The sequence below is a fragment of the Ranitomeya imitator genome, chromosome 4, assembly GCF_032444005.1.
Source record: "Ranitomeya imitator isolate aRanImi1 chromosome 4, aRanImi1.pri, whole genome shotgun sequence".
NCBI classification, from domain to species: Eukaryota; Metazoa; Chordata; class Amphibia; order Anura; family Dendrobatidae; genus Ranitomeya; species Ranitomeya imitator.
In genome coordinates, this window is record NC_091285.1 from 138,102,113 (window position 1) to 138,246,291 (window position 144,179).

At 46.7% G+C, this 144,179-nt stretch overlaps 2 protein-coding genes across 2 annotated transcripts in view; one reads left to right on the plus strand and one right to left on the minus strand.

Moving 5' to 3' along the window:
- Nucleotides 1-17,028: 17,028 nt before the first annotated feature.
- FAM193B (family with sequence similarity 193 member B) lies at nucleotides 17,029-103,971 on the plus strand. The gene is made up of 10 exons (XM_069763958.1): nucleotides 17,029-17,319; nucleotides 48,127-48,369; nucleotides 59,019-59,262; nucleotides 73,347-73,529; nucleotides 73,613-73,973; nucleotides 74,335-74,530; nucleotides 88,342-88,569; nucleotides 92,578-93,451; nucleotides 94,970-95,045; nucleotides 102,523-103,971. The coding sequence occupies exons 1-10, from the start codon at nucleotides 17,176-17,178 to the stop codon at nucleotides 102,617-102,619; spliced, it is 2,646 nt and encodes an 881-aa protein (XP_069620059.1). The 5' UTR covers nucleotides 17,029-17,175; the 3' UTR covers nucleotides 102,620-103,971.
- Nucleotides 103,972-143,835: 39,864 nt separating this feature from the next.
- The window catches only part of LOC138673979 (uncharacterized), a 4,788-nt gene continuing 4,444 nt past the window's right edge, over nucleotides 143,836-144,179 (minus strand). Inside the window, exon 4 of the mRNA XM_069761979.1 lies at nucleotides 143,836-144,015. Within this exon, the coding sequence (XP_069618080.1) occupies nucleotides 143,936-144,015 (80 nt within the window). The 3' untranslated portion in view covers nucleotides 143,836-143,935. The remainder of the gene's footprint in view (nucleotides 144,016-144,179) is intronic.

The following is a 144,179-nucleotide window of genomic DNA, read 5'->3' on the forward strand; positions in this document are numbered from 1 at the left end:
ATGTTGACATTTTTGAGGCGTCAAATAGGCGCAGGCATGCGGATGAGTGCGTTAAAAAAACGCATTAGTCTATGGGAACGTATGCATGCATTCGATGCGCTTCGGACTGCACATGTCCAGGAACTGATTTAGACACGCCCACTGAGACACACCCTCATGGAAATATCAAACGCATGAGCATAAATCGCGCAAATGCATGTAAAAACGCATGCATACGCTGCGTTTTTTGCCTTCATGCGTAAGCTGATACGGATAAAAAAACGCTGCATAATCATGCGTTTTTGCATGCGTTTGCGGACGATACGCTGTAGCCAGCAAATGTGAACCTAGCCTTAGACCTAATGAGGCTGCTGTAATTATAAAGAGGTTGGCGGCTGCTAAATATAAAATATATATATATATATATATATATATATATATATATATATATATATATTTTTTTTTTTTTACTACAGGCCAAAAGTTTGAACACACCTAATTTAACCCCTTTCTGACATCAGACATACTATCCCGTCGAGGTGGGGTGGGCCCCTATGACCACCGACGGGATAGTACGTCATACGCGATCGGCCGCGCTCACGGGGGGAGTGCGGCCGATCGCGGCCGGGTGTCAGCTGCCTATCGCAGCTGACATCCGGCACTATGTGCCAGGAGCGGTCACGGACTGCTCCCGGCACATTAACCCCCGGCACACCGCGATCAAACATGATCACGATGTGCCAGCGGTATAGGGAAGCTTCCCGCAGGGAGGGGGCTCCCTGCAGGCTTCCCTGAGCCTCCCGCATCAACGCGATGTGATCGCGTTGCTGCGAGGGTCTGTCTACCTCCCTCCCTGCTCCAGACCCGGATCCAAGATGGCCGCGGCATCTGGGTCCTGTAGGGAGGGAGGTGGCTTCACAGAGCCTGCTCAGAGCAGGCACTGTGAAGCCTGCAGTGCTGTAAGTCAGATCAGTGATCTGACAGAGTGCTATGCAAACTGTCAGATCACCGATCTGTGATGTCCCCCCATGGGACAAAGTAAAAAAGTTAAAAAAAATTTTTTTCCAAATGTGTAAAAAAAATATTCCTAAATGAAAAAAAAAATATATATATTATTCCCATAAATACATTTCTTTATCTAAATAAAAAAAAAAACAATAAAAGTACGCATTTAGTATCGCTGCGTCCGTAACGGCCCGACCTATAAAACTGGCCCACTAGTTAACCCCTTCAGTAAACACCGTAAGAAAAAAAAGAGGCAAAAAGCAACGCTGTATTATCATACCGCCGAACAAAAAGTGGAATAACACGCGATCAAAAAGACAGATCTAAACCATGATACCGCTGAAAACGTCATCTTGTCCCGCAAAAAACGAGCCGCCACACAACATCATCAGCAAAAAAATAAGTTATAGTCCTGAGAATAAAGCGATGCAAAAATAATTTATTTTTTCTATAAAATAGTTTTTATCGTATAAAAGCGCCAAAACATAAAAAAAGATATAAATGAGGTGTCGCTGTAATCGTACTGACCCGAAGAATAAAACTGCTTTATCAATTTTACCAAAACGCGGAATGGTATAAATGCCTCCCCCAAAAGAAATTCATGAATAGCTGGTTTTTGGTCATTCTGCCTCACAAAAATCGGAATAAAAAGCGATAAAAAAGTCACGTGCCCGAAAATGTTACCAATAAAAACGTCAACTCGTCCCGCAAAAAACAAGACCTCACATGACTCTGTGGACCAAAATGTGGAAAAATTATAGCTCTCAAAATGTGGTAATGCAAAAAATATTTTTTGCAATAAAAAGCGTCTTTTAGTGTGTGACGGCTGCTAATCCTAAAAATCCGCTAAAAACCCCGCTATAAAAATAAATCAAACCCCCCTTCATCACCCCCTTAGTAAGGGAAAAATTAAAAAAAATTATTTATTTCCATTTTCCCATTAGGGTTAGGGCTACAGTTAGGGTTGGGGCTAAAGTTAGGGTTAGGGTTAGGGTTGGGGCTAAAGTTACGGTTAGGGTTTAGATTACATTTACAGTTGGGAATAGGGTTGGGATTAGGGATAGGGGTGTGGTTAGGGTTACTGTTGGGATTAGGGTTAGTGGTGTGTTTGGATTAGGGTTTCAGTTATAATTGGGGGGTTTCCACTGTTTAGGCACATCAGGGGCTCTCCAAACGCGACATGGCGTCCGATCTCAATTCCAGCCAATTCTGCGTTGAAAAAGTAAAACAGTGCTTCTTCCCTTCCGAGGTGTTTACCCCAAAATATGCAGTATCAGCGTAATCAGGACAAATAGGACAACAACTTTTGGGGTTGAACTTCTCCTCTTACCCCCGGGAAAATACAAAACTGGGGGCTAAAAAATAATTTTGGGGGGGAAAGTTTATTTTTTTTATTTTCACGGTTCTGCGTTACAAACTGTAGTGAAACACTTGAGGGTTCAAAGCTCTCACAACACATCTAGATAAGTTCCTTAGGGGGTCTAGTTTCCAAAATGGTGTCACTTGTGGGGTTTCTACTGTTAAGGTACATTAGGGGCTCTGCAAACGCAATGTGACGCCTGCAGACCATTCCATCTAAGTCTGCATTCTAAATGGAGCTCCTTCCCTTCTGAGCCCTCCCATGCGCCCAAATGGTGGTCCCCCCCCCCACATATGGTGTATCATCGCACTCAGGACAAATTGGGCAACAAATTTTGGGGTCCAATTTCTCCTGTTATCCTCGGGAAAATGCAAAACTGGGGGCTAAAAACAATAATTTTTGTGGGAAATTTTTATTTTTATTTTTACCGCTCTGCATTATAAACTTCTGTGAAGCCCTTGGTGGGTCAAAGCGCTCAAAACACATCTAGATAAGTTCCTTAGGGGGTCTACTTTCCAAAATGGTGTCACTTGTGGGGGGTTTCAATGTTTAGGCACATCAGTGGCTCTCCAAACGCAACATGGCGTCCCATCTCAATTCCTGTCAATTTTGCATTGAAAAGTCAAACGGCGCTCCTTCCCTTCCGAGCTCTCCCATGCGCCCAAACAGTGGTTTACCCCCACATATGGGGTATCGGCGTACTCAGGACAAATTGTACAACAACTTTTGGGGTCCAATTTCTTCTCTTACCCTTGGGAAAATAAAAAATTGGGGTCGAAAAGATATTTTTTGTGAAAAAATGATTTTTTATTTTTACGGTTCTGCATTATAAACTTCTGTGAAGCACTTGGTGGGTCAAAGTGCTCCCCACACCTCTAGATAAGTTCCTTAGGGGGTCTCCTTTCCAAAATGGTGTCACTTGTGGGGGGTTTCAATGTTTAGGCACATCAGTGGCTCTCCAAACGCAACATGGTGTCCCAGCTCGATTCCAGTCAATTTTGCATTGAAAAGTCAAATGGCGCTCCTTCGCTTCCGAGCTCTGTCATGTGCCCAAACAGTGGTTAACCCCACATATGGGGTATCGGTGTACTCAGGACAAATTGTACAACAACGTTTGGCATCCATTTTCTCCTGTTACCCTTGGTAAAATAAAACAAATTGGAGCTGAAGTAAATTTTTTGTGAAAAAAAGTTAAATGTTCATTTTTATTTAAACATTCCAAAAATTCCTGTGAAGCACCAGAAGGGGTTAATAAACTTCTTGAATATGGTTTTGAGCACCTTGAGGGGTGTAGTTTTTAGAATGGTGTCACACTTGGGTATGTTCTATCATATAGACCCCTCAAAATGACTTCAAATGAGATGTGGTCCCTAAAAAAAAAAAAAGGTGTAAAAACGAGAAATTGCTGGTCAACTTTTAAGCCTTATAACTTCCTAACAAAAAAAAATGTTGGTTCCAAAATTGTGCTGATGTAAAGTAGACATGTGGGAAATGTTACTTATTAAGTATTTTGTGTGACATATCTCTGATTTAATTGCATAAAAATTCAAAGTTGAAAAATTGCGACATTTTCATTATTTTCGCCAAATTTCCGTTTTTTTCACAAACGCAGGTACTATCAAAGAATTTTTACCACTATCATGAAGTACAATATGTCACGAGAAAACATTGTCAGAATCACTGGGATCTGTTGAAGTGTTCCAGAGTTATAACCTCATAAAGGGACAGTGGTCAGAATTGTAAAAATTGGCCCGGTCATTAACGTGCAAACCAACCTTGGGGGTAAAGGGGTTAAATATTTTTCTGTATTTTCATGACTGTGAAAATTGTACGTTCACACTGAAGGCATCGAAACTATGAATTAACACATGTGGAATTATATACTTAACAAAAAAGTGTGAAATAACTGAAAATATGTCTTCTAGTCTAGGTTCTTTAAAGTAGCCACCTTTTACTTTGATGACTGCTTTGCACACTCTTGGCATTCTCTTGATGAGCTTCAAGAGGTAGTCACCAGGAATGGTTTTCACTTCACAGGTGTGCCCTATCAGGTTTAATGAGTGGGATTTCTTGCCTTATAAATGGGGTTGGGACCATCAGTTGTGTTGTGCAGAAGTCTGGTGGATACACAGCTGATAGTCCTACTGAATGGACTGTTAACTACTTTTTTTCTTGCCATGATACAAATTCTAAGTAAAGAAAAACGAGTGGCCATCATTACTTTAAGAAATGAAGGTCACTCCGAAAAATTGGGAAAACTTTGAAAGTGTCCCCAAGTGCAGTGGAAAAAAAATCATCAAGCACTACAAATAAACTGGCTGACATGAGGACCGCCGCAGGAAAGTAAGACCAAGAGTCACCTCTGCTTCTGAGGATAAGTTTATCCGAGTCACCAGCCTCAGAAATCGCAAGTTAAAGGGACTCTGTCACCTGAATTTGGAGGGAACAATTTTCAGCCATGGAGGCGGGGTTTTCGGGTGTTTGATTCACCCTTTCCTTACCTGCTGGCTGCATGCTGGCTGCAATATTGGATTGAAGTTCATTCTCTGTCTTCCATAGTAAACGCCTGCTGTTGTGAGTTCTGATTTTGGGCTCCCTCTGGTGGTTACTGATGGTACTGGGTGATTTGTGTTCTGCTGTCTCTGGTGTCCACCTGTTCTATTAGGATTTGGGAGTTTTCTATTTAACTGGCCTTTCTTGTCATTTCCCCGCCGGCTATCAAGGTTATCAGAGTGTTTTGTTACCTCAGCTTCTGGCTTCAGTAATCTTCAGGACAAGCTAAGTTTTTGATTTTCTTGTTTCACGTTTTGCTTTATTTTTGTCTTGTCCAGCTTGCATGTAATTGTTTCTTTGCTGCTGGTTGCTCTAGTGGGCTGTAATTGCTCCTCATGTTCCATGAGTTGGAACATGAGTTCAAGTAATTACAGGATGGTTTTTTGAAGGGTTTTTTGCTGACCGCGCAGTTTATTTTTGTATCCTCTGCTATCTAGTTTTAGCGGGCCTCATTTTGCTAAATCTGTTTTCATACTGTGTATGTGCCTTCCTCTCATTTCACCGTCATTATATGTGGGGGGCTGCTATTTCTGTGGGGTATTTCTCTGGAGGCAAGAGAGGTCTGTGTTTCTTCTTATAGGGGAAGTTAGATCTTCGGCTGGTGCGAGACGTCTAGGATCAACGTAGGCACGTTCCCCGGCTATTGTTATTTGTGTGTTCAGGTTTAGGGTCGCGGTCAGCTCAGGTTCCATCACCCTAGAGCTCGTTGGTGCTTGTCCTTTTGTGATTCCCTGCCATTGGAATCATGACAGCCTGCACAAGGCAATCGCAGGCGTTTACTATGTAGGACAGAGAATGAACTTCAATCCAATATTGCAGCCAGCGGGTAAGGAAAGGGTGAATCAAACACCCGAAAACCCCGCCTCCATAGCTGAAAATTGTTCCCTCCAAATTCAGGTGACAGAGTCCCTTTACTAGCATCTCAGATTAGAGACCAGGTCAATGCCACGCAGAGTTCTAGCAGCAGACACATCTCTACAACAACTGTTAAGAGGAGACTGTGCAGCAGGCCTTCATGGTAAAATAGCTGCAAGGAAACCACTGCTAAGGACAGGCAACAAGCAGAAGAGACTTGTTTGGGCTAAAGAACAAAAGGAATGGACATTAGACCAGTGGAAATCTGTGCTTTGGTCTGATGAGTCCAAATTTGAGATCTTTGGTTCCAACGACCGTGTCTTTGTGCGACGCAGAAAAGGTGAACGGATAGACTCTACATGCCTGGTTCCCACCGTGAAGCATGGAGGGGGAGTTTTGATGGTGTGGGGGTGCTCTGCTGGTGACACTGTTGGGGATTTATTCAAAATTGAAGGCATACTGAACCAGCATGGCTACCGCAGCATCTTGCAGTGGCATGCTATTCCATCCGGTTTGCGTTTAGTTGGACCATCATCTATTTTTCAACAGGACAATGACCCCAAACACACCTCCAGGCTGTGTAAGGGCTATTTGACCAAGAAGGAGAGTAATGCGGTGCTACGCCAGATGACCTGGCCTCCACAGTCACCAGACCTGAACCCAATCGAGATAGTTTGGGGTGAGCTGAACCGCAGAGTGAAGGCAAAAGGGCCAACAAGTGCTAAGCATCTCTGGGAATCCTTCAAGATTGTTGGAAGACCATTCCCGGTGACTACCTCTTGAAGCTCATCAAGAGAATGCCAAGAGTGTGCAAAGCAGTCATCAAAGCAAAAGGTGGCTACTTTGAAGAACCTAGAATATAAGACATATTTTCAGTTTCACACTTTTTTGTTAAGTATATAATTCCATATGTGTTCATGGTTTTGATGCCTTCAATGTGAATGTACAAGTTTCATAGTCATGAAAATACAGAAAAATCTTTAAATGGGGGTGTTTCCAACCTTTTGCTCTGTAGTGTGTGTGTGTGTGTGTATGTGTGTATATATATATATATATATAATTGTCTAAGGGTTTTTCCGTCTGTCTGTCTGTCTGTCTGTCTGTCCTGGAAATCCCGCCTCCCTGATTGGTCGAGGCCTGGCGGCCTCGACCAATCAGCGACGGGCACAGTGACGATGATGTCATAAAGAACGTAGACGTCCCGCCTCTCTGGTCGAGGCCGCTAGGCCTCGACCAATCAGCAACGGGCACAGCGACGATGATGTCATAAAGGTTGCCTCGACCAATCAGCGACGGGCACAGTCTATATACTACGGGGACATGCATATTCTAGAATACCCGATGCGTTAGAATCGGGCCACAATCTAGTGTATGTATGTGTATATATATATATATATATATATATATATATATATATATATATATATATATATATTTGTCTAAGGGTTTTTCAGTCTTTCTGTCTGTCCTGGAAATCCCGCCTCTCTGATTGGTCGAGGCCGCCAGGCCTCGACCAATCAGACGCGGGATTTCTACGTCGGTGCTGTGCCCGTCGCTGATTGGTCGAGGCCTGGCGGCCTCGACCAATCAGAGAGGCGGGATTTCCAGGACAGACAGACAAAGACAGACAGACAGAAAGACGGAAAAACCCTTAGACAATTATATATATAGATATATATATACTAGATTGTGGCCCGATTCTAACGCATCGGGTATTCTAGAATATGCATATCCCCGTAGTATATGGACAATGATGATTCCAGAATTCGCGGCAGACTGTGCCCGTTGCTGATTGGTCGAGGCAACCTTTATGACATCATCGTCGCCATGGCAACCATTATGACATCTACGTCGATACTGTGCCCGTTGCTGATTGGTCGAGGTCTGGCGGCCTCGACCAATCAGACGCGGGATGTCTACGTCCTTTATGACATCATCGTCGCTGAGGCCCGTCGCTGATTGGTCGAGGCCGCCAGGCGCGGGATTTCTACGTCGATGCTGTGCCCGTCGCTGATTGGTCGAGGCCGCCAGGCGCGGGATTTCTACGTCGATGCTGTGCCCGTCGATGATTGGTCGGGGCCTGGCGGCCTCGACCAATCAGAGAGGCGGTATTTCCAGGACAGACAGACAGACGGAAAAACCCTTAGACAATTACCGTATATACTCGAGTTTAAGCCGACCCGAGTATAAGCCGACCCCCCTAATTTTGCCACAAAAAACTGGGAAAACTTATTGACTCGAGTATAAGCCTAGGGTGGAAATGCAGCATTTACCGGTGAATTTCAAAAATAAAAATAGATCATTATTTCCCCATAGCTGTGCCCCATATACAGTGCTCTGCACCGTTCATTGTGCCCCATAGCTGTGCCCCATATACAGTGCTCTGCTCCGTTCATTATTGCCCCATAGCTGTGCCCCATATACAGTGCTCTGCACCGTTCATTGTGCCCCATAGCTGTGCCCCATATACAGTGCTCTGCACCATTCATTATTGCCCCATAGCTGTGCCCCATATACAGTGCTCTGCACCGTTCATTGTGCCCCATAGCTGTGCCCCATATACAGTGCTCTGCACCGTTCATTGTGCCCCATAGCTGTGCCCCATATACAGTGCTCTGCACCGTTCATTGTGCCCCATAGATGCTCTGCCATTGCCAACACATACTCACCTCTCTTGATTGCAGCTCCCAGCGTCCGGTCCCGGCGCCTCCATCTTCCCGGCGTCTCTGCTCTGACTGATCAGGCAGAGGGCGCCGCGCACACTATATGCGTCATCGCGCCCTCTGACCTGAACAGTCAGAGCGCAGACGCCGGGAAGATGGAGCGACGCCCGGCGGCTGGAACGCGGACAGGTGAATATAAAATACTTACCTAGTCCCAGCGATCCTGACGCTCCCTCTGCCTGGTCTTCGGTGCCGCAGCCTCTTTCTCTATCAGCGGTCACCGGCACCGCTGATTAGAGAAATGAATAGGCGACTCCACCCCTATGGGAGGTGGAGCCGCCTATTCATTTTTTTTAATGAGCGGTTTCACGTGACCGCTGAAGAGGGGAAGACGCTGCAGCACAGAAGACCGTGGGACGGCAGGGGGAGCGCAAGGATCGCCAGGACTAGGTAAGTATGCCTCAGCGCCCTCACCTGCCGACCCTGCCACCCACCTTGACTCGAGTATAAGCCGAGAGGGGCACTTTCAGCCCAAAAATTTGGGCTGAAAATCTCGGCTTATACTCGAGTATATACGGTATATATATAGATATATATATCCAAAGCAACAAGAAATGCAAATGCACTCACCAACTGCAGTTGAAGGTGTTCTTTATTTAAACACAAAGCGGTACATCTTCACGGCACGGGGGAGTGAAGGATAACCAGGGAGAGTGCGGCAGACGAGACGACGGCCGTTTCGTGCTAAGCAAGAGCGCTTCTACGGGTCCATGACCGAAAGGGAAGTGACGCCAGGTTAAGTAGGTAAATGAATACGAACTCCACCTGTGTCATCAACCCGTCGGACAAAAAAAGTGCACGGTGTATTAAAAACGATTAAAAACACAAACGCATATTACTGACATGGGAAGGGTGTATACATGTAATCCTACAATCAAAATATAAAATCAGTATACAATATATAATATGCTATTGCTCGGATATTACTCGAAACTATTGCCCGCAAAGTCCATCTGGAACCCGGGAGAAAGAAGGTGGTATCATACACACTCCTACCAGAGTTATATCCAAAATATATATTTTTAAAGGATACAACGGTATAGCAGTACTAAATACTTTCAAAAGAAAACAGAACAATAACAGAAAAAAAGCGAGAAGCATGAACAGCCACGAAACTACAGAAACACCGACATATCGACTCTGTCATTTAAGCCAGCTGGACCGGTGGCTTTCGTTTGTAAGATCCATTTTGCCTCCTGTCTTAACAGTATTTTGTGGACATCCCCACCCTGCACTGGTAAGACTATTTTTTCTATGCCCGCAAAGGTCAAAACCTCTGGGTTACCATCATGACTTTCTTTTACATGATCAATTAATCTCGGAACACCCTTGCCAGAGGTGACCGATTTAAAGTGTTCCCTGAACCGCATATATAGCCTACGAATAGTCTTGCCGATATAAAACCGCCCGCAGGGACAGAAAACTACATATACTACAAACTCCGTCTTGCAGGAGATAAATTGTCGGACCTGATGTGTCACGAGTCCAATATGCAGTGTCTGGCCTAATAGGTGAAATCTACAATACTGACAATGACCGCACCGATGATTGCCTGTCGGGACAGCCCGCTCCAACCAATTAGATCTGTCCTTTGTGACCCGATTCCGTATTAGCATATCTCTAATACGTGTTCCCCGCCTGTTAGAAACTAAAGGACCTCCTTTGCTTTTCCCGACGAGCTCTCTGTCCCTCTCCAAAACATGCCAATGCCTACGAAGGGTAGCTCTAATCTCCTTATCTAAGGGGCTATACCGAAAGCAAAAAGAGAAACGCTGTGGCGTTGTACCCAGCGATTTTCTTCTGGAGCTACAATGTGTAGCTTCTACCCGTTCTACCATAGATTTTAACAGTTCTTCCGGATATCCTCTTTCAAGGAGCCTACCGCAAAGCTCCTCTGACTGTTGTTTAAAGCCCTCCTGGGTGTTGTTTACACGTCGTGTTCTGAGCAACTGGCTATACGGTAAGGACTTTTTAGTGTGGTGGGGGTGGAAGCTATTAAAATGCAAGATGGAATTCACCGCTGAGGGTTTCCGATAGAAGTACAGACCTTCCCTTCCACCACTTCCAACCACACATCCAAGAAATCTAATGTAGGGCCCCCGAATTTATATGTAAAGGACATCCCCATGGCATTACTGCTATTTAGATACTCAACGAATAGCTGGAATTCCATATCGGTGCCGTCCCATACCAGGAACAGGTCATCCACATACCTTAACAGCAACTTGATGTGCTTCAAAAAAATGTTATTAGTGGAGTAAATGTAATCCTCCTCAAAAACAGCCATGTACAAATTAGCGAAAGTACATGCAGCCGGGGTCCCCATGGCAGTCCCCGTAGTCTGCCTATACCAGACATCTAGAAAAGTGAAGGCGTTATGGGTTAAGATGAAATCTAATCCTCCACACACAAAATCAGTATACGCCTGACTCTTATCCGTTGTATTCAAAATCCGTCTTATAGTCTCAACCCCCAAGGTTTGTGGTATATTAGTATACAAACTGACTATGTCGATGGACGCCATGGAGAACCCCGGCTGCCAAACAAAATCCTGAACATGTTTAAGGAAGGAATCCGTGTCCCTGATATAGGATGGCACATTAGTAAGCAAAGGACGTTAATAACCAGTCAATATATTGCGAAAGGGGCTCAGTAAGTGAACCGACCCCCGAAACAATAGGTCTCCCGGGGGGAGCGGTGCTAGATTTATGAATTTTCGGTAGATAGTACCAGTGTGGTCTCATGGGGAAACTAGGGAGCAATCTTTCGGCTTTCCTCTGTGGGATAACGTCATTCTCCACGGCCCTCCTAAGGAAAGTACAAAGCTCTCCTTTAAACCTCTGAGTGGGGTCACCTCGTAGCCTCATATAAACAGAGGTGACCGATAATTGTCGATTATATCTCCCATGTGCCAATATTGATTTTCTCTGTTTGGTGAGCTGTGCTGCTCCTCTTCCCTTTTGTTGTTATATATATATATATATATATATATATATATATACACATACATACACTTAAGCGACAGAATATAACTCCAAGTAAATCAAATTTCTGTGAAATCAAACTGTCCACGTAGGAAGCAACACTGTTCGACAATCAATTTCACATGCTGTTGTGCAAATACACAACAGATGGAAATTATTGGCAATTATCAACACATTCAATAAAGGAGTGGTTCTGCAGGTGGGGGCCACAGACCACATCTCAGTACCAATGCTTTCTGGTTGATGTTTTGGTCACTTTTGAATGTTGGTTGTGCTTTCACACTCGTGGTAGCAACAGACTCTACAACCCACACAAGTGGCTCAGGTAGTGCAGCTCATCCAGGATGGCACATCAATGCGAGCAGACACAGCAAGAAGGTTTGCTGTGTCTGTCAGCGTAGTGTCCAGAGGCTGGAGGTGATATCAGGAGATGTGGAAGGGGCCGTAGGAGGGCAACAACCCAGCAGCAGGACTGCTACCTCAGCCTTTGTGCAAGGAGGTACAGGAGCAGCACTGCCAGAACCCAGCAAAATGACCTCCAGCACGCTACAAATGTGCATGTATGTAAAAAAGCCACTGAGACACCATCACGTGTTTCTCAACGCAAGCAATAAATAGCCAGGTCTTTCACCGGGAAGGAACAACAACGGAAAGGGCAGCATCCAAAAAGGAAAACCACCTATGCCAAAACATGGTATCCATCCACAGACAGCTGTTTCGGGGTATTTGCCCCTCATCAGTGTGGAGTAGGAAACTGGCTATTAAGAGCAGTGCCTAGTAAAAGGACTATAAACATAACGATGAATGACCTCGGGGAGATTTGGGAGCAGTGTTCTGGATCACTGCGTTGAGAAACACATGATGGTGTCTCCGTGGTGTTGGATGTACAAATGTGCATGTGTCTGCACAAACTGTTCGAAACCGACTCCATGAGGATGGTCCGAGCGCCCGACGTCCAGAGATGGGGGTTGTGCTCACAGCCCAACACCGTGCAAGACGCTTAGCATTTGCCACAGAACACCAGGATTAGCAAATTCACCACTGGCGCTTTGTGCTATTCACAGATGAAAGCAGGTTCACACTGAGCACATGTGACAGAGTCTGGAGATGCCGTGGAGAGCGATCTGCTGCCTGCAACATCCTTCAGCATGACCAGTTTGGCAGTGGGTCAGTAATGGTGTGGGGTGGCATTTCTTTGGAGGGCCACACAGCCCTCCATGTGCTCGCCAGAGGTAGCCTGACTGCCATTAGGTACCGAGATGAGATCCTCAGACCCCTTGCGAGACCATATGCTGGTGCGGTTGGCCCTGGGTTCCTCCTAATGCAGGACAATGCAAGATCTCATGTGGCTGGAGGGTGTCAGCAGTTCCTGCAAGATGAAGGCATTGAAGCTATGGACTGGCCCTCCCGTTCCCCATACCTGAATCTGATTGAACACATCTGGGACAAAATGTCTCGTACCATCCACCAACGTCACGTTGCACAACAGACTATCCAGGAGTTGGTGGATGCTTTAGTCCAGGTCTGGGAGGAGATCCCTCAGGAGACCATCCGCCGCCTCATCAGGAGCATGCCCAGGCATTGTAGGGAGGGCATACAGGCACGTGGAGGTCACACACACTACTGAGCATCATTTCCTTGTCTTGAGGCATTTCCACTGAAGTTGGATCAGCCTGTAACTTAATTTTCCACTTTGATTTTGAGCATCATTCCAACTCCAGACCTCCGTGGGATATTAGTTGTGATTTACGTTGATCATTTTTAAGTTTTATTGTTCTCAACACATTCCACTATGTAATGAATAAAGATTTACAACTGGAATATTTCATTCAGTGATATCTTGGATGTGGGATTTTAGTGTTCCCTTTATTTTTTGGAGCAGTGTACATACATACATACATACTCTACTGTTCCAAAGTTTAGGGTCACCCATACAATTTTGTGTTTTCCATGATAATTCATACTTTTATTCATCAAATGAGTCTCCAAATGAATTTATACAGATAGTTGCTACTGCGCAGGCGGTGCCTGTTCCAATGTTATTTTTCCCTAGCTGGATAACATCAAGAAAATGTATTACTGCCACACTAACCATGCGATTATGTTGCAGAGCAGGTGGCATAAGCCCTCACCCGACCCCAAATCATGAAAAATGGAGACGCTACGGGTATCGGAAAATTGCGCAATTTATTTTTTTTTGAAATTTTTTCACTACTTAGATAAAAAAAAGAACCTAGACATGTTTGGTGTCTATGAACTCGTCGTGACCTGGAGAATCATAATGGCAGGTCAGTTTTAGCATTTTGTGAACCTAGCAAAAAAGCCAAACAAAAAACAAGTGTGGAATTGCACTTTTTTGCAATTTCACCGCAATTGGAATTTTTTTCCCATTTTCTAGTAACCCAAGGGTGTCGTTCAAAAGGACAACTTGTCCCGCAAAGAGTAAACCCTCACATGGCCATATTCATGGAAAAAAATAAAAAGTTATGGCTCTGGGAAGAAGGGGAGTGAAAACGCAAAATCGAAAATACAACAGGTTTTTAAGGGGTTAAAGCATCTTGATTTATTCAGTATTGAGTATGAACACCATGCACAAAACTATGCACACTTACACGCTTTGGCTGCTATCAGGTTATTAATGGGTGCCTGGGAATGTTCTGCAATGCTGAATGCACTTCAGCCCGGAAATCATCAAGATCTGCTGCTGGCAGCTGTCTTTGTGATTGCTGACCAATGATTTCCCAGATGTGCTCGATGGGGGACAAGTCTGGAGATGCTACATATCATGGTAGCTAGGTTTGACCAAGCAGCCTGCTCGCAGTAGCACAAGCAACATGCAGGCTGACGTTATCTTGTTGAGAAATGTCTCCTGGGGTACTTGGTGAAATGTCCAAACCAGTGGTTTCACGGATGATCAATTCTGTACTGCAAATGAAAGTAAATATGACATACAGAGCGTCAAACAATGTCTTCACAAACCAACACAAGATGTTTCCATAACATTGGGCTACAGGCCAGAGGTCCAAGCACAGCTGTTCCATGGACCTAACGCCACCCATTCTATTGTGATGGACGGCAATGGAAGCTGAAATCCAGGTTTATCCTAAGCTATGAGTCCCGCTTTTATCTTGGATACAATGACAGCTGAAGATCAGGCTGTAGACCACATGGGCAAGGCCATGAAAGGCCTTCATGAGGGAACGCGAAGGCGTCCCATTAGCTGTTTCTCAACACACCAGCCCCATGTTGCTCATGCTATTGTGCGTAGCTTGTGTAACGTAGTAACATACAAATAAATAAGGCCGCACACTAGCGCCAAAACTTGCAAACATTAAATATGAAAATTGAATTACTGCACTAGAAATATGAAAAATTGAGAAAGTTTAGTGCATAAATTGGCCAATTCATGTGTACCTGGTAGCCACAATAAGGCATTTCTCGTTTACCAGGACCTATCAATGCCATCCTTTCTGAGATTAAAGTCTTCATCTGAATGGGAACCTTATGCGAGTCCTCTTAGACTAAAATCTCTCTGTGCAGGGGTAGTGGTCCTGCTGGGAATAAAAACACCTGGCAGGACCACTACCCCTTCACAGAGAGAGAAATTTTAGTCTAAGAGAGGACTCACATTAGGTTCCCATTCAGATGAAGACTTTATTCTCAGAAAGGATGGGATTGATAGGTCCTGGTAAACGAGAAATACCTTATTGTGGCTACCAGGTACACATGAATTGGCCAATTTATGCGCTAAACTTTCTCAATTTTTCATATTTCTAGCGCAGTAATGCAATTCAATTTTCAGATTTCATGTTCACAAGTTTTGGCGCTACAACGTGTGTTATGATAGGCAATTCAGTATCACAATGGACATGGAGGTCAGAGCACATACAGTGATCTGACAATAACCCAAAATAATAGAACGAGCTCTGAGACGTGGGAACTCTGCAGACCGCAATCCCTGATCCTCTCCAAACACAACTAGAGGCAGCCGTGGATTGCGCCTAACGCTCCCTATGCAACTCGGCACAGCCTGAGAAACTAACTAGCCTGAAGATAGAAAAAACAAGCCTACCTTGCCTCAGAGAAATACCCCAAAGGAAAAGGCAGCCCCCCACATATAATGACTGTGAGTAAGATGAAAAGACAAACGTAGGGATGAAATAGATTCAGCAAAGTGAGGCCCGATATTCTAGACAGAACGAGGATAGGAAAGATAACTTTGCGGTCTACACAAAACCCTAAAGAAAACCACGCAAAGGGGCAAAAAGACCCTCCGTACCGAACTAACGGCACGGAGGTACACCCTTTGCGTCCCAGAGCTTCCAGCAAAACAAAATGGACAAGCTGGACAGAAAAAATAGCAACAAATAGCAAAGAAGCACTTAGCTATGCAGAGCAGCAGGCCACAGGAATGATCCAGAGAAACACAAGTCCAACACTGGAACATTGACAGGAAGCATGAATCAAAGCATTAGGTGGGGTTAAGTAGAGAAGCACCTAAGGACCTCACCAGATCACCTGAGGGAGGAAACTCAGAAGCAGCAGTACCAGTTTCCTCCACAAACGGAAGCTCCCAGAGAGAATCAGCCGAAGTACCACTTGTGACCACAGGAGGGAGCTCTGCCACAGAATTCACAACAAGCGTGCTGCCTTATTTATTTGACTGTATATGACTCTAGGTTCAGCATCTGTTCACTCTTAGTCTATGTTTGGATGTGACGGTCAGTTTTTTTAAAATTTAACATAGTAACATAGTTATTAAGGTTGAAGGAAGACTTTAAGTCCATCTAGTTCAATACATAATCTAACCTAAGGTATAAGCTTGATAACATGCCCTATAGCATCTCGACTCATAGTCCATCTGGGGCATCATGGGTCGGCAATTGCAAAGGCAGCTGCCAGCAGCGGATCTTGATGATTTGCAGAGGTGTATTTAGTGCGGCAGAACGTTCCTCAGACAGAAATGAATAACCTCACTGATAGTGTGCCAAGGTGTATGTGTGCGTACTTCTCTATGTGACAACTACTCCATAATTAATAAATAGCGATGTTTTGTTCTCATTTTTCCATCATTTGCAAATCATTACGATATCACCCATCCTGCGATTGCTGGAATTCCTGCTTTTCCTCCATGGCGAGGAGTATATGTAGATGACATCTCCCCCTATATATAGTTATCTGCACAGGCTGTATATGCCAGCACATGTGTAGCCCTGGCTTCCTCTGGAACCAATGAGTTGACGTCTTTTCCTCCCAGCGTGATGGCGCCTGGACCACCTGATGCCTCACCTGTATGCCTCACCTGCATGCCCTCCTCAGCACCACATGCAGATCCTCACTCCGTCCCGGCTAGCCCTGCCACTGGTGACCCGCCACTCGCTACTTTTATTTCTAGCGCCAGCATGTACCCTAGTGCTCAGACACAAGCGCTGGACTGCCCACAATAAACATGGCGTCGCCTTATCTTTTATTTGCGCCTAGCTGTGAATTTGCCATTAGTAAAAATGGCGGCATTGACATCAGCGTACACGCTAGATGCCAGCTGCGCTGTAACCTTTACCCTGTTGGCAAGGGGCGTGGTAATGTTCCCCAGCAAGCCGCCATATTGCCTGTTGTCCTGTCTAAGGGGTATAGGTCTGGAGCGTTGTCTTTGCAAATTACATTTGGTGTCGGAACGAAGTGTGCGGATCCGGGAGGCCGAGAGACGGAGCAAGCAATGACCAGGAGGCGGAACAAGCAGGGAAGCAGCAAGAGAGAGCGAGCGGTGGGGCAGCAGAGGCCGGGGAAAGGGTCTCCTTCTCCTGATGGACCCGAGACAGATGCCAGAGAAAGCCCCGACGAGATGGGCACAGGGGGGCAGGTAACGTGCCAGCTGCGGCACTGTGTGATAATATCACAACGCATGTAGTGTGGAGGCTCACACCGTCCACTGGGAGATGCTGGTCTGTAGCTGTGCACCCTCCCCTACTATATACTGTGTGTACTGTGCACCCTCCCTTACTATGTACTGTGTGTACTGTGCACCCTCCCTTACTATGTACTGTGTGTACTGTGCACCCTCCCTTACTATATACTGTGTGTACTGTGCACCCTCCCCTACTATATACTGTGTGTACTGTGCACCCTCCCTTACTATATACTGTGTGTACTGTGCACCCTCCCTTACTATATACTGTGTGTACTGTGCACCCTCCCCTACTATGTACTGTGTGTACTGTGCACCCTCCCCTACTATGTACTGTGTGTACTGTGCACCCTCCCCTACTATATACTGTGTGTACTGTGCACCCTCCCTTACTATATACTGTGTGTACTGTGCACCCTCCCTTACTATATACTGTGTGTACTGTGCACCCTCCCCTACTATATACTGTGTGTACTGTGCACCCTCCCTTACTATATACTGTGTGTACTGTGCACCCTCCCTTACTATATACTGTGTGTACTGTGCACCCTCCCTTACTATATACTGTGTGTACTGTGCACCCTCCCCTACTATGTACTGTGTGTACTGTGCACCCTCCCCTACTATATACTGTGTGTACTGTGCACCCTCCCTTACTATATACTGTGTGTACTGTGCACCCTCCCCTACTATATACTGTGTGTACTGTGCACCCTCCCTTACTATATACTGTGTGTACTGTGCACCCTCCCTTACTATATACTGTGTGTACTGTGCACCCTCCCTTACTATATACTGTGTGTACTGTGCACCCTCCCTTACTATATACTGTGTGTACTGTGCACCCTCCCTTACTATATACTGTGTGTACTGTGCACCCTCCCTTACTATATACTGTGTGTACTGTGCACCCTCCCTTACTATATACTGTGTGTACTGTGCACCCTCCCTTACTATATACTGTGTGTACCGTGCACCCTCCCTTACTATATACTGTGTGTACCGTGCACCCTCCCCTACTATATGCTGTGTGTACCGTGCACCCTCCCCTACTATATGCTGTGTGTACCCTCCCCTACTATATGCTGTGTGTACCCTCCGGCACTATATGCTGTGTGTACCCTCCGGCACTATATGCTGTGTGTACCCTCCGGCACTATATGCTGTGTGTACCCTCCGGCACTATATGCTGTGTGTACCCTCCGGCACTATATGCTGTGTGTACCCTCCGGCACTATATGCTGTGTGTACCCTCCGGCACTATATGCTGTGTGTACCCTCCGGCACTATATGCTGTGTGTACCCTCCGGCACTATATGCTGTGTGTACCCTCCGGCACTATATGCTGTGTGTACCCTCCGGCACTATATGCTGTGTGTACCCTCCGGCACTATATGCTGTGTGTACCCTCCGGCACTATATGCTGTGTGTACCCTCCGGCACTATATGCTGTGTGTACCCTCCGGCACTATATGCTGTGTGTACCCTCCGGCACTATATGCTGTGTGTACCCTCCGGCACTATATGCTGTGTGTACCCTCCGGCACTATATGCTGTGTGTACCCTCCGGCACTATATGCTGTGTGTACCCTCCGGCACTATATGCTGTGTGTACCCTCCGGCACTATATGCTGTGTGTACCCTCCGGCACTATATGCTGTGTGTACCCTCCGGCACTATATGCTGTGTGTACCCTCCGGCACTATATGCTGTGTGTACCCTCCGGCACTATATGCTGTGTGTACCCTCCGGCACTATATGCTGTGTGTACCCTCCGGCACTATATGCTGTGTGTACCCTCCGGCACTATATGCTGTGTGTACCCTCCGGCACTATATGCTGTGTGTACCCTCCGGCACTATATGCTGTGTGTACCCTCCGGCACTATATGCTGTGTGTACCCTCCGGCACTATATGCTGTGTGTACCCTCCGGCACTATATGCTGTGTGTACCCTCCGGCACTATATGCTGTGTGTACCCTCCGGCACTATATGCTGTGTGTACCCTCCGGCACTATATGCTGTGTGTACCCTCCGGCACTATATGCTGTGTGTACCCTCCGGCACTATATGCTGTGTGTACCCTCCGGCACTATATGCTGTGTGTACCCTCCGGCACTATATGCTGTGTGTACCCTCCGGCACTATATGCTGTGTGTACCCTCCGGCACTATATGCTGTGTGTACCCTCCGGCACTATATGCTGTGTGTACCCTCCGGCACTATATGCTGTGTGTACCCTCCGGCACTATATGCTGTGTGTACCCTCCGGCACTATATGCTGTGTGTACCCTCCGGCACTATATGCTGTGTGTACCCTCCGGCACTATATGCTGTGTGTACCCTCCGGCACTATATGCTGTGTGTACCCTCCGGCACTATATGCTGTGTGTACCCTCCGGCACTATATGCTGTGTGTACCCTCCGGCACTATATGCTGTGTGTACCCTCCGGCACTATATGCTGTGTGTACCCTCCGGCACTATATGCTGTGTGTACCCTCCGGCACTATATGCTGTGTGTACCCTCCGGCACTATATGCTGTGTGTACCCTCCGGCACTATATGCTGTGTGTACCCTCCGGCACTATATGCTGTGTGTACCCTCCGGCACTATATGCTGTGTGTACCCTCCGGCACTATATGCTGTGTGTACCCTCCGGCACTATATGCTGTGTGTACCCTCCGGCACTATATGCTGTGTGTACCCTCCGGCACTATATGCTGTGTGTACCCTCCGGCACTATATGCTGTGTGTACCCTCCGGCACTATATGCTGTGTGTACCCTCCGGCACTATATGCTGTGTGTACCCTCCGGCACTATATGCTGTGTGTACCCTCCGGCACTATATGCTGTGTGTACCCTCCGGCACTATATGCTGTGTGTACCCTCCGGCACTATATGCTGTGTGTACCCTCCGGCACTATATGCTGTGTGTACCCTCCGGCACTATATGCTGTGTGTACCCTCCGGCACTATATGCTGTGTGTACCCTCCGGCACTATATGCTGTGTGTACCCTCCGGCACTATATGCTGTGTGTACCCTCCGGCACTATATGCTGTGTGTACCCTCCGGCACTATATGCTGTGTGTACCCTCCGGCACTATATGCTGTGTGTACCCTCCGGCACTATATGCTGTGTGTACCCTCCGGCACTATATGCTGTGTGTACCCTCCGGCACTATATGCTGTGTGCACCCTCCGGCACTATATGCTGTGTGCACCCTCCGGCACTATATGCTGTGTGCACCCTCCGGCACTATATGCTGTGTGCACCCTCCGGCACTATATGCTGTGTGCACCCTCCGGCACTATATGCTGTGTGCACCCTCCGGCACTATATGCTGTGTGCACCCTCCGGCACTATATGCTGTGTGCACCCTCCGGCACTATATGCTGTGTGCACCCTCCGGCACTATATGCTGTGTGCACCCTCCGGCACTATATGCTGTGTGCACCCTCCGGCACTATATGCTGTGTGCACCCTCCGGCACTATATGCTGTGTGCACCCTCCGGCACTATATGCTGTGTGCACCCTCCGGCACTATATGCTGTGTGCACCCTCCGGCACTATATGCTGTGTGCACCCTCCGGCACTATATGCTGTGTGCACCCTCCGGCACTATATCTACTATATAATTGTCTAGGGGTCACTTCCGTCTGTCTGCCTGTCCTTCTGTCTGTCACGGTTATTCATTCGCTGATTGGTCTCGGCAGCTGCCTGTCATGGCTGCCGCGACCAATCAGCGACGGGCACAGTTTGGAAGAAAATGGCCGCTCCTTACTCCCCGCAGTCAGTGCCTGTCGCCCGCGTAGTCCCCTCCGGTCACCGCTAAAACAGGGTTAAATGCCGGCGGTAACGGACAGCGTTATGCCGCGGGTAACGCACTCCGTTACCACCGCTATTAACCCTGTGTGTCCCCAACTTTTTACTATTGACGCTGCCTATGCGGCATCAATAGTAAAAAATGTAATGTTAAAAATAATTAAAAAAAAAATAAACCTGCCATAATCACCCTCTGCTGCCGTGGACTACAAGGGGCCTTCGGAAAGGTGAGTATATGGTTTTTTATTTTTTCACCTGTGACAAACCTGACTGGGCAATATACTACGTAGCTGGACAATATATTACGTGACTGGCCAAGATACTACGTGGCTCTGTGCTGTATACTACTTCGCTGTGCAATATACTACGTGGCTCTGTGCTGTATACTACGTCACTGGGCAATATACTACGTCACTGGGCAATATACTACATGTCTGTGCTGTATACTACGTCACTGGGCAATATACTACGTGGCTCTGTGCTGTATACTACTTCGCTGTGCAATATACTACGTGGCTCTGTGCTGTATACTACGTCACTGGGCAATATACTACGTCACTGGGCAATATACTACATGTCTGTGCTGTATACTACGTCACTGGGCAATATACTACGTGGCTCTGTGCTGTATACTACGTGGCTGGGCAATATACTACGTGACTGGCCAATATACTACGTGGCTCTGTGCTGTATACTACGTCGCTGTGCAATATACTACGTGGCTCTGTGCTGTATACTACGTCACTGGGCAATATACTACGTGTCTGTGCTGTATACTACGTCACTGGGCAATATACTACGTTACTGGCAAATATACTACGTGGCTCTGTGCTGTATACTACGTGGCTGGGCAATATACTACGTGGCTCTGTGCTGTATACTACGTCGCTGTGCAATATACTACGTGGCTCTGTGCTGTATACTACGTCACTGGGCAATATACTACGTCACTGGGCAATATACTGCGTCACTGGGCAATATACTGCGTCACTGGGCAATATACTGCGTCACTGGGCAATATACTGCGTCACTGGGCCATATACTGCGTCACTGGGCCATATACTACGTGGCTGGGCCATATACTACGTGGCTGGGCCATATACTACGTGGCTGGGCCATATACTACGTGGCTGGGCCATATACTACGTGGCTGGGCCATATACTACGTGGCTGGGCCATATACTACGTGGCTGGGCCATATACTACGTGGCTGGGCCATATACTACGTGGCTGGGCCATATACTACGTGGCTGGGCCATATACTACGTGGCTGGGCCATATACTACGTGGCTGGGCCATATACTACGTGGACATGCCTATTCTAGAATACCCGATGCATTAGAATCGGGCCACCATCTAGTACTGTTATATCTGTGTAATGCACACCTCCCCTACTATATACTGTAATATCTGTGTAATGCACACCTCCCCTACTATATACTGTAATATCTGTGTAATGCACACCTCCCCTACTATATACTGTTATATCTGTGTAGTGCACACCTCCCCTACTATGTACTGATATATCTGTGTAGTGCACACCTCCCCTACTAAGTACTGATATATCTGTGTAGTGCACACCTCCCCTACTATATACTGATATATCTGTGTAATACACACCTCCTCTACTATATACTGTTATATCTGTGTAGTGCACACCTCCCCTACTATGTACTGTTATATCTGTGTAATACACACCTCCCCTACTATATCTATATATATATAATTGCCTAAGGGTTTTTCCGTCTGTCTGTCTGTCCTGGAAATCCCGCGTCTCTGATTGGTCGAGGCCTGGCGGCCTCGACCAATCAGCAACGGGCACAGTATCGACGTAGATGTCATAATGGTTGCCATGGCGACGATGATGTCCTAAAGGTTGCCTCGACCAATCAGCGACGGGCACAGTCTGCCGCGAATTCTGGAATCATCATTGTCCATATACTACGGGGACATGCATATTCTAGAATACCCGATGCGTTAGAATCGGGCCACAATCTAGTACTGTTATATCTGTGTAGTGCACACCTCCCCTACTATATACTGATATATCTGTGTAATGCACACCTCCCCTACTATATACTGATCTGATATATCTGTGTAATGTACCTCCCTGTCATGATCCCAATGGCAGGGGATCACAAAAGGACAAGCACAAAAACAAAACAAGCTCTAGAGTGATGGAACCTGAGCTGACCGCGATCCTGAACCTAAACACACAACTAGCAGTAGCCGGGGAACGTGCCTACGATGATTCCTAGACGTCTCGCGCCAGCCGAAGGATTAACTTCCCCTATCAGAAGAAACACAGACCTCACTTGCCTCCAGAGAAACACCCCACAGAAATAGCAGCCCCCCACATGTAATAACGGTGAAATGAGAGGAAAGCACATAAGTAGTTATGAAAATAGAATCAGCAAAAATGAGGCCCGCTAAAGCTAGATAGCAGAGGATACAAAAGTGAACTGCGCGGTCAGCGAAAAACCCTTCAAAAAACCATCCTGAAATTACTTGAACTCATGTGCCAACTCATGGAACATGAGGAGTAATTTCAGCCCACTAGAGCAACCAGCAGCAAGGAATCACATAACTGCAAGCTGGACTAAGACAAAAATTAAGCAAAACGTGGAACAGGAAAATCAAAAACTTAGCTTGTCCTGAAGATAACAGATGCAGGGAGCAGAGGTAAAAAGACACGCTGATTACATTGATAGCCGGCGAGGAAATGACAAAAAAGCCAGGTTAAATAGGAAACTCCCATAACCTGATGGAACAGGTGGACACCAGAGACCGCAGAGAACACAAGTCACCCAGTACCATCAGTAACCACCAGAGGGAGCCCAAAAACAGAACCCACAACACCTCCCCTACTATATACTGATATATCTGTGTAATGCACACCTCCCCTACTATATACTGATCTGATATATCTGTGTAATGTACCTCCCCTACTATATACTGATATATCTGTGTAGTGCACACCTCCCCTACTATACTGTTATATCTGTGTAATGCACGCCTCCCCTACTATATACTGATATATCTGTGTAATGCACACCTCCCCTACTATATACTGATCTGATATATCTGTGTAATGTACCTCCCCTACTATATACTGTTATATCTGTGGAATGCACACCTCCCCTACTATATACTGTTATATCTGTGTAATGCACACCTCCCCTACTATATACTGTTATATCTGTGTAATGCATCTCACCACCTGTGCACTTGACCCGCTCCCATCCCACCTCATCCCAAACCTCACCACAGTCTTCATCCCAACCCCAACCCATCTCTTCAACCTATCACTAACAACTGGTGTTTTCTATTCGCCACGACAGCACCCACTAGAGAGAGGGGATCCGCCCCTAGGAACAGGAAACCTACAGAGAGATAAAAGGGGCGGCCCCCCCTCGCTCCTCAGTTGGTTTCCTGTTCCTAGAAGGGAACCCATAGAGAAGCTCTATGGTGCTAAGAAGAGGAAAACCTGCCTGGGCTACCGCCTGTACCGTCTCTGCTGAGCGACAGGGGTCCCAGAGCAGGTAGACCGTGTCGGGGGAATGTTCCTGCGGGCTCCCCCCTCATCTGGTGCGGCTGACAGGAAAGCCTGAAGGTGCCAACGGTCTCCCTGATGGGACACAGTTGGATAAGTGCTGACAATTGCATGGTGCAGTGTGGATACCTGCGGTGGTGCCCTCCTGAGTGGAGCTGAGCGGCGGATGGCGTCCCCGGTCGGAGTCTTCCCTCCTGTCCCTCCAAGGTAAGAGGCGACATGGTGGTGGATGCAGCGCTTTTAGCGGCGTGTTCCGGTATACAGCAGACGCGGGCGCATGCGCAGTAGCGTCGGCGTCCCCGGAAAGAAAGCTTGAACTTCCGGGGTCGCGAGGTCGGAGTACTATTTCCGGGGGAACCGCCATATTGGATTCCCCCATGCGATCCCAGTGTCCTGACGCCAGACTTGTGAGTAGAAAAAAAAAAAAAAGGGGGATGTGTGCAGGAGTGGCTACACTATAAAAGTGAGGATTAGAAGTGCAGTCAGTGTGCATTATGTCGTCCCAAGAGGAGGTCCGTATGCACCCCATGGAAGAGCCACTAGTACCTAGTAGTGAAACCAGAAAAAAGAGCAGTGGACACTCTAAAATAAGTGACTCCACTGACAAATCGGGAAGGAAATCGTCCCGTTCCACATCCCAGACTAAGGCAACCCTGCAGCCGGTAAAATTAATACGCTGGGTGAGTGTATATATAGCTTCACTGAAGCTTATATTGATTCCTTTGCTTATATTATTTCTAGGCAAAGAGGACGAGGAAGAGTAAGCACAAACAATGTGCTATATGTACCGAACCCCTGCCTGACTCCTATCTTAAAAATCTGTGTCAGACATGTATAGATAACACCTTACGGCAGGAGGAATCGGTTAAGATGAATGAGATATGGCTCATAATTCGGGAAGAACTTCAGTCGTTAGGAGGCGGTTCTTCCTCGGTTAATATGCAGAAAAGGAAAAGAAGAGTATCCCCACCTAAAGCTGACACGTCAGCAGAGAGTGGGGAGGTCGACTCAGAGGTCTCTCAGCTGTCCGATTCTTCAGAGGAAGAAGACTTTGTTTGCTTTCCAACAGAAGGCATAAACAACTTAGTTAAATCAGTGAGAAATACGATGGGGGTATCTGAGTCAAAAGAACCCCAAACACCACAGGAAGTCATGTTTGCTGGTCTTTCCCAACGGAAAGGCCACGTGTTTCCAATAAACCAGGCCATAAAAGACCTCGTTAAGAAGGAATGGGGTAAAGGTCAAAAGGGGTTTGTGCCAATATCCTGTAAGAGGCGCTACCCCTTCGATGACAAAGATTTGAGTACCTGGACCAAAATACCGAAGGTTGATGCGGCAGTGCATCTACATCTCGCCGTTTCTCCTTGCCCGTGGAGGATGCAGGTTCCTTATCAGATCCCATGGACCGAAAATCAGATGCGCTCCTTAAAAAATCGTGGGAGGCCTGTGTCACGGCATTCAAGCCGGCAATTTCAGCCACATGTACTAGCAGGTCAATGCTAGTCTGGCTGGAGCAGCTGGAGCAAAATATTAAAAATGGTGTATCCAGGGAAAAGTTACGAGCGTCTATCCCTTTGATCAAGGGTGCGGCTGCCTTTATATCTGATGCCTCTATTGACTCCCTACGACTTGCGGCCAGAACAGCTAATCTCTCCAATACGGCTAGGCGTGCTTTATGGCTAAAAAACTGGAAGGGAGATGCCCAGTCTAGATCCAAATTATGTGCCATACCCTGTCAGGGTGAGTACCTTTTTGGAACAGTCCTTGATGATATACTCACTAAGGCAGGTGAAAGGAAAAAAGGATTTCCTAATCCCTTTATTCCGTCTTACAGAAGGGCGTTCAGGAAGCCACCATTCGGAAAGAGGGGAGGCTTCAGAGATAGATGGAACAATAAGGATTTTAAACAAAAAGGAAACTTGTTTAATAAACGTCCATTCAAGCCAGCCGACAAATTCCATTAACTATATTCCTCCAGTGGGTGGAAGGCTAAAACAGTTTAGGCAACAATGGGAAGAGATAACAATTAATCCATGGGCTATTAAATTAATATCTTCAGGGCTCACATTAGACTTTATTAGAACTCCTCCGGATTCCTTCCTCCTTACCACCTTAAGATCCAGGCCTCAGCAAGAGGCACTTGAAACAGAGGTTAAAACCCTCCTACGCAAACAAGTCCTAATGGATGTCCCATCTTCCCAGATGGGGAGAGGATTTTATTCTCCCTTGTTTCTGATTAGTAAGCCGGATGGCTCTTTCAGAACCATAATTAATTTAAGAAAGCTGAATTCCTTTATAAGACCTAAAACATTCAAGATGGAATCCATTCGTTCAGCTATAAAAAATCTATTTCCAAACTGTTACATGGTAGTATTGGATCTTAAGGATGCTTACTATCATATTCCTATACATCATTTATACCAGCAGTTTCTTCGGGTAGCAGTTTGTATAGAGGGACAAATTCGTCATCTACAATATAAGGCGATGCCCTTCGGATTATCTATGGCCCCAAGGGTTTTTACAAAATTGCTATTGGAAGTAATGTCTTTCTTAAGAGTAAAGGATACTTTAGTCATTCCATATTTAGATGACCTATTGATTGTAGGTAAAGACCCCCTACAGTGTGAGCAGAGGTTACGGGAAGTAGTGTTTTCCTTGCAATCCCTGGGTTGGCTGGTTAATTGGAAAAAATCTAGACTTCAGCCTGTAAAGTGTCAGAAATTCCTTGGACTCCTTCTAGATTCAGCTGACCAGATTTGTAAGCTGCCCGAGGATAAGAAAATCTCCATAGTTGATAAGGTATCCTTAGCAATAAAAAATCGTAGTATGTCACTCAGACAGAGCATGTCATTACTAGGTTCTCTGACATCGTGTATTCCTGCGGTCCAGTGGGCACAGGCTCATACTAGGCTTCTACAAAAATTTATATTGGAGGAAGACATCAAGAATAGAGGCTGTCTGGATAGGACAGTTTATCTAACAACGGAAGTATTACACTCTCTTAAGTGGTGGTTAAATCAGAAAAACCTTTCAAAAGGGGTTCTTTGGGTAATTTCCCCCTCTAGTATAGTGACCACAGATGCTGGGCCTAAAGGCTGGGGGGCACATTTTCAGGATCAGTGGGTTCAGGATCTTTGGTCTAGTTCGGAACTTGATAGTTCTTCGAATGTCAAAGAGTTGAGGGCGATATATTATTCCCTACTTCACTTTCTTCCTCAGCTCAGCGGCTCTCACACAAGAGTGTTCTCCGACAACACCACGGCGGTAGCTTACTTGAACCATCAAGGAGGTACGCGGTCGGACAGACTCAGGGGGCTGGCATCAGACATCATGGAATTAGCAGAAGGTCATCTGCTATCACTGTCAGCAGTGCACATCAGGGGCACAGACAACTTTCGTGCAGATTTTCTGAGCCGTCACACCCTTCATCAAGGGGAATGGATGCTAAACAGAAAAATTTTCAAAATGATAACAGCTCAATGGGGTGTTCCTCAAATAGACTTGTTTGCCACAAGAGCCAACCGACAGGTCAGGGTGTTTGCCTCTCTAAACAGGGAGGACGAGCCGGACATACTCGATGCCCTCCAAGTACCATGGACTTTCGACCTGTCATATGCTTTTCCTCCATGGAATCTACTGCCTTTGGTAATAAGAAAAATAAGGGAAGAAAGAGCAAAAATTCTATTAATAGCCCCGTTCTGGCCCAAAAGGCCATGGTTCTCATGGCTGAGGGCGATGTCAGTGTCGGACCCGTGGATTCTGCCTCAGTCCAAGGACTTGCTCTCTCAGGGTCCGTTCCTTCATCCTCAGGCAAAGGGCATGAATTTAACTGCATGGAGTTTGAAAGGCGGTTACTAAATCTCAGGGGGTTTTCTAGTGGGTTAATAGATACTCTGATGAAAAGCAGAAAACCTTCAACTACCAGGATTTATGTTAGAATTTGGAGAAAATATCTTCAATTTCATACTACACAACTTTCAGCTGAAATTCCTATATTTCCAATATTGGAATTTCTTCAAAAAGGTCTGGAATTAGGTCTTTCCGTAAGCACTCTGAAGGTTCAGGTGTCAGCCTTAGGAGCTCTGTTTAATTATGACGTTGCAGGTAATAGATGGATATCTCGGTTTATATCTGCCTGTGAGAGATCGAGACCAATTAGCATACCTCGGGTTCCTCAGTGGGATCTATCGATAGTCCTAAATGCATTGACACAACCACCTTTTGAGCCTCTCCATGCAGCCTCACTAAAGAATATTTCTTTAAAAACGGTATTATTAGTGGCATTAGTTTCTGCTAGAAGTTAGTGATCTTCATGCATTATCTATAGATCCTCCCTTTTTGGTGGTAACATCAGATAGGATACTTTTAAAAACAGATCCGTGTTATCTCCCTAAGGTGGCCTCTACCTTTCATAGATCCCAAGAGATCTTGCTACCTACCTTTTATGAGAACCACTCAACTCCAGAAGAAGATAGACTTCACACCCTAGATGTAAAAAAGGACTGTCTTAGCCTATTTAGAGAGAAATAGGGACTGGAGGAAGAGTAGGGCTCTCTTTGTGTCTTTCCAGGGTAAAACCAAGGGTGCCAGAGTGACAAAGAACACATTATTTCGCTGGATCAGAGAGGCCATAATCTTGGCGTATAAAGTGGGAGGAAAAGATCCTCCAATGCATGTAGGAGCGCACTCTACAAGAGCCTTGTCGACTTCCTGGGCAGAAAGGACAAATGTACCAATAGACCTTATATGTAAGGCTGCAACTTGGTCTTCACCTAACACCTTCTGTAAGCATTGTAGATTAGATCTATCCTCTGCTTCTGACCTGACCTTCGGTGTATCGGTCCTTGACTCAGTAAACCCACCCAGTCTATAGTCTCTGTAATTCTCTCTAGTGGGTGCTGTCGTGGCGAATAGAAAATACCGGATTACTTACCGGTAATGCTCTTTTATAGAGCCCACGACAGCACCCGTTCACATCCCTCCCTTTTCTGTATATAGTTGCACATGGTGCTTTTTTGGTGAGGTGTAAATATTAGAAAGATGTAGTATGAGGTTGTAAATATGTATATATATGTATATACCTGAACCTGTTAACTAAAACCTGGCGGCGGTTCCTCCTATTCTCTGTAAAACAACTGAGGAGCGAGGGGGGGCCGCCCCTTTTATCTCTCTGTAGGTTTCCTGTTCCTAGGGGCAGATCCCCTCTCTCTAGTGGGTGCTGTCGTGGGCTCTATAAAAGAGCATTACCGGTAAGTAATCCGGTATTTTCCCCTCTAGCTTTAAACATGCCTCCATCACACCTATCCTCAAAAAGCCCTCTCTTGACCCATCCTCTGTATCTAGCTATCGCCCTATATCACTTCTCCCCTATGCCTCCAAACTACTGGAACAACACGTCCATCTTGAACTGTCCTCCCATCTCTCTTCTTGCTCCCTCTTTGACCGCTTACAATCTGGCTTCCGGTCACACCATTCCACCGAAACTGCCCTAACTAAAGTCACCAATGACCTCTTAACCGCCAAGAGCAAGCGACACTACTCTGTCCTCCTCCTCCTGGACCTGTCGGCTGCCTTTGACACAGTGGACCATTCCCTCTTACTACAGATTCTCTCATCCCTTGGCATCGCAGACTTGGCCCTATCCTGGATCTCATCATACCTAACAGACCGGACATTCAGCGTCTCCCACTCACACACCACCTCCTCACCTCGCCCTCTATCGGTCGGAGTCCCACAAGGTTCAGTCCTTGGGCCCTTGCTCTTCTCCATTTACACCTTTGGCCTGGGACAGCTCATAGAATCTCATGGCTTTCAGTATCACCTCTACGCTGACGACACACAGATCTACATCTCTGGACCAGATATCACCTCCCTTCTAACCAGAATCCCTCAATGTCTGTCTGCTATTTCATCCTTCTTCTCCACTAGATTTCTAAAACTTAACATGGACAAAACAGAATTCATCATCTTTCCCCCATCTCACACGACCCCCCCCCCCCCCCCCAACGAACCTATCCATTACAGTAAATGGCTGCCCACTCTCCCCAGTCCCACAAGCTCGCTGCCTCGGGGTAATCCTTGACGCTGATCTCTCCTTCAAACCACTTATCCAAGCCCTTTCCACTTCCTGCCGCTTTCAACTCAAAAATATTTCACGAATCCGTTCATTCCTCAACCATGAATCTGCAAAAACCCTAGTCCATGCCCTCATCATCTCTCGCCTTGACTACTGCAACCTCCTGCTCTGTGGCCTCCCCTCTAACACTCTCGCACCCCTCCAATCTATTCTAAACTCTGCTGCCCGACTAATCCACCTGTCCCTCCGCTATTCCCCGGCCTCTCCCCTCTGTCAATCCCTTCACTGGCTCCCCATTGCCCAGAGACTCCACTACAAAACCCTAACCATGACATACAAAGCCATCCACAACCTGTCTCCTCCATACATCTGCGACCTCGTCTCCCGGTACTTACCTACCCGCAACCTCCGATCCTCACAAGAACTCCTACTCTACTCCCCTCTTATCTCCTCTTCCCACAATCGTATACAAGATTTCTCTCGCGTATCACCCCTACTCTGGAACACTCTACCACAACACATCAGACTCTCGCCTACCATCGAAACCTTCAAAAAGAACCTGAAGACCCACCTCTTCAGACAAGCCTACAACCTGCAGTAACCACCGATCGACCAAACCGCTGCATGACCATCTCTACCCTCACCTACTGTATTCTCACCCATCCCTTGTAGATTGTGAGCCTTCGCGGGCAGGGTCCTCATTCCTCCTGTACCAGTTATGACTTGTATTGTTTAAGATTATTGTACTTGTTTTTATTATGTATACCCCTCCTCACATGTAAAGCGCCATGGAATAAATGGCGCTATAACAATAAATAATAATAATATCTGTGTAATGCACACCTCCCCTACTATATACTAATATATCTGTGTAATGCACACCTCCCCTACTATATACTAATATATCTGTGTAATGCACACCTCCCCTACTATATCTATAATATAACGCTGGGAGCGTCACTCTGTCCGAAGCCTTTATAGACTGCGCAGGCGCAAGCGCCGGCGCAGTCTGGGCCTCGCAGAGTGACGCTCCCGGGAGATCGCGGTATGCGTTCACACTGAACGCACACCGCGATCTCCAACAGAGAAGCAGAGACCGCCAGGAGGGTGAGTATCGGCCATATTCACCTGTCCTGCGTTCCACCGCTGAGCGCCGCCATCTTCCCGGTCTTCGGCCTGTGACCTTCAGTTCAGAGAGCACGATGACGCGCTTAATGCGCGCCGGCGCCGCCCTCTGACTGAACAGTCACAGCCAGGAGACCGGGAAGATGGCAGCGCTCAGCGGTGGAACGCAGGACAGGTGAATATAGTAAGTGCTGGGGGGCCTGAGCTGGCGGCGATACCGGCACCTGACCCCCACAGCGCGCCGGTGTCCCCGCCTACTCAGGCCCCCGGATGGGTGCAGCACATGACAGGATGGGTGCAGCACATGACAGGATGGGGACGCAGGATGGGTGCAGCACATGACTGGATGGGGACGCAGGATGGGTGCAGCACATGACAGGATGGGGGCGCAGGATGGGTGCAGCACATGACAGGATGGGGGCGCAGGATGGGTGCAGCACATGACAGGATGGGGGCGCAGGATGGGTGCAGCACATGACAGGATGGGGGCGCAGGATGGGTGCAGCACATGACAGGATGGGGGCGCAGGATGGGTGCAGCAGGATGGGTGCAGCACATACCAGGATGGGGACGCAGGATGGGTGCAGCACATGACAGGATGGGGGCGCAGGATGGGTGCAGCACATGACAGGATGGGGGCGCAGGATGGGTGCAGCACATGACAGGATGGGGGCGCAGGATGGGTGCAGCACATGACAGGATGGGGGCGCAGGATGGGTGCAGCACATGACAGGATGGGGGCGCAGGATGGGTGCAGCACATGACAGGATGGGGGCGCAGGATGGGTGCAGCACATGACAGGATGGGGGCGCAGGATGGGTGCAGCACATGACAGGATGGGGGCGCAGGATGGGTGCAGCACATGACAGGATGGGGGCGCAGGATGGGTGCAGCACATGACAGGATGGGGGCGCAGGATGGGTGCAGCACATGACAGGATGGGGGCGCAGGATGGGTGCAGCACATGACAGGATGGGGGCGCAGGATGGGTGCAGCACATGACAGGATGGGGGCGCAGGATGGGTGCAGCACATGACAGGATGGGGGCGCAGGATGGGTGCAGCACATGACAGGATGGGGGTGCAGGATGGGTGCAGCACATGACAGGATGGGGGCGCAGGATGGGTGCAGCACATGACAGGATGGGGGCGCAGGATGGGTGCAGCACATGACAGGATGGGGGCGCAGGATGGGTGCAGCACATGACAGGATGGGGGCGCAGGATGGGTGCAGCACATGACAGGATGGGGGCGCAGGATGGGTGCAGCACATGACAGGATGGGGGCGCAGGATGGGTGCAGCACATGACAGGATGGGGGCGCAGGATGGGTGCAGCACATGACAGGATGGGGGCGCAGGATGGGTGCAGCACATGACAGGATGGGGGCGCAGGATGGGTGCAGCACATGACAGGATGGGGGCGCAGGATGGGTGCAGCACATGACAGGATGGGGGCGCAGGATGGGTGCAGCACATGACAGGATGGGGGCGCAGGATGGGTGCAGCACATGACAGGATGGGGGCGCAGGATGGGTGCAGCACATGACAGGATGGGGGCGCAGGATGGGTGCAGCACATGACAGGATGGGGGCGCAGGATGGGTGCAGCACATGACAGGATGGGGGCGCAGGATGGGTGCAGCACATGACAGGATGGGGGCGCAGGATGGGTGCAGCACATGACAGGATGGGGGCGCAGGATGGGTGCAGCACATGACAGGATGGGGGCGCAGGATGGGTGCAGCACATGACAGGATGGGGGCGCAGGATGGGTGCAGCACATGACAGGATGGGGGCGCAGGATGGAGACGCAGGATGGGTGCAGCACATGACAGGATGGGGGCGCAGGATGGGTGCAGCACATGACAGGATGGGGGCGCAGGATGGGTGCAGCACATGACAGGATGGGGACGCAGGATGGAGCAGCACATGACAGGATGGAGACCATATACCAATATAAATGCTCGCCACCCGGGCGTAGAACGGGTTCAATAGCTAGTACTAATATATCTGTGCAATGCACACCTCCCCTACTATATACTAATATATCTGTGTAATGCACTCCTCCCCTACTATATTCTGATATATATATATATATATGTACAGTTATGGCTGAAAGTGTGGGCACCCAAGAAATTGTCCGAGAAAACTATTAGTCACACAGTTTTCGTTATACACGTTTATTTCCTTTGTGTGTATTGGAACAAGACACAAAAAATAGAGGGAAAAAAGGCATATTAAACATAATTTCACCCAAAATTCCCCAAATTAGCCAGACTAAATTAATATTAAGGCTATGTGCACACGTTGCAGATTGTATGCGTTTTTGCAGCGTTTTTTCGCAGTGAAAATGCATGCACGACACAGCCCATTGAATTCAGTGGGATTCCACAATGCTGTGCTAATGCTGCGTGTTTTTCCGCGGCGGAATCACATCTCGGAAAAATACGCAGCATGCTGATTCTGTGTGCGGAATCGCGGCGATTCCGCACATATAGGAATGCATTGATCCGCTTACTTCCGCGGATCATGTGCAGTGGTACCCGGATCTGGAGGAGAAGAGACTCTCCTCCAGTCCCTTGGGAACCATATTTCTGTTAGAAAATAAAATATTGATATACCGTATATACTCGAGTATAAGCCAAGACCCCTAATTTTGCCACAAAAAAATGGGAAAACTTAATGACTCGAGTATAAGCCTAGGGTGGGAAATGTAGCAGCTACTGGTAAATTTCAAAAGTAAAAACAGATGCCAATAAAAGTAAAATTAATTGAGACATCAGTAGGTTAAGTGTTTTTGAATATCCATATTGAATCAGGAGCCCCATATAATGCTCCATACAGTTTATCATGGGCCCCATAAGATGCTCCATAGACACATTTGCCCAATATAATGCTGCACAAATGTTGATTATGGCCCCATAAGATGCTCCATACAGACGCACTTGCCCCATAGAGTGCTACACAAATGTTGAATATGGCCCAATAAGATGCTACATAGATTATGCCCTATATGCTGTTGCTGCGATAAAAAAAAAAAAAATCACTCGCCTCTCATCGCTCAGGCCCCCGGCACTTTCAATATTCACCTCTCCTAGTTCCGGGCGCTGCTCTGTCTTCAGCAGAGGGCGCACACTAACCACGTCATCGCGCCCTCTGACCTGAGCGTCACTGCAGAAGACGCTGAAGATGGAGCGGCACCCGGAACGAGGAGAGGTGAATATCGCGCAGCGCTCCCACTCCCCATTATACTCACCTGCTCCTGGCGCGGTCCCTGGTTCTCCGGCGCCACAGCTTCTTCCTGTACTGAGCGGTCACGGTTACCGCTCATTACAGTAATGAATATGCGGCTCCACCCCTATGGGAGTGGAGTCAGGTCCATAATCATTACTGTACCATATGACCGCTCAGTACAGGAAGAAGCTGCTGCGTCTGGAGAATCAGGGACCGGGCCGGGAACAGGTGAGTATTATTAGACTCCCCTCCCCTGCGGACCCTTGGGTATGACTCGAGTATAAGCCGAGAGGGGGACTTTCAGCCCCAAAAAATGTGCTGAAAATCTCGGCTTATACTCGAGTATATACGGTACTTGCCTTCTGATGACTCCCGGAGTCCTCCCGCCTCTCGACGGTGCACGCAGCCGCTTCCGTTCCCATGGATGCATTGCGTGAAGGACCTGGGATGACGTTTTAGTCAAGTGACCGTGATGTCGCAAAGATCCTTCGCACAATGCATCCTTGGGAACGGAAGCCGCCAGGAGCGCCGCTGAGGAGATCGGGGGCCGTCGGAAGGTGAGAATTTTTTTTTTTTTAACACTCTATCTCTTACTATTGATGTTGCGTTGGCAGCATTAATAGTAAAAAGTTGGTCACACTTGTCAAACACTATGTTTGACAAGTGTGACCCACCTGTCAATCAGTTTTCCAAGAGATGTTACAGATCGCTTGGAAAACGCTAGCATTCTGCAAGCTGATTACGCTGGTAGAACGCTAGTGTTTAGCAGGAAAATGCATGCAAATTCTGCATGCGATATACCTGCGGCAGGGAGTTGCAGAATTGCCGCGGAAATTTCCGTGAAAATTCTGTAACGTGTGCACATAGCCTAAGACCTGCCTGGGTTGAAACATGTTGGTTTCTGTGCCTTTAAAAAAAAAAAAAAAAAATCATGAGTGTATCCAAACTGCCTGACCTTCTATTTTTTTTTTTTTTTTTTTTTTTTGTTACCTGTTTTTATTTTTGAAGAAATAAATGTTTTAAGAAACCTTGGATTTTCTGGGATTGTTTGTCCAAAGAGGCGCTGGATGTTAACTATTTGATGGACTATATTATTGGGACCTTCCCAGTAATGTGGGATGACAACTTTGCTTCAAGCATGTGCTGTTCATTCAGACTCAGCTGTGAGCAATATGAAAATCACACCTGAAACCAGATAAAGGCTATGTGCGATTTTTATGCGTTTTTGCGGCGTTTTTTTCCGCACGGAAATGGGCCAGAAACGCTATGGAATCCTTATGCAAGCTTATTCAATGACAATCCTGAAGTGTTGTGCACATGATCAGTACATTTCCGTGCGTATTTGCAGTGTGTTGTTTTGTTTTTTTTTTTGTTTTTTTTCTGCAGCATGTCAATTCTTTGTGTTTCTGCACCCATTGACTTCAATTGAGTCGGTCGAATCTGCAGTGAAAAGCGGATTTTTTTTTTTTTGCATTTTACCATCTTCCTATGATGTTTCCCAGGCTGTCATCTGGTTCTTATTGGTGGTAACGCAACTGCCGGTAAGACCGTTGGTCAGAGCACTGCGGGATCATGCTGGCAGATGTCAGTTGTGACTGTGACCCGCAGGTGTGGACTGATGAGACTACTGCTCCCATCGGGCTACGTCTGCTGTCACTGATAACAGATATGAAAAAGGTGGTGTTGAATCAAGAAATTACATCACAAAACTTAAAAAAAAAAAAAAAAATTCTTTAGCTCAAAAGCGCATACAAAAAAACATAGCAAAAAACACACCAAAAATGTATTTGTGTGTGTGTGGGGGGGGGGCATCATTTTCCTGCCAAGAGATGCAGAAACCTTGCAGAAATTTCTGAAATCAAATACTCAACATGCACACATAGCAAAAAAGAAGTTTACTCAATCTTTGCACTGTGTGTGCCACACTGATCTTGATGTTCCTTTGTCCACGGTGCACAACATAATCAAGAACTTTAAAACCCATGGCACTGTAGGTAATCATTGTGGAAGGCAGAGAAAAATTGATGAAAGGGTGCAACGCAGGATAGTCTGGGTGGTGGATAGGCAGCCCCAAATTAAGATCCCAAGAAATTCAAGCTTTATTCGGACTCCCATGACAGCACTACGAGAGAGGGGATCCGCCCTTCAGGAACAGGAAACCTACAGATACAAAAGGGCGGCACCTCTCCCCCTGCATCAGTTGGTTTCCTGTTCCTGGAGGGACAGGATCCTACAGATTTCATCTCGTAAGGAGCCCAGGCCGGCCGGTCGAATCTGGTAGCGGGGGGGTCTCCTACCTCGACCGGTGCGGAAAGTCCTGGAGACGCCACGGTGGTCCAGGCTGGACTGCACGTCAGTGGCGTTGGCAGCAGGGAGCAGGGTCCGGAGGATTCCTTGTCTCCGGAAGCCGGCGTTGGTAAGTTTCATTTCCCCCCCCTGAGCAGACGGCGGCAGTGAGGTGCGGTGGTGTGGTTGCGGCGTCGGAAGTGATGGTGAGCAGCAGCCTCAACTTCTGGATAAAGTACGGCAGGAAGCCGTGGGAAAGGATATCAGAAGTGACCAGTTCAGCCGTAAAAGCTCGTCCAGGCAAGGATCTAGAGCTTCGACTGGCAAGGAGCCCCCTCGTGTTCCGGTACCTTTCTCTTTCACGTACACTGGTAAGTGATCTACGTGAATGTTCACTCAGTGACGCGGGCCCCTTATACTTTGTCATTCTAGGGGAAGAGAAGTGCAAAGTCGAAACATAAGGAGTGTGCCCTATGTGAAGTTCCCTTACCAGATTCCTACCCTAAAAAATTGTGTGCCTCCTGTATACAACAGACGGTGAGGTTTACAGGAGTGGAAGGGTTGAGTGACATCAGGCTAGATAGATGGTATCTCCCTTATTGTCCTCCCCTAGGTAGCGGAAGAATCTGCTTCTACGGCTAATCTGCGTGAGATGATCCGTACAGAAGTAAGGGAATCCCTGCGGTCTATGTCCCAGGCGGGAAGTTCAAAACAGAGAGCCTCGGTGATCTCTGATTCGTCAGAGGAAGATAAAGAGGAAGGTTCTTATCGCTCAAATCTCTCTTCCTCGTCATCAGAAGAGGAATCTGGCCGATTCTGTCTGCCTCTGGACCGGGTGGATAAGTTAGTCAAGTCGGTCAGAGGTACGATGGGCCTAGAAGAGCCTAAGACTCAGCTTTCCCGTCAGGAGCTAATGTTCAGCGGCTTGGAACACAAGAAACGCAGATCCTTCCCGGTGATTGATAAGATTCAAGACCTGATTCTCCGGGAATGGAAAAAACCGGAGAAGAAAGGTTCTTTGCCACCGGCTTTAAAGCGCAGGTATCCCTTTGAAGATACGGATGTGGATACCTGGGACAAGGCCCCTAAATTAGATGCGGCGGTGGCGAAGGCATCTAAGAAAGCAGCTTTACCTTTCGAGGACATGGGGTCCCTTAAAGACCCTCTTGACAGGAAGGCGGAGATCTTCCTTAAGGGTACGTGGGAGATGGCAGCCGGATCCTTGAGGCCAGCAGTGGCTGCGACTTGTACAGCCAGATCCCTAATGGTCTGGTTGGAACAGTTGGAATCCCAGCTTAAAGAAGGCGCCTCCAGGAATTCTATTCTAGGTGCGCTTCCAGTGATTCAGGATGCTGCGGCTTTCTTGTCGGACGCGTCGGTGGACTCGGTCAGAATGGCGGCCAGAGCAGCAGGACTCTCCAACGCGGCTCGTAGAGCCTTATGGTTGAAGTGTTGGTCGGGGGATATCCAGTCAAGATCCAAATTATGCGCTATCCCATGTAAAGGGGAATATCTCTTTGGGCCAACCTTGGATGAGCTGCTCGAAAAGGCTGGAGATGATAAGAAGAAATTTCCTAATTTGTCATCAGCTTCTTACCGGCGTCCATTTAACAGAAGGAGATTTGGTCGTGGAAGGAAGCGCGCATCCTCACCCTCTAGAGAAAATTTTAGATGGGAGGATAGACGCAGGAGAGGTACGGGTTACATGTTTCGCCGTTCCTCAAAAGAACGTAAGAAACCAGACCAATGACTAGCAATCCCTGTGGGAGGGAGATTGTCAACCTTCTCTTCCGCTTGGACTAACATCACGAATAGTGTCTGGGTCCGAGGTATTGTATCGGAAGGCCTAAAATTGGAATTTGTTCATTGGCCTCGTGATAAGTTTATGTTAACCCCCTTGCGTTCCTCCACTATTGAGCAGACGGCCTTAGAGTCAGAGGTCATGACTTTATGCCGTAAAAATGTACTGATTGAGGTTCCGGAGTCAGAGAGAGGAAGAGGATTCTACTCTCCTCTTTTTTTGATTCAAAAACCAGACAAGTCGTTCAGGACTATTATCAATCTTAAATCCCTTAATGAATACCTGGTTAATAACACGTTTAAAATGGAGTCAATCAGTTCTGCAATAAAGATGTTGTTTAAACACTGCTTCATGGTAGTTGTGGACTTAAAGGATGCATACTATCATGTTCCTATCCACGAAAACTTCCAGAAGTTTCTACGTGTGGCGGTGTCTATGGGAGGTATTGTTCGCCATTTTCAATTTAGAGCCCTTCCCTTCGGCCTCTCAACGTCTCCCCGGGTATTTACTAAAGTAGTTGCGGAGGTTATGGCGCACTTACGTGAATCCGATATTCTCATTGTTCCTTATCTGGATGATTTCCTAATAGTGGGGAACTCAGTAGACCATTGCCTGGCTCAGGTTAAAACAGCTATATTTAAACTGGAAAATCTGGGCTGGATCATAAATTATGATAAATCCCGATTGCAACCCCTAAAGACCCAGAGGTTCCTAGGGCTGCTGTTAAATTCCGAGTCCCAACAATGCTGTCTTCCGCCTGATAAATTGCTTCATATCCAACAACAGGTGTTAAAAGCAATTAATAAACCATCCATGACCCTTAGACAGGCTATGTCTTTGTTAGGTTCCCTAACTTCCTGTATCCCCGCCGTCCGTTGGGCCCAGTTCCACTCCAGGCCTTTACAGTTTGACGTACTACATTATGATAGGGTCTTACAGGGTTCCTTGCAGGGTCAGATGACAGAGTCCAGGGGTTCTTACATCTCTTAGATGGTGGCTAGAGGAAGACAATCTGTCAGCAGGAGTTCCCTGGGTGACTCAGGTGACTCGGGTAATCACAACAGACGCCAGCCCCACGGGGTGGGGGGCACACATGGGTGACGTGGTAGTCCAGGGTCTATGGGACCCCCAAATGTCAGCCTCTTCCAATCAGAAGGAGTTGATGGCAATTGAATTCTCAATTAAGGAACTCCTCGTGTATCTACAGGGTCACCATGTCAAAATCCTCTCCGACAACCAGGTGGCAGTGGCCTACGTGAATCACCAAGGTGGAACACGCTCCGAGTTCCTGATGGAAATAGCGGACCGCCTGCTCCGGATAGCGGAAGACCATTTTCTATCTTTAACAGCAGTGCATATAAAAGGGAAGGAAAATATAAGGGCGGACTTTCTAAGTCGAAACACCTTAAGACAAGGAGAATGGTCTCTGAACTCAAAAATCTTCAACCAAATTGTCCGCAGGTGGGGTCATCCAGAGGTGGACTTATTTGCCAGCAAGGACAACAGAAAAACGAAAATATTCTGTTCCTTGAATCCCAGGGAATATCCGCTGGCAGTGGATGCCTTCCTGATCAGATGGGATTTCCGATTGGCATATGCGTTCCCCCCGCTAAACCTGTTGCCTCTGGTGGTCAGAAAGATAAGGGAGGATCAAGCGAGAATCATACTGATCGCTCCGTTCTGGCCCCGAAGAGCTTGGTTCTCCTGGCTCAGGACCATGTCGGTGGAAGACCCCTGGGTACTGCCGGACATCCCGGACCTACTTCATCAAGGTCCGATCAACCATCCACAAGTGAAGGGTCTCCATTTGACGGCATGGTCTTTGAGAGGTCACTGTTAAAAAACAGAGGATTTTCTCCAAATCTCATTGATACCCTTATGAAGAGTAGAAAACTCATAACAACTAAGATCTACTCTAGAACTTGGAGGAAGTTTCTGGCCTCTTCAAATTTTAATATCGAAGAGGGTTTACCAATTAACCAGATTCTAGAATTCCTGCAGAGAGGGCTAGAGCTAAATCTATCCACGAGTACGCTAAAAGTACAAGTCTCAGCCCTAGGGGCCCTATTTTCTTGTAACATTGCTGGTAATTATTGGGTATCAAGGTTCATCAAAGCAGCTAGTAGGTCCAGACCTATACACAGGAATAGGTCAATGCCTTGGGATCTCAATCTAGTCCTCTCTGCTTTGACTAAAGAACCGTTTGAGCCTTTACATTCAGCCTCACTTAAATTACTATCCCTCAAAACAGCATTTTTGGTGGCAATTACATCTGCTCGTAGGGTAGGAGACATACAGGCTCTTTCTAGGCTGTCCCCCTATACAGAGTTTCTACAGGACAGAGTAGTCCTCAGACCAGATCCAGCTTATTTACCTAAAGTGGTCTCAGATTTTCATAGATCTCAGGAGATAGTTCTACCATCATTTCTCCCTAATCCTTCTAATTCCAAAGAACAGTTACTCCATACGTTAGATGTTAGGAGATGTCTCTTAGAATATATTTCAGTCACTGATGCTTGGAAGAGAGAGGAGGCTTTGTTTCTATCCTTCCAAGGTCCCAGGAAAGGTCTTAGAGTGTCAAAGTGCACGTTAGCGAAGTGGATTAGGGAGGCTATCTCTCTGGCTTATACTGCAGGTGGAGGTCCTGTTCCGCAGAATCTGAGGGCACATTCCACCCGGGCCATGGCTACATCCTGGGCTGAAAGATCTGGAGTTTCCATCGACCAGATATGTAAGGCGGCTACGTGGTCATCCCCTTCCACCTTTTTCAAGCACTATAGGTTGGACTTGGGGTTCTCTTCTGATCTCACCTTCGGGTTAAGGGTGCTACAGGCTATAGTCCCTCCCTAAGGTAGTTTACATCTCTGTAATTCTCTCGTAGTGCTGTCATGGGAGTCCGAATAAAGCATTAAGCTACTTACTGGTAGCAGCATTTTTCGGAGGCCCATGACAGCACCCTTAGTTCCCTCCCTATTCACGTGGGGGTTGCACTTCCTATAATGTATATAATGAGATAGATAGATCTCACGTGTGGTATATAGTTCAATTTGATGGATTATTTTTGTACATAAACTGTATATAATGTATGTTTGTGTGCTACTAACCGCGGTAGTCCTCTCAGGCTCTAATATACAACTGATGCAGGGGGAGAGGTGCCGCCCTTTTGTATCTGTAGGTTTCCTGTTCCTGAAGGGCGGATCCCCTCTCTCGTAGTGCTGTCATGGGCCTCCGAAAAATGCTGCTACCAGTAAGTAGCTTAATGCTTTCCCTCAGGCTCAGGGTGCAACAGTGTCCACGCAAACTACATTTTAATGAAATGAAACACTATGTCAGGAGACCATGAGGACCCCACTACAGACATAAAAATGTAAAAACCTTTACTACAGTTTGACAAAATGTTGAACGGGGTTTTCATCCAGTAGGACAATGACCTAAAACATACTTCCAAGAAATGGATAGAAACAAAGAGCTGAAGAGTTCTGAAGTGGCCGCCAATGAGTCCGAATCTAAATCCCATTGAACACCTGTGGATAGATCTTACAATTGCTATTGGGAGAAGGCACTCTTCAAATATGAGAGACCTGGAGCAGTTGGCAAAAGAAACATGGTCCAAAATTCCAGTTGAGAGGTGTTAGAAGACTGTTGATGCTTATAGGAAACTAGTAATAATTGTAGTTACTGTATATACTCAAGTATAAGCCGAGGCATCTAATTTTGCCACGGAAAACTGGGTAAGCTTATCGACTCGAGTATAAGCCTGGTACGTATCGTCCCCTCATACCTGTCCTGTTATGCGTGGATCCCGCTGTCGCTGTCCTGGTATGCGTGGCTTTCCACCCCCCCCCTTAAACCCCCCCCCCCCCCCCGTCACTGTCATGGTATGCGTGCCCCTCGTTGCTGTGTTGGTATTCGTGGCTCCCCCCCCCCCCCCGGTCGCTGTCCTGGTATGCGTGGCTTCCCTCCAGGTCGCTGTCCTCGTATGCTTGGCACCCCCACCCCTCCCCGTCGCTCCCCACCCCCCCCACCCGTCGCTGTAATGATATGCATGGCTTTCCCCCGGTCACCGTCCTGGTATGTGTGGCTTCCCCTCCTCCCTGTTGCTGTCCTGGTATGTGTGGCTTCCCCCCTCCCTGTTGCTGTCCTGGTATGTGTGGCTCCCCCCTCCCTGTTGCTGTCCTGGTATGTGTGGCTTCCCCCCCCTCCCTGTTGCTGCCCTGGTATGTGTGGCCTCCCCCCTCCCTGTTGCTGCCCTGGTATGTGTGGCTTCCCCCCTCCCTGTTGCTGTCCTGGTATGTGTGGCTTCCCCCCTCCCTGTTGCTGTCCTGGTATGTGTGGCTCCCCCCTCCCTGTTGCTGTCCCGGTATGTGTGGCTTCCCCCCTCCCTGTTGCTGTCCTGGTATGTGTGGCTTCCCCCCCCCCCAGGTCGCAGTCCTCGTATGCTTGGCACCCCCACCCCTCCCCGTCGCTCCACCAACCCACCCGTCGCTGTAATGATATGCATGGCTTTCCCTCCTCCCTGTTGCTGTCCTGGTATGTGTGGCTTCCCCCCTCCCTGTTGCTGTCCTGGTATGTGTGGCTTCCCCCCCCCAGGTCGCAGTCCTCGTATGCTTGGCACCCCCACCCCTCCCCGTCGCTCCACCAACCCACCCGTCGCTGTAATGATATGCATGGCTTTCCCCCCTCCCTGTTGCTGTCCTGGTATGTGTGGCTTCCCCCCTCCCTGTTGCTGTCCTGGTATGTGTGGTTTCCCCCTTCCCTGTTGCTGTCCTGGTATGTGTGGCTCCTCCCTGTGGCTGTTCTGGTATGTGTGGCTCCCCCCTCCCTGTTGCTGTCCTGGTATGTGTGGCTTCCCCCCTCCCTGTTGCTGTCCTGGTATGTGTGGCTCCCCCCTCCCTGTTGCTGTTCTGGTATGTGTGGCTCCCCCCTCCCTGTTGCTGTCCTGGTATGTGTGGCTTCCCCCCTCCCTGTTGCTGTCCTGGTATGTGTGGCTCCCCCCTCCCTGTTGCTGTCCTGGTATGTGTGGCTTCCCCCCTCCCTGTTGCTGTCCTGGTATGTGTGGCTCCTCCCTGTGGCTGTTCTGGTATGTGTGGCTTCCCCCCTCCCTGTTGCTGTCCTGGTATGTGTGGCTCCTCCCTGTGGCTGTCCTGGTATGTGTGGCTTCCCCCCTCCCTGTTGCTGTCCTGGTATGTGTGGCTTCCCCCCTCCCTGTTGCTGTCCTGGTATGTGTGGCTCCCCCCTCCCTGTTGCTGTCCTGGTATGTGTGGCTTCCCCCCCTCCCTGTTGCTGTCCTGGTATGTGTGGCTTCCCCCCTCCCTGTTGCTGTCCTGGTATGTGTGGCTTCCCCCCTCCCTGTTGCTGTCCTGGTATGTGTGGCTTCCCCCCTCCCTGTTGCTGTCCTGGTATGTGTGGCTCCCCCCTCCCTGTTGCTGTCCTGGTATGTGTGGCTCCCCCCTCCCTGTTGCTGTCCTGGTATGTGTGGCTCCCCCCTCCCTGTGGCTGTCCTGGTATGTGTGGCTCCTCCCTGTGGCTGTTCTGGTATGTGTGGCTTCCCCCCTCCCTGTTGCTGTCCTGGTATGTGTGGCTCCTCCCTGTGGCTGTCCTGGTATGTGTGGCTTCCCCCCTCCCTGTTGCTGTCCTGGTATGTGTGGCTCCCCCCTCCCTGTTGCTGTCCTGGTATGTGTGGCTTCCTCCCTCCCTGTTGCTGTCCTGGTATGTGTGGCTTCCCCCCTCCCTGTTGCTGTCCTGGTATTTGTGGCTTCCCCCCTCCCTGTTGCTGTCCTGGTATGTGTGGCTCCCCCCTCCCTGTTGCTGTCCTGGTATGTGTGGCTCCCCCCTCCCTGTTGCTGTCCTGGTATGTGTGGCTTCCCCCCTCCCTGTTGCTGTCCTGGTATGTGTGGCTTCCCCCCTCCCTGTTGCTGTCCTGGTATGTGTGGCTTCCCCCCTCCCTGTTGCTGTCCTGGTATGTGTGGCTTCCCCCCTCCCTGTTGCTGTCCTGGTATGTGTGGCTCCTCCCTGTGGCTGTCCTGGTATGTGTGGCTTCCCCCCTCCCTGTTGCTGTCCTGGTATGTGTGGCTTCCCCCCTCCCTGTTGCTGTCCTGGTATGTGTGGCTCCCCCCTCCCTGTTGCTGTCCTGGTATGTGTGGCTTCCCCCCCCTCCCTGTTGCTGTCCTGGTATGTGTGGCTTCCCCCCTCCCTGTTGCTGTCCTGGTATGTGTGGCTTCCCCCCTCCCTGTTGCTGTCCTGGTATGTGTGGCTTCCCCCCTCCCTGTTGCTGTCCTGGTATGTGTGGCTCCCCCCTCCCTGTTGCTGTCCTGGTATGTGTGGCTCCCCCCTCCCTGTTGCTGTCCTGGTATGTGTGGCTCCCCCCTCCCTGTGGCTGTCCTGGTATGTGTGGCTCCTCCCTGTGGCTGTTCTGGTATGTGTGGCTTCCCCCCTCCCTGTTGCTGTCCTGGTATGTGTGGCTCCTCCCTGTGGCTGTCCTGGTATGTGTGGCTTCCCCCCTCCCTGTTGCTGTCCTGGTATGTGTGGCTCCCCCCTCCCTGTTGCTGTCCTGGTATGTGTGGCTTCCTCCCTCCCTGTTGCTGTCCTGGTATGTGTGGCTTCCCCCCTCCCTGTTGCTGTCCTGGTATTTGTGGCTTCCCCCCTCCCTGTTGCTGTCCTGGTATGTGTGGCTCCCCCCTCCCTGTTGCTGTCCTGGTATGTGTGGCTTCCCCCCTCCCTGTTGCTGTCCTGGTATGTGTGGCTTCCCCCCTCCCTGTTGCTGTCCTGGTATGTGTGGCTTCCCCCCTCCCTGTTGCTGGCCTGGTATGTGTGGCTTCCCCCCTCCCTGTTGCTGGCCTGGTATGTGTGGCTTCCCCCCCTCCCTGTTGCTGTTCTGGTATGTGTGGCTTCCCCCCTCCCTGTTGCTGTCCTGGTATGTGTGGCTCCCCCCTCCCTGTTGCTGTCCTGGTATGAGTGGCTCCTCCCTGTGGCTGTCCTGGTATGTGTGGCTTCCCCCCTCCCTGTTGCTGTCCTGGTATGTGTGGCTCCCCCCTCCCTGTTGCTGTCCTGGTATGTGTGGCTTCCTCCCTCCCTGTTGCTGTCCTGGTATGTGTGGCTTCCCCCCTCCCTGTTGCTGTCCTGGTATTTGTGGCTTCCCCCCTCCCTGTTGCTGTCCTGGTATGTGTGGCTCCCCCCTCCCTGTTGCTGTCCTGGTATGTGTGGCTTCCCCCCTCCCTGTTGCTGTCCTGGTATGTGTGGCTTCCCCCCTCCCTGTTGCTGTCCTGGTATGTGTGGCTTCCCCCCTCCCTGTTGCTGGCCTGGTATGTGTGGCTTCCCCCCTCCCTGTTGCTGGCCTGGTATGTGTGGCTTCCCCCCCTCCCTGTTGCTGTCCTGGTATGTGTGGCTTCCCCCCTCCCTGTTGCTGTCCTGGTATGTGTGGCTCCCCCCTCCCTGTTGCTGTCCTGGTATGAGTGGCTCCTCCCTGTTGCTGTCCTGGTATGTGTGGCTTCCCCCCTCCCTGTTGCTGTCCTGGTATGTGTGGCTCCTCCCTGTGGCTGTTCTGGCATGCGTGCCCCCGTCGCTGTCCTGGTAGTGGTGTGTGTGTAGTGAGCAGCGGCTGTAACCACTTCTCCGACACTGACTGACAGCATGCTCAGCACTATTGGGGTCGGGTGCAGTTACAGCTGCCCCTCACTATACACAAAGGGGCAACTGTTCAGACGCCAGTCCTGTGATTGAAAGCGCAAGGCTGCCAGAGGGAATAAAGATCACTTCCTCCCGGCGGTCTAAGTACGGGCTCTGGGCAGGTTCAGAACACTATTAACCTGCGGATTAACCCCCATATCTGCAGGTTAATAGTGTTGTTTTACGTAATGGATTCCCTTTAAATTACCGTACTTTTTGTTTAAAAATGCCAGCAAATTTTTATTTTCAAACAAAAAGAAATAACTGCTCCTCTTTTCTTTTCCCTGAAGATTCAGTGCTGATGCCCTGGAGATCCAATGTATTTTTCAAGCAGCTAACATGTGACTGCTGTAGCCAATCAGTAGCCTCAGTGGTCATGTGCTCCTGTCCTGCATGACATCGAGTGGTGCGTCACATGACCTTTGCAGTCACTGATTGGCTGCAGCAGTTCCTTGCTGACCACTTGTAAACACCGCAAGGGAGTTCTTCCAGTCTTTACTGGAAATGCATAGACCCCGGTGTTTCCATTTATTTACTTAATAGTTGGATAGCCCCTTCATATGGCAAACAAGATTCAAAGTGAATTTCTAGAATAGTAGAGTCCTCCCCAGGCCACGAGACTTCACAATTACTGCTATCTACAAAAACACTAATAAATCATTACCCCCTCTCTCTCCATCATCCACCTCACAGAAGTTCACATGCCAACTTTCCATAGACAACACATTTTTGAGAGAATATTTTTGAATTTGACAGATTTACATTGGAACTATGGGCTCGGTGAGAAGCTGCATAAATTAGGTTTTCCATTTTTTTGTGAACAGATTTTGTGCCCAACCTGCTGGAGAGTGACAGATCCTGTCAGTTACTAAGTGCATGTGTTACATAGGCTATTCCTATCAGTTAGACCTACTGTAACTTACTATGGAAGGACATAACTTGCCTCCCTCTCGTGCTCTCGGGATCATGAGGAATCGGATCGGCCATCTTTGGTGACCTGTGGGCATAATACTGTCGCCCCCTCTGGCCATTCTGTAGTTTGTCTGAGAGATTCATTGAGTTACGACCTGATGGGGACATGGTTTGGAATAAACTTGTGCATGAATTGAATATATTCTTTACGTTTTATGTTCAGTTAGTTCTTGCTGCTTTCCTCCTTGTGCGTCTTTGTGATTGTGCGATCTTCTGCCCAGGTATTGCCGTCTTCGAGTGAATTTGTCCAGACATGCTGCCTGCTGTGTCATCGGGAGAAGAAAGATTGGCTGAGTGCGGCCCCGCACAATGGACTGCTGTCACCTGTGGATGAAATTCCTGCCTCTTTCATGCCCTCCTTGGCCCAGAACCTTCTGGGTGAAATGCCACTGTGGATTTGCCAGAGTTGCCGGAAGAGTGTAGAGGAAGAAGAAAGACAGGCAGCCCCAGAGCAGCCATTAGCGGTAATACTCATGATTGACCAGCCGAGGATAAGCTGATCCCAAGTTTGTCACTGGGTAAAGCTGCCAGTGCTTAGAGCCATTTATCTCCCAATTGATGTATGATGGGTTTGCCTTTCCTTAATCAGATCACACTAAATAAAAAAATATATATCATCTTTACATTTTCCATTTTATAATCAAAATAAACATAAACTTGAAATAACGTGACCAGTTTCAGTAATGGCAAAAGAAAGTACTGGTTCCCTTTTTTAGTTGTTAGAAGAGTATAACATTAAAGGAAATCTGTCGCCAGGTTTTGCCCACCTAATCTGAGAATAACATAATCTGAGAATAACAATGTAGAGACACATCCTGGGAATTGGGGTCTCAGTCACTTACTGGGCTGCTTGCTGTAGTTTTGATCAAATCTTCCATCAGGAGATTCATTAGAGGACTAGTATACCTGCTGCCAGTTATTCAAGCATATTCATAAGCTGTGTATAAACCCCGCCCCATCACCGATTGGCAGCTTTCTGCCTATGCACAGTCAACACAACTGCCAATCAGAGGTGTGGGCGGGGTTATACAGAGCTCAGCATTGCGAGAACTGCTACATGTACAGCAGATAAGTGATTTTATTAAAATGACAGCAAGTAGCCCAGTAAGTGACACATCTCTGGAATCAGGGTCTCTGCCCCTACATCATGCTGCTCTCAGGTAGGGTAGCAAAATCCTAGTGACAGATTCCCTTTTAAGAACTTAATGGAAATGAGCGATCATGTAATCAGAGGTTAAGCAAACCTGCCACTAACCTTATATTTATTTCTCCTTCGCCTCATTGGGGGACACAGACCGTGGGTGTATGCTGCTGCCAATAGGAGGCTGACACTAAGTGATACAAAAAAAGTGATCTCCTCCCCTGCAGTATACACCCTCCTGCTGGCTCTCGGCTCCTCCCCTGCAGTATACACCCTCCTGCTGGCTCTCGGCTCCTCCCCTGCAGTATACACCCTCCTGCTGGCTCTCGGCTCCTCCCCTGCAGTATACGCCCTCCTGCTGGCTCTCGGCTCCTCCCCTGCAGTATACGCCCTCCTGCTGGCTCTCGGCTCCTCCCCTGCAGTATACGCCCTCCTGCTGGCTCTCGGCTCCTCCCCTGCAGTATACGCCCTCCTGCTGGCTCTCGGCTCCTCCCCTGCAGTATACGCCCTCCTGCTGGCTCTCGGCTCCTCCCCTGCAGTATACGCCCTCCTGCTGGCTCTCGGCTCCTCCCCTGCAGTATACGCCCTCCTGCTGGCTCTCGGCTCCTCCCCTGCAGTATACGCCCTCCTGCTGGCTCTCGGCTCCTCCCCTGCAGTATACGCCCTCCTGCTGGCTCTCGGCTCCTCCCCTGCAGTATACGCCCTCCTGCTGGCTCTCGGCTCCTCCCCTGCAGTATACACCCTCCTGCTGGCTCTCTGCTCCTCCCCTGCAGTATACACCCTCCTGCTGGCTCTCGGCTCCTCCCCTGCAGTATACACCCTCCTGCTGGCTCTCGGCTCCTCCCCTGCAGTATACACCCTCCTGCTGGCTCTCGGCTCCTCCCCTGCAGTATACACCCTCCTGCTGGCTCTCGGCTCCTCCCCTGCAGTATACATCCTCCTGCTGGCTCTCTGCTCCTCCCCTGCAGTATATACCCTCCTGCTGGCTCTCAGCTCCTCCCCTGCAGTATACACCCTCCTGCCGGCTCTCGGCTCCTCCCCTGCAGTATATACCCTCCTGCCGGCTCTCGGCTCCTCCCCTCCAGTATACATCCTCCTGCCGGCTCTCGGCTCCTCCCCTGCAGTATACACCCTCCTGCTGGCTCTCGGCTCCTCCCCTGCAGTATATACCCTCCTGCTGGCTCTCGGCTCCTCCCCTGCAGTATACACCTCCTGCTGGCTCTCGGCTCCTCCCCTGCAGTATACACCCTCCTGCTGGCTCTCGGCTCCTCCCCTGCAGTATACACCCTCCTGCTGGCTCTCGGCTCCTCCCCTGCAGTATACACCCTCCTGCTGGCTCTCGGCTCCTCCCCTGCAGTATACACCCTCCTGCTGGCTCTCGGCTCCTCCCCTGCAGTATACACCCTCCTGCTGGCTCTCGGCTCCTCCCCTGCAGTATACACCCTCCTGCTGGCTCTCGGCTCCTCCCCTGCAGTATACACCCTCCTGCTGGCTCTCGGCTCCTCCCCTGCAGTATACACCCTCCTGCTGGCTCTCGGCTCCTCCCCTGCAGTATACACCCTCCTGCCGGCTCTCGGCTCCTCCCCTGCAGTATACACCCTCCTGCCGGCTCTCGGCTCCTCCCCTGCAGTATATACCCTCCTGCCGGCTCTCGGCTCCTCCCCTGCAGTATACACCCTCCTGCCGGCTCTCGGCTCCTCCCCTGCAGTATACACCCTCCTGCTGGCTCTCGGCTCCTCCCCTGCAGTATACACCCTCCTGCTGGCTCTCGGCTCCTCCCCTGCAGTATACACCCTCCTGCTGGCTCTCGGCTCCTCCCCTGCAGTATACACCCTCCTGCTGGCTCTCGGCTCCTCCCCTGCAGTATACACCCTCCTGCTGGCTCTCGGCTCCTCCCCTGCAGTATACACCCTCCTGCTGGCTCTCGGCTCCTCCCCTGCAGTATACACCCTCCTGCTGGCTCTCGGCTCCTCCCCTGCAGTATACACCCTCCTGCTGGCTCTCGGCTCCTCCCCTGCAGTATACACCCTCCTGCTGGCTCTCGGCTCCTCCCCTGCAGTATACACCCTCCTGCTGGCTCTCGGCTCCTCCCCTGCAGTATACACCCTCCTGCTGGCTCTCGGCTCCTCCCCTGCAGTATACACCCTCCTGCTGGCTCTCGGCTCCTCCCCTGCAGTATACACCCTCCTGCCGGCTCTCGGCTCCTCCCCTGCAGTATACACCCTCCTGCCGGCTCTCGGCTCCTCCCCTGCAGTATACACCCTCCTGCCGGCTCTCGGCTCCTCCCCTGCAGTATACACCCTCCTGCCGGCTCTCGGCTCCTCCCCTGCAGTATACACCCTCCTGCCGGCTCTCGGCTCCTCCCCTGCAGTATACACCCTCCTGCCGGCTCTCGGCTCCTCCCCTGCAGTATACACCCTCCTGCCGGCTCTCGGCTCCTCCCCTGCAGTATACACCCTCCTGCTGGCTCTCGGCTCCTCCCCTGCAGTATACACCCTCCTGCTGGCTCTCGGCTCCTCCCCTGCAGTATACACCCTCCTGCTGGCTCTCGGCTCCTCCCCTGCAGTATACACCCTCCTGCCGGCTCTCGGCTCCTCCCCTGCAGTATACACCCTCCTGCCGGCTCTCGGCTCCTCCCCTGCAGTATACACCCTCCTGCCGGCTCTCGGCTCCTCCCCTGCAGTATACACCCTCCTGCTGGCTCTCGGCTCCTCCCCTGCAGTATACACCCTCCTGCTGGCTCTCGGCTCCTCCCCTGCAGTATACACCCTCCTGCTGGCTCTCGGCTCCTCCCCTGCAGTATACACCCTCCTGCTGGCTCTCGGCTCCTCCCCTGCAGTATACACCCTCCTGCTGGCTCTCGGCTCCTCCCCTGCAGTATACACCCTCCTGCCGGCTCTCGGCTCCTCCCCTGCAGTATACACCCTCCTGCCGGCTCTCGGCTCCTCCCCTGCAGTATACACCCTCCTGCCGGCTCTCGGCTCCTCCCCTGCAGTATACACCCTCCTGCCGGCTCTCGGCTCCTCCCCTGCAGTATACACCCTCCTGCCGGCTCTCGGCTCCTCCCCTGCAGTATACACCCTCCTGCCGGCTCTCGGCTCCTCCCCTGCAGTATACACCCTCCTGCCGGCTCTCGGCTCCTCCCCTGCAGTATACACCCTCCTGCCGGCTCTCGGCTCCTCCCCTGCAGTATACACCCTCCTGCCGGCTCTCGGCTCCTCCCCTGCAGTATACACCCTCCTGCTGGCTCTCGGCTCCTCCCCTGCAGTATACACCCTCCTGCTGGCTCTCGGCTCCTCCCCTGCAGTATACACCCTCCTGCTGGCTCTCGGCTCCTCCCCTGCAGTATACACCCTCCTGCTGGCTCTCGGCTCCTCCCCTGCAGTATACACCCTCCTGCTGGCTCTCGGCTCCTCCCCTGCAGTATACACCCTCCTGCTGGCTCTCGGCTCCTCCCCTGCAGTATACACCCTCCTGCCGGCTCTCGGCTCCTCCCCTGCAGTATACACCCTCCTGCCGGCTCTCGGCTCCTCCCCTGCAGTATACACCCTCCTGCCGGCTCTCGGCTCCTCCCCTGCAGTATATACCCTCCTGCCGGCTCTCGGCTCCTCCCCTGCAGTATACACCCTCCTGCCGGCTCTCGGCTCCTCCCCTGCAGTATACACCCTCCTGCCGGCTCTCGGCTCCTCCCCTGCAGTATACACCCTCCTGCCGGCTCTCGGCTCCTCCCCTGCAGTATACACCCTCCTGCTGGCTCTCGGCTCCTCCCCTGCAGTATACACCCTCCTGCTGGCTCTCGGCTCCTCCCCTGCAGTATACACCCTCCTGCTGGCTCTCGGCTCCTCCCCTGCAGTATACACCCTCCTGCTGGCTCTCAGCTCCTCCCCTGCAGTATACACCCTCCTGCCGGCTCTCGGCTCCTCCCCTGCAGTATACACCCTCCTGCTGGCTCTCAGCTAACCAGTTCTTGCTTAGTGTCTGTAGGAGGCACATGGGTCTGTTTCAGATCCCAACGTTTTTATTTTATTGTTTACTTTTCTGTAAATTTTTATTTTTTAATTAACGGAGTGAAGGGGGCGACGGTTCCTTTCAAGGTCCCGATCTCCCCACACCAGCAACAGGCGAGCACGGCGAGTATACCTCCCCATACCTCTCCTGCGACGTGGGAAGCCATGCCTGAGCTCACTTCAGGGGCGACGGTTCCTTTCAAGGTTCCGATCTCCCCCGAACCATCAACAGGCGAGCACGGCGAGTATACCTCCCCATACCTCTCCTGCGACGTGGGAAGCCATGCCTGAGCTCACTTCAGGGGCGACGGTTCCTTTCATGGTCCCGATCTCCCCACACCAGCAGCAGGCGAGCACATGGAGTGTCTCCTCCATGTATCCTCTCCTGGAGCCAGGCCTAATGCCGGACAACTGGCCCTGTCCACCCGGACTGAGCTCCGTGGCTGTACAGAGGCCCCTCTCTATGGCGTCCGAGCAGCCCCCACTATCCCACCACTGTGAAAGCGGATGGCACAAGGAGGCGGACGGTTCCTCTCCACCTCCCTAACAAACGGATGATGGATGGAGGCTTATCCCTGCACCGTCCACGCTGCACAGAACAGCGCTGAAACCCACATCCGCGGCGGCTCCATGCCGGGACGCGCACCAATGGTGAGTGGATCCATCTTCAGTGGGATATCCACATGCTGACAGGCAGCCTCAGCCACTTCCCTGTGGCCCACCTCTCTGAGGTAACGCTCTGGATGGCTGCAAAAATTTAGCCCCCGGCTTCGGCCGATTTGTAGGCAGCATCCTGGAAGTCTTGCCTGGAACGACCTACTGGTGACTTCCGCCGGCTACAGAAATTTAGGCCCCGGCTTAGGCCTATTCAACATCGTGTCTGTGGCTCCGCCCCCCAAATTGGCGCTTCTCGCTCTCTGCGAGATTTTATCAACTCTGCAGCTCCCGGTGGCCATCTTGGTCCACCCGGCCAGCTCACACTGGGGTGACAGTATTTTTGCATTAAAGGGGCACATCGACTCTACATCAGTACCCGGGTAAGGAAGTACCTGGTCTTAAAGGTGCATGACCAGTATTTCCTGGTCTTAAAAGCACATGACCAGTATTCCCTGGTCTTAAAGGCATATGGCCAGGATTCCCAGTCTTAAAGGTGCATGACCAGTATTCTCTGGTCTTAAAGGTGCATGACCAGTATTCTCTGGTCTTAAAGGTGCGTGACCAGTATTCTCTGGTCTTAAAGGCGCATGACCAGTATTCCCTGGTCTTAAAGGCGCATGACCAGTATTCTCTGGTCTTAAAGGTGCATGACCAGTATTCTCTGGTCTTAAAGGTGCATGTCCAGTATTCTCTGGTCTTAAAGGTGCATGACCAGTATTCTCTGGTCTTAAAGGCGCATGACCAGTATTCCCCGGTCTTAAAGGCGCATGGCCAGTGTTCTCTGGTCTTAAAGGTGCATGACCAGTATTCTCTGGTCTTAAAGGCATATGGCCAGGATTCCCAGTCTTAAAGGCGCATGACCAGTATTCTCTGGTCTTAAAGGTGCATGACCAGTATTCTCTGGTCTTAAAGGCGCATGACCAGTATTCCCTGGTCTTAAAAGCGTATGACCAGTATTTCCTGGTCTTAAAGGTGCATGGCCAGTATTCCCTGGTCTTAAAGGCGTATGACCAGTATTTCCTGGTCTTAAAGGTGCATGACCAGTATTCCCTGGTCTTAAAGGCGCTTGATCAGTCCGAGGAGCCCTCCGCCGCCGACCTCAGCTTTATCCTCTAGTTCCCCTCAGTGGAATTCTTCACTGACCAATGGTTCTCGGACTAAGAGATTGAATCCCTCTGTGTACCCTCTGTGTTTGGAGTGCTCGCAGGACTAATATACATGGTCCCTATCCTACATGGGAGCCGTCGGCTAGCAGGGGCCGCAAATATTCTAGAAACGTGCAGGCATCTAGAAACATACAGGCATCTAGAAAACGGAAGTTTTTCGTTTTCTGCTCCCTCACCAATGATTTGATGACAACAAGGCTCTGAATATGGATTGGATATTGCCTGAGCTTGCCAGAGCTTCAGAGACTAAACTCCCTCGAGAGCATTTGCCATTCAATTCGGATAAGCGATTCACTGGACAGAAGCCTCTACGTGGGATGCCATGCCTGGCCTGTTTTTTAAGGGCGACGGGTCCTTTAAAGGGCACCGATCTCCCCACACCATCAACAGACAAGCACACGGAGTGTCGTCTCCATGTTTCCTCTTCTGCATCCAGGCCTAACGCCAGACAACCTGTCCTGTCCAACTGGAGACCTGAACTCTGTGGACATATAGAGGCACCCTTTTTGGCGTACGAGCTCCCCCCTCTGCATCACCACTATTTAGTGGATGATGCAAGAGGGCGGACAATTCCTCTCCACTTCCCTGTTAAGAGGTTGATGGATCGAGGGTTCCTAATTTTTATCTCTGCACCGTGAAAAGAGGAGATGGCAAGAGACTATGACCTGCTGGATGCAGCCGCACATTCTGCCATGGGGCAGTTTAACCGGGTAGAATCTCCTGTGGTATACCTACCAGTATCCCTACCTGATAGGTCATCAATTAAAAATACCACGGACTGTCAGATAGCAAATCTGGTTCGTTGCGGCTTCGGGTCCAGCGCTCTATCCTCCCTAGCGGCCGCATGGATTGCTAGAGCAATGGTCTCCTGGCTGGAGACCTTAACTACCTTGATTCACACCAGCAACAACTGGCTAATCAAATCTTTTGAGCGGGAGACTGACAAAGGATTGTATAAGGATTGTCCAGCACAGTCTAGATCTAAGGGATATTGGTTCCAAACAGGGGAACGAAAAGTAAGATCGACCCTGGACCTCAAACTTCTAACAACCTTTGACATGGTCCTGCTTCTTTGGATGGAGTCCCTCCGCTCAGCCATTACTTCAACAGAAAAAGGTGCAGTTTCCGGCATCCATCGACATTCGGGTTGCTTGCCCTCTGCAAAAATTCCTTCGCCTTTCCATTCGTCAACAGCATTTTCAAGTCACAACCTTGTCCTTCGGCCTTGCTTCCGCACCCAGAGTGTTCGCTCGGGTCATGGCGGATGTCATGTTTCTCTTGCACTCTAGAGGCGTGCTCGTCCTGCCCTGTTTGGTCTGTCTAGCCGCCCTTCCAGGACTACGCTGAGTCGTCTATATCTCTTGCGATACCTTCTCTCCTGGGCTGGCAGCTACACTTAGACAAGTTCTCCTCATTTCCAGCCCAGCAGATATCCTTTTTGAGGATGATCCTGCACACTTCTAGAAGGATGGTAATTCTTCCTCGAGACAAGGTCATGGCCCTTCAACAGGGAGCTCGCGCAAGGAGAGTTCTGAGGACTTGATTACTCACCCCCTCATTTCATTCGATTTGCTAAGAGAGTTCTGAGCAAAAATGGTGACGACAATGGAAACGGTTTCCTTCGCTCCGCTCGTTTTCAGCAAGTCAAACAGACTTTCAGACAATAGTCTCTGAGCTCCTTCTTCATCCAGGGCCTTTCTCCCGGTTCAATGGTTATTAGTAACTTCCAATGCCAGTCTTCTTCTCCCCATCATTGTTCTGGAGATCCAAACGGTAGTCTTACAGCAGGTCCACTGCCTTCTGGCGGGTCTCCCTATCCGAATTCAATTGGATAATGCCACGGCGGTGCCTTACGTCAGTCATCTAGCAGGTACCCACGGTCAGGCGCCATGACCGAGGTACCTCACTTTCTCTGATGGGCCGAAGTCTATTATTCGGTGATCTCGGCAGTATATATCCCAGAAGTAGAACTCTGAATGGCAAACAAATTCAGCTGTCAGGGTTCCGCCTCAAGTCAGTGGGAACTTCACCCCGAAGTCTTCCATCAGATCTGTCCTTACTGGAGCTCTCCAGTTGTAGGTGGGATGACATCCTGACTGAAGGCCAATGTACTCGAGTTCGTGGTTCGGCCTCGAGATCCAAGAGCCATCGCTCTCCATGCTCTGGTTCTGCCGTGGTACCAGTTTCCATAACTCTCCTTCCACTGCTTCCGAAAGCCTTTCGGAAGCAGAAAGGGGCCCCAGTGATCCTCAGAGATCCGCACTGACCACGTCCGTTTTTTTTGTTTGTGGAGCTAGTATCTTCTCGCCTTATCGCAGCACAACCGCAAGTAGGGACTTTCTCACAGGGAGTTTTCACACGTAGTTCTTCCCTATCGCATACCGTTAGATCCTTGGGACCTTATTATTCCTAGGAGCCTTACAGTAGGCTCCTTTTTCATCCGGGCAGACTTTACTATCAGGGAAAGTCGTCCCGTTCTCCTCTGCGATATTCTCACTCTGACGAGTCTTCGGAGCTAGCTTCTCTGCTCTTTCAGACTTTTTTCCCTTATTTCCTTCGAGGCAAGGTTGTCCTCAGGCCATCTCCATCCCTTGTTACCAAGGTGGTACTGTATTACCACTGTTATGAGGGCATAGTTCTTCCCTCATCTCTTTTGGCTCCAGTCCACAAAATGGAATAAGATCCCCCATATTCTGGACGAAGTGAGTGCTCTGAGTAGGTACGTCTTGAGGACGGCGTCCTTCTGAAGGTTGGACGTTTTATTTGGGCTTCCTGACGGTAGAGGAAGGCTTCCTGACATTTTCAGGAAGGGTTTAGCCGTTTCATCGACCTATGATAACATGGTGAATTCTTTTCACCATCCAGGAGTCCTTCCGTGCTAGATGTCAGCCTATCTCCCTGTCTATCAAGGGTTCTAGGCACCAGGCGTCAGAAAGGCACGCCTGCAAGCTTGCGGATTCGTCCAGTCCGCATGCATTCTTGAAGCACTATAATTCCCACACTTCCACAGATGTGAGTCTGGGCAGGCGGACTCTGCAGGCCGCGGTGGCGCACTTGTAAGTAGCGGTTACACAGGGCCTGATCTGTTGTTGTCCCCACCCAGGGACTGCTTTGGGACGTCCCACGGTCTGTGTCCCCCAATGAGGCGAAGGAGAAATAGGGATTTTTGTATACTCACCGTAAAATCCTTTTCTCCGAGCCATTCATTGGGGGACACAGCTCCCACCCTGTTATTAGCTTATGATTGTTTTTTATAATCTGACATGCTATACTCTCATATATAATATGACATGCTATACGCTCATATATTGTTATTGATCTCCTACTGCTTTTGCACCTAACTGGTTAGCTGAGAGCCAGCAGGAAGGTGTATACTGCAGGGGAGGAGCTAACTTTTTTTGTATTACTTAGTGTCAGCCTCCTATTGGCAGCAGCATACACCCACGGTCTGTGGCCCCCAATGAATGGCTCGGAGAAAAGGATTTTACGGTGAGTACACAAAAATCCCTATTTCTGCTCCAAAGTTGGCACATGAGACCTTTATACGTTTCGCCATACTTCTGCATGGGGTTTACCAAAAAATCAGCTGTATAAGAAAACGTTTCGATGGGTGGGAATAATTTTCAGTCGTAGACATTTCGGCCAGTCTGCTGCATCTTTCATGTTGCTATGTGGCCTGTTAACCCAAGGTATGATTCTGGAAGCTGTAAGATGTCAGTTTCTCCTATAGTAAATGTGTTTTTTTTATTTGTGGATTATCTCAATGATCTTGAATGAGATGAGAAAAATCCACAAATAAAATAGAACTCCTTGTATGTTTTTAATGCAGTTCTGCCACGTAAACGCAGTAAAATGCATGTAATCCAAAGGTTTCTGTATCAATAAAATGTTATTAAAGTTAGGTAGCTGAGCAACTGTGACATTTTCAAAAGAAAGTACGGTAGTTTTACAACCCCAATTTCACAATAGTTGGGCTATTTCACTCTATTCTCATTTTAATAACTGCATTCTGACATGGAATTTCAAAGCAAGTACATCCACCTCATCAGGTCTAAGGAAGCTGACATTGTATGCCGTGTGTGAACTGTGGGGATTGCTTTCTTATACGGTGATATTAACACCATAATTTGCTGCTATTGCAGGTCTCCTTGTCACACACATCCTGCAAGTCCCAGACTTGTGGTGGTGGCTCACACTCCTCATCATCCTCCTCGTCCTCCTCCTCTTCATCCTCTACATCATCGTCTTCCTCCTCCTCTTCGTCTTCATCTTCCTGCCAAGGAAACTCTGGGGACTGGGACCCTAGCTCCTTTCTGTCTGCTCACAAGCTATCGGGACTCTGGAATTCGCAGCACTCCAATGGACACCACGGAGCAGGACCTGCAGGTAATTACTTACTGGCCTGTTAGTCTAGAAAGGAATGCTTACCGTACTGATGGAGAAAGCGTAGTGTCGGCCTCTGGAATCCAGCAAGCCGCAGTACGTTTACGGTGCCGCCATCGCACGGGCTTACTCTGAGCGCTGCTGCCATCAGGTGTGGGTGTCGGCCCTATCTGAGCTGTTTTGAACAGCTGACAAGTCCCTGGAGTGGAATCTCTATTCTCCCGCATCTATTAAATGTTAAACGCCGCTGTCAAACGCTGACAGCGTCATTTAACATGCGCTTCTGGCAATTGTGTTGGAAATCCGCCTACCGGTGACCCTCGTAATGTGATCGTGGGTCACCGATAGGTTGGCATGACAACCAGAGGTCTCCTCTGGTAAAAATAAGGATTTACCTACGTCAAAAACGCCAGAATTACGTTTTTTGGTTGTGTGACATTGCATTAAAATGCGATAACGGATGATCAAAAGATCGTATCTACACCAAAATGGTATCATTAAAAGCATCAGCTCAACACAAAAAATAAGCCCTCACCCAACCCCAGATCATAAAAAATGGAGATGCTACACGTATCAGAAAATGGCGCTTTTTTTTTTTTTTTAAACGAAGTTTGGAGTTTTTTTTCTCCACTTAGATAAGAGAACCTAAACATGTTTAGTGTCTATGAACTCATAATGACTTGGAGAATCATAATGGCAGGTCAGTTTTAGCATTTAGTGAACCTAGAAAAAAAAAGCAAAATGAAAAGCAAGTGTGGGATTGCATTTTTTTTCACCGTTTTCTAGTACATGACATGTTAAAACCAATGGTGTGGTTCAAAAATACAACTCGTCCTGCAAAAAACAAGGCCTCACACGGCCATATTGACGGAAAAATAGAAAAGTCATGGCTGTGGGAAGAAGGGGAGCGAAAACCACGAAAATAGCCAAATTTTTTAAATCTGACCAGTGTCACTTTATGTGGTAATAACTCTGGAACGCTTCAACAAATCCCAGTGATTTTGAGATAGTTTTTTCACAACACATTATAATTTATGATAATGGTAAATTTATGTCGATATGTTTTGTGTTTATTTCTAAAAAATATCAGAAATTTTAGAAAAATGTAAAAAAAATTAGCAGTTTTCAAACTTTGAATGATTATCCCTTTAATCCAGATAGTCATGCCACAGCAAACCATTAATAAATAACATTTCCCACATTCTGCTTTACATCATTACCATTTGTAAAATGTTCTTTTATTTTGTTAGAATTTTAGGAGGTTTAAAAATGTAGCAGCAATTTTTCATTTTTTTTCTAGGAAATTTACAAAATGTATTTTTTTAGGGACCTATCCATGTTTGAAGTGCCTTTGGGGGTCCCATATATTGGGAAAACCCCCTAAATTATACCATTTTAAAAACCGCACCCCCTGACGTATTGAAAACGGCTGTCAGGTAGTTTATTAACCCTTCAGATGCTTTACAGGAATTAATGCAAAGTGGCATGATAGGAATGAAAATGTGTATTTTTACCACCTAAATGCCTCTAACTTCTGAACAGGTTACAACAGCCGGCAGACTCTATCGCCGCTATTTGGTCGTGAAGTGCCATGGCAAACACCATGACCACAAAATCATGATCTAAGGGCACCAATTGGGATAAAGAGGAAGCCCTCACACTCCGTTAACCATTTATAATGATGTAGTCACTATTGACAGCAGCATCTAAGGGGTTAAACAGAGTTGGACGGTGCAAACACTGCTCGTGGCTTATACAGCAAGTTGTCAGTTATAGTGCACAACCGACAGCTGCTGGATTGTCACCTGTATGGGGAGGATATTCTCTTATATCGCAGGTCAGTTAAAAGACGTACTGGCTGTCATTAAGGGGTTAGGTTTTCCCACAAATATATCTTGTTCTTAATCATTAGATCTTGGAATAATAATATGTTCCACAATTGGATGTGTTTACATAATAAGTCCCTGCGCTGAGATAATCTTATAAATGTGCCCCTGCTGTGTACTGTGTAATGGCTGTGTCTTAAGGTACCGTCACACTAAGCGACGCTGCAGCGATACCGACAACGATCCGGATCGCTGCAGCGTCGCTGTTTGGTCGCTGGAGAGCTGTCACACAGACCGCTCTCCAGCGACCAACGATGCCGAGGTCCCCGGTAACCAGGGTAAACATCGGGTTACTAAGCGCAGGGCCGCGCTTAGTAACTCGATGTTTACCCTGGTTACCTGCGTAAAAGTAAAAAAAAAAAACAAACACTACATACTTACCTTCCGCTGTCTGTCCCTCGGCGCTCTGCTTCTCTGCCCTGTGTAAGCACAGCGGTGACGTCACCGCTGTGCTTTCCGGCCGCTGTGCTTACACAGGGCAGAGAAGCAGAGCGCCGAGGGACAGACAGCGGAAGGTAAGTATGTAGTGTTTGTTTTTTTCTTACTTTTACGCTGGTAACCAGGGTAAACATCGGGTTACTAAGCGCGGCCCTGCGCTTAGTAACCCGATGTTTACCCTGGTTACCAGCGAAGACATCGCTGAATCGGCGTCACACACGCCGATTCAGCGATGTCAGCAGGAAGTCCAGTGTCGAAATAAAGTGCTGGACTTTCTGCAGCGACCAACGACATCACAGCAGGATTCTGATCGCTGCTGTGTGTCAAACTGAACGATATCGCTAGCCAGGACGCTGCAACGTCACGGATCGCTAGCGATATTGTTTAGTGTGACGGTACCTTTAGCGTACAGGAACATGGTCTGATCATACCACAGCTATGGGGGGAGGGGAGAAAAAAGTGTACAGACATTACAGCAGGGGATCACTGCTGATTCTGTGTGCGAGGTAAAACATGTCACTGACTGTTTTTAATCAATGTTTTTCCTCAAAGAAAAAATAATTTGTGATCCCGTGCTGTCCTGTGTGTGTACTCTTTTCCTTCCCTGCCCAGGAGCTGTGCTATGATCAGACCATGTTCCTGCACGGTCAGACACGCTATTACACAGTACACAGCAGGGGTACATTTATAAGATGATCTCAGCACAGGAACATAATATTTATACACATCCAATTGTGGAACTTATTATTATTCCAAGATCTATTGATTAAAATTAACTTTATTCACAGGAAATCTCCTTTCAGGTTGAATGTACTTTGAAGATATTTATGGCTGATACAGAGCATAGATGGGTTTTTGTAGATAGTCATTATGAGGAAGGTTTCTTAAAGATAAATTAATTGGATTAATAGAGCAGCTGTTAAAATCCCATTACAAAGCAGCAAACTGGTATTTGAAGCTGCCGGTGCCTCTAAAGTCCCACAAAACAAGTTGTAGGATTCTCCAAAGTGCTTGCAGTTGTGCATAAACCTGCTACTCGGGCCACTGCTGAACTGTGCTCACAAGCAGAAAATGCAACCGTGGGCCCAGACATGGTGGCTTGCGAAAGTATTCACCATCTTGGCATTTTTTGGGTTTTGCTGCATTGCAACCTGGAATGTCAGTTTTTTTTGGTTTTTTTTTTAGTTTTGTTTTTTTATTAGTTTGTGTGAAGAACATTGCTACAACTGAATATTTAGTTTTCTTTTTATTGTGAAGCAAAGAAAAAAACAAAATAACTGAAAACTTCAGTGTTCATAACTAGAGTTGAGTGAATTTGATCGGGTCCCTGCTCGGCAAGCTATAGCACTTACCACATAAGCTGCGGAGCGAACCCGGCTTCCTGGATCACTCCGGCCGATCAGCTGTTCGGCTCCGCAGCTCCATTTGTCGCGGCTGTGGCACTGTTACAATACATGCATGGAGAGCCCAACACACCGGGTGGGTACAAAAAGAACCGCACCATCCGTAGCCAAATCTTCATGCATGACAATGCACATCTCATGCTGCAAAGAATGCCTGAGTTATGGGCTAAAAGAAAGGAAGCTCATGGTGTGGCCACCCTCCATAGGAGTATCAGGCATAAGTTATATGAGGGTAGGGGCCAGTTTACATCAAAACAGCAGCTGCGGGAAGCAGTCCTGACATGCAAAGAAATTCAACTCTCCAAAAGCTCATAAGTTCAATGGATGCGAGAGTTGTGAAGGTGAGATCAAAGAAGGGGTCCTATGTTAACAAGTAACTTGGCCTGTTAAGATGCTTTTGATTGAAATAAATGTGACTTAATGCTCAAAATTCAGCAAATGACCATTTTAAGTTCTTTACAACATATAACATTTTTGGAAACTCTTGTGTGAAATAATTTGGAACAGTGCATTTTGAGTTTTTCAAAACAAAACAAAAAAAAATCATTGGGAGGTTTGTCAGATAAAATTGGATTTATAATCTTACGGTTGATGTGAACAATGTACTGACTCATTTGCTTCAACCATTTTAGGAAAACCTGAGAGAAAATTGTATTTGCATAATAACTTGGAACATGGTGTACAGTAATGCTGTGTAGAACACAAGCGATCAGTTCAAGGACTAGCACGTATAGTGGAAAAACAAAATGTTTTAAACATACAGGGGTTGGACCAAATAATGGAAGCACCTGGAAACATCAACAAAAGTTAGTTTAATATGGTGTAGGTCCACCCTTTGCTGCGATTACAGCCTCAATTCTCCGAGGTATGGATTCAAACAAGGTGTGAATTGTTTCCAAAGGAATTTTAGCCCATTCTGTAGTTAAAACACCCTCCAGTTCTTTGAGCGACGATGGCGGCGGAAATTGATTTCTAACTTGAATCTCTAAAATTGACCATAAATGCTCAATAATGTTGAGGTCTGGGGATTGTTGGGGCCAGATGAGATGCTCAACTTCATCAGAATGTTCCTCGTGCCATGCTTTAACGATTCTAGCTGTATGAATTGGTGCATTATCATCCTGAAAGATGGCGTTCTCCTCCGGGAACAGTGCTTGAACCATTGGATGCACTTGGTCGCCCAAAATGCCTAAATAATCTCGGCTGTTAATTCTTCCATGAAGGGATATCATTGTCTCGGCGGATCTCCACGAAATAGCACCCCAGATCATCACAGAACCTCCGCCATGTTTTACGGTTGGCAAAAGGCAGTCTGGATGGAATGCTTCTTTCAGCTGTCTCCAAACGTACACTCGGCCGGAGGTCGGAAATAAAGTAAACGATGATTCGTCTGAGAATATCGCATGTTTCCACTGCTCGAAGGACCAATTCTGGAGGTTTCTACACCACTCTAAACGCTTGGAAACATTTGTCATTGAGAGGTTTTCTAATTGCAGCTCTTCCGTGGAATTTGGCCTCTTTGAAAATCCGAGAGGTCAGCCATTGGTATCAGGTTCTCATCAATGTTCTTAGAATTCTGCAAAACAAACAGTTAATTTTTCATACACATCACATAACACAAATAATCAACTACAAAACATAACCATATGTCACGGTTTGCATGTTTATAACATGTTTGAAGATTATGATGCCAAAAACGTTAGCTGTTTCCATTATTTTGTCCAACCCCTGTATATGAAAAAAAAAGTCTGGTCTATCAAAATATAAACAAATTAATCTGATTGGTAATTGGCATGAGAAAACAAATCAAAATACCAGAATTGCGTTTTCTCCTTCACCTCATTGGGGGACACAGACCATGGGTTTATGCTGCTTGCCACTAGGAGGCTGACATTAAAGGGAAGGTGCCACGAGTTTTCTTGTGGTTTGTTTTTTGTGAAATTGAACTTAAAATAGTAAATAAAATGTATTAATGCAATGTTTGCACTGTTTGCAAACATTTCTATATGAAAAATATATATTTTCTTACAAATATATATATATTCACCACTAGGGGGAGCATTTTCCATTTTAGACCTCAAGCAGCTATAGTGAGACTTACCAGCTTTACTGTTAGCTGGACAATTGGGGCAGTAACTGCTGACATCACCATTTCCCTCCCCTTTTGGGTGGTCTAGTATCCCTGGGGCAGAATGAAGAGTAACATCACAGGGCAGCGCCATTTCGTGTGTGACTGCAGGGGAAAGGAGTGCATAGGAGCGAGAGCGAACAGGCACAGGGGGATGAAGAGCACACATGGGGAGAGAGACGGCACCATGGGGAGAGAGACAGTCACCTCCAGGGTCACAGAGGGAGATATATGGGGGGAAAGACTGGTTGACTGCAGCACAGAGTATTTCAGGAGAACAGTGTGCTGGTCTATGGGGGTCATAGAGGAGATATATGGGAGAAGGAGCAGGGTGACAGGAGCACAGAGTATTTCAGGAGAGCAGTGTACTGAACTATAGGGGGTCATAGAGGAGATATATGGGGGAAGGATATATGATCCCTGCTGTGTGCATGCTACTTCTCTCCCCTGTCTTGTGAATAACATTCTTGCCATCCCCCCTTCCCCCACCTCAACCACTGTCCTGTCAGCTGTCCTGCCCTTTCTCTGCCTTCCAGGTGTCAGCTCCCTCTCTGCAGGCTGTGAATACAGAACACTGGGACTGTGTGTGAGTGAGGAGGCGGAGACAGAGCAGGAGAAGGACACAGGGCTGAGTGTGAGAGCAGAGGATGTCTGCTCAGGACACACAGTGCAGTGCCTAGAGTACAGGACAGAGGAGCATGGAGATAAATCACCCGCACTCCCCATCCTCCCGTTCCAGTGAGTGCTTCTGTCCTGCGATAGAGAGTAAGTGGAGCTCGGCAGATAGCACTGGGCTATAATAAAATGGTGGCTAGTCACACCTACAGCAGTGAATTGTGCAGCCCACAGAGGCGTGCCCAGCTCACTGCTAATGCAGCTGCAATGTTAGAGATAGGGTCAGCGCCGGTCTATTATCTCCTATGTCCATGGGGTGCCGTATTATGACACTGATAGTGTCGTGAACTGCTGTGAACACAAGATGTCAGACCCCAGTGCCTTCTTTAAACTCATATAACACACAAAATATGTTTGACATGCATTCAAAACTTGGTTATAAGAGCAGCTTATGCTACATTACAGTGATTTATTTATGATCTACAAACGCGGTACCTTCCCTTTCAGTTAACACAAAAAAGTTAGCTCCTCCTCTGTAGTATACACCCTCCTGCTGGCTCCCAGAGACCCAGTTCTTGCTTAGTGTCCGTAGGAGGCACACGGACGGGTCTGCTATTCAGACCCAAAACTCTTTGTTTTATTTTTACAATCTTTACATGTTTTTTTTTATTTTTTTATTTTATTTTTCACAATGGATGAAGGGGCGACGTATCCTTTCAAGCCTCTGATCTCCCCGAACCATCAACAGGCGAGCACGGAGAGTGTCGCCTCTCCTTATTTTCTCCTGCGACGTGGGATGCCACGCCTGAACTGATTATTAGGGGCAACGGGTCCCTTCAAGGGCACCGATCTCCCCACACCTTCAACGGACGAGCACATGGAGTGTCGCCTCCACGTATCCTCTTCCGCAACCAGGCCTATTGCCGGACATTCAGCCCTGTTCCATCCTAGGGGATTAACCTCTGGCATATACAGAGGCCCACCTCGTGGCGTCTGACCAGCCCCCACTGCACCACCACTGTTAAAACGGATGGTACAAGGAGGCGAACGGTTCTTCTACACTTACCTCCTAAAGGGATGGTGGATTGAGGGTTTTACCCCTTATCCCTGCACTGTCCAAACTAACAGCAGCACAGCAGAACCTGCAGCAAGCTGCCTTACCTGCCACCCGGCAGCTTCTCCGGGTAAGTGCCGGGGCTGGAGGGCTCTTTCAGGCAGTCTGGGGCGGCGCTGAATAAAGGGCGACCCATCCTCATTGCGGGGGCATGCATCGGCTCTTTTCTGTATCGGCGCTGGCCGTCACCGCAAATTTAGTTCCCGGCTTCGGCCCTGTTCTAGGCCGCAACCCCCAACTCCGCCCATGCTATGACACGATGCGGAGGCTCTACCCACCGGTCCTGGCTCTTCTTGCACAGCACGAGAAGAGCCTCTCAAATCTCGGGGGGCCACCTTTCTCCCCCAGACCGCCTCAGCACGGACTCAATGTGCCATCAGGATGGAGGCAGCAAGTGTCGCGCAGGGTTCACGCAGGAGGAGCGGGGACACAGACCTGGGTAAGTGAGCGCTGCATTTTACAGATTGAATCACTCTGGGATCCTCTTCCCTGCTGTATCCCCTTCTTTTCTCGGCAGTACCTCTTCTCAGCAGCCCCTAATATTATAGGGTTACATATGCTGGGACATGATGTACCCTTCTAAGGCATTAAAAATGTCTAAGAAAACTATGGCTACATTCTTTACTTCATGCTCCTCCTGCCAATCTGCTTTTCCTAAGGATCAGAGTTCGCCACTGTGCAATGCCTGTGACCTCAACTGCACTCAGGAGCCCTCCGCCGCCACCGAGCCCAGTGTACCTAGTCCCCCTGAGTGGGCTTCGTCACTGTCTCAATCCATTGCTTCGTTGGCCAAAGCGATTGAATCTCTCCGTGATCCTTTGGGGAGACCGGAGCGTTTGCAGGACTGAGGTAGACGGACCCTCCCCAAGCCCGGGAGCAGTCGGTTAGCACGGGCCAAAAGGTCTCTAGAAGCAGTCAGGCACCTAGAAAACGGATCTGTAGCACATCTCCTGAGCAGACACATGCCTTGTCGCCTCACATCTCCGTCTTTCTTTCTTTCTTTCTTTCTTTCTTTCTTTCTTTCTTTCTTTCTCTCTCATTCTCTCGTTCAGAAGCGAACACGAATCTGACTGCGAATTTGATGGTTCCTTAGATCCGGGTTTGCCAGACTTTCAGAAGACAGTGAATTCGCTTATTGAGGCAGTCAACCAGGCTTTAAAGGTTGAGGAAGATTACGGCTCCGCTCCGGATCAGACCGTGTCCTTTAAGAGAACTGAACGCTCTCATAAGGCATTTGCTATTCACCCCGAATTTAGAGCCATAGTTTATAGGCAGAGAGCGCCCGGATAAGTGCTTCACAGGACAAAGGCCTCTTGAAGCCAAGTATCCCTTTTCAGCTGATCTGAAAAAGGATTTCCGCTGAATCTCTGGCTGTAAATCCCCCAGTATCCCGCCTAGCATCCAAAACTCTCCTGTCCGTGCCGGATGGCTCATCCAACAAAAATCCCACGGACCGTCAAAAAGTTTGGCTTGCTCTGTCTTTGAAGCCTCAGATTTGGCGCTCTATCCATCCTTTGGCGCAGCATGGGTAGCTAAGGCTATGGTCTTCTGGTCGGAGACCTTAGCTAATTCACTTCGGAACAGTAACCTTCCTCCAGAAGTGGCGCACCTTGCCAACCAAATTTCCCGGGCAGGTGATTACCTGGTACATGCATCCTTGAATGCTTCTGGTTGTGCTGCTCAGTCAGCAGCCAATGCCATCTCTATCAAAAGGTCATTACGGCTCAGAGAATGGAAGGCAGACTCTGCTTCAAAAAGTCTCACTCTCACGTCCCTTCCTTATCAAAGCAGCCGCTTATTTGGGGAAAAGCTGGATCAGATAATTTCCGATACTATGGGAGGAAAGAGTAAATTCCTTCCCTAACAGAGACTTAAGGTACCGTCACACTGAACGATATCGCTAGCGATCTGTGACGTTGCAGCGTCCTGGCTAGCGATATCGTTCAGTTTGACACACAGCAGCGATCAGAATCCTGCTGTGATGTCGTTGGTCGCTGCAGAAAGTCCAGCACTTTATTTCATCGCTGGACTTCCTGCTGACATCGCTGAATCTGCGTGTGTGACGCCGATTCAGCGATGTCTTCGCTGGTAACCAGGGTAAACATCGGGTTACTAAGCGCAGGGCCGTCACCGCTGTGCTTTCCGGCCGCTGTGCTTACACAGGGCAGAGAAGCAGAGCGCCGAGGGACAGACAGCGGAAGGTAAGTATGTAGTGTTTGTTTTTTTTTTACTTTTACGCTGGTAACCAGGGTAAATATCGGGTTACTAAGCGCGGCTCTGCGCTTAGTAACCCGATGTTTACCTTGGTTACCGGCATAGTTGGTCGCTGGAGAGCTGTCTGTGTGACAGCTCTCCAGCGACCAAACAGTGACGCTGCAGCGATCCGGATCGTTGTCGGTATCGCTGCAGCGTCGCTTAGTGTGACGGTACCTTAAGATGTCCCTTTCGGAGACCGCAACAAATCCTTTTCTTTCTCTCCACTCCAAGCTAGGCCACTACCACAACTTTGTCCGGTTCAGGACATTCTCCACGAAGAGATGGAGGTACTCTGGTCTCATCCAGACCTAACCACCATTGGAAGTCCCAACCCAAACAGTTGAGGCCTAAAGGACCTAGGTCCCAGAAATTTTCCTCACGCTGACTATCAGCGCTATCCGATTGACATCGGCAGAGTAGGCGGCCGCCTACTTCTCTTTCGTCAGGTATGGCTTTCCGTCATCTCCAACAAGTGGGTCAGAGATCTGGTTGCATCACGATGGCGTCCTTGTTCCCATCCCAGAATGCGAAAGGTTTCACGGTTTGTATTCAAACCTTTTTGTCGTCCCAAAGAAGGACGGAAAAGTGAGACCTACAAGATACTAGACCTCAAACTTCTAAACAAGTTTGTCAAGGTCCACCATTTCTGCATGGAATCTCTGCGTTCATTTATCGCTTCCCTGGAAGAAGGGGAATTCTTGGCCTCAATCGACATCCGAGATGCTTACTTGTACATTCCAATTTTTCCCCCTCACCAGAGATTCTTGCGCTTTGCCATTTGAGACCATCATTTCCAATTCACGGCCCTGCCCTTCGGCCTTGCTACTGCCCCCAGAGTGTTCACAAAGGACATGGCAGCCGTCATGTCCATCCTGCACTTTCGGGGCGTGATCTCCCTGCCCTATCTGGGCGACCTGTTGATCAAAGGTCCGTCCTTCCACTACTGCGCTGAGTCTGTTTTCCATTACTTGCGATATCCTTTCTTGCCTAGGCTGGCTGATAAACTTAAGAAAATCCTCCCCGGTCCCAGCTCAGCATATTTCGTTTCTAGGAATGTCCCTGGATTCGTCTCGGGGGTTGGTAACACTCCCTCCAGACAGTCTTAGCCCTTCGACAAGGAGCCCGAGCGCTTCCTCAGTCTTGCCCTCATTCCATCCGATTTGCAATTAGGGTACTTGGAAAGATGGTGGCCGCGATGGAAGCGGTTCCCTTTGCGCAACTGCACCTTCGTCCTCTACAACATGCCCTTCTGGCAGCTTGGGACAGAAACCCTTTCTCCCTCGACCGAAGGTGCCGCTTATCCCTGCAAGTCAGACAGACTCTCAGGTGGTGGACATTGAACCCTTCCCTCAACCGGGGAAAGTCTTTTCTACCCGTTCAATGGCTAGTAGTGACTACCGATGCCAGTCTTTTGGGCTGGGGAGCAGTCTTCCACCACCACACTGCCCAGCGCCGCTGCTCAATTCAGGAATCGAAGCTACTGATTAACGTTCTGGAGATCTGTGCTATTCGACTGGCTCTGCAGCACTTCCATCATCTTCTGGCGGGTCACCCCATCTTTAGCCAATCAGATAACACCACGGCTGTGGCATACATCAATCATCAGGGGGGTACCCGCAGTAGGGCGGCCATGTCAGATGTAACTCTCATCCTTCGATGGGCAGAGAACAACCACTCGGTGATCTCAGCAGTGCACATTCCATGAGTGGAAAACTGGACAGCGGACTTCCTCAGCCGCCAGGGTCTCACTTCGGGGGAGTGGGATCTCCATCCGAAAGTCTTCTCCCAGATCTGTCTTCGCTGGGGGATCCCAAATGTGGACCTCATGGCGTTCAGACTGAATGCCAAGGTTCCCCAGTTTATAGCGAGGTCTCGAGATCCAAGAGCCATCGGTGTCGACTCTTTGGTTCTTTCATGGCACCAATTCCGTCTTCCATAGATTTTTCCTCCTCTACTGTTACTCCCTAGAGTAATCAGGAAAATCAAGGCGGAAGGGGTACCAGTGATCCTGGCCGCTCCCGATTGGCTTCGACACGCGTGGTTCGCAGAGCTGGTACGCCTCGTCGCCGACATACCCCGGAGACTGCCGGATCGTCCAGATCAGCTTTCCCAGGGCCCCATCTACCACCAGAACTCGGGGGCCCTTTGTTTAACGGTGTGGCCGTTGAACCCTGTGTCTTAACCCAGGCAGGGTTTTCCCAACAGGTAATTTCCACCATGGTTAGTGCCTGTAAACCCTCATCAGTATGCATCTATCATTGTACCTAGAAGACATTTTTTGCTTGGTGCACGGATCGTGGTCTTTCTCCTCTGGTCTGCTCAGTTCCCACCATTTTAGCGTTCCTACAGGCTGGTCTGGACTCCTGGCTGGCACTCGGCCTCTCTCAAGGGCCAAATCTCCGCTCTATCGGTCTAATTTCAGAGACGCATCGCTTCATGACTTCAGGTTAAGACTTTTCTTCAGGGGGTGTCACATGTTGCTCCACCCTATGGTATGGTATGCCTTTAGAGCCTTGGGACCTCAACCTGGTGCTAAGTGCCCTTCAGGAACTTCCCTTTGAGCTGCTTCAGGTCATTTCGTTGGTCTTTCTGTCCCGGAAGGTTGCCTTCCTTGTGGCGATCACATCGATCAGAAGGGTTTTGGAATTAGCCTCCTTATCCTGCCGGGTGCCTTTCCTTACCTTCCATCAGAACAAGGTTGTCATCAGGCCTTCCCCATCCTTTTTGCCAAAGGTCATTTCGTCATTCCATCTTCAGGACATTGTTCTTCCTTCCTTTTGTCTGGCCTCTTTTCACAGAGTTGAAAGAGCTCTCCACACTCTGGACCTGGTCAGAACTCTGCGAAGGTACATCTCAAGGAAGGCATCCTTCAGAAGAACAGATGCTTTGTTCGTTCTCCTGGAAGGTCACAGGAAGGGTCTTGCCGCTTCTAAGGCCACGATAGCCAGGTGGATTCGTTCCACTATCCAGGAGTCATACCGACTCAGAAGACAGCCCATCCCAGCGGGGATCAGAGCGCACTCCACTCGGGCGATGGGAGCTTCTTGGGCCATTCAGCATCAGGCGACGGTGGAGCAGGTCTGTAAAGCTGCGACTTGGTCTTGTGTACATACCGCGAAGCACTATAATATTCACTGTCAGGTTTCAGCGGATGCGAGTCTGGGTAGAAGAATTCTGCAGGCAGCGGAGGTGCACATTTAGGCAGTTGTTGCATGAAGCCTAATCCTTTGTGTTGTTTTCCAACCCAGGGACTGCTTTAGGACGTCTTATGGACTGTGTCCCCCAATGAGGCGAAGGAGATACAGGGATTTTTATGTACTCACCGTATAATCCTTTTCTCTGAGCCACTCATTGGGGGACACAGCACCCACCCTGTTAGCCTATAGGCTTATATGGCTTTTGCCTGTTCTTCTTAAGTTTACATTTTGTACTCTTCTATGTTGTTACTATTTGTTCCTACTGCTTTTGCACCAAACTGGGTCTCTGGGAGCGAGCATGAGGGTGTATACTGCAGAGGAGGAGCTAACTTTTTTTTTTTTCGTGTTAACTAGGTGTCGGCCTTCTAGTGGCAAGCAGCATACAACCCATGGTCTCTGTCCCCCAGTGGCTCAGAGAAAAGGATTTCACGGTGAGTACACAAAAATCCCTGTTTTTCGGTCACCGCAACACAAAATGTAATAAGTGGTCAAAGCATAACTACCCCAACGTGATGTCAATAAAAATGTCATCTCAATACGCAAAAACAAACCCTCACACGGTTCCATATCCCAAAAATTGAAAGTCATGGCTGGTGGAAAATGGTGACACAAGCGGAATTTTTTTTTTTTAACCACTTGATTGAAATAAAACTATGCAGACTTGACCTGGAGAATCATATTATCAGGTAATTTTTACCATAAAATGAATGTTGTAAATGTAACAAAAAAATTGACAAAATGTGTTTGTTTTTTTTATTTTGTTGCCCTTGCATTTTTCCTGCTTTCTAGCACATCATCTGATACACTGAATTGTGTCATTCAAAAGTACAACTCTGCCCGTGAAACTCAAGCCCTGACATGGCTATATCAATGAAAAAATAAGTTATGGCTCTTTGGCCAACTTTGCATGTGTTATACATCATTTGTATCGGGCATTTAATATGCAATTTAACATTTTCATCTCCTCCTGTTTGTATCTGGCAATTTGTCAGCCCGTCCCATTAATTAGTTGTAATAAAATAGTTATCTATAATCACTTATGTGTTTCAGGGGACAAAGGCAGCGCTCTCTACGTATCGCCAGAACATGTCAGCAAGACGTCAAAGCTCTCTGGTCTGAAGGTTTGTCCATATAGTCCTTCTGGAGCCAGCACAGGAACACTCCCTACCTCACTCAATTTCTGTAAATCTCCGAAGCAGTTTAAAACCATGTGCCATAGACCGCTATCCCCAGGTTAGAGAGCATGTATATGTAGATGTAAATGTAAGGCCCTCACTTTCTCACCCAGCTAAATCTTACAAACCTTTTCCTTGCAGGGGAATCTTATTCTTCCGATCCTCATTGCTATTCTGACCCCAGTGCTCCTCCAAACAGCCCAACGGAGCTCTCGTCACAGCAGCCAACATCTCCTCACATTCCTCCGCCTCCACACCTTTCATCAAGTAACTCTTCAGCTCCTTCCTCAACAACGGGCCTCTCTTTTCATACACCACCATCTAAAGCCACTGTCTGCGCCACCTCCGGAGCTCACAGAGGTAGTCACTTAAGAGAGTCCAGCCCATCTCTTCCGAAAGTCAATCCACCTCCACCACCACTATCTGCCTGTAGCCATCCCTGCAATGGGCATTGTAGTGGCACAAATGCACTTCAAGGAAACTCCCCGGGGACCACTAACAGGTATATTGGTGAAGGGTACACAAAATCTACTTTGTGAATGATTCCTTTAGATATGTGTATTCACACTTGTGATATTCATTGTGATGAACCATACACACACTCTTTATAAATGAATAAACTCCACTAGAAAAAAATTGTGTTTTTAATTTATTGTGCTGTTCACATCTGTGTTAAAGCCATCTGCATTGCAGATTTCTTAAAATTTGACATGAAATACATACAACACTATTTTTCCCACCAAAAGCGTATTGCTTTCCTTCTAAATGGCGGCCAAAGCGCAAATGTGAACATGGCCTGAGCTGAATGGGGGGAAAAAAACAGCTGTTCTGTTTCACTGAAGATTTTATCCTTCATGTTTTAGAGACACAACATGCAGAGGACACAAGTGTTCGAATGTGTCAAACTGTTTGGCCACGCAACCCTGTGAAGCGGACGAGGGGCTAGGTGAAGACGAAGACAGTGGTTCAGAGCGCAGCTCATGCACTTCTTCCTCCACAAACCAGAGAGACGGCAAATTCTGTGACTGCTGCTACTGCGAGTTTTTTGGCCACAACACAGTAAGAAAGATCCACATTTGTTATTTCTCCTTATTAAGATAAAACGATGCAAAATTCTATTTCTTGTCCCTCCACTTGAGTTATGCAGTTTTAGATAGATGTGCACTTAGGCCTTATTCACACCCCAGCATTTCATCTGTGCTCGGGAGCAGAAGCCAAGAGTGGTTCCTAAATACAGAAGATCTTTACATTTTTCTATCAGTTTTTTTTTCTCGCCTGGTTTCATGTGGGGATTCCCTAAAAACAAGCCATCCCCACATGTGTTCAGGCTGTCTAACAGCCACGAATCATGCAGCCACGGGGACTCGAACATAATATACGAGCATGCCCAGATACTCGGATAACACCCGATCATGCTCGGATAAGCCCTCTTTCACTCTTGCGTCTATCAGCTCACGTCACAATCCGTCGTTTTTTGAGATTGCAGGATCCTGCATTTTCTCATAACTTGTATTAGCGACGGATTGTGATGGATGGCCACACATTTCATCCGTCTTTCACTGGATCCTATATAAAAAAAACGGTCAGTCGGGCAGAGAAAACGTTCAGAGGAATGTTTTTTCTGCACGTTGGAAAATCGCTCAGCGATGCATCCCGCGCTGTCTGTCACTAGCTACAATGGTAGCCTATGGGCGCAGGATGCGTCGCTGCCTGTGAAAAGCAAGAATCCAGCGACGGGTCCCGCCTTTTCAAAGAGAGCATGTGTGGAAGAATTTCCCGTCTCTCTTGCTCTCTTTCTCCTTTTACTATTGATACTGCCTATGCAGCATCAATAGTAACAAGATATAATGTGAAAAATAATAAACAAAACGCAATATTCTCACCTACTGGTGTTCCCGCGCAGCGTCACCGATGCTCCCGGCAGCTAGCGTTACTTCCTAGTAATACATTGCGAAATCTCGCGAGAAGTGGTGGTCTCGCGATACCGCGACTTCGCGCGAGATTTCACAATGTATTAGTAGGAAGTAACGCTAGCTGCCGGGAGCATCAGTGCACGGGAACGCCGGTAGGTGAGAATACTGCAATTTTTTTTTAGCCTGGTTTGTGTTGTGTATGCGTCTTCGCAGCGAAAAACCGCTACGAAGACTCGACAACAGGTGCACATAGCCTCGACGGGTCCGTCAGAAAGACCCAGTGCACACGTTTTCCACAATCTGCACAGGATCCGTCATTTCAACGTCTTGACGGATCCTGTGCAGATTTGGAAGACGGAAGTGTGAAAGAAGCCTTACACAAGCACGTTTGCTCATCACTACTGACCACACGTCCATGCGCATAGAACGATTTAGTACAATCATTCTCTGCACATAGAATATTATTGTTCTCGGCAGCATGTCCTATTTACACAGAACCACATGCTGTCAGATTAAATGATTTTTAAGCTTAACCCCTTAGTGACAGAGCCAATTTGGTACTTAATGACCAAGCCAATTTTTACAAATCGGACCACTGTCACGTTATGAAGTTATAGCTCTAAAACGCTTCAACGTATCCCACTGATTCTGAGATTGTTTTTATTCGTGACATATTGTGCGTCATGCTAGTGGTAACATTTCTAAGATATCACTTTGAGTTTATGAAACAAACCGAAATTTGGCAAAAAGTTTGAAAATTTTGAAATTTCCAAACTTTTAATTTTTGTGCCCTTAAATCAGAGAGTGGTGTCACACAAAATGGTTAATAACATTTCCCACATGTCAATTTTACATCAGCACAATTTTGGAAACATCTTTTTTGTTAGGAAGTTATAAGGGTTAAAGGTTGACCAGCGATTTCTCATTTTTCCAACTAAATTTACAAAACCATTTTATTTTCTTCTTGGGGACCACCTCACATTTGAAGTGAGTTTGGGGGGGTCAATATAACAGAAAACACCCCAAATTGACACCATTTTAAAAACTGCACCCCTCAAGGTGCGCAAAACCACATTCAAGAAGTTTATTAACCCTGCAGATGTTTCATGAAAGCTAAAGCAATGTGGAAGGAAAAAAATGAACATTTTACTTTTCACAAAAAATTTACTTTGGAACCGCAATTTTTTATTTTCACAAGGGTATCAGGAGAAAATGGACCACAAAATTTGTTGTGCAATTTCTCCTGAGTACGCCAATACCCTGCATGTGGGAGAAAGCCACTGTTTGGGTGCATGGCAGGGCTCAGAAGGGAGGGAGCACCGTTTGACTTTTTGAACACAAAATTGGCTGGAATCTGTGGTGGCGCCATGTCGCGTTTTGAGACCCCTGATGTACCTAAACAGTGGAACCTCCCAATTCTAACTCAAACCCTAACACACCCGTAATCCCAACCCTAACCATAAGCCTAACCGTAATCCCAACCATAACCGTAATCCTATCCCCAGCCCGAGTCCCAACCCTAACCCTTAACTCTAATCCCAAGCCTAACCACTTTAGCCCAACCCTAACCCTATTGGAAAAATGGAAATAAATACATTTTTTTTTAATTTTATTATTTTTACCTAACTAAGGGGGTGATAAAGGGAGGTTTGATTAACTAGTTTTTATTTTGATCACTGTGATAGGGTCTATCACAGTGATCAAAATGAACCAATAGGAAAAATGTCCTATTGTTGCTGGGTGCTGGCCGGCAGATCTCTGCACATGTGCCCGCCATTTTCTTCCCAGAAGAAGATGCTGCTGGCTGGGGCACTTCACAGGTGGATACAGGGACACTGGAGGTACCGGGGAGGGATCAGGGGACCCCATTTCTCTCTCCTCTGATGTGCGATCACATCAGAGGAGAGACAAATTAAATGGGGCAATCAGACTTTTTTTGCGGTTGCCGTTATTACGTTAATAACGGCGATTGCAACACTGGGGTCATTAAAAACTGACCGCAATCATGTTCTCTGGGGTCTCCGCTACCCCTGGTAGCAGAGACCCTGGAGAAATTCTAATGCTTGGGTGCGCTATATCGAGGGTTGTTAAAGGGAACCTGTCACCCCGTTTTTTCAGATTGAGATAAAAATACTGTTAAATAGGGCCTGCGCTGTGCGTTACTATAGTGTATTTTGTGTACCCCGATTCCCCACCTATGCTGCGCAATACATTACCAAAGTCGCCGTTTTCGCCTGTCAATCAGGCTGGTCTGGTCAGGTGGGCGTGGTGACATCGCTCTTTTCTTCCCCAGCTTTCCGTTGGTGGCGTAGTGGTGTGCGCATGTCGCAGTGACGATTCCACTGCGCGCACGTGAAGAAGCAGCGCGCGATTTGCGCTATTACCCCCTGTCATCGGTGGGGGCGGCCATCTTCCTGGGGCCGCGCATGCGCGCGCAGATGGAGTGCTCTGCTGCACGGGGCTTCAGGAAAATGGCCGCGGGATGCCGCGCGTGCGCAGAAGAGATCGCGGCGGCCATTTTCCCAAAGCCGAGATGCAAACTCGGCTTTGGGAAAATGGCCGCCGCGATCTCTTCTGCGCACGCGCGGCATCCCGCGGCCATTTTCCTGAAGCCCCGTGCAGCAGAGCACTCCATCCACGCACGCGCGGCCCCAGGAAGATGGCCGCCGCCACCGATGACAGGGGGTAATAGCGCAGATCGCGCGCTGCTTCTTCACGTGCGCGCAGTGGAATCGTCACTGCGACATGCGCACACCACTACGCCACCAACGGAAAGCTGGGGAAGAAAAGAGCGATGTCACCACGCCCACCTGACCTGACCAGCCTGATTGACAGGCGAAAACGGCGACTTTGGTAATGTATTGCGCAGCATAGGTGGGGAATCAGGGTACACTACATACACTATAGTAACGCACAGCACAGGCCCTATTTAACAGTATTTATATCTCAATCTGAAACAAACGGGGTGACAGGTTCCCTTTAAGGGGTTAAGAATGCTCCCCAATTATCAGCCAATATAAAAGGGCCCGCTCATGGCGCTGATCCAATCAGATTATATTGAACAAGGACATCAGACAAAATAAGTTTGCACATGTACGATGTGAAGGAACCCTTCAGTAAGATCCCGTCATTGTGCAGTTACAGAGGTATTTTAATCTAATACTATTGCAATATACACAAAATGTGCAATAAATGGGATGGATGCAAGTCTGATATCTTGAGAATGAAGCCATGAATGGAGTATTGATCCCTCCATTCTTGCCCGAATTCTGGAGATCGTTACTCTGAGATATTTATGGCATATTCCCTGGATACGCCTGAGATGTCGGAGATGGGAACACCAATTTAACAGCCTACATTATTGCGCTCCCCCGATGCCTGTAGATAGAATCAGTCCAAATTGGCATCATGACAGTGGGTCGCTTTGTTGTAGTTTTAAGGGGGTTTTCTTGTGGGTTTTTTTTGCCTGATTGTTTTAATTGAGAAACCGTTGTTCTGTCTGTACATTAAGTATTTGCATACAATTTTTCCTCAAATTGGAACTGTTTTATATTGCTTATTTGGTAATATGGTTTCTATAGATATTTCACTAAAAAAAGTATTGCCAAAAGTCTTATCACAAAAATACACATTTTTCTTTCATACTTGTTATACGTACTAGAAATAAAATTGTTAAAATTTGTATTCGTGCTCATTAGTATTTGGTGCGTTTTTTGATGTAGTAGATTTCTTCAGCTATTACGGTAAGTGAATAAAGGTACTTGTGTTTTTACATTTAGTTTTTGAAGTTGTTTCTTGTTAGTATGTCCTGTTTTAACCCCCTTAACTACCACCAATATGCATTAAAACGACGGCCTTATTCCCTAATCGTCATTTTAAAACCGCTATCGGGAATAAGTGTATAGCGCTCCCCTGAGTCCAAAAATTTACAGGGAGAACCCTGCACTAAAAAACACAGCGTGCCCGTAAGAAAAATTGACATGTTAAACTTCTTCACGACCTTAGAAGTATCCATACGTTCAGGTTGGGAGGTACTTCCTGACCTTGGACGTATGAGTGTGACGCATTTTTGTACGCACACGTGCTGTGCGATCTCCACTAGGTTGAACACTGATATGACGATCTCCGCATTTAGAAGGCAAGGAGAGGGCGCTCCCTCTGCCCTCCGATCAAGGGAACGCGACACCATCGCGAGGGGCCAATTGTTGCCCTGGTGACCCACCGTTGTCATGACGATATCAGGTTACCAGGGCTAACAAGTTAGTTATATCATGCACAGTGCAATGCTCCTGCATATCTATGCTTTTATAACTGCGATCAGCGTGCTGAAAGACAAAGTCCCGTAGTGGGATTAAGTAAAAAAAAAAAATAAAACAAAGTCTCCAAAAATTGTAAAAATATACAGTACACATTTTTTAAATCTAATAAAATATTTGTAACCATACACTTTATTTTTCCGTAAACCTATTTAACAAAAAGTACACGTTACCTATGACTGTCTTACTAGTTAACCTCTTAAGTGAACACCCAAAAAAATTAAAAAAAAACAAAAAACTGGGCAAACGGTGATGTTTTTCCATCACACCGCCAAACAAAAAGTTAGAATAGAATGCGATCACAAAGACAAATACAAGTTGGTGGTATTGCTGAAAACGTCATGTTGTCCCACAAATAAACCTCTAGTAAAGCAATGCAAAAACAATTATTTTTCCTATGAAAGTTTTTATTCTGTAAAAGTGCCAAAACATAAAAAATATAAATGTGTATCGCTGTAATTGACCCGAAGAATTAAGCTGCCTTATAAATTTTGCCTTACACACAGCAGCATAAAAAAGATCCCTGAACTGCCATCTTTTGTTCATTCTGCCTCCCAGAAATTGGAATAGAAAGCGATAAAAAAAAAAAAGTCATGTGCTCGAAAATGGTACTAATAAAAATGTCACATCGTCCTGTAAAAACCAAGCCCTCACATGACTATCAGCAGAGGTATAAAAAATTATAGCTCTCAAAAAAAGCGTCTTGTAGTGTGTGACTGCTGACAACCATAAACAAACAATATAAATCTGGTATCCCTGTAACTGCACCAATCGGAATAGTCACCTAGTCACTTATACCGTGCGAGGAATGGCTTAAAAAATAAAACCAATTCCTCACCTGCTGTTGATTTGTTCATTCTGCCTCCCAAAAATCGCATTAAGGCTCGGCTCACATTTATCCTGCGCTGATTGCTTACACTGGGGTTTCCATTTAAATCTTTGAAATACGTGATGGAAGATTCTCTATAACGAGGCAGACTGAGGCACTGTAGATGCCATCCGGCCAATGATCCTGCAGTTTCTGTCTTATTAGGTGTGCGTAAAAGTGCAGTCAACCTTAGTTTTGTGCCTTTCCGAAAAAGAGAATGCTGAACAGAGGCCAGACGGAGTCCAGAGTAACTCTGCTGCCTCATTATAGTGAGTGGATTCCTTGAGGGTTTCATCTCAATCACGTCACTCTGAGATTTAGATGGAAAACCCAGTGTAGAGCATCAGATAAATGTGATCCCAATTATGTTAACCCCTTAGTGACGGAGCCAGTTTTTTTAAATCTGACCAGTGTCACTTTATGTGATAACTCTGGAATGCTTCAACAAATCCCAGTGATTCTGAGATTTTTTTTGTGACACTTTATACTTTATGATAATGGTAAGTTTAGGTCGATATATTTTGTCTTTATTTCTAAAAAAAAATATCTGAAATTTGAGAAAAAAGTTCAAAAACTTGCAATTTTCAAACTCTGAATGGATTATCCCTTTAATTCAGATAGTCATACCATAGCAAAACATTAATAAATAACATTTCCCTCATGTCTGCTTTACATCAGCACCATTTGTAAATTGTTCTTATATTTTGTTAGCCTTTTAGGAGGTTTTTAAAACGTAGCAGTTGTTTTTCATTTTTTTCAAGGAAACTTACAAAATTTACTTCATAGGGATGTTTGAAGTGCCTTTAGGGGTCCCATATATTGGGAAACCCCCAAAAGTTATACCATTTTAAAAACAGCACCCCTTGACATATATTGAAGACTGCTGTCAGGTAGTTTATTAACCCTTCAGGTGCTTTTCAGGAATTAATGCAAAGTGGCGTGACAGAAATTAAATGTGTATTTTTACCACCTAAATGTCGCTAACTTCTGAATAGAATAGGCCGCTATTTGGCTGTGAATTACCATGGCAAACATCAGGACCACACAATTATGATCTGAGGGCACCAATTGGGATAAAGAGGAAGGCCCCCACACTTTGTTAACCATTTATAATGATGTAGTCACTATTGACAGCCGCATCTAAGGGGTTAAACAGATTTGGATGGTGCCAACACTGATCGTGGATGATGCAGTAAGTTGTCGGCTATAGTGGACAGCCGACAGCTGCTGGATTGTCACCTGTATGGGGATGCTATTCTTTTATATCTCAGGTCAGTTAAAAGACGTATTGGCGGTCATTAAGGGGTTAAATGTTCCTTGTAAAGTCTTGAACTCAGTCCACAAACAAAGCAAGTCCCCCACTCGGGCCCATCATGTGTTAACAGAAATATAGGGGGCGTTCGCGTTACTGGTTGTACAAAGACTCTGGAAAAGTGCTATGGCTTCTCGCCCCACAGTGTGTCTAAATCACATTTAGAGTTCACATGTTTGGCATTTCTGTAGTGATGAGAGCCCACCTAATTTATGTGTGCATGTCCCCAGAAGCACAAGCCAGGCATAACGTACTGGGCCCTACAATGTATCGGCACTGCCATAGCAGATTTGCCCCAAAAAAAGGATATCCTCAAGTTTTGCCTAGCGGCTGCTAGGACAGTGATCCCCCGCCGATGGCGAGACCCAGTTCCCCCCGATGTTGTGGAGTGGTTTTCAGAATTTGAAACCACCTTTAGGTTGGAGGAAATTGATGCAGACATTTCACAGACAAGGGTCTCCTTTTTAGGTATCTGGACTGAATGGATTTTATCTAAAGATTCTGCTAGTTTCCCTGACCTGTTTACCTGATACGCCTGTCTATTCTACAGTTGATTACTAAGCTATTTTTCTTTTCTTTTCGTATTCTCATTTTATATTTCTTTTCTTGAGTCCCACCTACTTGGGCTCCCCCCTCTATTTCCTCCTCTTTCTATCTCCCCCCTGGGTGAGCTGTTCTCCTTCCACCAGTTCGGTGTGATAGGTCTGTACCATGATTTACCAGTTACTTTTATAAGTATGATAATACTATTTGCGTACATGTCTCGCTCTTGGGGACATGGGCGATCTGATTTTAGGTATGCTTTATTTTATTTACGGTTTTGAAAGTCCTCGCCTGTTGCGGGGGCCAGGAGTTTTTGCTTATAAGTTAAAGTTACCGTAGTCATTCTGGAGGGTTTACTCCCTCTAATTTTTTTTTCTTTTCTCTCTTTTATGTAAGATTTATGCAAGGTTTATGAATGAGTGTTTTTTGTGTTACTCATCTCGAATTGTATATTATAAGGAAAAGTACTTTGCTCATTGTCGTAGTTTTTAACTACTGTTTTTCTTGTAAATTCTCTTCTCTTTAATAAAAATATATTTACACAAAAAAATGCTGCGCATTGTGTTGGATTGTCAATGCAACCCTCTTCTCCCACTCTTGACACACTGATAGCAACACCGCAGAAGAAATGTTAGCACAGGCTTCCAGTATCCGTTGTTTCAGATGCTGCACATCTCGTAGCTTCGCAGCGTAGACAATTGCCTTCAGATGACCCCAGCATCTGAAACAACGGATACTGGTAGCCTGTGCTAGCATGTCTTCTGCGGCGTTGCTATCAGTGTGTCAAGAGTGTATCTGAGCACTTAGTTTGGGCTTTCCATCTAAATCTCCGAGTGATGTGACAGATGAAACCCCCGATGAATCCATTGACTATGAGGCAGCAGAGTTACTCTGGACTCCCTATGGCCTCTGTTCAGCAGTTTTCTTCTTTTCAGAGGTGAAACTGTAGCAGACCTCGCTTTTATGCATTTCTAAAAAGATGGACAACGCCGGATAGGCCAGACAGTCCAGTGTCTCCATCTGTCTCATTATAAGGAATCTTCCACCGGGGGTTCCGTCGGAATCACGTATTTCAGAGATTTAGGCCTTTCTCACTTCCGTTTTAACAATCTGCACCGGATCCATCAAGATGTTGAAAAGACGGATCCTGTGCTGATTGTAAAAGACTGATGCACTGGAGCCGTTTTTTTTTTTTTTTGACGGTTCCAGTGCATCCTAGAAGGCTATGTGGACACGTTGTGTATGCGTCTTCGCTGTGGTTTTTCACTGCCAAAACTCATACACAAAAATATAAAAAAAAATCATGATATTCTTACCTTCCGGCAGCCCCTGCAGCCTTCCCAATACTCACGAGGCAGCATCAATAGTAAAAAGAGCAAAAGAGAATTTCCCTGACGGGAAATTCTTCCGCGCATGCTCAGTTTGAAAAGACGGCATCCGTCACTGGATTCCTGCTTTTCACAGCGACGGATCCTGCACCCATAGGCTTCCAATATAGCCAACGACAGGCAGCGCAGGATCAGTCGCTGAGCGATTTTCCTTCGTGCAGAAAAAACGTTCCTCTGTATGTTTTCTTTGCCCAACGGACAGCAATTTTACGACGGATCCAGCGCACGACGGATGAACCGTGTGGCCATCTGTCACAATCCGTCGCTAATACAAGTCTATGAGGAAAAAAAACAAATCCAGCAGCACCATTTGCTGGATCTGCTTTTTTCACAAATGACGAATTGTGACGGAAAAAGAAAGACAGAAGTGTTAGAGGCCTTACACGGAAACCCCAGTGTAAGCGCTCATCATAAAGTGCAGGGTAAGTGTGAGCTGAGCCTTACTGCAATCTTTGGGAGGCAGAATGAAAACATCAACAGTTGAAGAATTGGATTTATTTTAGTTAGTTTTTACGCCTTTCCTTGTGCGGAATAAGTGATTAGACGACTTTATGCTTCGTATCGGTGCTATCACAGAAATATCAGATTTATATTGGGTTTTTATATTTGGCTGCTTTCACACACTAAGATGCTCTTTATTGCAACAACTAGTTTTTGCTTCACCATATTTTGAGAGCTCTAATTCTTCCATATTTCTGCCGAAAATCTTGTGACTGGTTATTTTTTGCAGGACGAGTTGACGATTTTTTTCTTGGTAGCCTTTTCGGTTACATTGCGTTTTCTTGCTCTTTCTATTCTCGGGTGGCAGAATGAACAAAAATCAGCAATATATGAGCGAAACCTCATTTATATAATGTTTTAATGTTTTGGCACTTTTACACAGTGTGAGGCTATAGCCTCTGATACAGCTAGGGGGCGCTGTTTGTTCTCCCCAGAATGTGCATGCAGACGGATGAAGTCCATAGGTGTGCATGAGAGTCACGGATCTCCGGTCCGGGTTTTCCAGGTGGCTGAAGGCCACAGGTTTGTGTGTTTAAAAGCCCTGCAGTAAGGGGTATGGGTGTGTCAGGTGTCTGGCCAGGTGTGCGAGGTGCACATCAGTGTCAGTCTGGTGTGTGCTGGTCTGCAGAGTGCATGGAGGCCAGCAGAGCCAGCACCCAGGGCAGCTGAATAACCTGGCACCCGCAGCGTACACAGAGATGCAAGTCGTCCATGGTACTGGTCTCGGATGTGGACAGTCCTGTGCCCATAGGAGTCGGATGTGGACAGTCCTGTGCCCGGAGGTGGATGTCCTGTACCCGAAAAAGGACTAGCATGTGCAACGATTGCAAACAGGTGGATATGGTGCCCGGCTGCTATCCGGAGGATATCCTGGACTGTGTACGGCTGTGTGAGTAAAGGGTCTGTAAAGAGACTGTAATACAGCGATGCAGGACACCCACGGGAACTAGTCAGAGGAGGGCTGGCGTGTGCAGTGTCTATAACATATGAGGCTGTGTGTATGAAGACATATAGAGACTGTGAGATGGCGTGCGGTCGCCCAGGGAAACTGGACAAGGGAAGTCTGGCCTTGTTTAGGGACCGCAAATCTAAAGCCATATGATATGTATTGCTTTGAACTGGTGTAAACTGGTCACTGATAATATCCACTGAAGTTATATGCATTTATGTGAATTGGACTTTAATGCTGTGAAGAAACACATTAAAAGAGACTTTTGTGTTTGAATTTGTGGGTCACTGCTTCTTCACTGCGTACGATGCTACTGCAGCTTTACAACAGTATAAACAATTTTATAGCAGTAATAATTACTTTTTTCATCTCCTTATTCTGAGAGATAAAACTTTTTTCCTGACAAAATCACATTTTCAGCGGTACCTGATTTATTTACGTAGCTCTTTTTGATTGTGTTTTTAGTTCACTTTTTGTTCAGTGATATGATAAAAAAGCATAATTTTTTGCCCCGTTTTTAACCCCTTTCTGACCTTGGACGGGATAGTACGTTCGAGGTCAGAACCCCCACTTTGATGCGGGCTGCGGCGCTCAGCCCGCACCAAAGCCCAGGACATGCCAGCTGTTTTGAACAGCTGACATGTGCCCGCAATAGTGGTGGGTGAAATTGTGATTCACCTGCCGCTATTAACTAGTTAAATGCCGCTGTCAAACACAGACAGCGGCATTTAACCGGCGCTTCCGGCCATCGGGCCGGAAATGAGTGCATCGCCGACCCCCGTCACATGATCGTGGGTCAGCGATGCTTCTGCATAGTAACCATAGAGGTCCTTGAGACCTCTATGGTTACTGATGCCGGTTTGCTGTGAGCGCCCCCCTGTGGTCGGCGCTCATAGCAAGCCTGCAATTCTACTACATAGCAGTGATCATCAGAGCCGATCGAGTTGTGCCAGCTTCTATTAGGCTATTGAAGCATGGCAAAAGTTAAAAAAAAAAAAAAGTGAAAAAAGTAAAAAAAAAAAAAATGAAAGTTTAAATTACCCCCCTTTCGCCCCATATAAAAAAAAAAAAATCAAACCTACACATATTTGGTATCGCCGCGTTCAGAATCGCCCGATCTATCAATAAAAAAAAAGCATTAACCTGATCGCTAAGCAGCATAGCGAGAAAAAAAATTGAAACGCCAAAATTAGGTTTTTTTTGTCGCCGCGACATTGCATTAAAATGCAATAAGACAATCAAAAGAACGTATCTGCACAAAAGTGGTATCAATAAAAACGTCAGCTTGGAACGCAAAAAATAAGCCCTGAACCGACCCCAGATCACAAAAAAAAGGAGACGCTACGGGATATCGGAAAATGGCACAATTTTTTTTTTTTTTTTGCAAAGTTTAGATTTTTTTTTTTTTTTTGCAAAGTTTAGATTTTTTTTTTCACCACTTAGATAAAAGAGAACCTAGACATGTTTGGTGTCTATGAACTCATAATGGCCTGTAGAATCATAATATCAGGTCAGTTTTAGCATTTAGTGAACCTAGCAAAAAAGCCAAACAAAAAACAAGTTTGGGATTGCACTTTTTTTGCAATTTCACCGCACTTAGAATTTTTTTCCGGTTTTCTAGTACACGACATGGTAAAACCAATGATGTCGTTCAAAAGTACAACTTGTTCCGCAAAAAATAAGCCCTCACATGGCCATATTGATGGAAAAATAAAAAAGTTATGGCTCTGGGAAGGAGGGAATCGAAAAACGAACACGGAAAAACGGAAAATCCCAAGGTCATGAAGGGGTTAATTTTTTTGTTTGTTTAGTGTTCACTAAATGGGTTAACTAGTGGGACAGACAGTTTAATGTGGCAGGTCGTCCCACACAAACTTTTTTTTATGTTACATAAAAATATAGTACATCAGTTAGATGTCTCATACACAGGTTTATATTACTTTTTTTTTAAATTCTTTACTTTGTCCTACTATGGGTCTCTCCCAGGCACAAGCCCCTTAGACTGTGCTCTGCGCATGGACTGAGGGGCTTGCCGTAGCCTGGTGACGTTGTCATGGCATCAATTTGGCCCACACAATGACAGTGTCAAGTGTCAGAATCAGCTGACACCCAGCGGCAATCGCATGCGCACTGCTTCTGTGCGTGCAGAATCGCTTGGACGTACTCGGTACTTCCAAGGTCAGTAATTACCAGACCATGACGTACTGAGTACGTCCAAAGTCGGGAAAGGGTTAAAGAGTAACCATCATTTTCACTTTTGTTTCATAAATCAATAGTATATCTGAAAATAAGCCACTTTGTAATGAATCTTATCAGATATTTCTGCTTCTTTCTTAGTCAGGATTGATCATTTGCTTGCAAAATTCTCAGGTAAAATCTGTTCAGTGAAGACCGACTTTCCCATCACTGAGATCAAACATGGCTGTTGTTGCTCATAAAGTTGTGTCTAAAGGGGAAGGTGAGTGGGAGGAGCTAGAGGCCAAGCTCCTCCTTCCTCCTGCCCCTCCCACGAGAAGGCAGTTGGTGCTGATAAGGTCCTACGTCAGTAAGGTAACTTAGTGTTCACTGAATACAGATTATTTTTTTTCCGATCATTGATAATTTTGATAATGAATGAGATCTGTCCTGAGAGAGAAACAGATTTCTCTTAATACGATATTTTGCTCCGTTTCTTATTTTCACGAGTGCTAATGATTTATGAAGTAAAAAATGAAAACCGCGATTACCCTTGAGATGGTTGAACGGCAGCGATTGAAGCTAGCTCTTGTCGCTGCTGATACAGGCAGTTGTCGACTATTTGGCTGAGCTGGCATCTCCTGGGTATAGTGCAGGCTCTGTTCCTGGGCCCGCTCCATACACCCATACCTGACAGTCAAGAAGGGGTTAAGGTTAATAGTCTATGGATGCAAACTACACCTTGCTCCGATCTCCTGCCGAAGTTAGACAGGACCCTTTCTTTCACCATTTCTTTGAATATATACAGTTTAGAGTGAACCTAGTGACCTGGGTGAGCTGTAAAGGTGAAAAGCTGTACAAACTGAAAACCCTATTAATGTCTTAATTTCTTGCTGTCCTTTAAGCCTCCTCCAGCCCCAACTAGTCGAAATTACCCAGAGATGCGTGAGAAACTTCGATCCCGTCTAACCAAGAGGAAAGAAGAGGTACCCCAGAAAAGGCATCATGCCGGGGAGCAGGCCGTGGACCATCGTGACGTAGATGAACTCCTAGATTTTATCAACCGCACTGAACCGAAGAACGTTAGCAGCAACAAAGCGGCCAAGAGAGCGCGACACAAGTTAAAGAAAAAGGTAAAGGAGCGAAGAAGGGCTCATATAAGAGCGCAGTTACACCGCATTCTTATAGCTGGAAACCAAAGACATTACGTCTGCCCTTTTATTGACTGGTGTACTAGCTAGGTCCTGTTCTTAGAGATCTGTATGCAGTTGGATGTTAACCCTCAGCTCTCAACAAACGGTCTTCAGCATGCTACTTGCACTGTAGGGACAATGACTAGAATATTGTCCCCGGTTGGTAGGAGCATAATGTAGAAAGGGACCCTGATTGCAGTAATGTCTCTTACTGGGCTGCATTTTTTTTTTTTTTTAAGAAAACCCCTGTTTTAGGCTACGTTCCCCCCCCCCCCCCCCAGCTCTCTGCTTCCTCTTCCTGGAAAAAGATGGTAGGCGTAGTGCGCCTGCTGCGATTGGCCGGCAGCAGCAGATATTTTTCCTATTTGTTTCTTTTGATCACTATGATAGGGTCTATCAGTGATCAAAAGCCAATAATTAGTGTCATCCCCTTATTCAGATTTTTTTTTTTTTTAATTGATTTTATAATTTTTATTTCTTTCCTTCTTTGCCATTAGGGTTGGGGCTTGGGAGTTTTCAAAAGTAAAAAATGACTATGACTAGTGTTAAGCGCAAGTGCTTGCTACTCGAGTTTACATCAGGTGCTAGTGTATGCACCAAGTATCGCAGGTGCTAGAGTCTCCGCCCCGCATATTTGTGGCTATTAGACAGCTGAAAAAACGTGTGGGTGTTGCCTGCCAAACACAGGCAATCCCGACATGTTTTTTTGGGTGTCTAACGGCTGCAAAACATGCGGGGCGGAGACACAAGCATGTCGCTTGAGCACCCACGATACTCTGTGAATAGCCGAGCACCCAGTGCCAACTCAAGTACCGAGCATTTGCGCTCAACACCTAATGAAATATTCAATATGACGACCTAATGTTATCAAATTGTGTAGTACCTTTTGGGTTCAAAATGCTCACTATACCCCTGAATAAAATCCTTGAGGGGGTGTAGTTTCCAAAATGGGGACAGTTGCTGTTTGGGCGCCTTAGGGGCCCTTTAAATCTACACTGCTCAAAAAATAAAGGGAACACTTAAACTACACAATGTACCTGTCAATCACACATCTGTGAAATCAACCTATCCATTTATGAAGCAACACTGATTGTGAATCAATGTATCATGTTGTTGTGCAAATCAAACAGACAACAGGGAGAAATGATAGGCAATTAGCAAGACATCCCTATAAAGAGGTGGTTCAGCAGGTGGTGACCACAGACAATTCCTCTGTTCTCATCCTTTTTGGCTGTTTTGGTCACTTTTGCCTTTTGTCATTGCTCTCACCCCTAAAGGTACAGTAGCATGGTGGCGTCTACAACCCACAAGTTGCTCAGGTAGGGCAGCTCATCCAGGATGGCACAATAATGCGAGCTGTTGCAAGAAGGGTAACTGTTTTTCAGCACAGGGTCTAGAGCATGGAGCAGATACTAGGAGATGTGGAGGGGGCCGTAGGAGGGCAACAACCCAGCTTCAGGACCAGCGCACTGCAAAATGGCCTTCAGCAGGCCACTAACATCCATGCGTCTGCTCAAACTATCCGAAAAATATTTAGAATTGAGTCCTCAGTGGTGATACCTTTTTAATGGCTAACTGAAAAAGATGGTAACAAATTGCAAGCTTTTGAGACTACACGGGTCTCTTCATCAGGCATAGACTAAAAGAAATTCTGGAGAATCAAATATTTATGCACAACATAGCACAGAGAAAAAAAAACTGAAAAAACATGGATAAGACAGGTGACATAAAGCAGAATTACCATCTACTATATAATTGTCTAAGGGTCACTTCCGTCTTTCTGTCTGTCCTTCTGTCTGTCACGGATATTCATTTGTCGCGGCCTCTGTCTGTCATGGAATCCAAGTCGCTGATTGGTCTCGCCAGCTGCCTGTCATGGCTGCCGCAACCAATCAGCGACGGGCACAGTCCGATTAGTCCCTCCCTACTCCCCTGCAGTTACTGCCCGGCGCCCGCTCGCTTCATACTCCCCTCCGGTCACCGCTCACACAGGGTTAATGCCAGCGGTGATGGACCGCGTGATGCCACGGGTTACACACTCCGTTACCGCTCCTATTAACCCTGTGTGTCCCCAACGTTTTACTATTGATGCTGCCTATACAGCGTCAATAGTAAAAAAAAAAATCTAATGTTAAAAATAATAATAATAAAAAAAAAAAAACCTGCTATACTCACCCTCCGTTGTCCGAGGATGCGCTCGCGCCTTCCGCCAACTTCCGGTCCCAGAGATGCATTGCGAAATTACCCAGAAGACTTAGCGGTCTCGCTTGGCTGGGCAATATACTGCGTGGTTGGGCAATATACTACGTGGCTGGGCAATATACTACGTGGCTGGGCAATATACTACGCGGGCTTTGCAATATACCAATATACTACGTGGAGATGCATATTCTAGAATACCCGATGCGTTAGAATTGGGCCACCATCTAGTGTGTATATATAATTGTCTAAGGGGTACTTCCGTCTGTCTGTCTTTCATGGAAATCCCCCGTCGCTGATTGCTCAAGGCCGCGACGGGCACAGTCCGGCCAAGAAATAGTCCCTCCCTACTTCCGTCTAGTCAGTGCCCGGCACACGCTCCATACTCCCCTCCTGTCAGTGCTGACACAGGGTTAATGACAGCATTTACGGACCGCGTTAAGCCGCGGGTAATACACTACGCTAACGCTGCTATTAACCCTGTGTGACCAACTTTTTACTATTGATGCTGCCTGTGCAGCATCAATACTAAAACGATCTAATGTTAAAAATAATAAAAAAACAAAAAACCTGCTATTCTCACCTTCCGTTGTCCGCTGATGCACGCGCTGCTGCCGCCAGCTTCTTTTCCCAGAGATGCATTGCGAAATTACCCAGATGACTTAGCGGTCTCGCGAGACCGCTAAGTTATCTGGGTAATTTCACAATGCATCGTTGGGAACGGAAGCTGACGGCAGTAGCGCGCGCATCGGGAGAGCTTCGCTGGACGCCGGCGGGTGAGTATATAACTATTTTTTATTTTAATTATTTTTTTTACAGGGATATGGTGCCCACACTGCTATATGCTATGTGGGCTGTGTTATATACTGCGTGGGCTGTGTTATATACTGCGTGTCTCCTAAATATGTGGCCTGTACTGTGTATATACATACATACATACATATTCTAGAGTACCCGATGCGTTAGAATTGGGCCACCATCTAGTGTGTATATAATGTGCTAGGCTACTTACACACTAGCGTTTTGTGACGGACGTCACAATGCGTCGTTTTGGAGAAAAAAGGCATCCTGCAAAGTTGCTCGCAGGATGCGTTTTTTCTCCGTAGACTTGCATTAGCGGCGCATTGCGACGTATGGCCACACGTCGCATCCGTCGTGCGACGGATGCGTCGTGTTTTGGCGGACAGTCAGCACAAAAAAAGTTACATGTAACGTTTTTTTGTGCGTCGTGTCAGCCTTTTCCGACCGCGCATGCGCGGCCGGAACTCCGCCCCCCTCCTCCCCGGACATTACAATGTGGCAGCGGATGCGTTGAAAAACTGCATCTGCTGCCCCCGTTCATTTATTTCACAACGTGCGTCGGTACGTCGGGCAGACGCATGGCGACGGCCCCGTTCCGACGCAAGTGTGAAAGTAGCCTTAAATATACACATTAGGAGTATTTCCAGTGTTTGCATTTAACAGAATGAAAAAATTCAGTGTTATAAGGGCTGTCTAAATGAACTAGTGGTAGTGTATAGTCTATTATACCCATCTGATGTATTGTGGATAGTAATTATGTATAATGCAAGAAAGCTATCAGTGAATAGATCTCCTCTCACTGGTGAGAGTTCTTCTCACTATGGGCATTCACTACATACCCCAGAAGCATTTGTGAAGTGAGTGGGGGTCTGTTTTTGGGTAATTGTAGGCCAGTGGTGGCATTTAATAAAAATCTATTTACTGATTCTCTACATTTTTTTTTTATAGGTGAAAGCCCTTCAGGAGGCTAGTGGCCAGAAATCAACTAATCTTCATTGTTCGAATGTTGAAGAAGCAGATGCTCCATCCTCTGGGGAAAAGTTACTCCAATGGCCTCAGCTTGAGTTGGAAAGGGTGAATAGCTTTCTGACCAGTCGACTTGAAGAGATCAAGAATACCATCAAAGACTCTATCAGAGCCAGCTTTAGTGTATATGATCTGAACCTTGATGTCAATGACTTCCCAAAAAAAGCAGCTGTGCTGGAGCAGAAAAACCTGCTATCACACCTTAATGGTTCTTCTGATTTCCAAGAGATTGACCTGGATCTGACACCTCTTACGCTCAGTGTCTCAAAGGGAAAAGAAGCAAAACTGTCAGAAGAAGAAGACAACCTTTCTTCACAACCTGCAGAAAATGGTATAGTTAAGAGATTAAGTGTTGTACCGAATCTTTCCCGCATGATCTGGGTTCAGTCTCAAATGAACTCTGCATTGGTACAAAGTCCGGACAAAACATCTGTATGTTCTCCAGACAAGGTTCTTTCCAGCTCCGAGAATCAGAGACTTCAGGGTCAGTCAGTAACTGGAAGTCGTGTGAAGAAGAGCAAAAAGCAAAGCCTCCAGACACGAAAATGTGAGTCTCAGAGTGAAGAGGCCAAGACACCTACACAAGGAGCAAAAGCCCAACAAACGTTCCTCCTTGAAAAAAATGAGGACATTTCAAGACAAGGACCAGACACTGTGAATTGTGTTCATTTTAGGCCTGAAAAAGATAAGATTGAACCAAGTGGATGTGAGAGGACTGATGTCAAATCCAGTAGTAGTCATAAAAGCAAAACCAGAAGAAGCAGAAACAAGGCAGATAAACCCGGTAGCTTAGTTGGTGCGTTGTAGTATTTTCCCATTTATCTATCTTTCAGATTTAATGTATTTTTAAAAAAAAAACTTTTTTTTTCAATATGTTAATATTTTATGTCCTATATTTCTGATAATTAAATTTTTGTGGGTGAGTTGAAAATTCTGATAATTTAGGCCCTGATTTATCAATGTTATTGTGACAGAATTCTGGCATAAATCGCTTAGAAAATTTGAATAACTCTTGCACAGTGCGGAATTGTGCAAAAATGTTGTGCCTTTTGGCGTCTTTACGTCAGTTTTGTCCAGTTCTGCCAAAATGTGCGGTGCTGGAATGGGGGTATGACACCCCAGCTTGTCTAATTCATGATGAGCTGTGGCATTCGTGGTCAACAGCATATTGGATAGGATGCTCTCATATCAGATGTTACACGCTCGCAGCAGAGCAGGAGACTGGGGTCAATGGCATATTGGATAGGATGCTCTCACATCAGATGTTACACGCTCGCAGCAGAGCAGGAGACTGGGGTCAATAGCACATTGGATAGGATGCTCTCACATCAGATGTTACACGCTCGCAGCAGAGCAGGAGCCGGGGGTGAATAGCATATTGGATAGGATGCTCTCATATCAGATGTTACACGCTTGCAGCAGAGCAGAAGTCGGGGGTCAATAGCATATTGGATAGGATGCTCTCATATCAGATGTTACACACTCGCAACAGAGCAGGAGCCGGGGGTGAATAGCATATTAAATAGGATGCTCTCATATCAGATGTTACACGCTCGCAGCAGAGCAGGAGCCGGGGGTTAATAGCATATTGGATAGGATGCTCTCATATCAGGTGTTACTCGCTCATGAGACTCCAGCCTTAGACCATTTCTTCATATCTGTTGCTGCTTGGAAGGACACAGGGACAAGTAGGGCACAGCATTGTGACGAGAGGATCCGTCTGAGAACAGCCAGATGATAATGATGTCATCCTGTAGTTCACAGGAAGTCAGACTGACTTCCTGTCAACACATTATTGCACGTACTGGATGGGTTGTCAGACTAGGGATCATATGACCTTATAATGAAGGTGGGGATGTATCGATTTAAGTGAAATCAATGAAAAGGAGATAAGTTATGGTGAGCTTTGTATGTGCAAAAAACTACCGGAGTGCTTCTTTAAGCGTAATTTATGCTTGTTATCTAGGTGGTAACTGAAGAGCGGTTTGCCCTTGACAACTTGGCTACAGTGTAATGCCAGGATGAGCCATTTGGCAAACACAAAGGAAATAGTCCACCTGTCGGCGGCAATATCCTGTTGGCTTCTATGTGGTCCAGGACAGGTTAGGCTTCATCTGTGGCCTAGAGATTGAAAGTAAAGGATATGCATTGTTTTCATTTTTTTTATTTGATATTTCTTTAATATGTTTGCTGTATTGTTCCCGCTAGTTCTTTAGGGTCAGGTTCTTCTAGATTACATGAAGAGAGTAGGAAGGAGAAATGCAGTAGAAAACTCCATGTGAATTAACTGTTAATTATTCTTCCTTTTCTTTAGACGACGTGTTTCTTCCAAAAGATTTAGATGGCAAGGAAATGGATGAAATTGACAGGGAAGTAGAGTATTTTAAAAGGTGAGTATCACTGTGTGTCAAAGTTTTAGAAAATCCTATTAACATAAAGTGAGTTGAGGTCACACTGGCAGAGCGCATGGTCACTCTAGGCTATGCTTTTTTTCACTCTGGCTATTGGAAATGGGTCATTCCCTACTCTCCATTAAAGTTCGAATAGGTGTTGGGACATCCCTTTTATTCTAAACACACAGACATACACTTTATTTGCTTGTAAACAAACCAACCACTATCTATCCTATGAAAAAATGCCAGACCTAAAGTATGCTGCATTTTGAAAAAGATGCATTGGGCCAAAATCACAACAAAAGCAAATATGAAAAATATCACTGCCGTTTGTAAAGTGATAATGGTTCCATATTGACTTTAAGGATCGCCTGGGCAAGGTCTTGACCTAAAAAAACAACTTTGCTTTATTCATCTAAACACTATCTTTAAAGACCTTCTTAAAGAGGACCTTTCACCATTTTTTTTCTGTTGAACTTGGACGCACAATGTAATAGTGGTTGCAATGCCGAATAAAACATTTGTATTTGATTTGGGTTTTTTTTACATTTCATTGTGAGATATTAGCAATCAACTCTTTAGGTGCCAAATAATTTAACACCCACTTGGATTTGACAAATGTTATTTGATATAATTTTTTTTACTGGGGGCGTGTACTTTTTCCTCCTGTATGGGTTGCCCAATCATAAGCAGGCAACAAGACAGCAAAAAAGAACCCCACCCCTTTCCCCCACAATAGCTTAGGTTTCTCAGTGTGTGAGATGTAATACAGCTCTATTTTCCTGGTCTAACATCATACATGATTAGAAAGTAATGGGAGATTGGGGCACTGATGTAACACCTTTCAATTAGGGTCTGTGTGGGGAAGGGGCAGCACAGCTGAGTTTGTGTCACATTACAAACCCTTCTATCAGCTCTCTTCCTCTGATAGCACTGTCCAATATGCTGTGCTCCCTTCCTGCAAACTGCCTGGCCAGAGCTGTGTCACACGTATGCCTTCACAACCTTGGACGTACCTATTACTTGGGGTATCGGCATACTCAGGAGAAATTGCACAACAAATTTTGAGGTTCATTTTCTCCTGTTACCCTTATGAAAAAAAGTTGTGTTCATGTTTTTTCCTTCCACATTGCTTTAGTTCCTGTGAAGCACCTGAAGGGTTAATAAACTTCTTGGGTGTGGTTTTGAGCAAATTGAAGAGTGCAGTTTCTATAATGTTGTCACTTTTAGGTATTTTCTGTAATACTATAAAAAATAAAAAAAGGCTTTGGAAATTTTGTTGGAAAAATGTGAAGTCACTGGTCAACTTTTAACCTTTCTAACTTCGTAACCAAAAAAAAGTTTTAAAAATTGTGCTTATGTAAAGAAAGTGGGCATGTGGGAAATGTTATTTATTAAAGGGAACCTGTCACCCCCAAAATCGAAGATGAGCTAAGCCCACCAGTATCAGGGGCTTATCTACAGCATTCTGTAATGCTGTAGATAAGCCCCCGATGTATCCTGAAAGATGAGAAAAAGAGGTTAGATTATACTCACGCTGGAGGTCCGGTCCGGGGCCTCCTATCTTCATAGGATGACGTCCTCTTCTGGTCTTCACACTGCGGCTCCAGCGCAGGCGTACTTTGTCTGCCCTGTTGAGGGCAGAGCAAAGTACTGCAGTGCGCAGGCGCTGGGCCTCTCTGACCTTTCCCGGCGCCTGCGCACTGCAGTACTTTGCTCTGCCCTTAAAAGGGCAGACAAAGTACGCCTGCGCCGGAGCCGCAGAGTGAATATAAGAAGAGGACGTCATCGTAAGAAGATGGGAGGGACCGGACCGCGACGCCCATCGGACTGGACCGCAGTGGGACCGCCCCTGCGTGAGTACCATCTAACCTCTTTTCTCCTACGCCTCATTGGGGGACACAGGACCATGGGTGTTATGCTGCTGCCACTAGGAGGACACTAAGTTAACACAGAAAGATTCACTCCTCCCCTGCAGTATACACCCTCTCACTGTGCAATATTCAACCAGTTCTTGCTTAGTGTCTGTAGGAGGCACTTGGGTCTGTTTCAGACCCTAACGTTTTCTTTTCTTTTTCATTTTCGATAAATTTTTATTTTTTAATTAACGGAGTGATGGTGGGCGACGGATTCCTTTCACGGTCTGCTCTCCCCCGAACCATCAACAGGCGAGCACGCGGAGTATACCTTCCCGTACCTCTCCTTTAACGACTGGGGCACGCCTAATCTATGCCTGGGCGACAGTTCCTCTATGGTTCCGATCTCCCCACCTGTCAGACGGCGAGCACATAGAGTTTTGGCTCTTATGTCCCTCTCCTGGGCCCTAACACTTGTCACTGAAGGCCCCACCTGACGGCGTCACTGCAGTCCCCACGAATTCTGTAAGTCCCATGCTGTGGTGAAGATGGATGGAGGATTCTCTCCACCCCCCGACCAGGGAGGATAGATTGAGCTCACACCCCCGCAGCAAAGGAGGCGCTGCATTCCTGCACCGATAAGGAGAAGTGCCTGGCTGTGAGTATGTTCCTTCCTCGCATTACCTGCGTCGGAAGGTGCGGTCCTGGTCCCGGGGAGAGGTGCCGCTGACCAGATGCCAGCGGTGGTCAGCCCGGCTCCGCCACGGCCTACCAGCGCGCATTGCCGACAAGCTCCGAAAATTTAGTCCCTGGCGTTTCAGCCGGACTAGGCCGCGGTCCGCCCACCGCCGAAGCTCCACCCACTATCTCGGCGCTTCTCGTTTGGAACGAGATGTGCCCCGCAAATCTCGGGGGCCATCTTGGCACTACACTTCCCTAGGGGCCGCAAACGCTGACCGAAGGCGCCATCTCTTCTGGTGTCCTATTCCTCCCTGGGGACACAGGCACAGGACCATGGGTAAGCTGTACCCACAGAGCTTAACCCCTTCGCTGCCAGTACATACCCTGCCTACCTGGCCCTTACCTTTTAAAGACATACTATGTCTCTCCCCAAAGAGGCCAAAAAGGTCAACAAAAAGCACACAGTGTTCTTTACTTCATGTGCCACTTGTAATACTGCCTTGCCCCGAGCTCACAATACTCCGTTATGTGCAGATTGTGATCCGGCCTGTGTGCAGCCGCCTCCCGCAGCCTCCAATGCCACCCCTGATCCTGCGGAGCCTAGTCCCCCTGAGTGGGCCGCTTCCCTGTCACGTTATATGGATTCCCTAGCCAGAGCAATAGATTCCCTCTGGGGTCCCTCTCAGAACGCCATTTTGCCTACCACTCTGGTTACGGTACGGATCCGTCCACCAGCAGGGGGCGTACTCGATCTTTACATCCCCTGAGCACAGCCGGGCTTGTGCTTCGACTTCTGCTAGCTCGATTTCTCGTTCCCCTTCTCCTGAGAACTGTAATGCACATGATTCTGAATCCGAGTCCGATGCATCTTTAGTCCATGATTCCTCGACTTCCCAAGAGACGCTTGACTCTCTTATTCAGGCGGTCAACAAGACCCTGAAGGTGGACGAGGAATCCACATCCACTCAGGAACATGCGGTGTCTTTTAAAAGGACAAAACGTGTCCAAAAAGTATTCGTCACTCACCCTGAGTTTAAGGACATTGTCCAGAAACACAGGGACCAGCCCGATAAGCGTTTCATGAGTCAAAAGTCTATTGAGTCCAAATACCCCTTTGCTCAGGAACTAATAAAGGACTGGCTACAGTCTCCCTCAGTGGACCCTGCCGTATCGCATCTCTCCTCCAAAACGCTCCTTTCTTTGTCTGACGGTTCTTCCGTCAAAAACCCCTCTGACCATCAAATTGATTACCTGGCTCGCTCTGTCTTTGAGGCTACAGGAGCGTCACTTTTTCCATCCTTCGCCGCTACTTGGGTGGCTAAGGCTATGGTTGCTTGGGCTGAGGTGCAGACCTCAACCATCCAGGATAATAATCTACCTCCAGAGGCGATCAACTTGGCTAACCAATTTGCTCAAGCCGGGGACTTTGTGGTTAACGCCTCAATAGATGTGGCCAATTGCACTGCGCAAGCAGCCGCCAATGCAATCTCCATCAGAAGAGCCCTGTGGCTCAGATTGGCGAGCAGATTCTGCTTCCAAAAAATCATTGACATCTCTGCCCTACCAAGCTGGTCGCTTATTCGGTGAAAAGTTGGACCAAATTATCTCCGACGCCACCGGAGGAAAGGGTAAATTTCTTCCTCAACAAAAGCCTACTCAGCCGTTTCGGTATCAACAACAACCCCAATTCCGGCCCTTTTGCAACAACTCCAATTGGTCTTCTGCCTCCTCGGGACCAGGACGAGTTTTGCGCTGAGTCAGAGGCTCCCAGGTCTCATTCAGGCCTAACCATAGCTGGAAACCCAGACCGAGGCCATCTGGACCCAAGGGATCCAGACCCCGTAGATCTTCCACTCAATGACTCCTTGCACCATCCGGAGGATGTGGACAAAGTAGGCGGCCGTTTACTTTCGTTCCGCCAGGCCTGGCTCTCGGTCGTTCAGTTTTTTCGAGTCGTGTCCGCCCAAAACAAAGACAAAGGCCTTTCTCCGGGCCATAACGGCTCTACAAGGGGATGGAGTCATCATTCCGGCTCCCCTAGACCAAAGGTTCAAGGGGTTTTACTCGAACCTATTCGTGGTACCAAAGAAGGACGGATCACTCCGTCCGATACTGGACATAAAGCTTCAGAATGGAGTCCCTCCGCTCTGTCGTCGCATCCATGGAAAAGGGAGAGTTCCTAGCATCCATAGACATCAAGGATGCTAACCTCCATATCCCAATTTTCCCTCCTCATCAACCGTTCCTTCGCTTCGCTTTTCGCAAGGAACACTTCCAATTTGTGGCCTTATGCTTCGTCCTCGCCACCGCTCCCAAAATATTCACCAAGGTCATGGCAGCCGTCATGGCTATCCTTCATGCCCGGGAAATGGTGGTACTTCCGTAACTGGACGACCTGCTGATAAAAGGCCCATCATATCCAGCCTGCGAGGAGTCCGTCAACATCACGATGGATACTCTTTCTCGCCTGGGTTGGAAGATAAACTTTGAAAAATCTTCCCCGTTCCCAGCCCAGCGGATTTCTTTCCTGGGAATGACCCTGGACACTTCCCTCGGCTTCTCCCACCAGAAAAGGCCTTGGCCTTGCAGCAGGGAGCACACAGTCTCTCCCTCCATTCGTTTCAGCATGCGCATTCTCGGGAAGATGGTAGCAGCCATGGAAGCGATTCCATTTGCGCAGTTCCACCTCCGCCCCTTACAACATGTGCTGCTGTCGGCATAGAACGGGAACCCGGCTTCTTTCGACCGCCGTTTATGTCTGTCTCTGCAGGTCAGGCAGACCCTCAGGTGGTGGACGCTGAAGTCCCTGAACTAGGGGAAGTCTTTTCTCCCAGTACGCTGGCTGGTGGTGACCATCGATGCCAGCCTTTTGGGCTGGGGTGCAGTCTTCAGTCATCACACAGTTCAGGGGTGGTGGTCCACTCGAGAGTCGCGTCTCCCCATCAATATCCTGGAAATACGAGCGATCAGACTAGCTGTGATCAGTTTTCACCACTTCCTCGCGGGTCACCCTGTCAGAATCCAGTCCAACAATGCCACAGCGGTGGCGTACATCAACATTCATATTCGAATTTCTCCAATCAGGACTAGATTCGGGTCTCGCACTTGGCTCCCTCAAGGGACAAGTGTCAGCATTGTCAGTCCTTTTCCAATGAAAAATTGCCACCCGATTACCGGTTAAGACGTTCCTTCAGGGAGTTTCCCGTTTGGCGCCTCCCTATAAAATGCCTTTGGATCCATGGGAGCTCAATTTGCTCCTTAGAGCTCTTCAGGAGGCCCCTTTCGAGCCACTGCAGGACGTCTCTCTGACCTTCCTTTCCTGGAAGGTGGTTTTTCTAGTGGCTATTACGTCAATCAGGCGAGTTTCGGAGTTGGCGGCTCTTTCCTGCCGACCTCCGTTTCTGATTTTCCATCCGGATAAGGTAGTTATGTGGACTTCCCCCTCTTTTCTACCCAAGGTCGTCTCTTCTTTTCACCTCAATGAAGAGATTATTCTGCCTTCATTCTGTCCGGTACCAGTCCATTGAGTTGAGAAATCTCTGCACACTCTTGATGTGGTAAGGGTTCTTCGACGGTACGTCTCAATGGACGGCTCCCTTCCGCAAGTTAGATGTCCTGTTCGTGCTCCCAGAGGGACAACGGAAGGGTTTTCCCGCTTCCAAGGCTTCTCTAGCCAAGTGGATCCGATCGGCTATTCGGGAATCCTACTGTGTCAAGGGTGCTCCTATCCCAGCAGGGATTACGGCCCATTCTACTCGGTCAGTGGGCGCCTCTTGGGCCATTCGGCACCAGGCGTCAGCACAACAGGTCTGCAAAGCTGCGACTTGGTCCAGCTTGCATACTTTTACAAAGCATTACCACATTCATTCCTTTTCTTCTGCAGACGCTGCCCTTGGCAGGCGCATTCTGCAGTCGGCAGTAGTACCTTAGCTGTAAGCCTATGGTACATGGGGTAACAGCTATGTTGCTCCCCACCCAGGGACTGCTTTAGGACGTCCCATGGTCCTGTGTCTCCCAATGAGGCTTAGGAGAAATAGGAATTTTTGTGTACTAACTGTAAAATCCTTTTCTCCGAGCCAATCATTGGGGGACACAGCACCCATCCTGTTAGCCTTTTGGCTTGTTGTTACTTCATGGGTTGACAGTTCTTTTTTTTTTTTTGTCTTTCGTTTAATACTCCTACTGATTTTCTACCAAACTGGTTGAATATTGCCCAGTAAGAAAGATTAACTCCTCCCCTGCAGTATACACCCTCTGTGTTAACTTAGTATCCTCCTAGTGGCCGCAGCATAACAACCATGGTCCTGTGTCCCCCAATGATTGGCTCGGAGAAAAGGATTTTACGGTGAGTACTCAAAAATCCCTATTTTTTCATCTTTCATTACAGAATGCTGTAGATAAGCCCCTGATGCTGGTGGGCTTAGCTCCTTCGATTTTGGGGGTGACAGGTTCCCTTTAACTATTTTGTTTGATGTAACTCTGATTGAAGCATTATGTTTAAAAACTTAAACGTTTTTGCCAAAGTTCCATTTTTTTTCACAAATGCAAGTTATGATAGTGGTAAAATTAGTTTGATATGGAGTACAATATGTTATGAAAAAACAGTCTCCGAATCAGTGGGATCTGTTGAACCATTTGCGTTATAACCACATAAAGTGACAGTGGTCAGAATTGTAAAAATTGGCCTGGTCAGGAAGGTGAAAACAGGTTTGGGGTGGGGGGGATGTTTAAAGGGAATCGGTCTCCACATTTGACCTATCTATACTATTAATATGGCCATACAGGCTATAGACTGCTGGGAAAAGTCCTACCTGTGTGCCTATATCAGATGTCTCGTTGAGAAGTCATCCTTTATCACTTTATGTAAATGAGCTCTTCCAGACTATGGGAAAAGGTAAAAAAAAAATGTGTCCTCACGAATTCTTGTTCCCTTTCAGGTTCTGTCTGGATTCTGCCAAACAAACACGCCAGAAAGTGGCTGTAAATTGGACCAATTTTAGCCTGAAGAAAACCACTTTCAATGTGGCACAGTGATGCCTGCACTTTCCAACGTTTTCCTTCTTCTCTGAGACTCGCCAATAAACTTTTAGCCCATATAACTGACTTCTAGTTCCCCGCTTCTCTATTTTGCACTGTCACAAACATTTGAGAGATTTTAATGATGTAACAGTCTTAAACAATTTTCTTATTGAAAAAGAGAAGTAACCTTTCCCATGCTTTTACTATTTTATTTTTTCTTTCTTGGGATGCAAGTAATGAACTTTACCTTTTCACACTTGCCACGACTGTCTCTAACCACTTTCTTACCTACATTCTTTTACTTCTGAGTCACCAGAATTCAAACGTAGATCATCCTAGGCAATAATATTATTTGTACAGACTGACCGATTATGTAGAAGTGCGATTTCAAATCAAGTTCTTTAAACTTCCAATCATTATATTTTTCTGGTAACCCAAGGACACAGCCAAGGAACTCTTAATAACTACAGATCGGTATTGGACGCAAAGTGTCAACCGTTCCGTTTTTAATCAGCCTTTTTTATGTCTACTTTTTTAATTCATTGACTTGATTTCCATTGTGTAAATAAATGTAAATTGGCACATGCCCATTACCAGCATGTGATGTTCTATTTTATAACATCGATCAGATAATAAACCTCGATGTACTGAGAACTGTTACGGATTAATGTACCTGCCTCCTCCTCACAAGCAGGATCGCAGTACTGGTGATCTTTTCTCCCCATCCTGCCTTGTCTCAGAGGTCATATAATCGGACTTAATAAAGTTACCAAGGCAAGATGAGATCTCTGGTTAGGAATTAATAATAATCCTGTTTTTAAAGTAAAAAATAATAGAGTTCTCGGAAGCCACAATGGCGCGGTATGGCTTTCCATAAACACTAAAGTATCTCTTTCTCAAGCACTTGTATCACCTTTTTCCTCCCTCACTTTGCATCTTGTGTGACACCTTCAAAAGGATGTAAGGGATGTACTTGACTCACTAGAGCACACCTTTAACAGCCCCTAATCCTTTGCTATGTGTATTCCCCTTGCATCTCTTTCTACCAACCAAAATAATGTATCTAGCTTCAGTAGAATGAAACACAAATAATGTATTTTGTTTTCCCCCACTGTATTTGTTTTCTTTCACGCTATTTTTACCCGACAGCTGGTGCTATGCTCGAATAAACTGTGGGACTTTGGCCTTGTTGGATAAGCAGGTCCTCTGGATTCGACATTGGATTTTATTAATGTTCTGTTTGCCAAGTGTATATTGGCTTTGCTGTGTTTTTTTTCTTTTTTTGTTTTTAGTTTTTTATTATTTACTTTTTTTATACTGTGAAAATCTTTCATTCAGAAAGATTAAATGACATTTGGACACATGTAGAGTTGAGTTTGGTCTTTCTTTTATTTGACTATGCTATCTATACCAATAATATGTTAAAGCCCTTCTGGTTCCTGCATACATATTTATCTGATCTTCTACCACACTGATATTCCTGAGCTGAGATTTCATGAAAGAATTCAGATTTTAATTCCTTTGTGCACCATGAAGTATTTGTATGTAGTGGTGGGCCCACACTATAATATGCAGCGACTCTGCAGAATGTATGCTGTGCAATGAATGGCATACATTGTAACATAGAGAGTGGTTGAGTTGCACTGATGAATACGTGTGTATATGTATATATATATATATATATATATATATATATATATATATATATATATATTGTAAGGATTTCACTCACTCAGCTGCGACGGCTGACACTCAGGAGACGTGTTCCTTTAAAGTTCACTGGGTTTATTGCTTCATAAACCATGTGGCACAACAACAGAAAGCAAAATAGCCTTTGGTTCAGGCAAAGGAAAACAAGTGTCCAGTTCATCCGGCTCAGTCCTGAAGCCGAACACACTCAGGAGGGTTTCACCTCCACACATATCTGCTGTGTAAAGGATTAGCCAGTCTTGTATAGGACTAACCACACCCAGTAATCTATCACATGATTAGCCATGTGGTCTGACATCACCACAGGTCCTGAAACACAAACATATGGTTATATAAAACAACGCAATATTCCGGGCTACATTACAGCAACAAGGCACTTATGTGGCACATACCTCCCATCGACTACACACCCTTTAGCCATGCTACAATATATATATATATATATATATACAGTGGGGCAAAAAAGTATTTAGTCAGTCAGCAATAGTGCAAGTTCCACCACTTAAAAAGATGAGAGGCGTCTGTAATTTACATCATAGGTAGACCTCAACTATGGGAGACAAACTGAGAAAAAAAAATCCAGAAAATCATTGTCTGTTTTTTTAACATTTTATTTGCATATTATGGTGGAAAATAAGTATTTGGTCAGAAACAAAATTTCATCTCAATACTTTGTAATATATCCTTCGTTGGCAATGACAGAGGTCAAATGTTTTCTGTAAGTCTTCACAAGGTTGCCACACACTGTTGTTGGTATGTTGGCCCATTCCTCCATGCAGATCTCCTCTAGAGCAGTGATGTTTTTGGCTTTTCGCTTGGCAACACAGACTTTCAACTCCCTCCAAAGGTTTTCTATAGGGTTGAGATCTGGAGACTGGCTAGGCCACTCCAGGACCTTGAAATGCTTCTTACGAAGCCACTCCTTCGTTGCCCAGGCGGTGTGCTTTGGATCATTGTCATGTTGAAAGACCCAGCCACGTTTCATCTTCAATGCCCTTGCTGATGGAAGCAGGTTTGCACTCAAAATCTCACGATACATGGCCCCATTCATTCTTTCATGTACCCGGATCAGTCGTCCTGGCCCCTTTGCAGAGAAACAGCCCCAAAGCATGATGTTCCCACCACCATGCTTTACAGTAGGTATGGTGTTTGATGGATGCAACTCAGTATTCTTTTTCCTCCAAACACGACAAGTTGTGTTTCTACCAAACAGTTCCAGTTTGGTTTCATCAGACCATAGGACATTCTCCCAAAACTCCTCTGGATCATCCAAATGCTCTCTAGCAAACTTCAGACGGGCCCGGACATGTACTGGCTTAAGCAGTGGGACACGTCTGGCACTGCAGGATCTGAGTCCATGGTGGCGTAGTGTGTTACTTATGGTAGGCCTTGTTACATTGGTCCCAGCTCTCTGCAGTTCATTCACTAGGTCCCCCCGCGTGGTTCTGGGATTTTTGCTCACCGTTCTTGTGATCATTCTGACCCCACGGGGTTGGATTTTGCGTGGAGCCCCAGATCGAGGGAGATTATCAGTGGTTTTGTATGTCTTCCATTTTCTAATTATTGCTCCCACTGTTGATTTCTTCACTCCAAGCTGGTTGGCTATTGCAGATTCAGTCTTCCCAGCCTGGTGCAGGGCTACAATTTTGTTTCTGGTGTCCTTTGACAGCTCTTTGGTCTTCACCATAGTGGAGTTTGGAGTCAGACTGTTTGAGGGTGTGCACAGGTGTCTTTTTATACTGATAACAAGTTTAAACAGGTGCCATTATTACAGGTAATGAGTGGAGGAAAGAGGAGACTCTTAAAGAAGAAGTTACAGGTCTGTGAGAGCCAGAAATCTTGATTGTTTGTTTCTGACCAAATACTTATTTTCCACCATAATATGCAAATAAAATGTTAAAAAAACAGACAATGTGATTTTCTGGATTTTTTTTTCTCTGTTTGTCTCCCATAGTTGAGGTCTACCTATGATGTAAATTACAGACGCCTCTCATCTTTTTAAGTGGTGGAACTTGCACTATTGCTGACTGACTAAATACTTTTTTGCCCCACTGTATATATATATATATTTAGTATGTATCGTGTGTGGTATACAGTACTGTGGAAAAAGGTGTAATATCTTAGGCTATGTTCACATGTCCAGTAATCATCAGTTGGAACGAGTCCTGCAGCAATCCGTTAGCCAAAAAGTTGTCCAGCTAAAAGAAAAGAAAAAATTTCAACTGGATTTTTTTTTTAACCCCTTTGTCATTGGACGTACTATTCCGTCCATGTGGGGTGGGCCTTACTTCCCAAGGACGGAATAGTATGTCCAGCGCGATCGGCCGCACTCACGGGGGAAGCGCGGCCGGGTTTCAGCTGCCTATCCCAGCTGACATCCGGCACTATGTGCCAGGATCGGTCACGGACCGCCCCCGGCACATTAACCCCCGGCACACCGCGATCAAACATGATTGCGGTGTGCCGGCGGTATAGGGAAGCATCGCGCAGGGAGGGGGCTCCCTGCTGGCTTCCCTGAGACCCCCGCAGCAACGCGATGTGATCACGTTGCTACGAGGGTCTCCTACCTCCTTCCTCGCTGCAGGCCCCGGATCCAAGATGTCCGTGGCATCCGGGTCCTGCAGGGAGGTGGTTTACCAAGTGCCTGCTCAGAGCAGGCGCTTGGTAAGCCTGCAGTGCTGTAAGTCAGGTCGCTGATCTGACAAGTATGCTGTGCAAACTGTCAGATCAGCGATCTGTGATGTTCCTTCCTGGGACAAAGTAAAAAAGTTTTTAATAAAATTTCACATGTGGTAAAAAATTCCTAAATAAAGAAATGTATTTATGGGAATAATATTTTTTTTCCTTTATCTAAATAAAAAAAACAAACAATAAAAGTACACATTTAATATCGCCGCGTCCGTAACGACCCGACCTATAAAACTGGCCCACTAGTTAACCCCTTCAGTAAACACAGTAAGAAAAAAAGAGGCAAAAAACAACGCTTTATTATCATACCGCCGAACAAAAAGTGGAATAACACGCGATCAAAAAGAGATATAAATAACCATGGTACCGCTGAAAACGTCATCTTGTCCCGCAAAAAACGAGCCGCCATACAGCATCATCAGCAAAAAAATAAAAACTTTTATAGAAAAAATAATTATTTTTGCATCGCTTTATTCTGAGGACTATAACTTTTTTATCGTATAAAAGCTCCAAAACACAAAAAAATGATATAAATGAGGTATCGCTGTAATCGTACTGACCCGAAGAATAAAACTGATTTATCAATTTTACCAAACGCGGAATGGTATAAACGCCTCCCCCAAAAGAAATTCATGAATAGCTGGTTTTTTTGTCATTCTGCCTCACAAAAATCGGAATAAAAAGCGATCAAAAAATGTCACGTGCCTGAAAATGTTTACCAATAAAAACGTCAACTCGTCCCGCAAAAACAAGACCTCACATTTCTCTGTGGAGTCCAATATGGAAAAATTATAGTTCTTAAAATGTGGTAACGCGAAAAATATTTTTTGCAATAAAAAGCGTCTTTCAGTGTGTGACGGCTGCCAATCATAAAAATCCGCTAAAAAACCCGCTATAAAAGTAAATCAAACCCCCCTTCATCACCCCCTTAGCTAGGGAAAAATTAAAAACTTAAAAAAATGTATGTATTTCCATTTTCCCGTTAGGGTTAGGGCAAGGGTTGGGGCTAGGGTTAAGGCTACAGTTAGGGTTGGGGCTAAGGTTAGGGTTGGGGCTAAAGTTAGGGTTAGGATTACATTTACGGTTGGGAATAGGGTTGGGGTTAGGGGTGTGTCTGGGTTAGAGGTGTGATTAGGGTTACCATTGGGATTAGGGTTAGGGGTGTGTTTGGATTAGGGTTTCAGTTATAATTGGGGGGTTTCCACTGTTTAGGCACATCAGGGGCTCTCCAAACGCTACATGGCGTCCAATCTCAATTCCAGCCAATTCTGCGTTGAAAATGTAAAACAGTGCTCCTTCCCTTCCGAGCTCTCCCGTGTGCCCAAACAGGGGTTTACCCCAACATGTGGGGTATCAGCGTACTCGGGACAAATTGGACAACAACTTTTGGGGTCCAATTTCTCCTGTTACCCTTGGGAAAATAATAAAATTGGAGCTGAAGTAATTTTTTTGTGAAAAAAAGTTAAATGTTCATTTTTATTTAAACATTCCAAAATTTCCTGTGAAACACCTGAAGGGTTAATAAACTTCTTAAATATGGTTTTGAGCACTTTGAGGGGTGCAGTTTTTAGAATGGTGTCACACTTGGGTATTTTCTATCATATAGACCCCTCAAAATGACTTCAAATGAGATGTGGTCCCTAAAAAAAAAAAATGGTGTTGTAGAAATGAGAAATTGCTGGTCAACTTTTGACCCTTATAACTCCCTAACAAAAAAAAAATGTTGGTTCCAAAATTGTGCTGATGTAAAGTAGACATGTGGGAAATGTTACTTATTAAGTATTTTGTGTGACATATCTGTGTGATTTAATTGCATAAAAATTCAAAGTTGGAAAATTGCGAAATTTTCGCCAAATTTCCGTTTTTTTTCACAAATAAACGCAGGTAATATCAAAGAAATTGTACCACTGTTATGAAGTACGATATGTCACGAGAAAACAATGTCAGAATCACTGGGATCCATTGAAGCGTTCCAGAGTTATAACCTCATAAAGGGACAGTGGTCAGAATTGTAAAAATTGGCCTGGTCATTAACATGCAAACCACCCTCGGGGGTGAAGGGGTTAACATTGAGGTCTTTGGAAAGTGTATCTGTTAACTAGCCATTTGTTTTTCTTTCACTTGAAAAGGAACTGTTTTCTGCATATTAGATCAGTTTCAAATGGAACAAAACGAATGGCTAATTAACGGATCCGTTTTCGATAGAATTCAGTGATAAAAAAAGATCCAATTTAAATCAACTTTTGTCCAGGTTAAAAAAAAAAGCTGCACAACTTATTTATTAACGCTGAGCATCTGAATGTAGCATAAACGTAAATTCTCTTTACTTTAGTTCGAAGCAGCAACACCAATGGGGATTTATCGTCTTGGAACAAAGGACAGGTGATTTCAAAAGAAAATTAACTTGACTAATTGCTTATATACACCCGTTGGCTATACTCCCTCCCTGTAAACAAACTTCCCATTCACTCAACAGAGGCTAGATGCAAGTGTTTTCGGCTTCCGTATATATATATATATATATATATATATATATATATTTATTATGAATAAGCTTCTCTAGCTCAATCTGTATCTGGGTGCTAAGCCTCTTAGGCAGTTCCCAAACCTTTTTATTATATATACGGTATTTTTTTTTTTTTTTTTTAAAGTCCATGTTATTGTGTTTGTGCAGTTATCCCAGAAATTCATGAGACTTTACATCAAAAACTGCAGAAAAACAGTTTTAGGCCGGTTTCCTCACGTACCGGAGCCACTGACACACGTAGACACATTGAAATCAATGCATCTGTGCAGATGTCATTGATTCTTTGCAGACCGTGTCTCCGTATGCCAAACACGGAGACATGTCAGTGTTCGGGGGAGCGCACGGATTACACGGACCCATTAAAGTCAATGGGTCCGTGTAAAACACGTACCGCACACGGACGTTGTCCGTGTGCCGTGCAGGAGACAACGCTACAGTAAGCGCTGTCCCCTGTTATGATCAGGTGACCTTGGAGCAGCATGAAAACTTTCACTGGAGTAGGTGGTAACTATACTGACCGCAAACCCTGATCTTATCACCGCAACTAGAAGTAGCCGTGGGCTGTGCCTAACAAAACCTAGACACATCGACACAGCCGGAGAACTAAATACCCCTAAAGATGGAAATAGGAATACTATCTTGCCTTAGAGCAGATCCCCAAAGGATAGGCAGCCCCCCACAAATAATGACTGTGAGTAGTAGAGGAAAAGACACATGCAGGCAGAAAACAGGATTAGCAAAAGAGGCCACTTCTAGCTAAATAGGAAAGGACAGGACAGGATACTAAGCAGTCAGTATTAAAATCCTTCCAAAATATCCACAGCAGAAAATACAAAAAAACTCCACCACCTAACTAAAGGTGTGAAGCGTATATCTGCAACTCCAGAGAATCCAACCAGACTGAGAAAACACTGACACAGTCTAAGCTGGACAATAGAAAACAAATGAATAGCACTGAAATATAAGCACACTGCATGTGTGCCACAGAAAAAGAAACAGACACTTATCTTTGCTGAATTGGAAGCTAAGCAGGAGAGGCCAGGAAAGATCCAACACTTCCCAAGAAACATTGACAACTGGCAGGGACTGATGAGTCCTGCAAACCTAAATACCCCAGTCAGAATTGCAATCAGCAGCTACACCTGTCCAAGACTGCAGGCCAGGGACAACTGCATTACCATTAACAACCACCGGAGGGAGCCCAAAAGCAGAATTCACAACAGTCCCCCCCACTGGTGCTGAAGCCCCATTCATATCTTCCCTGCAGCAGCGTTTGCTGTAGAGAAGAAATGAATATTCCTTTTTTTTTTTTTCTCGTGTTTAAAATAAATATCCATGTCCCCATCCCCCACCCCCTGTGCGCCCGCCTGCTGTTCTTAAAATACCACCCGACTCCCTCGCTGGCTGGCTCTGCTACCTGTCCTGACCGCATCTTCTACTGTTGAGCGGTCACGTGGGGCCGCCGATTACAGTCATGAATATGCGGCTCCACCTCCCATAGGGGTGGATGTTGTGAATTCTGCTCTTGGGCTCCCTCCGGTGGTTATGAGTGGTAGTGCTGCGGTAGTTGGATCGCAGCATTTATCAGGTGTATCTATTTATTGCAATTTGGACTGAGCTATATAGCCTTGCTTGATCCTTTAGTCAGTGCCAGTTGTCCATTGTTTTTGGAGGATTCACATCCCTTCTGGTCTCTCCTGTTTGCTGTGCTTTTCTTCAAAGATAAGTCCTGGCTTTGTTTTTGCTGTCCACCTGCTATGGACCTTATATAGTTCTGTGCATTTTCATGTTTTTGTCTTGTCCAGCTTAGTCTGTGAAGGATTTTTTGCAGCCTAGCTATTTCTCTGGAGATGCAGATATACCCTCCATGTCTTTAGTCAGATGTGGTGTTTTGTATTTTCTGTGGTGGATATTTTCTAGTGTTTTAATACTGACCGCATAGTACTCTGTTCTATTCTTTCTTTTTAGCTAGTATGGCCTCCTATGCTAAATCCTGATTTCATTTCTGCGTATGTTATTTCCCTCTCCTCTCAGTCAATATTTGGGGGGGCTGTCTTTCCTTTGGGGATTTTCTCTGAGGCAAGATAGGTTTCCTGTTTCTGTCTTTAGGGGTAGTTATTTCTTAGGCTGTGTCGAGGGGTCTAGGGAGTGTTAGGTACCCCCCACGGCTACTTCTAGTTGCGCTGTTAAGTTCAGGGTTTGCGGTCAGTACAGGTTCCACCTTCTCCAGAGTACGTCTCATGCTGCTCCTAGGCCACCAGATCATAACAGGTGGAGCTGCATATTCATTACTGGAAATGAGCGGCCCCACGTGACCACTCATACAGTAGAAGGTGCGGCCAGGACAGGAAACAGCGCCCCATTTGTCGCTGACATCTATATACCTATTCTATTTGCATTTACTGTATGTTAACCATCTCTTCTATCCTGTCGGCTGCTGCTGCAATGATTTTACAGAACACTGCAGATGAATTGCCAGCTTTTATTCTATCTAATTATATATATATATTATTATATATAATTATTATATATATAAATTTAGTGTATGTGTGTGTTTTGAAGAATGTTTTCCCTTCCCCCCATGACAGCACACCTGAGAGAGGGGATCAGGACAGGAACCCTACTGAAAATAAGAGGGCGGTACCTCTCTCTCGCTTCAGCTGGGTTTCCTGTCCTGACGAGGACCCTCGTGCTGAACATGGTGGAAGGTCATATTATACTTACCCACTCCCATCCCGGCGTGGAAGAACAGGCAGGTCCTGTGCGCCGGTCTTCGGGTGATGGAGGTGCCGTCCATTCAGTAAAAAAACAAAAACACCTTTCGCCTTACCTGGCCGCGCTCCAGCCCAGGCATTTCAGCGCGGATGTCATACGCCGGCGATATGCGCGCTGACGTCAGCTGCCAGCCTCCGATTGGCTGGCAGCACTAGAACTACCGCAGGTTTTATAATACCTATAACTACCATTAGGGGTCATTTTGACCCCCATTCAAAAGTACTGACTGGAGTAAAAATAACTTTTTTGTTGCCAACAAATTAAAGAACATTTATTTTAACTTAGTAGGAACAGTGTTTAAGATCAAGTACAGCACGCATTTTCCTTTTACATGGCCATAGCATGAAGCTGAAGAATGATTTCCCGTTTGCTAATTTTACTCCCAGTTGCTGTTTTATAGAGTATAGTTGCGTTTATAGCTGCTAAATCAAGTACATTACAAAACACCTGAACAGGCCATCGGCGGCTTCCAGATTTTGTGGTGTACTTTTGAGCCATCTGGTCTACTGTGTCCACTCCAACCTTTGTTTTATTGTAAAATTGTACTGTTTCCTTTTTTTCTTTTTCTTGTTGTTTCCAACTGCTACATCTAGGTGAAGACTACTGAGCAAAATGACATTCTTATTTGGCTTACCTTGGTAAACTGTAAGAGTGATGTCACCATTCTTCTTCAGAGTAGTCTCATATTTATTTGTTATTAGGAGACTTGCCTACTACTACTTTTATGTATGGGGTCAAATTGACCCCTTCAGTACTTATAGGTATGAATTGTAAAATCCGGGCCCCTGAAAAAGTTTCAATTCATTTTTGTGTCCTAAAATGTACACTACCATGAATAAATAAGTCACAAAAACTCAGAACTCATTTGTTAAAATTTTAGAAATTATAGGAAGAAGAAATAGCAAAAGGGTCAAAATGACCCCTCCGGTAGTTCTAGTGCTAACTATTGCCTTGCGGCCAGCAAGGCAATAGAACCTGCATTTCGGGGTCCAAGGCTGGGCCCGATGGGCAGATGAGATGGGGCCTGATGCGAGCCCCCTCTGCCCACCTGCGGCGCCCCTGTTTGTAAGGCTGGAGACACAGCAGCGTTTAAAAATTCGGTCTCATTTTGATCCAAAAAAGTCGGACGAGTTTCATGCGGTTTTCTTGCGAGTACAATCTGATTTTTAACATCTGGCATCCGATTTACATCCAATTTCCATGGAAATGTGATCCGATTGACATGATCTTTTACGTAGAGCAATTCTCTGTCATTTACACATCGTTTTCCAAGGAAATATTTTTCAAGATACATATATCTATATCTTATTTTTCAAGATATCTATCTATCTACAGTACAGACCAAAAGTTTGGAGACACCTCATTTAAAGATTTTTTTTGTATTTTCATGACTGAAAATTGTACATTCACACTCAAGGCATCAAAACTATGGATTAACACATGTGGAATTATATGCTTAACAAAAAAGTGTGAAACAACTGAAATTATGTCTTATATTCCATGTTCTTCAAAGTAGCCACCTTTTGCTTTGATGACTGCTTTGCACACTCTTGGTATTCTCTTGATGAGCTTCAAGAGGTAGTCACCGGAAATGGTTTTCACTTCACAGGTGTGCCCTGTCAGGTTTAATAAGTGGGATTTCTTGCCTTATAAATGGGGTTGGGACCATCAGTTGTGTTGTGCAGAAGTCTGGTGGATACACAGCTGATACTCCTACTGAATAGACTGTTAGCTGTTTTTTTCTTGCCATAATACGAATTCTAAGTAAAGAAAAACAAGTGGCCATCATTACTTTAAGAAATGAAGGTTAGTCAGTCCAAAAAATTGGACAAACTTTGAAAGTGTCCCCAAGTGCAGTGGCAAAAACCAGCAAGAGCTACAAAGAAACTGACTCACATGAAGACCGCCCCAGGAAAGGAAGGTCAGGCGCCGGGCCTCTCTGACCTTTCCCGGCGGGCTTTCATATGTCTTGCACTGAGGAGAGACTTCCATCTGGCCACTCTGCCATAAAGGCCCGACTGATGGAGGGCTGCAGTGATAGTTGACTTTGTGCAACTTTCTCCCATCTCCCTACTGCATCTCTGCAGCTCAGCCACAGTGATCTTGGGGTTCTTTACCTCTCTCATCAAGGCTCTTCTCCTACGATTGCTCAGTTTAACTGAATGTCCAGGTCCAGGAAGATTTCTGGTGATCCCAAACTGCTTCCATTTAAGGATCATGCACTGTGCTCTTAGGAACCTTGAGTACTGCAGAAATTCTTTTATAACCTTGGCCAGATCTGTGCCTTGCCACAATTCTGTCTCTGAGCTCCTTGGCCAGTTCCTTTGACCTCATGATTCTCATTTGGGCTGACATGCACCGTGAGCTCTGAGGTCTTATATAGACAGGTGTGTGCCTTTCCAAATCAAGCCCTATCAGTTTGTTTAAACAGCTGGTGTCACGATACGCATTGCGACCCAACGGGGGGTTGGTCGGCAAACGGCACGACACACAACGGGATGGTGAGAGTGAGGAAAGCCCTACCAATAGGGAAATGAGGAATTGTCACCTGCTCAAACCTGAGTGTCACGCTTGCGCCCAGACTGGTTGGCGTGGGGGTGTGGCCCCCACTGCCACAGACCAGACTACACTAGAAGGGGCGTAACTAAGTAGCTTCCTTGGTATTCGCTGGAGCCTCTGATGGTGAGGCAAGTGCAGAAATGCAGGAGGCGGAGCAAAGTAGAACCGCAAGGAGCGGAGCCACAGAGCAAAGCCACAGAGAGCAGAGCAAAGTAAGAGTGCAGAGCAAAGCTACAGAGAGCAGAGCCGAGAGTAAAGCCACAGAGTGCAGAGCAAGGTCACAGAATGCAGAGCAAGGAGCAAAGCAAGGTCGCAGAAAGCAAAGCAAGACACAGAGTGCAGAGCTGAAAGCAGAGCAAAGCCACGGAGTGCAGAGCAAGGAGCAAAGCAAGGTCGCAGAGAGCAAAGCCGAAAGCAGAGCAAAGCAAGACACAGTGCAGAGCTGAAAGCAGAACAAAGCCACAGAGTGCAGAGCAAGGAGCAAAGCAAAGTCGCAGAGAGCAGAGCAAAGCAAGACACAGCGCAAAGCAGAGCAAAGCTAGATACAGAGTGAAGAGCAAAGCAAGACACAGAGTACGCACAACAGAGAAAGCAAACCAAGACGGATATAAACGAACACAGGAACAGGACTAGACTAAGACAGGAATGGGACAAGGCACAGAAATACAGACACAAGCCAGGGTACGATGCCCCACTGGGTGGCGGACATAGGCCAGGGTACGAAGCCCCACTGGGTGGCAAACACAGGACAAAGACCAGGGTACAACGCCCCGCTGGGTGGCGGACACGAGTAACAGGGCCTGGCACCTCAGCAGCTAAGAACTGACTGAGGGAGTAAGTTGCACAGGCTCACACCAATGGGTGGGGATGTCTTAAATACAGCAAGCCTCATGGCGATTAGCCGGGGACACCTTAGCAAGGTGCACACAGTCTCAATAAGACACAGGAGTTGCTGGCGGCGCCCTCCTATGCACACAGACAGAGCATGCACAGAGCAAGCAGCAGACATGAGGCACACCGCATGGAGCTGGCAGCAGAGAGGTCACAAGATGGCCCAGAGAAGTGTTTGAGTGTAATGCAGGTGGGGGATGGGAGGCCATGCAGTGATGCCAGCAGGGTTGTTACACTGAGCCTGACCCTGCACTCCCCTAACACCCTAAGTGGGTCCTTCCTCCTACCACCATCAGGTATCTTGTCCCTTGCTGTCACCTCACCCTGGCCAGCAAGGGGTGCTAGCCTCACCACTGCAGATAGTACAACACAGGGGAAAGAGACAAACACGACGGGGTAACAACACAACTTTCTCTGCTGTAAAGCACTGCACAGCAGAATAAAGGCATCAGGATCACGAACTCACGAAACCAGCTGATACACAACAGCCAGCAAGCTCCTTACTCCAGGCTTGGTCACTGTAGACAGTCAGCTGATGGATCAGGTACCCATTTAAAGGATGGAAGGAGTGGTCACCACCCACATCAGCTGATCTAGCAACTCTGCAGATACAACAGATTGCCAGCCAGGGAAACTGATATAAACCCCCCTGGTCCTGAAAGTAAAAAAGCTTAATTTAACTCCTAGTGAAACCAGAGCTGTTATGAATCCAAAAATGGCAGCTGGACTCCAATGAAGAAGTAGAAACATCTCAAGGAGGATCACAAGGAAATAGGTAGCATGTGACTTAAATATGAGTGTCTCAGCAAAGGGTCTGAATACTTATGACTAGGGTTGAGCGAAACGGGTCGAACATTTTCAAAAGTCGCCGACTTTTGGCGAAGTCGAGTTTCATGAAACCCGATCCGACCCCTGTGCGTTGTCGGCCATGCGGTACGCGACTTTCGCGCCAAAGTCGCGTTTCAATGACGCGAAAAGCGCCATTTCTCAGCCAATGAAGGTAAACGCAGAGTGTGGGCAGCGTGATGACATAGGTCCTGGTCCCCACCATCTTAGAGAAGGGCATTGCAGTGATTGGCTTGCTGTCTGCGGCGTCACAGGGGCTATAAAGGGGCGTTCCCGCCGACCGCCATCTTACTGCTGCTGATCTGAGCTTAGGGAGAGGTTGCGCTGCCGCTTCGTCAGAAGCAGGGATAGCGTTAGGCAGGGTACATTAACCACCAAACCGCTTGTGCTGTAGCGATTTGCACTGTCCAACACCACCTTCGGTGTGCAGGGATAGTGGAAGCTACATTTTTTTTTTTCTCAGCGCTGTAGCTCATTGGGCTGCCCTAGAAGGCTCCCTGATAGCTGCATTGCTGTGTGTACGCCGCTGTGCAAACCAACTGCTTTTTTCAAAGCACAAATCCTCTTGTTCCTTCCTTTCTGCACAGCTATCTTGTTTGTTTGTCCACACTTTTTATTTAATTTGTGCATCAGTCCACTCCTTATTGCTGCCTGCCATACCTGGCTGAGATTACTGCAGGGAGATAGTAATTGAAGGACAGTTCCTTTTTTTTTTTTTTTTTTTGTGGGAGATTAAGATTGGCATTTCTGCTAAAGTGCCATCCCTGTCTGTGCCATCTCTCACTCAGTGGGCCATAGAAAGCCTATTTATTTTTTTGCTTGATTTGGGTTCCAAAATCTACCTGAAAAAATCACTACATCAATCAGTGGGAGAAAAATATTGGCCTCAGGGCTTGTGTGCCACTCCTGACTCCTGTGTGCATCATCACTCACTCAGTGGGCCATAGAAAGCCTATTTTTTTTTGTGCTTTATTTGGATTCTAAATTCTACCTGAAAAAATCAATAAATCAATCAGTGGGAGATTAATATTGGCCTTTGGGCTTGTGTGCCAGTCCTAAGCGTGCCATCTCTCTCAGATAGTGGGCCATAGAAAGCCTATTTATTTATTTTTTTATTGGGTTTATAAATTTTCCCTGAAAAAAAAAAAAAAAAAGTGGGAGATTAATATTGGCCTCTGGGCTTGTGTGCCAGTCCTGAGCGTGCCATCTCTCTCACAAATAGTGGGCCATAGAAAGCCTATTTATTTTTTTGGTTGATTTGGGTTCTAAATTCTCCCTGAAAAAATCATTTTATTTTATTTGGTTTCTAAATTCTTCCTGAAAAAATCATTTTTTTTTTATTATTTTTTTTTTCTAAAGTCTCCCTGAAAAAAAAAAAAAATCAAATCAGTGGGAGATTAATATTGCCCTTTCTGCTTGTGTGCCAGTGTTGACTCCTGGGTGTGCCATCTCTCTCTCTCTCTCCAATTGTGGGCCATAGAAAGCCTATTATTTTTTTTCGCTTGATTTGGGTTCCAAAATCTACCTGAAAAAATCACTACATCAATCATTGGAAGAAAAATATTGGCCTCTGGGCTTGTGTGCCACTCCTGACTCCTGTGTGCGTCATCTCTCACTCAGTGGGCCATAGAAAGCCTATTTTTTGTTTTATTTGTTTTCTAAATTCTCCCTGAAAAAATCATTTTATTTTATTTGGTTTCTAAATTCTTCCTGAAAAAATCATTTTATTTTATTTTGTTTCTAAAGTCTCCCTGAAAAAAAAAATAAAAAATAAAAAAAAACAGTGGGAGATTAATATTTACATTTGTGCTTCAGTGACAGTCCTGCGTGTGTGGCATCTCTCTCATTTGTTGCCACCAAAAACAGAGTGTGTAACATTGTGCCTGATTTTCGTTGTGGTCTCACCCACCTGTAAAGGGGTAGCTAAATCATACTGAAGTTATAGCTCACCGTGTAAGTTGTGTGACAGCAACAAATACCGTTAGTTTGGTTACGTTTTTAAAACAATGAGGAAGTCTGGTGGAAGAGGTCGTGGCCGGGGGCGTTCATTGTCAGCTGGTAATGAGGGTAGTGGAAGTGGTGGAGCATCAGGTGGTCGTGGGAATAAAAATATTGCACCTAAGTCTGGAGCTGTGGAGCCAGGTTCGTCGTCTGGCTACACAAGGCCTCGAACGCTCCCTTTTCTGGGAGTAGGAAAACCGCTTTTAAAGCCGGAGCAGCAAGAGCAAGTTTTGGCTTATCTTGCTGACTCAGCCTCTAGCTCTTTTGCCTCCTCTCGTGAATCTGGTAAATGTAAAAGCAGCGCGTCGTTAGTGGATGTTCACGGTCAGGGACAAGTCGCTTCCTTGTCCTCTTCAGCAAAAACAACAACAGAGAAGAATGCAGCAGGCGACACAACGGGTTACTCCATGGAGCTCTTTACACATACCGTCCCTGGCTTAGAAAGTGAAGCCGTTAACAGTCCATGCCCATTACAAGTTGAATCTGACATGGAGTGCACTGATGCACAGCCACAGCCAGACTACTATGCTGGTCCTTTGACTCAGACCACAACATTGCCCTCGCAGGGTAATGATCAAGAATCAGACCCTGATGAGACTATGTTGCCCCATCACGAACGCTATACCACCGACCGACACGGTGACAGACGAAGTTGCACACGAGCTACAAGAAGAGGTAATAGATGACCCAGTTGTTGACCCCGATTGGCAGCCATTGGGGGAACAGGGTGCAGGCGGCAGCAGTTCTGAAGCGGAGGAGGAGGGGCCGCAGCAGGCATCAACATCGCAACAGGTTCCATCTGCCGGGCCCGTATCTTGCCCAAAACGCGTGGCAAAGCCAAAACCTGTTGGAGGACAGCGTGGCCATCCGGTTAAAGCTCAGTCTGCAATGCCTGAAAAGGTATCCGATGCTAGAAAGAGTGCAGTCTGGCATTTTTTTTAAACAACATCCAATTGATCAGCGCAAAGTCATCTGTCAAAAATGTTCAACTACCTTAAGCAGAGGGCAGGATCTGAAAAGTCTCAATACAAGTTGAATGCATAGACATTTAACCACCATGCATTTGCAAGCTTGGACTAACTACCAAACGTCCCTTAAGGTTGTAGCACCCTCGGCCAATGAAGCTAGTCATCAACGCAACATCCCTTCCGGCAGTGTAGGGCCACCATTTTCCGCACCACCTGCAGTATCTGTGCAGGTTTCTTTGCCAGGCCAAAGCAGTCAGGGTCAGGGAATCACCAGTTTCGTAGTAGGAAACACTGCATCTAGGGCACCGGCGGCAACAATACCATCTCCCACCGTCTCTCAGTCTGCCATGTCCACCGGCACCCCCGCTAGTTCCACGATCTCCAGCTCTCCAGTCCAGCTCACCCTACATGAGACTATGGTTAGAAAAAGGAAGTACTTAGCCTCGCATCCGCGTACACAGGGTTTGAACGCCCACATAGCTAGACTAATCTCGTTAGAGATGATGCCCTAATGGTTAGTTGAAAGCGAAGCTTTCAAAGCCCTGATGGACTACGCTGTACGACGCTACGAGCTACCCAGTCGACACTTTTTTTCCAGAAAAGCCATCCCAGCCCTCCACCAGCATGTTAAAGAGCGCATCGTCCATGCACTCAGGCAATCTGTGAGCACAAAGGTGCACCTGACAACAGATGCATGGACCAGTAGGCATGGCCAGGGACGTTACGTGTCCATCACGGCACACTGGGTGAATGTTGTGGATGCAGGGTCCACAGGGGACAGCAATTTTGGGACAGTTCTGCCTAGCCCACGGTCTAGGAAACAGTTGGCTGTAGCCGTTCGCACCCCCTCCTCCTCCTCCTCGTCCTCCTGCAGAAGCGAGAGCTCGTCCACAGACCGCAGTCGCACAACCACTCCATCCGCAGCTGCCACTGTTGCACACCAGGTCTCCCATTATGGGGCAGCTACTGGCAAACGTCAGCAGGCTGTATTGGCTATGAAGTGTTTGGGCGACAACAGACACACCGCGGAAGTTCTGTCCGAGTTCTTGCAGAAAGAAACGCAGTCGTGGCTGGGCACTGTAGATCTTGAGGCAGGCAAGGTAGTGAGTGATAACGGAAGGAATTTCATGGCTGCCATCTCCCTTTCCCAACTGAAACACATTCCTTACCTGGCTCACACCTTAAACCTGGTGGTGCAGTGCTTCCTGAAAAGTTATCCGGGGTTATCCGACCTGCTCCTCAAAGTGCGTGGACTTTGCTCACATATCCGCCGTTCGCCCGTACACTCCAGCTGTATGCAGACCTATCAGCGTTCTTTGAACCTTCCCCAGCATCGCCTAATCATAGACGTTGCAACAAGGTGGAACTCAACACTGCACATGCTTCAGAGACTGTGCGAACAGAGGCGGGCTATTATGTTTTTGTGGGAGGATACACATACACGGGCAGGCAGTAGGATGGCAGACATGGAGTTGTCAGGTGTGCAGTGGTCGAAGATTCAAGACATGTGTCAAGTCCTTCAGTGTTTTGAGGAATGCACACGGCTGGTTAGTGCAGACAACGCCATAATAAGCATGAGCATCCCCCTAATGCGTCTGCTGATGCAAAGTTTGACGCACATAAAGGATCAGGCGTCTGCAGCTGAGGAAGAGGAAAGCCTTGATGACAGTCAGCCATTGTCAGGCCAGGGCAGTGTACAGGACGAGGTAGCGGGCGAAGAGGAGGAGGAGGATGATGGGGATGATTATATTTTTAATGAGGAAGCTTTTCCGGGGCCACTGGAAATTGTTGGCGCGGCAAGGCCGGGTTCTGGTTTTTGGAGGGACACAAGTGACGTGGATTTGCCTGAAACTGCCCCTCAACCAAGCACAACCGCAGATTTGAGAACTGGAACTTTGGCCCACATGGCGGATTATGCCTTACGTATCCTCAAAAGGGACACACGCATTACTAAAATGATGAACGATGACGATTACTGGTTGGCCTGCCTCCTTGATCCTCGCTATAAAGGCAAATTGCAAAATATAATGCCACATGAGAACTTGGAACTAATATTAGCAACCAAACAATCAACTCTTGTTGACCGTTTGCTTCTGGCATTCCCTGCACACAGCGCCCGTGATCGTTCTCACACGAGCTGCAGGGGCCAGCAGACCAGAGGTGTTAGAGGGGCAGAAATCAGAAGTGGCGTTGGCCAGAGGGGTTTTCTGACCAGGTTGTGGAGTGATTTTGCTATGACCGCAGACAGGACAGGTACTGCAGCATCAATTGAAAGTGACAGGAGACAACATTTGTCCAGTATGGTTACTAACTATTTTTCATCCCTTATCGATGTTCTCCCTCAACCGTCATTCCCATTTGATTACTGGGCATCAAAATTAGACACCTGGCCAGAATTGGCAGAATATGCATTGCAGGAGCTTGCTTGCCCGGCAGCTAGTATCCTATCAGAAAGAGTATTCAGTGCTGCAGGTTCAATACTAACAGAAAAAAGGACTCGTCTGGCTACCCAAAATGTAGATGATCTAACCTTCATTAAAATGAACCACAACTGGATTTCGAAATCTTTTGCCCCACCTTGCCCGGCTGACACCTAGCTTTCCTATGAAAAGGTCTTGCCTGTGGACTATTATGAATGACTTTTCCAATATCGTAATTTGCTGCACCTGATTGTCCAGCATACGACATGTTTACACCTCCCTAAATGGCCAAACTCCCCACACGGGGCCGTGGTATCGCCACTTGGCGCCAGCACCCGTGAGAGTGCTGTTTTTTTTCTGAAGAAGTGGGTGTGCCCGCTTTTGGTCGACGGCACTGCCACTGGGTCCCTCATAGTACAATAAAGTGTCTCTGGCGGTGGTGGTGCGCACCCAATGTCAGACACACCGTTGTAATATGAGGGGCCCTGGGCCTGTACCGCCGGCCACAAGACAGTTCCCCCCCCCCCCCCCCAGCTCAAACCGTGCTCTACCACTTGCAAAATTATCTCTCACAGCTCCACCAATGTTTAGTTTATGCGCTGACATCCTTCAATGCCTGGCACTGACAATACCATTGTATTGACATTTTTGTTATGTTAGGCCTTCGAAGCCTGTCTGCGGTCCCTCCTTCCACTAGGCCTCCACTGACCATTGTACTGCTGCCCGTGTACCCCTGGAACCAATTTTAAATTGCCAACAGCCCAATTTTGTTATGTTAGGCCTTCGAAGCCTGTCTGCAGTCCCTTCTTTCTACTACTACTACACTGACCAGACCACTGCTGCCCGTGTACCCCTGGAACCAATGTTAAATTGCCTGCACCCCTATTTTTGTTATGTTAGGCCTTCGAAGCCTGTCTGCGGTCCCTCCTTCCACTAGGCCTCCACTGACCATTGTACTGCTGCCCGTGTACCCCTGGAACCAATTTTAAATTGCCAACAGCCCAATTTTTTATGTTAGGCCTTCGAAGCCTGTCTGCGGTCCCTCCTTCCACTTGGCCTCCACTGACCATTGTACTGCTGCCCGTGTACCCCTGGAACCAATGTAAAAGTGCCTACAGCCTGTCCAATTTGTTATGTTAGGCCTTCGAAGCCTGTCTGCGGTCCCTTCTTTCTACTACAACTACACTGACCAGACCACTGCCACCCGTGTACCCCTGTAACCTATTTTAAAGTGCATACAGCCAATTTTTTTTCTCTATTTTACAATTATAAAGCCCAGATGGACTACGGTGTACCACGGTAAGAGCTACCCAGTCGTCACTTCTTTTGCAAGAAAAGCCATCCCAGCACTACAGCATCATGTAAAAATCTGCATTCTCCATGCTCTCTGGCTATCTAATAGTAGAAAGGTGCACCTGACAACAGATGCATGGACCAGTATGCATGTCCACGAAAGGTTAGATGTCCATTACGGCGCACTGGGTTAATGTTGTGGATGCATGGTCCACAGGGGACAGCCTACAAAGTCTGTCTGCAGTCCCAAATATAAATTGTCCTCCGCTTACCACACCAATGCTGCCTGTGTACCCCTGGAACATTTCATAAACTCCATTGACCAAAATTTGGGGTTTACAGCCTACTACCAGTGTCTGCCGCTCCAAGGTGTTCCCCGGGTTGCTTTTTCTGAGCTTTGATCTTCAGGTTCTTTTTAAGTAGTTGTTGAAAACAACACTGCATTCGGCCTACAAGTTGGGTCTGGGGTGTAGAGATGGTGTGTTCCACTCCAAGGTGTTCCCCAGGTTTCCTCGCCATTGCTGCGATCTTAATGCTCTCGTTTAGCAGTTGTTGGAAACTACAGTGCATTAGGCCTACAAATTGGGTATGGGGTGTAGAGAGATGGTGTGTTCCACTCCAAGGTGTTCCCCAGGTTTCCTCGCCATTGCTGCGATCTTAATGCTCTCGTTTAGTAGTTGTTGGAAACTACAGTGCATTAGGCCTACAAATTGGGTATGGGGTGTAGAGAGATGGTGTGTTCCACTCCAAGGTGTTCCCCAGGTTTCCTCGCCATTGCTGCGATCTTAATGCTCTCGTTTAGTAGTTGTTGGAAACTACAGTGCATTAGGCCTACAAATTGGGTATGGGGTGTAGAGAGATGGTGTGTTCCACTCCAAGGTGTTCCCCAGGTTTCCTCGCCATTGCTTCGATCTTCCTGCTCTCGTTTAGTAGTTGTTGGAAACTACACTGCATTAGGCCTACAAATTGGGTATAGGGTGTTGAGAGATGGTGTGTTCCACTCCAAGGTGTTCCCCAGGTTTCCTCGCCATTGCTTCGATCTTCCTGCTCTCGTTTAGTAGTTGTTGGAAACTACAGTGCATTAGGTCTACAAATTGGGTATGGGGTGTAGAGAGATGGTGTGTTCCACTCCAAGGTGTTCCCCAGGTTTCCTCGCCATTGCTGCGATCTTAATGCTCTCGTTTAGTAGTTGTTGGAAACTACAGTGCATTAGGCCTACAAATTGGGTATGGGGTGTAGAGAGATGGTGTGTTCCACTCCAAGGTGTTCCCCAGGTTTCCTCGCCATTGCTGCGATCTTAATGCTCTCGTTTAGTAGTTGTTGGAAACTACAGTGCATTAGGCCTACAAATTGGGTATGGGGTGTAGAGGGATGGTGTGTTCCACTCCAAGGTGTTCCCCAGGTTTCCTCGCCATTGCTGCAATCTTAATGCTCTCGTTTATTAGTTGTTGGAAACTACACTGCATTAGGCCTGCAAATTGGGTATGGGGTGTAGAGAGATGGTGTGTTCCACTCCAAGGTGTTCCCCAGGTTTCCTCGCCATTGCTTCGATCTTCCTGCTCTCGTTTAGTAGTTGTTGGAAACTACACTGCATTAGGCCTACAAATTGGGTATGGGGTGTAGAGAGATGGTGTGTTCCACTACAAGGTGTTCCCCAGGTTTCCTCGCCATTGCTTCGATCTTCCTGCTCTCGTTTAGTAGTTGTTGGAAACTACACTGCATTAGGCCTACAAATTGGGTATGGGGTGTAGAGATGGTGTGTTCTACTCCAAGGTGTTCCCCAGGTTTCCTCGCCATTGCTTCGATCTTCCTGCTCTCGTTTAGTAGTTGTTGGAAACTACAGTGCATTAGGCCTACAAATTGGGTATGGGGTGTAGAGAGATGGTGTGTTCCACTCCAAGGTGTTCCCCAGGTTTCCTCGCCATTGCTGCGATCTTAATGCTCTCGTTTAGTAGTTGTTGGAAACTACAGTGCATTAGGCCTACAAATTGGGTATGGGGTGTAGAGAGATGGTGTGTTCCACTCCAAGGTGTTCCCCAGGTTTCCTCGCCATTGCTGCGATCTTAATGCTCTCGTTTAGTAGTTGTTGGAAACTACAGTGCATTAGGCCTACAAATTGGGTATGGGGTGTAGAGAGATGGTGTGTTCCACTCCAAGGTGTTCCCCAGGTTTCCTCGCCATTGCTGCGATCTTAATGCTCTCGTTTAGTAGTTGTTGGAAACTACAGTGCATTAGGCCTACAAATTGGGTATGGGGTGTAGAGAGATGGTGTGTTCCACTCCAAGGTGTTCCCCAGGTTTCCTCGCCATTGCTTCGATCTTCCTGCTCTCGTTTAGTAGTTGTTGGAAACTACACTGCATTAGGCCTACAAATTGGGTATGGGGTGTAGAGAGATGGTGTGTTCCACTACAAGGTGTTCCCCAGGTTTCCTCGCCATTGCTTCGATCTTCCTGCTCTCGTTTAGTAGTTGTTGGAAACTACACTGCATTAGGCCTACAAATTGGGTATGGGGTGTAGAGATGGTGTGTTCCACTCCAAGGTGTTCCCCAGGTTTCCTCGCCATTGCTTCGATCTTCCTGCTCTCGTTTAGTAGTTGTTGGAAACTACAGTGCATTAGGCCTACAAATTGGTTATGGGGTGTAGAGAGATGGTGTGTTCCACTCCAAGGTGTTCCCCAGGTTTCCTCGCCATTGCTGCGATCTTAATGCTCTCGTTTAGTAGTTGTTGGAAACTACAGTGCATTAGGCCTACAAATTGGGTATGGGGTGTAGAGAGATGGTGTGTTCCACTCCAAGGTGTTCCCCAGGTTTCCTCGCCATTGCTGCGATCTTAATGCTCTCGTTTAGTAGTTGTTGGAAACTACAGTGCATTAGGCCTACAAATTGGGTATGGGGTGTAGAGAGATGGTGTGTTCCACTCCAAGGTGTTCCCCAGGTTTCCTCGCCATTGCTGCGATCTTAATGCTCTCGTTTAGTAGTTGTTGGAAACTACAGTGCATTAGGCCTACAAATTGGGTATGGGGTGTAGAGAGATGGTGTGTTCCACTCCAAGGTGTTCCCCAGGTTTCCTCGCCATTGCTTCGATCTTCCTGCTCTCGTTTAGTAGTTGTTGGAAACTACACTGCATTAGGCCTACAAATTGGGTATGGGGTGTAGAGAGATGGTGTGTTCCACTACAAGGTGTTCCCCAGGTTTCCTCGCCATTGCTTCGATCTTCCTGCTCTCGTTTAGTAGTTGTTGGAAACTACACTGCATTAGGCCTACAAATTGGGTATGGGGTGTAGAGATGGTGTGTTCCACTCCAAGGTGTTCCCCAGGTTTCCTCGCCATTGCTTCGATCTTCCTGCTCTCGTTTAGTAGTTGTTGGAAACTACAGTGCATTAGGCCTACAAATTGGGTATGGGGTGTAGAGAGATGGTGTGTTCCACTCCAAGGTGTTCCCCAGGTTTCCTCGCCATTGCTGCGATCTTAATGCTCTCGTTTAGTAGTTGTTAGAAACTACAGTGCATTAGGCCTACAAATTGGGTATGGGGTGTAGAGAGATGGTGTGTTCCACTCCAAGGTGTTCCCCAGGTTTCCTCGCCATTGCTGCGATCTTAATGCTCTCGTTTAGTAGTTGTTGGAAACTACAGTGCATTAGGCCTACAAATTGGGTATGGGGTGTAGAGAGATGGTGTGCTCCACTCCAAGGTGTTCCCCAGGTTTCCTCGCCATTGCTGCGATCTTAATGCTCTCGTTTAGTAGTTGTTGGAAACTACAGTGCATTAGGCCTACAAATTGGGTATGGGGTGTAGAGAGATGGTGTGTTCCACTCCAAGGTGTTCCCCAGGTTTCCTCGCCATTGCTGCGATCTTAATGCTCTCGTTTAGTAGTTGTTGGAAACTACAGTGCATTAGGCCTACAAATTGGGTATGGGGTGTAGAGAGATGGTGTGTTCCACTCCAAGGTGTTCCCCAGGTTTCCTCGCCATTGCTTCGATCTTCCTGCTCTCGTTTAGTAGTTGTTGGAAACTACACTGCATTAGGCCTACAAATTGGGTATGGGGTGTAGAGAGATGGTGTGTTCCACTACAAGGTGTTCCCCAGGTTTCCTCGCCATTGCTTCGATCTTCCTGCTCTCGTTTAGTAGTTGTTGGAAACTACACTGCATTAGGCCTACAAATTGGGTATGGGGTGTAGAGATGGTGTGTTCCACTCCAAGGTGTTCCCCAGGTTTCCTCGCCATTGCTTCGATCTTCCTGCTCTCGTTTAGTAGTTGTTGGAAACTACAGTGCATTAGGCCTACAAATTGGGTATGGGGTGTAGAGAGATGGTGTGTTCCACTCCAAGGTGTTCCCCAGGTTTCCTCGCCATTGCTGCGATCTTAATGCTCTCGTTTAGTAGTTGTTAGAAACTACAGTGCATTAGGCCTACAAATTGGGTATGGGGTGTAGAGAGATGGTGTGTTCCACTCCAAGGTGTTCCCCAGGTTTCCTCGCCATTGCTGCGATCTTAATGCTCTCGTTTAGTAGTTGTTGGAAACTACAGTGCATTAGGCCTACAAATTGGGTATGGGGTGTAGAGAGATGGTGTGTTCCACTCCAAGGTGTTCCCCAGGTTTCCTCGCCATTGCTTCGATCTTCCTGCTCTCGTTTAGTAGTTGTTGGAAACTACACTGCATTAGGCCTACAAATTGGGTATGGGGTGTAGAGAGATGGTGTGTTACACTACAAGGTGTTCTCCAGGTTGCCTTTCCTGAGCTTCTATCTTCAGGCTCTCATTAGATTGTGGTTAAATGGAACAACTGCATTTGGCGTACTAGTTGGGTTGGGGCCTACTATTGGTGTCTGCCTCTCCTTGCTGTTCTCCTGGTTTCCTGTCCTGAAATTCCATTTTCAGGCTCTCGTTAAGTAGTTGTTAATGTTAGACTGCATTTGGCCTACTAGTTGGGTTGGGGCCTACTATCGGTGTCTGCCACTCCTTGCTGTTCTCCTCCACTGAACAAAGCTGTGCCGCCTGTTTACTACGGTTGCCAATTTTGAACTGCATTTCGACTACTTACTGATTTGGGCCTACTCTCTGTGTCAGCCTCTCATTCCAGTTGTCCTCCACTGCAATGCCCCCTGGTTAGTCCTGTGTTACCAATTTTGAACTGCATTTAGCCCACTTTATTCTTTGGGCCTATATCTGTGTTTCCTCCTCATCCTGCCCATTGCCCAGCCAGTGATAGATGAGTCTGCTGGTACATTGACCCATAACGCTAAATTCCCCGTGCACGCTACACAGCAAGATTGTGACCCTGCTGAAAGTCAGGTTCCTCTTCCCGCATACCATACCACCTTACACGGGGACAAAGAGGAAGGTGCAGATGAAAGTGCAGGTTCCTTCATCAGGTGGGGGGAGGAATACTAGTTGGCGACGTCACTGGCACAGGGCCTCTCATAGTACGCAAAAGTGTTGCTGCCGGTAGAAGGCGCCCCCGCCGTGCAAACACACCGCTGTACTTTGAGGGGCCCTGTGCCAGTGCCAGTGCCAACGAGTGGGCACCCCCTGCTTGCTCAGGATCACAGCACTTGCAAAGTTGAAATACTTTCCTCTCCCTGCTCCACTGCCGTGACGCGTTCCAGATTTCCTGGGCCCACTAATTACTTGAACCAGCCCTACCCCCCACAACTTTAGCCTAATGACCCCCAATTTCAAATGCCTTCCAATTATTATAAGCTAAATTACGATTGACAAACTTCAGTAAAAAGAATGGATGTTTTTGCCATTAAAATGGGCAGTGTAGGTGTTTTCCTGGCCTCCACTCACTGCCGACTATGCTCCCCCATTGACTTGCATTGGGTTTCGTGTTTCGGGCGATACCCGACTTTTTGCGATAATCGGCCGATTCCACTCGACTCGACTTCTAAGATAGTCGGGTTTCGCGAAACACGACTCGACTCTAAAAAGGTCAAGGTCGCTCAACCCTACTTATGACCATGTGATATTTCAGATTTTCTTTTTTAATAAATTTGCAAAAATTTCTACATTTCTGTTTTTTTCAGTCAATATGGGGTGCAGAGTGTACATTAATGAGAAAAATAAACTTTTTTAATTTACCAAATGGCTGCAATGAAACAAAGAGTGAACAATTTAAAGGGATCTGAATACTTTCCATACCCACTGTGTAGTGTCAGTGTACAGGTAATATACATTGATCACCAATTACATTATACACAGGAGCTCTGTATATAGTGTTAGTGTACAGGTAATAGTGATCACAAGTGACATTATACACAGGAGCTCTGTATATGCTGTAGTGTTAGTGTACACTTAATACAGTGATCACTGGTGACGTTATACACAGGAGCTTTGTATATAGCGTCAGTGTACAGGTAATACAGTGATCACCAGTCCCATTACATACAGGAACTCTCGTATATAGTGTACAGTGTCAGTGTACAGGTAATACAGTGATCATCAGTGACATACACAGTAGCTCTGTATATGGTGTATAATGGACAGGTAATACAGTGATTACCAGTGACATTATACACAGGAGCTTGGTATATAGTGTCAGTGTACAGGTAATACAGGGATCACCAATTACATTATACACAGGAGCTCTGTATATAGTGTTCAAATAGTACAGTGATCACGGGTAACTGCATATACAGGAGCTCTGTATATAGTGTACAGGTAATATATAGTGATCACCAGTGACATTGTAAACAGATCTTTATATAATGTCAGTGTACAAGTAATACAGTGATCACCATTGACATTATACATAGTAGCTCTGTATACAGTGTCAGTGTACAGGTAATGCAGTGATCACCAAAGACATTATACACATAAGCTCTCTATATAGTGTCATTGCACACATAATAGTGATCACCGGTGACGTTATACACGGGAGCTCTGTATATAGTGTCAATGCACAGGAGTTCTGTATATAGTGTCAGTGTACAGGTAATACAGTGATCACCAATGACATTATACACAGGAACTCTGTATATAGTGTTAGTATACAGGTAATGCAGCGATCACCAGTGACATTATACACAGGAGCTTTGTATATAGTATCTTTGAACATGTAATACAGTGATCATCGATGACGTTATACACCAGAGCTCTGTATATAGTGACAGTGTATGGGTAATATAATGATTACGAGTGACATTACACACAGGAGCTCTGTATATAGTGTCATTGTACAGGTAATACAGAGATAACCAGTGACATTATTCACAGGAGCTCTGTATATAGAGTCAGTGTACAGATAATACAGTGATCACCAGGGACATTAAACACAGGAGCTTTGTACAGTATATAGTGTACAGTGTCACTGTACAGGTAATGCACTGATCATAGTGACATTATACACAGGAGCTCTGTATATAGTGTCAGTGTACAGGTAATATACATTGATCACTAGAGACATTATGCACAGGAGCTCTGTATATAGTTTGTGTACAGGTAGTGCAGTGATCACTGGTGATATTATACACACAAGTTCTGTATATAGTGTCAGTGTAAAGATAATACAGGAATCACCAGTGAAATTATATATAGGAGCTCTGTATATAGTATACAGTGTATGTGTTCAGGTAATACAGTGATCACCAGTGACATTATACACATGCGCTCTGTATATAGTGTCAGTGTACAGGCAATACAGTGATTACCAGTGACATACACAGGGGCTCTGTATATAGTATACATTGTATAGTATCAATGTACAGGTAACACACTGATTCACCAGTGACTTCTCTAGTTGAAGTCCTTCATCTTCACTTTTCATCTTCATCCAGTGCACACCGCCATCACATCTTCCAGCCAGTACTTGTCTCTGCAGAAAATAAGTTATCTAGAGCACATTCCCCAATTTTTCCCCATCCTCTATGCGACACCAGATGCAGAAAAAAGGAGACACTGCCACCCTGCACAGTAACAGGACCTCTCTTCACCCACACTGAAAACAGTATCCTCAAAAATAATCCTTTAATTAGCCCCTAATGTCTCTGCATACTTCCCCCATGTCTCTCCATATTCCCCCCAAAGTCATGCAGTATAATGTACTCCATAGTCATATATAGCAGTACAATGCACCCTGTTGTGAGTTCTGTTTTTGGGCTCCCTCTGGTGGTTACTGATGGTACTGGGTGATTTGTGTTCTGCTGTCTCTGGTGTCCACCTGTTCTATTAGGATTTGGGAGTTTCCTATTTAACCGGGCCTTCTTGTCATTTCCTGGCCGGCTATCAAGGTTATCAGAGTGTTTTGTTACCTCAGCTTCTGGCCTCAGTTATCTTCAGGACAAGCTAAGTTTTTGATTTTCTTGTTCCACGTTTGCTTTATTTTTGTCTTGTCCAGCTTGCATTGACGTGTTTCTTTGCTGCTGGTTGCTCTAGCGGGCTGTAATTGCTCCTCATGTTCCATGAGTTGGAACATGAGTTCAAGTAATTACAGGATGGTTTTTTGAAGGGTTTTTTGCTGACCGCACAGTTTACTTTTGTATCCTCTGCTTTCTAGTTTTAGCGGGCCTCATTTTGCTGAATCTGTTTTCATACTGTGTATGTGCCTTCCTCTCATTTCACCGTCATTATATGTGGGGGGCTGCTATTTCTGTGGGGAGTTTCTCTGGAGGCAAGAGAGGTCTGTGTTTCTTCTAATAGGGGAAGTTAGATCTTCGGCTGGTGCGAGACGTCTAGGATCAACGTAGGCACGTTCCCCGGCTATTGTTATTTGTGTGTTCAGGTTTAGGGTCGTGGTCAGCTCAGGTTCCATCACCCTAGAGCTCGTTGGTGCTTGTCCTTTTGTGATTCCCTGCCATTGGAATCATGACAGTATAGCCGGCCACAAAGTTTGGGCTGAAGTAGGAGGAAAAGTAGTCTGAGGAATTTTTTTTTTTCTCCTCTGAGGTTGCTGCCTAGCCTTAATTGCAGCCTGGCTGATTTTTTTTTTTCCTCCTCTTAATCCTTGAATGGCTCTGACCTTAGCTGTTTGTCATGGACGTCCAGAGTTTAGCTTCCAGCCTGAATAATCTTGCTGCTAAGGTTCAAAATATACAAGATTTTGTTGTACATGCTCCTATGTCTGAACCTAGAATTCCTATTCCAGAGTTCTTTGCTGGAGATAGATCTAGTTTTCTGAATTTTAGGAATAATTGCAAGTTGTTCCTTTCTTTGAAATCTCGCTCTTCTGGAGACCCTGCTCAGCAGGTTAAGATTATTATATCTTTCCTGCGGGGTGACCCTCAAAATTGGGCATTTGCATTGGCACCAGGGGATCCTGCGTTGCTTAATGTGGATGCGTTTTTTCTGGCATTGGGTTTGCTCTATGAGGAACCTAACCAAGAGATTCAGGCTGAAAAAGCTTTATTAGCTCTCTCTCAGGGGCAAGATGAAGCAGAAATATATTGTCAAAAATTTCAGAAATGGTCAGTGCTTACTCAGTGGAATGAGTGCGCCCTGGCTGCAAAGTTTAGAGATGGCCTTTCTGAGGCCATTAAAGATGTTATGGTGGGGTTCCCTGCGCCTACAGGTCTGAATGAGTCTATGACTATGGCTATTCAGATTGATCGGCGTTTACGGGAGCGCAAACCTGTGCACCATTTGGCGGTGTCTTCTGAACAGGCACTTGAGACAATGCAATGTGATAGAGTTCAGTCTAGAAGTGAACGGCAAAACTATAGGCGGAAAAATGGGTTGTGCTTTTATTGTGGTGATTCAGCTCATGTTATATCAGCATGCTCTAAACGCACAAAAAAGGTTGATAAGTCTGTTGCCATTAGTACGTTACAGTCTAAGTTCATTCTGTCTGTGACTCTGATTTGTTCATTATTATCCATTTCCGTCGATGCCTATGTAGATTCAGGCGCTGCCCTGAGTCTTATGGATTGGTCATTTGCCAAGCGATGTGGGTTTAGTCTTGAGCCTCTGGAAGTCCCTATTCCTTTGAAGGGAATTGACTCTACACCTTTAGCTATGAATAAACCTCAGTACTGGACACAAGTGACCATGCGTATGACTCCCGTTCATCAGGAGGTGATTCGCTTCCTGGTATTGTATAATTTACATGATGTTCTAGTACTTGGTCTGCCATGGTTACAAACTCATAATCCAGTCCTTGACTGGAAAACAATGTCTGTGTTAAGCTGGGGATGTAAGGGGGTTCATGATGATGCACCTCCGATTTCTATCGCTTCATCTACTCCTTCTGAGGTTCCTGTATTTTTGTCTGATTATCAGGATGTTTTTGAGGAGCCTAAGCTCAGTTCGCTTCCTCCTCACAGGGATTGCGATTGTGCTATAGATTTAATTCCTGGTAGTAAATTTCCTAAAGGTCGTTTGTTCAATCTGTCAGTGCCAGAGCATACTGCTATGCGGGATTATGTTAAGGAGTCCTTGGAAAAGGGACATATCCGTCCATCTTCGTCCCCTTTGGGAGCAGGTTTTTTTTTCGTGGCCAAAAAAGATGGGTCCTTGAGGCCTTGTATAGATTATCGTCTTTTGAATAAGATTACCGTAAAATATCAGTATCCTTTGCCTTTGTTGACTGATTTGTTTGCTCGCATTAAGGGGGCTAAATGGTTCACTAAGATTGATCTTCGGGGTGCGTATAATCTTATACGAATAAAGCAAGGTGATGAGTGGAAAACCGCATTTAATACGCCTGAGGGCCATTTTGAGTATTTGGTAATGCCTTTCGGACTTTCTAATGCTCCTTCAGTCTTCCAGTCCTTTATGCACGATATTTTCCGTGAATATCTTGATAAATTTATGATTGTGTATTTGGATGATATTTTGTTTTTTTCTGATGACTGGGAGTCTCATGTTCAGCAGGTCAGGAAGGTGTTTCAGGTCCTGCGGGCTAATTCCTTGTTTGTAAAGGGCTCAAAGTGTCTCTTTGGAGTCCAGAAGATTTCTTTCTTGGGGTATATTTTTTCCCCTTCTACTATTGAGATGGATCCCGTCAAGGTTCAGGCTATTTGTGACTGGACGCAGCCTACATCTCTTAAGAGTCTACAGAAGTTCTTGGGCTTTGCTAATTTCTATCGTCGTTTTATAACTAATTTTTCTAGTGTTGTTAAGCCTTTGACGGATTTGACTAAGAAGGGTGCTGATGTTGCTGATTGGTCTCCTGCGGCTGTGGAGGCCTTTCAGGAACTTAAACGCCGGTTTTCTTCTGCTCCTGTATTGCGTCAGCCTGATGTTTCGCTTCCTTTCCAAGTTGAGGTTGATGCTTCCGAGATTGGAGCGGGGGCGATTTTGTCACAGAGAAGCTCCGATTGCTCGGTGATGAAGCCATGTGCGTTCTTCTCTAGAAAATTTTCGCCCGCTGAGCGGAATTATGATGTGGGTAATCGGGAACTTTTGGCCATGAAGTGGGCATTTGAGGAGTGGCGTCATTGGCTGGAGGGTGCTAGACATCGTGTGGTGGTCTTGACTGATCACAAAAATCTGATTTACCTTGAGTCTGCCAGGCGTCTGAATCCTAGACAGGCTCGTTGGTCACTGTTTTTCTCTCATTTCAATTTTGTGGTTTCATACCTGCCAGGTTCAAAGAATGTGAAGGCGGATGCTCTTTCTAGGAGTTTTGTGCCTGACTCCCCTGGAAATTCTGAGCCCACTGGTATCCTTAGGGATGGGGTGATTTTGTCGGCTGTCTTCCCAGACTTGCGACGTGCTTTGCAGGAGTTTCAGGCGGGTAAACCTGATCGTTGTCCGCCTGAGAGACTGTTTGTTCCGGATAGTTGGACCAGTAGAGTCATCTCCGAGGTCCATTCTTCTGCGTTGGCAGGTCATCCTGGAATATTTGGTACTAGAGACTTGGTGGCCAGGTCTTTTTGGTGGCCTTCCTTGTCGAGGGATGTGCGTTCTTTTGTGCAGTCTTGTGAGGTTTGTGCTCGGGCTAAGCCTTGCTGTTCTCGAGCCAGTGGATTGTTGTCACCTTTGCCTATCCCGAAGAGGCCTTGGACGCACATTTCCATGGACTTTATTTCGGATCTCCCTGTCTCTCAAAAAATGTCCGTCATCTGGGTTGTGTGTGACCGCTTTTCTAAAATGGTTCATCTTGTACCCTTGCCTAAGTTGCCTTCCTCCTCTGAGTTGGTCCCTCTGTTTTTTCAGAACGTGGTTCGTTTGCATGGGATTCCGGAGAACATCGTGTCTGACAGGGGATCCCAGTTTGTGTCTAGATTTTGGCGGACGTTCTGTGCTAAGATGGGCATTGATTTGTCCTTTTCGTCTGCATTCCATCCTCAGACGAATGGCCAGACGGAGCGAACTAATCAGACCTTGGAAACTTATTTGAGGTGTTTTGTTTCTGCTGATCAGGATGACTGGGTTACCTTTTTGCCGCTGGCCGAGTTTGCCCTTAATAATCGGGCTAGTTCTGCTACCTTGGTTTCTCCTTTCTTTTGTAATTCGGGGTTTCATCCTCGTTTTTCCTCTGGTCAGGTGGAGCCTTCTGATTGTCCTGGAGTGGACATGGTGGTGGATAGGTTGCATCAGATTTGGAGTCATGTGGTGGACAATTTGATGTTGTCCCAGGAGAAGGCTCAGCAGTTTGCTAATCGCCGTCGCCGCGTGGGTCCTCGACTTCGTGTTGGGGACTTGGTGTGGTTGTCTTCTCGTTTTGTTCCTATGAAGGTCTCTTCTCCTAAGTTCAAGCCTCGGTTCATCGGTCCTTATAGGATCTTGGAAATTCTTAACCCTGTGTCGTTTCGTTTGGATCTCCCGGCATCGTTTGCTATTCATAATGTGTTCCATCGGTCGTTGTTGCGGAGGTATGAGGTACCTGTTGTTCCTTCGCTTGAGCCTTCTGCTCCGGTGCTGGTGGAGGGAGAATTGGAGTATGTTGTGGAGAAGATCTTGGATTCTCGTGTTTCCAGACGGAAACTCCAATATTTGGTCAAGTGGAAGGGTTATGGTCAGGAGGATAATTCTTGGGTGGTTGCCTCTGATGTTCATGCTGATGATTTGGTCCGCGCTTTTCATAGGGCTCATCCTGGTCGCCCTGGTGGTTCTCGTGAGGGTTCGGTGACCCCTCCTCAAGGGGGGGGGTACTGTTGTGAGTTCTGTTTTTGGGCTCCCTCTGGTGGTTACTGATGGTACTGGGTGATTTGTGTTCTGCTGTCTCTGGTGTCCACCTGTTCTATTAGGATTTGGGAGTTTCCTATTTAACCGGGCCTTCTTGTCATTTCCTGGCCGGCTATCAAGGTTATCAGAGTGTTTTGTTACCTCAGCTTCTGGCCTCAGTTATCTTCAGGACAAGCTAAGTTTTTGATTTTCTTGTTCCACGTTTGCTTTATTTTTGTCTTGTCCAGCTTGCATTGACGTGTTTCTTTGCTGCTGGTTGCTCTAGCGGGCTGTAATTGCTCCTCATGTTCCATGAGTTGGAACATGAGTTCAAGTAATTACAGGATGGTTTTTTGAAGGGTTTTTTGCTGACCGCACAGTTTACTTTTGTATCCTCTGCTTTCTAGTTTTAGCGGGCCTCATTTTGCTGAATCTGTTTTCATACTGTGTATGTGCCTTCCTCTCATTTTACCGTCATTATATGTGGGGGGCTGCTATTTCTGTGGGGAGTTTCTCTGGAGGCAAGAGAGGTCTGTGTTTCTTCTAATAGGGGAAGTTAGATCTTCGGCTGGTGCGAGACGTCTAGGATCAACGTAGGCACGTTCCCCGGCTATTGTTATTTGTGTGTTCAGGTTTAGGGTCGCGGTCAGCTCAGGTTCCATCACCCTAGAGCTCGTTGGTGCTTGTCCTTTTGTGATTCCCTGCCATTGGAATCATGACAGCACCCCCATGGTAGTATAGTGCAGCCCCTTAGTGGTATAATGCACCCCCATAGTGGTATAATACAGCCCCATAGTGGTATAATGCATTCCATAGTATGATGCAGCCCCATAGTGGTATATTGCACCCCATAGTAGTGTAATGCACCCTATAGTAGTATAATGCACCCCCTTGTCATTTATAGTATAATGTACCCCATACAATGAGATGGTGTGTCCAAACTTTTGGTCTGTACTGTATTTCTTAATCTCTCTATTATTATTATTATTTATTTATATAGCACCATTAATTCCATGGTGCTGTACATGAGAAAGGGGTTACATACAGAGGTATAGATATCGTTTACAGTAAACAAATTTATAGTGACAGACTGGTACAGAGGGGAGAGGACCCTGTCCTTGCGGACTTACATTATATGGGATAGTGGGGAAGGGGCAGAAGGTAGGGGCGAGGCGGCGGCTCTGGCGATGGCGAGGCGGCAGAATGGTTATTGCAGGTTGTAGGCTTTCTTGAAGAGATGGGTTTTCAGGTTCCGTCTGAAGGAGCCGAAGGTGGTCGATAGTCGGACGTGTTGAGGCATGGAATTCCAGAGGATGGGGGATATTTGGGAGAAATCTTGGAGGCGGTTGTGTGAGGAACGAATAAGTGTGGAGGAGAGTAGGAGGTCTTGGGAGGATCGGAGATTACGTGAGGGAAGATAGTGGGAGATTAGTTCAGAGATATAGGGAGGGGACAGGTTGTGGATGGCTTTGTAGATCAATGTTAGTAGTTTGAACTGGATTCGTTGGGGAATTGGGAGCCAGTGAAGGGATTTGCAGAGGGGAGAAGCAGGGGAGTAGCGAGGAGAGAGGTGGATTAGCTGGGCAGCAGAGTTGAGGACAGACTGGAGTGATGCAAGAGAGTTAGCGGAGAGGCCACAGAGGAGGGTGTTGCAGTAGTCGAGGCGGGAGATGATGAGGGCATGCACAAGAGTTTTGGTAGATTGTGGGCTGAGGATGGAATGGATTCTGCCAATATTTTTGAGTTGGAGGCGACAGGAGGTGGCAAGAGTTTGGACGTGCAGTTTTAAAGACAAGGCAGAGTCGAGAGTTACCCCGGGGCAGCGGATTTCAGGTGCGGGAGAGAGCGTGATGCCATTTACCATAATAGATAGGTCAGGTACGGGAGATACGTGAGATGGGGGAAAGATGATGAGTTTGGTTTTGTCTACATTGAGTTTTAGGAAGCGAGAGGTGAAGAAGGAGGATATGGCTGACAGACACTTCGGGATTCTGGACAGCAGAGAGGTGACATCTGGGCCAGAGAGGTAGATCCGAGTGTCGTCCGCATACAGGAGGTAATGGAAGCCGTGGGACTTTGAGTTGTCCTAGGCCTATAGTATAGCTGGAAAAAAGTAGGGGCCCTAGGACAGAGCCTTGAGGGACTCCAACAGAGAGAGGGGGGGATGAGGAGGTGGCGTGGGAGTGGGAAACGCTAAATGTGCGGTCGGAAAAGTATGAGGCAATCCAGGACAGGGCAAGGTCTTTGATGCTAAGGGAAGAAAGAATCTGTAGCAGTAGGCAGTGATCGACTGTGTCGAAATCAGAGGACAGGTCAAGAAGGAGGAGGATTGAGAACTGTCTGTTAGCTTTGGCTGTGACTAAGTCATTAGTAATATATATATATATATATATATATATATATATATATATATATATATATATATATATGTATATACAGTACAGACCAAAAGTTTGGACACATCTCATTTAAAGATTTTTCTGTATTTTCATGACTATGAACTCTTAGCATTCTCTTGATGAGCTTCAAGAGGTAGTCACCGGGGATGGTCTTCCAACAATCTTGAAGGAGTTCCCAGAGATGCTTAGCACTCACCCCAAACCATCTTGATTGGGTTCAGGTCTGGTGACTGTGGAGGCCAGGTCATCTGGCGTAGCACCCCATCACTCTCCTTCTTGGTCAAATAGCCCTTACACAGCCTGGAGGTGTGCTTGGGGTAATTGTCCTGTTGAAAAATAAATGATGGTCTAACTAAACGCAAACCGAATTGGACTCATCAGACCTAAGCACAGATTTCCACTGGTCTAATGTCCATTCCTTGTGTTCTTTAGCCCAAACAAGTCTCTTCTGCTGGTTGCCTGTCCTTAGCCGTGGTTTCCTAGCAGCTATCTTATCAGGAAGACCTGCTGCACAAAGACTCCTCTTAACAGTTGTTATAGAGATGTGTCTGCTGCTAGAACTCTGTGTGGCATTGACCTGGTCTCTAATCTGAGCTGCTGTTAACCTGCGATTTCTGAGGCTGGTGACTCAGATAAACTTATCCTCAGAAGCAGAGGTGACTCTTGGTCTTCCTTTTCTGGGGCAGTACTCATGTGAGCCAGTTTCTTTGTAGCGCTTGATGGTTTTTGCCTCTGCACTTGGGGACACTTTCAGTTTTCCCAATTTTTCGGACTGACTGACCTTCATTTCTTAAAGTAATGATGGCCACTCATTTTTCTTTACTTAGAATTTGTATTATGGCAAGAAAAAACAGCTAACAGTCTATTCAGTAGGACTATCAGCTGTGTATCCACCAGACTTCTGCACAACACAACTGATGGTCCCAACACCATTTATAAGGCAAGAAATCCCACTTATTAAACCTGACAGGGCACACCTGAGAAGTGAAAACCATTCCTGGTGACTACCTCTTGAAGCTCATCAAGAGAATGCCAAGAGTGTGCAAAGCAATCATCAAAGCAAAATGTGGCTACTTTGAAGAACCTAGAATATAAGACATAATTTCAGTTGCTTCACACTTTTTTGGTAAGTATGTAATTCCACGTGTGTTAATTCATAGTTTTGATGCCTTCAGTGTGAATGTACAATTTTCATAGTCATGAAAATACAGAAAAATCTTTAAATGAGAAGGTGTGTCCAAACTTTCGGTCTTTACTGTATGTACACGCTAGATACTGAGCATTATCCTAAAAAGACTCTTTGCACACTGATTTCTAAATATCCATATTCTTCTCCTATATGTCTATGATTAGATTTACCATATGGTAATTATTCACAACAGTCCTCCTTCAATAAGGGTAATTATACCGGGTGTAGTGTCCGTGGTTTTTAAATCTTTTTTTGTATGTGTGATATTTAGCAAATAACTCCCATCATTGTTTTTGTTACCCATGTTACTACCTGTTCCTAATAAAATATATTTTTTGTTACCATTACTTTGTGTTTGGGGACTATTTTGGCCTTTTTTTTCTTCTCTCCTCCTTCTTCATGTTGTGTACCAACTGTCTTCTTCACTCACTATAGTGCTTTTTCCTGGGGTCTCCTCACTACTAGTATTATTAAAAGTACCAATATAACTACTGTATATGTATTAATTTATAGACCCAGTAATTTCCTTTGCCTTATATGTTTACACATATATATTGAAGAGGTGTAGGAGGTCCAAACAGATCTTTTGCTATGTTGCCGTAATAATGAGGGTGTCAGTGTCTCTGTCGATGAGAGGCTGTATAGTCGCATCATGCAACAATGCAGCATGCCATCTAGATGTACCCATCGCGGGACAAATTGATTATTTTCATGTCAGGGACAGGTGAGGATGATGGTGCTTTTTGATTTTTTTTTATTAGACATGGGTTTCAATGGATTGAGTGCTGACGTAAATTTAGATTCATCAAAGTGAACCTGTCAGCAGGATTTTGCTAAGTAAACTAGTGTCAGGTTGGTGCTGTTATGCTGATTACAATGATACCTTGGTTGACGAAATCCATCTTGTGGTTGTTGTTTAATCTGTATTTGTAGTTTTTAGTTAACGGGATTCTGGTGCTTCAGGGCAGCCTGTATGTGGTGCTTAGGTATTCATCTATATGGGCTTATGACAGGTCATAAATCCCTCAGTTACCTGCCTCCTATTTTACTTATATTACTATAAACATCGGCTCCCAGCTGTCCGATTTCCCTCTGCTGGTTAGTAAAATGTAGGGGGATACCACGCCATTTTTTTCAGAAAATAAATTATTTTGTAAAAAATACATGTACAGTAAGCTACACAAGCACTGTACTAATTATATGTGACTGACATCTTTTTATCTAGCTATTCTATGTATATTATATCAGGTCATGCTTTGAATTTTACTGTACACGGCTGAGAGGTGCGTAAAAATTGGACGGTACTTAAATGGCCTGAGTGCCGTGCGTTTTTTTTCTCCCGAACCCATTGACTTCTAGTGGCGATTGCGATCCGAAATTCACATCCACTCGAAGCATGCTGCTATTTTTTTTCAGTCCATTTTCAATCCAATTTTTAATCAATTATTTTTTGCATTCGGACGATTTAAAAAATTCAAAAACGTCTTTGGACTAGGGAAAAAAAACAATTCTGGGTAAAAACATATATTCCCTTTTAAAAACTGATTTTTTTATGTATATACCCTACAGTTATTTTAATATCTCACTGCAATCTATATTTTCATTTTTTTAAAGCTATTTGTTTTCCCACCTGCATTAGCCACAGGGTTTATTAAAGACAGATTGGGACAGATGCTGCGGAGTGGGGGCGCCAAACAAGCGTGTATCTTTTAGGGTATGTTTCTATGTTCAGGAAACGCTGCGTGTTTGTGCGTAGAGCTGCAGCGTCAGATGTTACAGCATAGTGGAGGGGATTTCATGAAATCCCATCTCCACTATGCATTAAAAGACTAATGCGGCACACCCGCGGAAACGGACATGCAGTGCGTCTTTTCAGAATGCAGCATGTCCTTACAATGCTCAAACAACGCAGGTGACCTGCCAGCGACCTCAGGTGCAAATTTTACCTGCGTAAAATCCTGATGCAATCCTGAACGTGGACACATACCCTAAGGGTGCCAACCTACACAGCTAGGCAGGGTTATTTAGGGTTATACCAAGGTTACCTAGTCTATGTTTTTTTTAACACGTTTTTTGACACATTAGGTTGGTGTTTTTTAATTATCGTTTTAAATAAAATTTGCCTGATTTCAGTGGGAGCGAGCGCTAACTGTTGAAACTCCCTTTAACAACCTCCGCCGCAATAGTACAGCGGAGGTCGGATCCCCTGCTTTGATGTGGGCTCCAGCGGGGAGACACATCAAAGCCGGGACATGTCAGCTGTTTTGAACAGCTGACATGTGCCCGGAATAGCGGCGGGTGAAATCGCGATTCACCCGCCGCTATTAACTAGTTAAATGCCGCTGTCAAATGCTGACAGTGGCATTTAACTACCGCTTCCGGCCATCGGGCCGGAAATGAGCACATCGCTGACCCCCGTCATATGATTGGGGGTCATCGATGTGTCGGCATGACAACCTGAGGTCTCCTTGAGACCTCTATGGTTGTTGATGCCGAATTGCTATGAGCGCCACCCTGTGGTCGGCGCTCATAGCAATGCAGTAAATCTACTACATAAGGGGCGATCGTCAGATCGCTCCTATGTAGCAGAGCCAATACAGTTGTGCCAGCTTCTAGCCCCTCATGGAGGCTATTGAAGCATGGCAAAAGTTAAAAAAAAAGGTTTTGAAAAATATGAAAAAAATAAAAAAATATAAAAGTTTAAATCACCCCCCTTTCACCCCATTCAAAGTAAAACAAAAAAAATCAAACCTACACATATTTGGTATCGCCGAAATTCAGAATCACCTGATATATCATTAAAAAAAAGGATTAACCTGATCGCTAAACGGCGTAGCGTGAAAAAATTTGAAACGCCAGAATTATGTTTTTTTGGTCGCCATGACATATCATTAAAATGTAATAACGGGCGATCAAAAGAACGTATCTGCACCAAAATGGTATTATTAAAAATGTCAGTTCGGCGTGCAAAAAATAAGCCCTCACCTCACCCCAGATCACGAAAAATGGAGACGCTACGGGTATTGGAAAATTGTGCAATATTTTTTTTAGCAAAGTTTTGAATTTTTTTTATCACTTATATAAAACATAAACTAGACATGTTTAGTGTCAATGAACTCGTAATGACCTGGAGAATCACAATGGTAGGTCAGTTTTAGCATTTAGTGAACCTAGCAAAAAAAGCCAAACAAAAAACAAGTGTGGTCCTCTTTTTTCCACGTTCTCCCTGGTGTTCCCTGCACATGTCCCAATAAAGAAAAAAATGTTTTGTTTCAACAGACCGGTGAGTGCATTCCTGTTTTTTCTTATATTGGATTTCACATTATTTCTGGATTTTTGCACCTGAGGGTCTTGATTGTTTAGGCAGTTGTGGCCTATCAGCGACAATAAGCGGTGGAGGTTAAAGACTCTGGGTTTCAGCGGTGCCGATTTTTTTCTTTTTCTGAAAAAACAAGTGTGGGCTTGCACTTTTTTTTGCAATTTCATCGCACTTGGAATTTTTTTCCCGGTTTCTAGTACACGACATGCTAAAATCAATAATGTCACTCAAAAGTACAACTTGTCCCGCAAAAAAAACAGGATTTTTGGTTGCTTACCGTAAAATCTTTTTCTCTGAGCCTTCATTGGGGGAAATGGTTTCCTGTGTCCCCCAATGAGGCGATAGAGAAATAAGCCCTCACATGGCCATACTGAAGGAAAAATAAAAAGTTATGGCTCTGGGAAGGAGGGGAGCGAAAAACGCAAAACCGAAAAAGGGCAAGGTCTTGAAGGGGTTAAAGTTTTTATTTTATTTTTTTAAATATACAATTTTTTTCCTACTAAATAAAAGTCATGGGACTCAGAAAATGGTAACACAAACCAAAGTTTATTTTATTACAAATTTCTGATTTTTTCTAAAAACTACATTACAACAAGAACTGCACATGTTTGGCATGGCGATAACTGCACTGAGCTAAAGAATCAAGTCACCAGGTCCAAAAAAAACAAAACAAGGACTTGTGGTTTCTGGGACGATTCAAGCTATTACATTACATCGGTTTCATCATCTGATGGACCGGAAAGAGGTGCATTCTTAGAATGGGCTCCCATATTCCAACCTGAGCCTGAAAGTAAGCAGAAAAATGCAATGTAGTCATATTCACAAGGATATCTATGATTAAAAAAAATTCAGACAACACTGCTAACAAGGATTGAACGGTTTCACAGAGAAAAATGCAAACTACCACTTCCGTCACCACAACCTGATGCAACTCATTTTTCTCTCAGG

Coding starts and splice junctions, on each gene's coding strand:
- FAM193B (XM_069763958.1), top strand. CDS start 17,176: ATGACCAGGAGGCGGAACAAGCAGGGAAGCAGCAAGAGAGAGCGAGCG. Junction 73,530..73,612: donor CCATAGACCGCTATCCCCAG/GTTAGAGAGCAT, acceptor TTTTCCTTGCAG/GGGAATCTTATTCTTCCGAT. Junction 88,570..92,577: donor GACACAAGTTAAAGAAAAAG/GTAAAGGAGCGA, acceptor TTTTTTTTATAG/GTGAAAGCCCTTCAGGAGGC.